The 144,179-nt window shown below is 33.8% G+C and overlaps 1 protein-coding gene across 3 annotated transcripts; it reads right to left on the reverse strand.

Moving 5' to 3' along the window:
- Positions 1-27,266: 27,266 nt before the first annotated feature.
- Positions 27,267-84,765, reverse strand: Acsf3 (Acyl-CoA synthetase family member 3). 3 transcript variants are annotated; one of them, XM_075382426.1, is made up of 10 exons: positions 84,633-84,765; positions 82,280-82,692; positions 76,562-76,721; positions 72,023-72,273; positions 63,670-63,826; positions 55,221-55,421; positions 36,987-37,132; positions 32,423-32,641; positions 29,702-29,880; positions 27,267-27,787 (listed from the first exon to the last, which is right to left on the reverse strand). In XM_075382426.1, exons 2-10 carry the CDS (start codon positions 82,647-82,649, stop codon positions 27,584-27,586), a joined length of 1,887 nt encoding a protein of 628 aa, XP_075238541.1. In that variant the 5' UTR covers positions 82,650-82,692; positions 84,633-84,765; the 3' UTR covers positions 27,267-27,583. The 3 variants fall into 3 exon arrangements, with proteins under 3 accessions (XP_075238541.1, XP_075238542.1, XP_075238543.1); XM_075382427.1 differs by lacking the exon at positions 84,633-84,765 and adding an exon at positions 84,419-84,540; XM_075382428.1 differs by lacking the exon at positions 84,633-84,765 and adding an exon at positions 84,213-84,355.
- Positions 84,766-144,179: the final 59,414 nt, after the last annotated feature.

Consider the following 144,179-nt stretch of genomic DNA (forward strand, 5'->3'; position numbering starts at 1 on the left):
GGCAATAAGTCAGACCATTCACATCAAGTACCCCATACCAGTCATACTAGTGAGGAGTGAAATGGTTTTCTGTTGCTTTCTTCACTAAGTAAAATATATATATATATATATATATATATATATATATATATATATATATATATATAGCAATTCATTCTGCAGAGGATGCGATGAATGTTTTGTAGCATGTGTGAAAAATACCATGCCTGGGATTTGAACCCAGGACCTGCAGGTGAAAGGCCAAAATGCTACCACTTGCGCCACAGAGGCCAGTAAGTAAAATATATTGTTATACATCAACATGCCAAGACTACCAAAGTGCAGTATTTCTGCAAGTGACAGCATTTTATTCACCTCAAGGACTGAATGTGTACTTTACATTCTCTGCATGACAGTTACAAATAGAACTCTTTATGACTTAACATTAAATTTAATTTCATATAGTAGACACAAAAGTCAAGGACAGTGCTTTTAGAAACATTTATTTGATTACTACCATTATAAACTTAACATTTTGCAGGAAAGATGGTCAAATATCTATCTGTGATCTAGGTCTGGTGAGTGTCTTTTCAAAATGCTTCCAGTTTTCAAAAACTGTGCACCACTTTTGTTTGCTTTGTTATTGAGAAATTTTTTGTAAGACTGTCACTGATTTTTTCTCTGTGACTGGTAATTGAATTGTGCTTTCTCTTTTATAGCAACATCATGGTAGCCAGAACACATAACAGCTTGGTCTGTGTTACAGTCAAATGCAGCACCTGACTGAGAATGCCTAAAATGGAAATTAATCGTTGCTGCTTCAAAGTTATACATAAAACATTATTTAATGCTGCAAAATAAAAACTATATTCATTCATGAATATAGTTTTATTTTTATTTTTTTTCTAGAGTAAAATTAAAGAAAACTTTGTTTTCTTTATAATATGAGAAAGGAAGAAGATTGTGCATATTTTAGCTGAATGTTCAATATTAACAGAACTGAAGTTGAGACATTTTCAAAGAATTTTGATGTTGGATATTGTAAATATTTTCACATGTTTGCGGCTCGTTCATGATATTGAGATCTTGACAATTTAAAATGTTTGTGTAATTACAATTTATTGGTTTAACAACATAAGTAAAACAAGACAAATCAATAAAAATAATGGCAATAGTAATAATAATAATAACAAACGACAGCAGTAAAACAAATAATAAGTAATACCAATCACAACTGCAATAATAATCAGAATAATAATGACGACAACAGCAAACAATAATAATAATAATAATAATAATAATAAACAGTGATAACATACAAAACAGAATTTAAAGTATCATCAGGATTTACTCACAGGTAGATAAATAATGAAAACCAGAATTCAGCCCCATTGACAAAAGACATTAGCATGACCGCTAGTCTTAACACTTTTAACTACTATTCTTGTATTAACAACAATCAATAGTGCAATAAATAAGATGAGTATAAAGTTCTCTTGCTGCAAATACCTTTGTTGTTTACAAATAAAACTACCCCAACAGTTAATGAATGAAATTTAGTACATTATCTCTTTCCACTTACAGTCTACAGTAACTCACCAAACCATTTCTCATTTTCATGTACTGTCCAGACTGGAATTACTTGTGGACGTCATGTGTATCCTTCACTGACCTCCTTGCAGAATACTCCCGCTTCAAACTCGCATAATAACTATAGTAATGCTCTCATCTTACAGATTGATGTCATAACATCTCACTTAGATGGACTCACAGAACTGATTTTTAACTGGTATTCCCCAGAGCATTTATACTCCTATCCTCTTTACCTGTTGGACCAGACCCAACTTGAAGCGTGGGAATGATTGACCACCCTCACATTTTCCCATGAAATTCCTAACCTTGGTTTGCACATATATTCTGATTATAGTTTCCAGCATCAAAAAGAAAGTACTGATACTGGATGCTGATCATTTATTTTTAAATTAATTATTTAAATAAAATAAATCTTAAAAATCACATTTCTAATTTTATTACACACTAATAAAAACCCATTGAACAAATCCTGACAACAGTGAACCATTTTATACTTGGTTGGTAGTCGATGTGTTAAAGATACAGGATGTCATTTTGTTCACAACAAAAGGGATTTTATGTAACACGGCCCAACAAAACTAATATGTAAGGAGCTATTAAGGATTGAAAAGTTTAAATGGTTGCCATTTTGGAACTTTCAAGGGTAAAATTTTTTTTTATAGATGTCTAGTAAAAAATGTACACCAAATTTCACTAAAATATCTCGGTCTGTTCTTAAGATATAGATTTTATTAAGTAAACACAAAATTGTGGAAAGAGGAGAAAATGACGCAAGACAGATAATTAGCTTACATGAATCTTTCTTTTTATTTATACTGATGTCCTGAATCAGTATCTTAAGTTTAGCTAGATACTTAATGCAGAATACGTAATCATTTTATTGAATATTTAATCATTCTCTGGAATTATCAATTTATAATCAAGGACTATCGATAAAATACTGCTAGTCATGTCAACAATAATAGACGTGATAATTTTCTTAATAACTGAAGAATTTATATCTTCTCAAATAGCAAAGAAATCCAAAATTAATTCAGATACATAGTTTCCACATGACGGCGAATTAATTGCAGAGCTAGGCAAACGATGAATGGTCTAGTAAACAACTATGTACATACTACATTATCTCCAGACATCATTATATTGCTGGGGCTGAAAAAATATGGAGCAATCGTGTGAGGAAACTTTTTAAAACTTTTTCTTGTAGAGTCATATGAAGTATAAGTATTCAATAATTGACCACCGTAAAACATTAAGGTTAGAAAATTTGTAACAAAGTAACTATAATTCCTGTTGACATTTTATGCACGTCATTGAATGAAAAATTTACAAATTTTAGAGGTTGCTGCCTTCAGGTTGTAGTGTTTGGAACTTAGAATGTTTTAAAGTTACAGTTAAATGACATTAAATGAAATGCAAATTCATAGTAATTTTTTTAAAAATTAAAATTCAACTGTAAACAAATTTATAAATTTTTAAAATTGCTTGTTTTACTAAAAAAAAATCATACTTCTTAAAAAACTATTTGCCTCCTTATCTGTTTCATTCCCAATATGAGTTATTGTTAACCCCTTACCAGTCTGACGGAATATTCAGACATAGTTGAAGTGCACAATTAGGGCCTTTTGTCAAAATATTCAGACAAACTTTTTATGTGGTTTTAATTCATTCTCTATCATAATATCTTGTCATTTTTGTAACTTTTTTTTACTATTAGTTTGTAATGATAGCGCTAGTTATTAGTTTTTAATACATGTACATTGAGGGGTGTTCTTGTGTATTTGATCATAATCAGCTGACCCGGCTGATATGGCAAGTTGTTTAGTTACAGTTTTGTAGTCAGACTGTGAGCACTATATTTCTTATTATACCTAAAAATTCTATAAATATGTGTGTATATAAATAAGCGTATAATTGTCTCAATATTTTGTGTGTAGGCAAAATTATAAAGCTAATTGCATAAATATTTTGTATATACATGACTAAAATTCCATGAATTAAAATGTTTTGGCATGCAAAAAAAAATGTTTTTAAATTACATTTCAGATCATTATTAGTCTCATATTATTTTCAATAACTTAAATCCTTCATTTTTCTTTTTTTATACACACAACTACTATTGATAAAGTAAATTAATTTAATTGCAGGTGAATTCTTAAATCAAACTATAAGGTTCTTCCAAACATATTTACAATAGCCAACATCAAAATTCTTTGAATATGTCTCGATTTCAGTTCTGTTAATAATGAACATTCAGCTACAAAATGCTCCATATCCTTTCTTCCTCATATTATTTTATTTTCATTCTCATTTTCAAAAAAACATTTACAAGAATGTAGTTTTGACTATTCTTTAAATAATTCCATACCAGGTGTCCAAAAAAACTCTGGGATTTCAAGAATGAATATAGTTTTTATTTTGCAGCACTAAATAATTTTTTATGAGTAATTTTGAAGCAACAATTAATTTTCATTTTAGACATTCTCAGTCAGATATCTGCATTTCACTGTAGCACAGACTAAGCTGTTAATGAGCTCTAGCTTTTCAGTATCATGATGTTGCTGTGAAACAGAAAGCACAATTCAATTACTAGTTCAAAAAATCAGCGATTGTCATTCAAACAAAAATTACATGCATAGAAATTCTCAGTGAAAGCATATAGTGCAAACAGTTTCTGAAAACCAGAAGAATTGTGAAAGGTCACTCACCAAGTTTAGATCAAGATAGGATTCAACCATCTTTCCAACAAAGTCCAAAACGTTCAGATCATAATGGTATTAAACTAAATACTCCTAAAAGCACTGTCCGTGCAGCTATTCCATGAAATTAAATCTAATGATAATTCACAGAGTTCAGTTTGCGTAACATCTGTAACAACCATGTTAAGACTTCACTGCAACTATCTACAGCACATTTTATTTTCTGATGAAGCAACATTTCACATTCATAGAGTTGTGAATTACCTTAATTGATGAGTTTGTGGAATTTTGTCTGCAACTGTCAAAAAGCCAATGTTTGGTTGGTATCGTGCATAATCAAATTTTTGGGCCATTTTTCCCATGAGCAGACTTAATGGGTATAGGGTACATGTTAAGAGAACTTAGTGTTAACATATATTGGGAATATGGAGGGCCTAACTTTTCAACAGGATGGAGCCCCTGCACATCATGCAGAAGTTGTGCAAACTGCACTCGATGACGAGTTCCTAGAAGGCTGGTTAGTGCATAAATGCCAGTTATTGCATTAGTGTTTTGCTAGTTGTGAAAGAACTTAACTTTTGACAAACAAAGATCTCTGGTAAGAAAGTGGTTGACAAGCATATTTAATAAATAATATGGCCACCTTTCTCTTATTTATTACGATTAGGGTTATTCAGGATCAATGAATCAGAACTGTCATATAAAAAAATTAAGATTACATATCATATGAGACAAAAAAAAGCTAACAAAGATTTGTTTTCTGTGTATAAACAAATGATTGATGCCATAAAGTGTGCAGACAACCTGAAAAACTGGCATAGCCAAACAGGCAATAAGTCAGACCATTCACATCAAGTACCCCATACCAGTCTTACTAGTGAGGAGTGAAATGGTTTTCTGTTGCTTTCTTCACTAAGTAAAATATATATATATATATAGCAATTCATTCTGCAGAGGATGCGATGAATGTTTTGTAGCATGTGTGAAAAATACCATGCCTGGGATTTGAACCCAGGACCTGCAGGTGAAAGGCCAAAATGCTACCACTTGCGCCACAGAGGCCAGTAAGTAAAATATATTGTTATACATCAACATGCCAAGACTACCAAAGTGCAGTATTTCTGCAAGTGACAGCATTTTATTCACCTCAAGGACTGAATGTGTACTTTACATTCTCTGCATGACAGTTACAAATAGAACTCTTTATGACTTAACATTAAGTTTAATTTCATATAGTAGACACAAAAGTCAAGGACAGTGCTTTTAGAAACATTTATTTGATTACTACCATTATAAACTTAACATTTTGCAGGAAAGATGGTCAAATATCTATCTGTGATCTAGGTCTGGTGAGTGTCTTTTCAAAATGCTTCCAGTTTTCAAAAACTGTGCACCACTTTTGTTTGCTTTGTTATTGAGAAATTTTTTGTAAGACTGTCACTGATTTTTTCTCTGTGACTGGTAATTGAATTGTGCTTTCTCTTTTATAGCAACATCATGGTAGCCAGAACACATAACAGCTTGGTCTGTGTTACAGTCAAATGCAGCACCTGACTGAGAATGCCTAAAATGGAAATTAATCGTTGCTGCTACAAAGTTATACATAAAACATTATTTAATGCTGCAAAATAAAAACTATATTCATTCATGAATATAGTTTTATTTTTATTTTTTTTCTAGAGTAAAATTAAAGAAAACTTTGTTTTCTTTATAATATGAGAAAGGAAGAAGATTGTGCATATTTTAGCTGAATGTTCAATATTAACAGAACTGAAGTTGAGACATTTTCAAAGAATTTTGATGTTGGATATTGTAAATATTTTCACATGTTTGCGGCTCGTTCATGATATTGAGATCTTGACAATTTAAAATGTTTGTGTAATTACAATTTATTGGTTTAACAACATAAGTAAAACAAGACAAATCAATAATAATAATGGCAATAGTAATAATAATAATAACAAACAACAGCAGTAAAACAAATAATAAGTAATACCAATCACAACTGCAATAATAATCAGAATAATAATGACGACAACAGCAAACAATAATAATAATAATAATAATAATAATAATAATAATAAACAGTGATAACATACAAAACAGAATTTAAAGTATCATCAGGATTTACTCACAGGTAGATAAATAATGAAAACCAGAATTCAGCCCCATTGACAAAAGACATTAGCATGACCGCTAGTCTTAACACTTTTAACTACTATTCTTGTATTAACAACAATCAATAGTGCAATAAATAAGATGAGTATATAGTTCTCTTGCTGCAAATACCTTTGTTGTTTACAAATAAAACTACCCCAACAGTTAATGAATGAAATTTAGTACATTATCTCTTTCCACTTACAGTCTACAGTAACTCACCAAACCATTTCTCATTTTCATGTACTGTCCAGACTGGAATTACTTGTGGACGTCATGTGTATCCTTCACTGACCTCCTTGCAGAATACTCCCGCTTCAAACTCGCATAATAACTATAGTAATGCTCTCATCTTACAGATTGATGTCATAACATCTCACTTAGATGGATTCACAGAACTGATTTTTAACTGGTATTCCCCAGAGCATTTATACTCCTATCCTCTTTACCTGTTGGACCAGACCCAACTTGAAGCGTGGGAATGATTGACCACCCTCACATTTTCCCATGAAATTCCTAACCTTGGTTTGCACATATATTCTGATTATAGTTTCCAGCATCAAAAAGAAAGTACTGATACTGGATGCTGATCATTTATTTTTAAATTAATTATTTAAATAAAATAAATCTTAAAAATCACATTTCTAATTTTATTACACACTAATAAAAACCCATTGAACAAATCCTGACAACAGTGAACCATTTTATACTTGGTTGGTAGTCGATGTGTTAAAGATACAGGATGTCATTTTGTTCACAACAAAAGGGATTTTATGTAACACGGCCCAACAAAACTAATATGTAAGGAGCTATTAAGGATTGAAAAGTTTAAATGGTTGCCATTTTGGAACTTTCAAGGGTAAAATTTTTTTTTATAGATGTCTAGTAAAAAATGTACACCAAATTTCACTAAAATATCTCGGTCTGTTCTTAAGATATAGATTTTATTAAGTAAACACAAAATTGTGGAAAGAGGAGAAAATGACGCAAGACAGATAATTAGCTTACATGAATCTTTCTTTTTATTTATACTGATGTCCTGAATCAGTATCTTAAGTTTAGCTAGATACTTAATGCAGAATACGTAATCATTTTATTGAATATTTAATCATTCTCTGGAATTATCAATTTATAATCAAGGACTATCGATAAAATACTGCTAGTCATGTCAACAATAATAGACGTGATAATTTTCTTAATAACTGAAGAATTTATATCTTCTCAAATAGCAAAGAAATCCAAAATTAATTCAGATACATAGTTTCCACATGACGGCGAATTAATTGCAGAGCTAGGCAAACGATGAATGGTCTAGTAAACAACTATGTACATACTACATTATCTCCAGACATCATTATATTGCTGGGGCTGAAAAAATATGGAGCAATCGTGTGAGGAAACTTTTTAAAACTTTTTCTTGTAGAGTCATATGAAGTATAAGTATTCAATAATTGACCACCGTAAAACATTAAGGTTAGAAAATTTGTAACAAAGTAACTATAATTCCTGTTGACATTTTATGCACGTCATTGAATGAAAAATTTACAAATTTTAGAGGTTGCTGCCTTCAGGTTGTAGTGTTTGGAACTTAGAATGTTTTAAAGTTACAGTTAAATGACATTAAATGAAATGCAAATTCATAGTAATTTTTTTAAAAATTAAAATTCAACTGTAAACAAATTTATAAATTTTTAAAATTGCTTGTTTTACTAAAAAAAAATCATACTTCTTAAAAAACTATTTGCCTCCTTATCTGTTTCATTCCCAATATGAGTTATTGTTAACCCCTTACCAGTCTGACGGAATATTCAGACATAGTTGAAGTGCACAATTAGGGCCTTTTGTCAAAATATTCAGACAAACTTTTTATGTGGTTTTAATTCATTCTCTATCATAATATCTTGTCATTTTTGTAACTTTTTTTTACTATTAGTTTGTAATGATAGCGCTAGTTATTAGTTTTTAATACATGTACATTGAGAAGTGTTCTTGTGTATTTGATCATAATCAGCTGACCCGGCTGATATGGCAAGTTGTTTAGTTACAGTTTTGTAGTCAGACTGTGAGCACTATATTTCTTATTATACCTAAAAATTCTATAAATATGTGTGTATATAAATAAGCGTATAATTGTCTCAATATTTTGTGTGTAGGCAAAATTATAAAGCTAATTGCATAAATATTTTGTATATACATGACTAAAATTCCATGAATTAAAATGTTTTGGCATGCAAAAAAAAATGTTTTTAAATTACATTTCAGATCATTATTAGTCTCATATTATTTTCAATAACTTAAATCCTTCATTTTTCTTTTTTTATACACACAACTACTATTGATAAAGTAAATTAATTTAATTGCAGGTGAATTCTTAAATCAAACTATAAGGTTCTTCCAAACATATTTACAATAGCCAACATCAAAATTCTTTGAATATGTCTCGATTTCAGTTCTGTTAATAATGAACATTCAGCTACAAAATGCTCCATATCCTTTCTTCCTCATATTATTTTATTTTCATTCTCATTTTCAAAAAAACATTTACAAGAATGTAGTTTTGACTATTCTTTAAATAATTCCATACCAGGTGTCCAAAAAAACTCTGGGATTTCAAGAATGAATATAGTTTTTATTTTGCAGCACTAAATAATTTTTTATGAGTAATTTTGAAGCAACAATTAATTTTCATTTTAGACATTCTCAGTCAGATATCTGCATTTCACTGTAGCACAGACTAAGCTGTTAATGAGCTCTAGCTTTTCAGTATCATGATGTTGCTGTGAAACAGAAAGCACAATTCAATTACTAGTTCAAAAAATCAGCGATTGTCATTCAAACAAAAATTACATGCATAGAAATTCTCAGTGAAAGCATATAGTGCAAACAGTTTCTGAAAACCAGAAGAATTGTGAAAGGTCACTCACCAAGTTTAGATCAAGATAGGATTCAACCATCTTTCCAACAAAGTCCAAAACGTTCAGATCATAATGGTATTAAACTAAATACTCCTAAAAGCACTGTCCGTGCAGCTATTCCATGAAATTAAATCTAATGATAATTCACAGAGTTCAGTTTGCGTAACATCTGTAACAACCATGTTAAGACTTCACTGCAACTATCTACAGCACATTTTATTTTCTGATGAAGCAACATTTCACATTCATAGAGTTGTGAATTACCTTAATTGATGAGTTTGTGGAATTTTGTCTGCAACTGTCAAAAAGCCAATGTTTGGTTGGTATCGTGCATAATCAAATTTTTGGGCCATTTTTCCCATGAGCAGACTTAATGGGTATAGGGTACATGTTAAGAGAACTTAGTGTTAACATATATTGGGAATATGGAGGGCCTAACTTTTCAACAGGATGGAGCCCCTGCACATCATGCAGAAGTTGTGCAAACTGCACTCGATGACGAGTTCCTAGAAGGCTGGTTAGTGCATAAATGCCAGTTATTGCATTAGTGTTTTGCTAGTTGTGAAAGAACTTAACTTTTGACAAACAAAGATCTCTGGTAAGAAAGTGGTTGACAAGCATATTTAATAAATAATATGGCCACCTTTCTCTTATTTATTACGATTAGGGTTATTCAGGATCAATGAATCAGAACTGTCATATAAAAAAATTAAGATTACATATCATATGAGACAAAAAAAAGCTAACAAAGATTTGTTTTCTGTGTATAAACAAATGATTGATGCCATAAAGTGTGCAGACAACCTGAAAAACTGGCATAGCCAAACAGGCAATAAGTCAGACCATTCACATCAAGTACCCCATACCAGTCTTACTAGTGAGGAGTGAAATGGTTTTCTGTTGCTTTCTTCACTAAGTAAAATATATATATATATATAGCAATTCATTCTGCAGAGGATGCGATGAATGTTTTGTAGCATGTGTGAAAAATACCATGCCTGGGATTTGAACCCAGGACCTGCAGGTGAAAGGCCAAAATGCTACCACTTGCGCCACAGAGGCCAGTAAGTAAAATATATTGTTATACATCAACATGCCAAGACTACCAAAGTGCAGTATTTCTGCAAGTGACAGCATTTTATTCACCTCAAGGACTGAATGTGTACTTTACATTCTCTGCATGACAGTTACAAATAGAACTCTTTATGACTTAACATTAAGTTTAATTTCATATAGTAGACACAAAAGTCAAGGACAGTGCTTTTAGAAACATTTATTTGATTACTACCATTATAAACTTAACATTTTGCAGGAAAGATGGTCAAATATCTATCTGTGATCTAGGTCTGGTGAGTGTCCTTTCAAAATGCTTCCAGTTTTCAAAAACTGTGCACCACTTTTGTTTGCTTTGTTATTGAGAAATTTTTTGTAAGACTGTCACTGATTTTTTCTCTGTGACTGGTAATTGAATTGTGCTTTCTCTTTTATAGCAACATCATGGTAGCCAGAACACATAACAGCTTGGTCTGTGTTACAGTCAAATGCAGCACCTGACTGAGAATGCCTAAAATGGAAATTAATCGTTGCTGCTTCAAAGTTATACATAAAACATTATTTAATGCTGCAAAATAAAAACTATATTCATTCATGAATATAGTTTTATTTTTATTTTTTTTCTAGAGTAAAATTAAAGAAAACTTTGTTTTCTTTATAATATGAGAAAGGAAGAAGATTGTGCATATTTTAGCTGAATGTTCAATATTAACAGAACTGAAGTTGAGACATTTTCAAAGAATTTTGATGTTGGATATTGTAAATATTTTCACATGTTTGCGGCTCGTTCATGATATTGAGATCTTGACAATTTAAAATGTTTGTGTAATTACAATTTATTGGTTTAACAACATAAGTAAAACAAGACAAATCAATAATAATAATGGCAATAGTAATAATAATAATAACAAACGACAGCAGTAAAACAAATAATAAGTAATACCAATCACAACTGCAATAATAATCAGAATAATAATGACGACAACAGCAAACAATAATAATAATAATAATAATAAACAGTGATAACATACAAAACAGAATTTAAAGTATCATCAGGATTTACTCACAGGTAGATAAATAATGAAAACCAGAATTCAGCCCCATTGACAAAAGACATTAGCATGACCGCTAGTCTTAACACTTTTAACTACTATTCTTGTATTAACAACAATCAATAGTGCAATAAATAAGATGAGTATAAAGTTCTCTTGCTGCAAATACCTTTGTTGTTTACAAATAAAACTACCCCAACAGTTAATGAATGAAATTTAGTACATTATCTCTTTCCACTTACAGTCTACAGTAACTCACCAAACCATTTCTCATTTTCATGTACTGTCCAGACTGGAATTACTTGTGGACGTCATGTGTATCCTTCACTGACCTCCTTGCAGAATACTCCCGCTTCAAACTCGCATAATAACTATAGTAATGCTCTCATCTTACAGATTGATGTCATAACATCTCACTTAGATGGATTCACAGAACTGATTTTTAACTGGTATTCCCCAGAGCATTTATACTCCTATCCTCTTTACCTGTTGGACCAGACCCAACTTGAAGCGTGGGAATGATTGACTACCCTCACATTTTCCCATGAAATTCCTAACCTTGGTTTGCACATATATTCTGATTATAGTTTCCAGCATCAAAAAGAAAGTACTGATACTGGATGCTGATCATTTATTTTTTAATTAATTATTTAAATAAAATAAATCTTAAAAATCACATTTCTAATTTTATTACACACTAATAAAAACCCATTGAACAAATCCTGACAACAGTGAACCATTTTATACTTGGTTAGTAGTCGACGTGTTAAAGATACAGGATGTCATTTTGTTCACAACAAAAGGGATTTTATGTAACACGGCCCAACAAAACTAATATGTAAGGAGCTATTAAGGATTGAAAAGTTTAAATGGTTGCCATTTTGGAACTTTCAAGGGTAAAATTTTTTTTTATAGATGTCTGGTAAAAAATGTACACCAAATTTCACTAAAATATCTCGGTCTGTTCTTAAGATATAGATTTTATTAAGTAAACACAAAATTGTGGAAAGAGGAGAAAATGAAGCAAGACAGATAATTAGCTTACATGAATCTTTCTTTTTATTTATACTGATGTCCTGAATCAGTATCTTAAGTTTAGCTAGATACTTAATGCAGAATACGTAATCATTTTATTGAATATTTAATCATTCTCTGGAATTATCAATTTATAATCAAGGACTATCGATAAAATACTGCTAGTCATGTCAACAATAATAGACATGATAATTTTCTTAATAACTGAAGAATTTATATCTTCTCAAATAGCAAAGAAATCCAAAATTAATTCAGATACATAGTTTCAACATGATGGGGAATTAATTGCAGAGCTAGGCAAACGATGATTGGTCTAGTAAACAACTATGTACATACTACATTATCTCCAGACATGATTATATTGCTGGGGCTGAAAAAATATGGAGCAATCGTGTGAGGAAACTTTTTAAAACTTTTTCTTGTAGAGTCATATGAAGTATAAGTATTCAATAATTGACCACCGTAAAACATTAAGGTTAGAAAATTTGTAACAAAGTAACTATAATTCCTGTTGATATTTTATGCACGTCATTGGATGAAAAATTTACAAATTTTAGAGGTTGCTGCGTTCAGGTTGTAGTGTTTGGAACTTAGAATGTTTTAAAGTTACAGTTAAATGACATTAAATGAAAAGCAAATTCATAGTAATTTTTTTAAAAATTAAAATTCAACTGTAAACAAATTTATAAATTTTTAAAATTGCTTGTTTTACTAAAAAAAAATCATACTTCTTAAAAACCTATTTGTCTCCTTATCTGTTTCATTCCCAATATGAGTTATTGTTAACCCCTTACCAGTCTGACGGAATATTCAGACATAGTTGAAGTGCACAATTAGGGCCTTTTGTCAAAATATTCAGACAAACTTTTTATGTGGTTTTAATTCATTCTCTATCATAATATCTTGTCATTTTTGTAACTTTTTTTACTATTAGTTTGTAATGATAGCGCTAGTTATTAGTTTTTAATACATGTACATTGAGGGGTGTTCTTGTGTATTTGATCATAATCAGCTGACCCGGCTGATATGGCAAGTTGTTTAGTTACAGTGTACTGTGTAGTCAGACTGTGAGCACTATATTTCTTATTATACCTAAAAATTCTATAAATATGTGTGTATATAAATAAGCGTATAATTGTCTCAATATTTTGTGTGTAGGCAAAATTATAAAGCTAATTGCATAAATATTTTGTATATACATGACTAAAATTCCATGAATTAAAATGTTTTGGCATGCAAAAAAAAATGTTTTTAAATTACATTTCAGATCATTATTAGTCTCATATTATTTTCAATAACTTAAATCCTTCATTTTTCTTTTTTTATACACACAACTACTATTGATAAAGTGAATTAATTTAATTGCAGGTGAATTCTTAAATCAAACTATAAGGTTCTTCCAAACATATTTACAATAGCCAACATCAAAATTCTTTGAAAATGTCTCGATTTCAGTTCTGTTAATAATGAACATTCAGCTACAAAATGCTCCATATCCTTTCTTCCTCATATTATTTTATTTTCATTCTCATTTTCAAAAAACCATTTACAAGAATGTAGTTTTGACTATTCTTTAAATAATTCCATACCAGGTGTCCAAAAAAACTCTGGGATTTCAAGAATGAATATAGTTTTTATTTTGCAGCACTAAATAATTTTTTATGAGTAATTTTGAAGCAACAATTAATTTTCATTTTAGACATTCTCAGTCAGATATCTGCATTTCACTGTAGCACAGACTAAGCTGTTAATGAGCTCTAGCTTTTCAGTATAATTTTTTTTTTTTTTTTTTTGGGCGAAAAACGCTTGCGCGTTATCATCGCCCGGAGTCTTTTTTTTTTTTAATATAAAAAATAAAAGTATTTAAACCTATTCTAAAAGATGAATAAAACTTACGACTAATATCACAGATAAAAACTAATATAAAATCAAGAATAAATAGAATTTTACAAAGTCCAAGATGGGTGTAAAGGGCCCATTCTTGGATAACAAAAGACTAAAAAGATCTAATATAAAACTTAAAACTAAAACAACAAAATGAAATAAAACTTAGAACTAACACAAATTATATAATTAAAACTAGGTTAAAAATAAAAATTAAAAAGTTGAAATAAAACTTAAAACTAACATCACTAAAATCTTACAACTAATATCACAGACAGTCTTTAAAATATTAAAAATAAAAAAAAATAAATAAATAAAATAAATAAAAAATAACTATATAAAATTTAACAATTCCGATAAGGAGTGTAAAAGGCTCCTAATCGGATAAAATAAAAAAAAATAAAAAAATAAAAAATAAACAATAAAAAAAAAATCAAAAACTTATTTAAAAACTCTTCTAGCATTAAAAAATATACGCAACGATATTAAATTTTTTGTATTAACCCAGCGCTACGAAGAAATAAAAACAACCGGGTTAAAATTTTATTATCATTGCACAAGACACCACGGATGTTTCTTGGTAGATTAAATTTACGACGCAACGCCGCATAACATATGCAATCCACAAGTATATGGTGCACAGTCATGGGGCAGTTGCATCGTGTGCATAGGGGTGCTTGTACTCTTATCATCAGGTAATCGTGTGTGATCCTCGTGTGTCCTATCCGCAATCGACAAAGGACTACTTCCTCACGCCGAGTTTTTCCGTATGAGGTGTCCCATGGTAACACAGAATCTTTAATCTGTCTGAGTTTATTATCAACGGTAGCCGTCCAGTCACCTTGCCACCTTGCTCTTAATAATTGTTTTACATAGTTAATGAAATCAGAAGTAGCAACTCGGGTGGTGAAAGGAGGCTGGTTACATGCTTCTTTGGCAGCGGAATCTGCATGTTCATTACCTGGAATCCCTACGTGGCTAGGGACCCAGCAAAAACTTAATTCTGTGTTACGATTATTCAACTCAGCGATTGCGTTGTAAATTTCAATGACGATAGGATGTTTGGAGTAAAAGTTTTTTAAGGCTTGGAGAGCACTACACGAGTCACTGCAAATAAGAATTTTTCTATATTTAGGGTTAATGATGTTTAGAGCCTTATTTATAGCGTATAGTTCAGCGGTAAACACACTCGTAATACCGGGGAGTCCAAACATATAAGTTCTCTCATTAACAACAAATGCACACCCAACTGTATCATTTTGTTTCGATCCATCAGTGTAAACAACCGCGTCTGGTTTCATCTTGGAGAGAACACACTGAAACACAATAGATGGTGTTGATTGTTTATTGTATGTGGTCAGGTCAAAATTAAAATTTATAAGGCTTATTCTCCACGGAGGATATGAGCAAGGATATATAGGAAAGAATGACGGTTTGTCAACATTTATATGCTGCAGCAGACGCCAGGTACGGATACCTACCGGTGCAGTACGACGTGGATGGTCCTCATACTTTCTTAGACTAGGATTTCTAAAGACTGACTCAAGAGCCGGGTGATTTGGTTGTCCTCTGAGACGAGCAAAATATGATAATAAAAGCTGGTCTCGTCTATCCCAAAGTGATGGTTCACCACAGTCTACCAGTAAGCTTGCGACAGGACTAGATCTAAACGCGCCTGTGGCAAGCCGAAGGAAAGCATGATGTACACTATCCAGCATTTTAAGCACGGTTTGACGAGCTGATGAGTAGGCCACACAACCGTAATCTAACCGGGAGCGAACAAAGGAATAGTAAAAACGTATCATACATGATCTATCGGCTCCCCAGTTGGTGTTAGTAAGGACTCGCATCATATCTAGAATTTTGGAACATTTTGTTTTCAATTCTTTTAAATGTTTGACCCAAGTAAGACGGCTATCAAAAATTAAACCTAAAAACTTAACGTAATTAGAGATAGTAATAGTCTCACCGTTCAAAAAAATTTGCGGAATAGAAGGGTTTCGTAGCCGAGAAAAAACTACACATTTTGTTTTTTCAGATGAAAATGTGAAACCAGTAATCCTGGACCAAGCTTCAAGGTGATATATAGTGTTCTGCAGTAGTCTCTCTGCTGTAGGTGCCGAACGGCTTGCAATGTAGATAGCAAAGTCGTCAGCAAATAGAGAGCATGAGACAGGAGCCTGAACACATTTGGTAATATCATTTATGACTACAGAAAATAAGGTGGCACTTAATACACTACCTTGGGGCACTCTATTCTCCAAGATGACACTATCTGAGAGCGAATCATCCACACGAACACGAGCCGTTCGGTGATTTAAGAATCCCCGGATAAAAGCAAGCATATTGCCCTTGATTCCCCATTTTTGGAGAGTGTTAAGAATACCACGTCGCCAGGCTGTGTCATACGCCTTTTTTTATATCAAAGAAGATAGCGACGAGGTGTTGCCGATTGAGGAAAGCGTTTTGTATGGCTGTTTCTAGTGACACTAAATGGTCAATGGAAGATCGTCCTTGTCGAAAACCACACTGTTCTGGAGATAGAAAGCCATGTTTCTCCAAGTACCATGTAAGTCTGCGGTTTATCATTCTCTCCATTATTTTACACAAAACGCTTGTTAATGAAATAGGGCGGTAGCTTGAGGGGTTCGTCTGGTCTTTACCAGGTTTTAGTACTGGTATAATAAATGCTTCTGACCAGCCGGGTGGGAAGACTTGTTCGGAGAATAAACCGTTGAAAATATTCAAAAGTTGTTGTAGTGCCGAATTAGGAAGGTGTGAAAGCATGGAAAGGCGAATGTTGTCCGGTCCAGGGGAAGTGTCCCGTGAATTTTTAAGTGCATGTAACAATTCTTTAAATACGAATGGAGTGTTTAATTCACCAACCGAATCACCAATGTTTAACGATAACTCCTCCATTTGTATCTTGTACCGTTGAAAATCGTTATTATATGATGAGGTGAGAGACACCGAGCGGAAAGATTTTGCTAGACTATTTGCCACTTCCGAGGATGATGAAAGGAGTTCTCCTTCATCAATAAGACCAAGAATAGATTGTTTCGGTGATCCGAAGATTGCACGAATTTTCTTCCATACAGTAGACGTGGAAGTAGTGCGTGAGATAGTGCTCACGTATTTCGTCCATGAATTCCTCTTAGCGTCCAAGAATACTCGACGGCACACCGCTCTAGCCCTGCGATATAAATTTAGATGTTCTGTTGTGGGCCTACGATTAAATTTACGTAGTGCCTGCCGTCGATTCCTAATAGCATTTTTGCATTCATCGTTCCACCATGGAACGAAAGGACGTCTAGGATTACCCGATGTTTGTGGGATATATCTGTTGGCATTTTTAAGTATCATGGACGTAAAAGAAGAATATTGGTCGAGGATGTCCGCTCCATCGTCATACTGAGATTGGAATGCTTTGCAGTATCCGTTCCAATCTGCCTTTTCAACAATCCATCTCCGTGGCATTCTTTTAATCTCGCAGTCTACACCGAAACTAATAATAATTGGTCTATGATCACTGCCGTGATAGTCATCACAAATCGACCAATTAATATGAGGGAGTACATTCGGTGAGCATATGGAAAGATCAAGGTTAGATACAGCACCAGTTGATAAGGACATAAATGTGTGTGATCCATTATTCAGTAGGCAAAGGTCAAAATCTTGTCTCAATCTGTTTATCATATTTCCTCGAGTGGAGCAGAAGGTTGAGCCCCAGGAAATATGATGGGCATTGAAGTCTCCTACTATTAACGATGGAGATGGTATTTGTGTAAGGAGATTTGAGACATCTAAAGCACTGAACACAGTGTTCGTAAACAGTGCAGTAAAGTGACCTTTACTGCAATAGCAGGAATGACAGTGGTTAGTTGAATTCTTGTAGCTGACACCCCATTCTTCATGAAAATCGCTACTCCACCACTCTCCCTACTGTCTACTAGGCAGTCGTATCTCTCGCAGAAGTATCCTCTAAGTGTAATTCGGTCATGTTGTAGAAGGTGAGTTTCCTGGAAACACATGATTAGTGGATCATGTGTGTGCGCCAGTACTCTAATATCTTCAATGCGGGACCGAATACCTCTAACATTCCACTGAATAATGTTCATAAGTGTAAAAAACAAATAAAAAAATAAATTTCGGGAACTATATAAAAATTAGTTGTACGTGATTCGGTTTATCTTTTTTGAATTTTTTATTTTAAAGAACTCCGATGCCCTAGGGTCGGGTGGTTCTTCAACCATATCCTCCAGTATATGAGGTGATGGTGGAGGAGATTTATTTGAATGGGATGCTGTAGTTGACATCCCAGAAGAGATAGTTACGTGGGTTCCCTTTATGGGGAGCTTATTAGGTGGCTTACTGCCAGCTGTGATAGTCGCTATTCGTGGCGGTACGATTTTGGGAATAGGAACTTTCGTATGTATCATACTGTTTGATTCACTAGCTGCGACGGAGGACTTTTTATTCATTTTTGTCAGCTCTGAGATAGTGGCTGTAAGTGAAGCTACTTGATCAGATAGCATCTGAACAAGTTTTTTAAGCTCATTGCAGGATCCGCACTGCTGATTATTAGCATTTGTAGGAATTTGTTTAGTTGTAGCGGTGGCAAAAGATACGTCTGGTTTAACCAGGTTCCGTGAGTTGTTTATCTTTTTATATTCTCTACGTGCAGCCGGAAAAGATAGTTTTTGCTCCGTACAGATTTTGAGAATTGCCTTTTCTTCTTTAAAAGTTGGGCAATCTCGGGAGCGGGCTGTATGTGGACCACTGCAGTTTGCACATTTTTCACTTTCTTCGCAGTTAGTGTCGTTGTGACCTTCTTTACCACATCAAGCACAGATCTCAGTTTTCGTGCAAGATGTTGTAGTATGACCAAAACCTTGGCATCTGAAACATCGCCGTGGGTTGGGTATGAATGGTCGTACCCGAACCGAGAGGTAACCCACTTTAATCTTTTCTGGTGGAACAGGGAGACTGAATGTTAATATAAGAGACGGTGTCGGTTCTTCTGTTCCATTCTGCCGTTTCATTATACGTTTCACTTCAACAACATCTTGGTGGCAAAGCTCGTCAACTATTTCAGAGATATCTATATCTAGAAGGTCTCTACAAAAAATTACACCCCGGCTCGTATTTAGCGTTTTGTGGCATTCTGCGCTTATATTTATGCCACCCATATTACGGAGACGTAAGATAGATCGACTCTGTTCATCGTTGAATGTTTCAACCAGAATCGATCGGTCACGTAATTTCCTGATATTCTTAGGGGAGCCACTTGCACCTGTTAGGGTTTTATTTATAAGGAAGGGTGAAACCTTTTGGAGGGAGCCACCTTCCTGACTATTTCGGAGAACAATGAATCGAATATTTTTAGTGTTCATGTTTAAAGATTTGTAGTTCTCTTCCATAGGACTTTTATCCTCATCAGATACAGCTGACCGAGGTCTCTTCGCAAGACATAATTTGGTGGTTTTTTCAGATGGACCACCAACCATCATTGTGTTTATTGTTGGAACTGAAATTTTGGTCCCACGAGTACCGGCGAAAAATGGACCACTCCAGCAGAGCGCACGCGTACTGGAGCTAGAGCTAAGTACAACTGGGTTCGCCCTGGTGCCCAGAGGACATCGTTCAAGACTCACTACGTAGAGCCATTCACCCATCGGCACGATTTGTTCCCACCTTGGGTTACGGTTGCGTTTCGTAAGATGTCGCAACACCACCGAGTGTTAATGTAAGAAATATCAGTGTAGGATGTTGTTGTGTAATTGTGTAAGTGTGTATGTTGTAATTTATGTAGTGTTCTTGGTGTAGTATATGTGTATAATGTAAAGTGTTCTGCAGCTCACTGTATAGTGGGAAGAATAGCTGCAGAGGCTAGGCCCGTGGGGACGCCAACCCCCAAAGTCTTAAAGAATAAGACTCCCCGTCGGGGTTTTTCAGTATCATGATGTTGCTGTGAAACAGAAAGCACAATTCAATTACCAGTTCCAAAAAATCAGCGATTGTCATTCAAACAAAAATTACATGCATAGAAATTCTCAGTGAAAGCATATAGTGCAAACAGTTTCTGAAAACCAGAAGAATTGTGAAAGGTCACTCACCAAGTTTAGATCAAGATAGGATTCAACCATCTTTCCAACAAAGTCCAAAACGTTCAGATCATAATGGTATTAAACTAAATACTCCTAAAAGCACTGTCCGTGCAGCTATTCCATGAAATTAAATCTAATGATAATTCACAAGTTCAGTTTGCGTAACATCTGTAACAACCATGTTAAGACTTCACTGCAACTATCTACAGCACATTTTATTTTCTGATGAAGCAACATTTCACATTCATAGAGTTGTGAATTACCTTAATTGATGAGTTTGTGGAATTTTGTCTGCAACTGTCAAAAAGCCAATGTTTGGTTGGTATCGTGCATAATCAAATTTTTGGGCCATTTTTCCCATGAGCAGACTTAATGGGTATAGGGTACATGTTAAGAGAACTTAGTGTTAACATATATTGGGAATATGGAGGGCCTAACTTTTCAACAGGATGGAGCCCCTGCACATCATGCAGAAGTTGTGCAAACTGCACTCGATGACGAGTTCCTAGAAGGCTGGTTAGTGCATAAATGCCAGTTATTGCATTAGTGTTTTGCTAGTTGTGAAAGAACTTAACTTTTGACAAACAAAGATCTCTGGTAAGAAAGTGGTTGACAAGCATATTTAATAAATAATATGGCCACCTTTCTCTTATTTATTACGATTAGGGTTATTCAGGATCAATGAATCAGAACTGTCATATAAAAAAATTAAGATTACATATCATATGAGACAAAAAAAAGCTAACAAAGATTTGTTTTCTGTGTATAAACAAATGATTGATGCCATAAAGTGTGCAGACAACCTGAAAAACTGGCATAGCCAAACAGGCAATAAGTCAGACCATTCACATCAAGTACCCCATACCAGTCTTACTAGTGAGGAGTGAAATGGTTTTCTGTTGCTTTCTTCACTAAGTAAAATATATATATATATATAGCAATTCATTCTGCAGAGGATGCGATGAATGTTTTGTAGCATGTGTGAAAAATACCATGCCTGGGATTTGAACCCAGGACCTGCAGGTGAAAGGCCAAAATGCTACCACTTGCGCCACAGAGGCCAGTAAGTAAAATATATTGTTATACATCAACATGCCAAGACTACCAAAGTGCAGTATTTCTGCAAGTGACAGCATTTTATTCACCTCAAGGACTGAATGTGTACTTTACATTCTCTGCATGACAGTTACAAATAGAACTCTTTATGACTTAACATTAAATTTAATTTCATATAGTAGACACAAAAGTCAAGGACAGTGCTTTTAGAAACATTTATTTGATTACTACCATTATAAACTTAACATTTTGCAGGAAAGATGGTCAAATATCTATCTGTGATCTAGGTCTGGTGAGTGTCTTTTCAAAATGCTTCCAGTTTTCAAAAACTGTGCACCACTTTTGTTTGCTTTGTTATTGAGAAATTTTTTGTAAGACTGTCACTGATTTTTTCTCTGTGACTGGTAATTGAATTGTGCTTTCTCTTTTATAGCAACATCATGGTAGCCAGAACACATAACAGCTTGGTCTGTGTTACAGTCAAATGCAGCACCTGACTGAGAATGCCTAAAATGGAAATTAATCGTTGCTGCTTCAAAGTTATACATAAAACATTATTTAATGCTGCAAAATAAAAACTATATTCATTCATGAATATAGTTTTATTTTTATTTTTTTTCTAGAGTAAAATTAAAGAAAACTTTGTTTTCTTTATAATATGAGAAAGGAAGAAGATTGTGCATATTTTAGCTGAATGTTCAATATTAACAGAACTGAAGTTGAGACATTTTCAAAGAATTTTGATGTTGGATATTGTAAATATTTTCACATGTTTGCGGCTCGTTCATGATATTGAGATCTTGACAATTTAAAATGTTTGTGTAATTACAATTTATTGGTTTAACAACATAAGTAAAACAAGACAAATCAATAATGATAATGGCAATAGTAATAATAATAATAACAAACGACAGCAGTAAAACAAATAATAAGTAATACCAATCACAACTGCAATAATAATCAGAATAATAATGACGACAACAGCAAACAATAATAATAATAAACAGTGATAACATAAAAACAGAATTTAAAGTATCATCAGGATTTACTCACAGGTAGATAAATAATGAAAACCAGAATTCAGCCCCATTGACAAAAGACATTAGCATGACCGCTAGTCTTAACACTTTTAACTACTATTCTTGTATTAACAACAATCAATAGTGCAATAAATAAGATGAGTATAAAGTTCTCTTGCTGCAAATACCTTTGTTGTTTACAAATAAAACTACCCCAACAGTTAATGAATGAAATTTAGTACATTATCTCTTTCCACTTACAGTCTACAGTAACTCACCAAACCATTTCTCATTTTCATGTACTGTCCAGACTGGAATTACTTGTGGACGTCATGTGTATCCTTCACTGACCTCCTTGCAGAATACTCCCGCTTCAAACTCGCATAATAACTATTGTAATGCTCTCATCTTACAGATTGATGTCATAACATCTCAATTAGATGGATTCACAGAACTGATTTTTAACTGGTATTCCCCAGAGCATTTATACTCCTATCCTCTTTACCTGTTGGACCAGACCCAACTTGAAGTGTGGGAATGATTGACCACCCTCACATTTTCCCATGAAATTCCTAACCTTGGTTTGCACATATATTCTGATTATAGTTTCCAGCATCAAAAAGAAAGTACTGATACTGGATGCTGATCATTTATTTTTTAATTAATTATTTAAATAAAATAAATCTTAAAAATCACATTTCTAATTTTATTACACACTAATAAAAACCCATTGAACAAATCCTGACAACAGTGAACCATTTTATACTTGGTTGGTAGTCGACGTGTTAAAGATACAGGATGTCATTTTGTTCACAACAAAAGGGATTTTATGTAACACGGCCCAACAAAACTAATATGTAAGGAGCTATTAAGGATTGAAAAGTTTAAATGGTTGCCATTTTGGAACTTTCAAGGGTAAAATTTTTTTTTATAGATGTCTAGTAAAAAATGTACACCAAATTTCACTAAAATATCTCGGTCTGTTCTTAAGATATAGATTTTATTAAGTAAACACAAAATTGTGGAAAGAGGAGAAAATGACGCAAGACAGATAATTAGCTTACATGAATCTTTCTTTTTATTTATACTGATGTCCTGAATCAGTATCTTAAGTTTAGCTAGATACTTAATGCAGAATACGTAATCATTTTATTGAATATTTAATCATTCTCTGGAATTATCAATTTATAATCAAGGACTATCGATAAAATACTGCTAGTCATGTCAACAATAATAGACATGATCATTTTCTTAATAACTGAAGAATTTATATCTTCTCAAATAGCAAAGAAATCCAAAATTAATTCAGATACATAGTTTCAACATGATGGGGAATTAATTGCAGAGCTAGGCAAACGATGAATGGTCTAGTAAACAACTATGTACATACTACATTATCTCCAGACATGATTATATTGCTGGGGCTGAAAAAATATGGAGCAATCGTGTGAGGAGACTTTTTAAAACTTTTTCTTGTAGAGTCATATGAAGTATAAGTATTCAATAATTGACCACCGTAAAACATTAAGGTTAGCAAATTTGTAACAAAGTAACTATAATTCCTGTTGATATTTTATGCACGTCATTGGATGAAAAATTTACAAATTTTAGAGGTTGCTGCCTTCAGGTTGTAGTGTTTGGAACTTAGAATGTTTTAAAGTTACAGTTAAATGACATTAAATGAAATGCAAATTCATAGTAATTTTTTTAAAAATTAAAATTCAACTGTAAACAAATTTATAAATTTTTAAAATTGCTTGTTTTACTAAAAAAAAATCATACTTCTTAAAAACCTATTTGTCTCCTTATCTGTTTCATTCCCAATATGAGTTATTGTTAACCCCTTACCAGTCTGACGGAATATTCAGACATAGTTGAAGTGCACAATTAGGGCCTTTTGTCAAAATATTCAGACAAACTTTTTATGTGGTTTTAATTCATTCTCTATCATAATATCTTGTCATTTTTGTAACTTTTTTTTACTATTAGTTTGTAATGATAGCGCTAGTTATTAGTTTTTAATACATGTACATTGAGGGGTGTTCTTGTGTATTTGATCATAATCAGCTGACCCGGCTGATATGGCAAGTTGTTTAGTTACAGTGTACTGTGTAGTCAGACTGTGAGCACTATATTTCTTATTATACCTAAAAATTCTATAAATATGTGTGTATATAAATAAGCGTATAATTGTCTCAATATTTTGTGTGTAGGCAAAATTATAAAGCTAATTGCATAAATATTTTGTATATACATGACTAAAATTCCATGAATTAAAATGTTTTGGCATGCAAAAAAAAATGTTTTTAAATTACATTTCAGATCATTATTAGTCTCATATTATTTTCAATAACTTAAATCCTTCATTTTTCTTTTTTTATACACACAACTACTATTGATAAAGTGAATTAATTTAATTGCAGGTGAATTCTTAAATCAAACTATAAGGTTCTTCCAAACATATTTACAATAGCCAACATCAAAATTCTTTGAAAATGTCTCGATTTCAGTTCTGTTAATAATGAACATTCAGCTACAAAATGCTCCATATCCTTTCTTCCTCATATTATTTTATTTTCATTCTCATTTTCAAAAAACCATTTACAAGAATGTAGTTTTGACTATTCTTTAAATAATTCCATACCAGGTGTCCAAAAAAACTCTGGGATTTCAAGAATGAATATAGTTTTTATTTTGCAGCACTAAATAATTTTTTATGAGTAATTTTGAAGCAACAATTAATTTTCATTTTAGACATTCTCAGTCAGATATCTGCATTTCACTGTAGCACAGACTAAGCTGTTAATGAGCTCTAGCTTTTCAGTATCATGATGTTGCTGTGAAACAGAAAGCACAATTCAATTACCAGTTCAAAAAATCAGCGATTGTCATTCAAACAAAAATTACATGCATAGAAATTCTCAGTGAAAGCATATAGTGCAAACAGTTTCTGAAAACCAGAAGAATTGTGCAAGGTCACTCACCAAGTTTAGATCAAGATAGGATTCAACCATCTTTCCAACAAAGTCCAAAAGGTTCAGATCATAATGGTATTAAACTAAATACTCCTAAAAGCACTGTCCGTGCAGCTATTCCATGAAATTAAATCTAATGATAATTCACAGTTTGCGTAACATCTGTAACAACCATGTTAAGACTTCACTGCAACTATCTACAGCACATTTTATTTTCTGATGAAGCAACATTTCACATTCATAGAGTTGTGAATTACCTTAATTGATGAGTTTGTGGAATTTTGTCTGCAACTGTCTAAAAGCCAATGTTTGGTTGGTATCGTGCATAATCAAATTTTTGGGCCATTTTTCCCATGAGCAGACTTAATGGGTATAGGGTACATGTTAAGAGAACTTAGTGTTAACATATATTGGGAATATGGAGGGCCTAATTTTTCAACAGGATGGAGCCCCTGCACATCATGCAGAAGTTGTGCAAACTGCACTCGATGACGAGTTCCTAGAAGGCTGGTTAGTGCATAAATGCCAGTTATTGCATTAGTGTTTTGCTAGTTGTGAAAGAACTTAACTTTTGACAAACAAAGATCTCTGGTAAGAAAGTGGTTGACAAGCATATTTAATAAATAATATGGCCACCTTTCTCTTATTTATTACGATTAGGGTTATTCAGGATCAATGAATCAGAACTGTCATATAAAAAAATTAAGATTACATATCATATGAGACAAAAAAAAGCTAATAAAGATTTGTTTTCTGTGTATAAACAAATGATTGATGCCATAAAGTGTGCAGACAACCTGAAAAACTGGCATAGCCAAACAGGCAATAAGTCAGACCATTCACATCAAGTACCCCATACCAGGCTTACTAGTGAGGAGTGAAATGGTTTTCTGTTGCTTTCTTCACTAAGTAAAATATATATATATATATATATATATATATATATATATATATATATATATATATATATGTATATATATATAGCAATTCATTCTGCAGAGGATGCGATGAATGTTTTGTAGCATGTGTGAAAAATGCCATGCCTGGGATTTGAACCCAGGACCTCCAGGTGAAAGGCCAAAATGCTACCACTTGCGCCACAGAGGCCAGTAAGTAAAATATATTGTTATACATCAACATGCCAAGACTACCAAAGTGCAGTATTTCTGCAAGTGACAGTGTAATTTTTCATTTAAGAAACCTTCCATGTAATTTAGATGACTTACTACTTCAGGAAGTTACAATTGGATTTCATCTACAGCATGAAAATATTTAATCAAGAACAAAGTTAGTTTTTCTTTTGTATTTAGAAATGATAGCGAATGATCAGATTTCACTTAAATCTTCCATCAGGACTGGATCTGATACAACTCTATAATCAACACTATAATATACAACCAGATTGACTTCATGTGCAAGAAAAATGTGAACTACTACCTTATGATTGAAATAGATGAATTAATCTAGTTTCACTTCTTCAGAGTATTCAATAATATTTTTACAATCTCTATGAATTTATTGTTTTCTCATATTGTGAACTTGCATCTATTTTAGTTCACATTTCTTCTGCATGCAATGAACTATATCTTCCTGATTGTTGTAAAAAAAAAGAAAAAGTAACTTGTCAATAAGTGTACTAGTATTGTTTTGCCATTCACAAAACGCACAGCACGTAGCACAGATAAAGAAGCTCACCTTATTCCACAGTGATTAATGTTAATAAAAATTAAAAAAAAGTCGTATTTAATATAAAATAATTTTATCTTTTTATTCCTTTTTTATACCTTATTTAAAAACATAAAATTAATAAAATATTACAGAATAATTATTTATTTTATGATTATTAATAGTAATAAATCATAATTATAGTAGATTAGTATATTATCTGATCAAGAGAAATTAGACTGATGGCAACTATATTTTAAATTATTATAAATAATACCTAAGTAATTTTGCTTGTTGAAGTTGCAACAACTGAGACCAGTCAATAAACAGTTTTATTATAGAGTTTGCACTTCAATTGATCAGCAGCATTAAGATAACAATCAATTTAAATTAATTAAGCAGTCTTATTATTATGTTCTGGAAAGACGACATTGATTAGATCTTTTTTATTGACTTTGCCGAGCGGATTACGCGGTATTGTCTTGACGACACAGAACTGAGTAGGCACTTCATAAGCAGGTAACTTTGATTTGGCCCACTCTTTTAGTTTGTTTATATCCAAATCATCTCCTTTTGCTGTTTCTATAACAGCTGCCACCTAAAATCATCACTAAATTTTAGAAATACTTAAATCATAAAAGAGAAATTTAAGGATAAAATAATTTTATATTTCAATATTTTTTTTTATGATTTGCTGCACAACAGTTAAGTTTTTTTCATAAATTAAATACAAGATTAAAACTTGAAGATTCAAATAAAATTTAAGAAGTAACTAAAGTTACTTCTTAAAGTTAATTAAAAGAAAACTACTCGCATACAGAGTTGCTTTGTTCTAAAATACATTAAACACGTGTTTAAAAAAAAAAAAAAAATATTTAAATATAAAATTATTTTATCCTTTCACTAATAATATGTATGAAATTAAAAAGTAAAATATATGAAGTGTAATCTTTGTAACTAAGTTTACATCTATTGATAATTAATCACAAACAAGGGTGTATGATCAGCTTACAACAGAGTTTACCGATATCCTTTTGCAGGGTGGTACGACAGGGGGGTCACTACTTTAAATCCAAAATGATTGCTTCCAACTTGGCTCTATTTTGGAATAACTCCACTTAAAGATTTTCAATTGATTTAAGTATTTACTTGAATATCCACAGTTACAGCAGCCAAGTAGTCTTCATGACTTCTTGTGCTTAATTTTTTTTATTATACAGCATTTATAAAAATTTTTGAAAAAACTATAAACTTCATGTATGCTGACTGTTATATTCAAATAATAATTATGTGGAAAATGAAGGGAGTCACATGGGGAATGAAGTTTTAACAAATAGACTTTTTCATAAAACTAAGCATTGAGCACCTTGGACCTTACTTCGCATCACCAAAAATTGAGGATTGTCCATGACCAAAATCTTTGAAGTGATTACTTCCCCGTATACAGTAGTTTAAAACCCAGATACAAAACCCAAACATATTGCACCCAAATACATCAAAATGAAAAAATGGCTGATTGGGCAGGATTTTATAATATAACCAATGTAGGTGCTGCTAACTATACTATTATTATATATTCTCTATGGTATTATCACTGATAATACTATAGAGAAAATAATAATAATGTGGCAAACAAAACCATTCTTAGAAAAAACAAGAAATGTAAATGGACCATGTGAGCAGTTGGTGGAATGATGAAATAACTCCTTTATTTCCTCTGGTTTGATAAAGAATCTTATGAATTACTTGGTAAATTATTGTTATTATAAATATTATATAATAAAAAGTGAAAAAAAAATAAAATTGAAATTTGAATCCAAGATATCTCAATTATGAAACAGGATTGACTGCTGCTTTTGATACTGGATATACAAATAAGCCACTTGAACCACTGACAATCATTAAATGGGACTTGTTACTAATTTGTGCAAAGTTGGAAGCTACTATTTCGGATTAAAGTCAGAACCTGTCATACCAGCCTGCAAAACTGTATCGATAAACTATGTTGCAAGTTGATTGACTGCCTGTCCTTGTAAAAATTATAAATTTCCATACTATACCTAAATTAAGGACCCCCTCTATTGCTTACAACCAAGAATATTTGACTAGGAATTAAAACCTGTACAGCATAGAATAAGACCTCCTCTAAGAGGGTCAAATCTAATTTGAATCAAGTACGTTCACCGGTTGACTAGTCAAAGCTCCAATCTTGTCCTGTGGACAGAATTAGAATCTAAGTGCAAAAATCCCAAATCGCTTAAGGAAATAAAATAAGACTGTATATCCACATTAAACTCTGAAGAAAAAAGAAGCACACTGCAGATTAAAGTGATAAAAATGTGTAGTTGTGTTATTTGAAAATTAGCAGGTGTTTTTTTAAAAAAAGTCGCAACAAACTTTATGCCAGATGGGATGTAAAGTTTTTCCGGTTGTAATCTTTTTATAAACTACATAATTCAAACATGAAATATTTAAAAATTCTATAAATAAATAAAAAACCATTAAAACTTACCTTTTGACCCCACGTCATATCATTGATCCCAACAACTGCCACATCAATAATATCAGGATAATCTCTTAGTGTCGTTTCAACATGTACAGCACTCACCTTGTAACCACCAGTCTTAATGATATCAACAGATTGTCTTCCCAATATTTTATATGCATCTTTATCATACTGTACATGGTCACCTGATAACAATGAAAAAAATTTTTTAGTTTTATTTCAGAAAAGATATAAAGTTTTAAAAATATCACTTAATTTTACTGAATTATAAAGATTCCTACTTCGAGCCATTTTCTTGATGTTTTGATATATCATCACCTAAGTTTGGATAATTCTTCTCATTAATAATAATTCTCTATATAATCTCTTCTAGTCATTCAAACTAGTTTATCATTGCAAATAATATGGAAGATACACCTATTAAAATATGTTCTCTTTAAATTTGTTATACAAATTGATATTACAAAAAAAAATTAAATTACTCAAATTCCAATACTGTGCTACTTAAAAACCAGAAAAATAATAATAGTGGTTTATGCAATAGATCATATCAACGGTTGCAATTAATAAATGCATTCTATTACAATAACTTTATTGTCTATATTCTTGCGTACTAACAAAATAATAAAATTATTTTTCTCTATTTCTATACCCTTAAAAAATAATAGGAAATTTTTAACCTTTATGATTTCATCTTATATGAATCGTTTCAAAGGACTCCAAAAATAAATGTAAATTTATACCCATATTTTACAGAAGTTGTCTACTAAACTGAGACATTATACATTTCTATCTTACCTATCTTTTAAAATGGTGTTCTATTATTATTATTATTATTATATCTTGATGGATTCTTTACTTGATCGTCATTCATAATGTCCAAACTTGGAGGGAGAAATCAAGGTGAGAATGTAAAAAATGAATTTTGCAATGACTTTCTGCAACCTAAATTTTTTTGATTCATTAAAAGATCATCATTTTCAGCACTTTTGTTTCAGAAAACCTTAAACACAATCTTCATGATTAACAGTAATCATTTAGGAGGAACTCTCAGACATGAGTAAACATGTTTACTTGAACATACAAAGTTTTATGTTTCATAAAACAAAAATTATTACTATAACATAATTTCAGGCGATAACTTGAAAATTTAATGTGTTAAAGAATATTTTAGAATATTCTGATTTAGTATGAAAAATATTATACATAAGACAGGGCTATTTTTCAGGATAATTTTTATTTTTCATTGTAATTCCCTTGTAATTTGATACATTACAAGACCAATGAACTTTCCAACTTTTTAATACCTTCATTATAATCCAATTTGTCAAATTGGGCAAAATAAGCACTTATCTCAACTTTTAACTCATCATTTTAAATAAAGCTTCATCCAGCAAACAGATTCTTCAGGTTTGGGAAGAGAAAGTAATTGCTGGTAGCCAAATCCAGCAAAAACAGACCACGTAAAAACAGTTGGAACCACAGATTTAGTTTTGCAGCAACAATCAAAACATGTATGCAGACATATTGCAGTAAAGAGCACTTTCCTTTTGGCAAGATGTTGACATTGAGCATGAATAGCACTCTTCAATTTGTCCAGTAATGAAGAATAATATTCCCCAGCGATGGTCCTGCCTTTTTCCACAGTCTAGGAGCATCGTACCATGAGAAACCGCAAAAAAACCACAGCAATGACTTTCCTGAGGATAAAGCCATTTTCGTTCTCTTTGATGCACTTTCACTTGCTGCTTTGTCTCTGGCATGTAATGGTATCCATGTTTCATCTACCGTTATAAAACATTGGCGAAACTCAAGGCAATCACATTTAAATAAGTAAACATTGAGAAGTTCTTCGGTTGAATGCAATTTCAGTCAACTGTTAACAAATTCATCAATCGAGCAGAAAGCTTTTTCGTACCATAAAAATTGAATAAAAATATAGTAGTCGCAGTCTGTCAAAATTTTTGCAATGCGAGCAACCTCATGTATGTTCAGTTGGCATTGTTATTTAATACGGCACTGTGGATTTTTGTGACAATTTGCTGGGTAGTAGTAGTTTTTGGGCAACCCTAACATTCATTTTCATTGAATATACGACCTTGTATAAATTCATCAGTAGTTTTTGGGCAACCCTAACATTCATTTTCATTGAATATACGACCTTGTATAAATTCATCATGCTATACTTTACAATGGAATCTTTTTGTATGTCAGTCGGGGTTAAACCTTTTAAAGCAAAGGACTTTATAAAAGCTTAACTTTTCAAAAAATGTATAAACTTTAGTCGATTACCAAAACAAGCAACTAAACACATGCATTTGAAACTGCAGCACACATTCTAAAGGATCATACATGATAAATATAATTATTTGGTAATATTTGCACAATATTTATGTGAGCTGAGAACTAATTGCAAATGAATGTCAGAAACTGTGTTCAAAATAAGTTTTAAAACTGGCTGATTTTCTAATGGATATAATGGTGGTGTTTTATATAAAACAATTTAATATTTTTAAAGCTCAAATTATATTATATTTATATTATATTTAACTGAGGATAATGGACAAAGTACAATGTACACATATTAACATGTACAATTTAATTTATTTAGGGTAACTTAAGACAAAATATACATATTTATTTCATTAAATATATTTTTTTAAAAATGAAATTTTTTGTCAAAGTTATTTGTTAGTTTACTGAACTATTATGTAACAAGATATTTACCAGTTTTAAACCATCCTTCAGTGAATGCTTCTTCAGTCTTATCAGGTTTTCGGTAATACTCTTTGAAAACACTGCTACCTTTTACCAGCAGCTCACCAGTCACATTTTGTGCTTGTTTGGAAACAATAGTTGTACCTTGAGATGAACCTTCTGCAAGGGTTCTCCCATTATTGTCAACAATCTTGACTTGTACTCCAGTGAAAGGAATTCCGACTGAGCCTAGAAATATAGCACATACATTTAAAACTTCAACAAACTGTCACATCATCTTAATCTTTCAACAGGATAAAACAAAATTTAAAATGAGAAAGATGATATTTATGTATTTCCACTGAGGTATTTAGACATACTAACAGGTGCAGCAGTGAATTGAGTGATTTGGCAACAGCAGATACGATCGTATCTGCTGTTAATGAGTGGGGAATGAAAGTATTCCCACTCTTGGAACTCTTATTTACCACTCAGTCACAATAGAGTTATGGAGCAGTGTTCACCGTGCTTTTTCTGTAAAGTGAATTACAAAAATGATGACAGTTACATGATCACACAGTGAATGTTTCAGAATCATTTTAGTATTCCTTACTACGATCGATCCAGTACCTTCTACGTGGCAGAAGTTTAATCAAACAAAACAATTTAATAAGTTAATTGACTTTTAATTCACTTAGCGTATACTGGGTAGAGCATATTTTATTAACCTATTAATAGTATTAAAGTAATATATTAACAAAAGAATTCATTCATTTCCTAAATATAATTAATAAACACAGAAAATCAGTAGTATTTAATACATATAAATTCACATAAAAAAACTGGAAAAATCACAATGTACTTCATAAAAATATATATATATATATATATATATATATATATATTACTAATAAAAATCACCTGTAAACACCCCAAAACAGTGAGATTAATATAACAATTTTTATAAAAAGCTTTCCAGATTTATCAGCAGTCTTTAAAGTACTACTAAATCAAGTAATGAATTACCATTATTACACATTACATATAAAAACTGGTTAGTTTTTATGTTTTCTTTTTCAGAATCCAATAGCCACTTTTTTCAATTTTTTCTTCTAAATTTGTGTGTATTTGGAGGTATTGCAGAGAAATCTAGACTATTATATAAAGAGGAAGCGGTTTTTTTTATTCAGGATAAACAAAAAAAACTACCCAATCGATTGCAACCAAACTTTTACCCATGTTTCTTGGCATAACTAAGAATACAATATATATTTCATCTTGAATAAACATTAAAAACAATTAAAAAAACATTAAAAAGATAATGCTTCACGGCCTCCATACATAGTATGTTGACTCTCTACCTATGACCACAGAGACTATGTTGTCTCTGTGGTCAGTAACTAAAATATGACCTGAGAAAACTGATCTTATCACATGTGCTAAACTCCCTGATAAAAATGTTAACCCATTATTATATGATGCTGTCTATAAAAATATGTCATCACCATGCATGATAAACTGAAAATGTTCAAAAACATAAATTTGCAACACAAACTGTAGATAATGGTTGACCAACTTATTGCAGAAGTCCAGGGGACAGAGGTTATGCAACAACTTTATGCAAGGTAACATAACTGATATTGATAATAAATGGATCATCCCACATTGTCCACTACTGTCACGCTGCTTTAATGTTCAAATAAATGTTGAATTTTGCAACTTTGTGCAAGCAATTCAATCAATCTGTTAATATATTACCAAAGGTTCAGATCAATTAACTTTTTTGGTTGGAAACAATAAGAGATGAATTGGTCAGTTCATTAATGGTAGATATATGTACATCTAAGGCTGATTGGCGATTTTTATTTCAGTCCAATGACTTAGCTAAGACACTGTTATATCCTGAAGTTCCCAGTTACTATAATAATAACAACTTTAGCAGAAGAAAGCATGGAACTGACATCAAAGGATTTGTTCTGAACATAGTATATACTAATGCTTTCATCTGCATATGTTATTGCATAAAGGACCTACATCTTTTGATTACATGAAAACTGTTGATGGTGTGCTACACCAAACATGTAAAGCTGCTTGTGGTGCACTTGGCTTATTGGAAAATGACATCACAGGAAAGACATGTTTGCTGATGCTTCTATCTGTCAGTCTTTACCTAGATTGGTAGAATTATTTTCAATTCCATTACATTAGTTTTTTGTCATCCCTGTCCAACCGAACATATTGTGGGAAATGTTCCAAAAAAATTTTGTAAAGATATTTTATATTAAATCTCACGTCAAACCAATAACGCTGAGATTATAACTTCAGATGAAATATTGAATAGAGGTCTCATTGAGATTGAAGATATCATTGTTGCATTAAGTGAAACACTTATGCGATTTCGGTTCACCAACCCAAGTGATAATCAAGAAGCAATTAATGCTTATGATACAATTTACGATACAAATGTTGATTGTATACTTCCATTCAACATCAATGAACAGAAAGAATTTGTAAGCATTAATTTTCCTAAATTAGTATCACATAAACATCAGGCATTTTATGATACAAATGATAATGTTGCTAGCAACTACCCAAAGACTTTTTCTAGATGTTCCTGGAGGTACTGGAAAAATTTTCTTAATCTGCTTCTTGCTCAAGTTTGATCAACAAAACATCATCAATAATAGCCACTACACTTATAAATGGTGGGAGAATTGCACATTCCACTTTTAAGTTACCATTAACTGTTGCTCTTGGACAAAACTTTGTTTGTTCTATTTGTAAAAATGGCCCACTTGGACAAATTGTGCAAGATGCTAAACTTGTAGTCTGGGATGATGCACAAGGAGTCATCCAGCTTATATTGAAGCCATTGATTGAATCTTCGAGATATGAGATATCATGCAGCAAATTAATGGATGGTATAACTTTCGTGTTTGGTGGAGACTTTTGGGAAACATTGCTAGGGCTCATGTTGTTCAGAGGGCCTTAAATAATCACCCTTATGGAAATTCATCCTCACTATTAACTTAAGAACTAATATGAGAGTTCATCTTGGGGGTGGCGATGCTAACTTTTCCTTACAACTACTAAATATAGGAAATGGGACTCTTCCTCACAATGATGGTTACATTTCTGTTAATGAAAACGTTAGTACTGTTGTGCTTACAATAGATGAACTCATTTCCAAAATTTATCCAGAAATTAGGAGAGGTTATCTCTAATGTAAAAACTGTTTCATTGTAAAAGAATTTAATCTGAAAACTTTATAAATATTTTTTATGTTTATAATTATATACCTTATACTACATCTCTATATAATCGCCACATGAATTAAGACATTTATTGTAGTGATATACCAGCTTCAATATACCCTTGTCATAATCTTCTTCCGCCAGTCCATTTAGCCAGTGATTAACAGCATTTTTAAGTTTATCGTCGCCCACGAATTGCTTACCACTAAAAAATTGTAATCAGAAGGAGCTAACTCTAGACTATATGTTGGACGATTGTAAATTTCCCAATCAAATGTCAGACCCTCAACATGCGGATGTACATTATCGTGCAGCAGGACAACACAGTCGGTCGGCTGCCCACATTGCCAATTTTGCATTTATAGTCATTCCACGTGGCGTGAAATCAATCAGGAGTATGCCAAACCAATCCCAAAAGACTGTGGCCATCAGTTTGGGTCTGAATGGCTGTGGCTTGATCTTTGTTGGTCTGGTTGGTGATTGAGGATGACTGTGTGACTGGCTGCACTTATAACCAGTTACTTGACTAAAGAACATAAAATGAAAGAATTGACCACTACAGGAAACACAAGCAACCATATAGCACAGGCAAAGCTGCGATGGGGAGCTAGTTAAAATATAATATAACCTACACTCTCTAACCTATTTTTTTTTCTCGTCAATTTTATTCAAATATTGATCTTCCACATGTACCTGAGAGAGGTTCATATAAAATAAGCATTATTACTTATTTTATAAATAACCAAACTTAACCTAGACTTGCTAACCTTGACTAGCGAGTGTAGGTTATGTTTGGTTAGATTATATTTATAATTTCTCTGCAAATACCAACCGGTTTGGAAGAAAAACTAAAAAAAAAGTAGCTGTCCGATTCCGAGAAAGTACCGAAGTATAATTCTTCTGCATGATAATACCCACCTTCATTCCACTCAAAATACATGGAACAATTGAAAAGTTGGGTCAGGAGGCATTGTCATATCCATTTACAACCCTCATCTTGCATGATTTGATTTTTTTTTGGATAATCTAGTTTGATAATGAGTAGACACAAGGTGAACAATCTTTACTATTAGAAAAAGAAAAACAGATGGGACAAGTACTTAAATGTAGCTGGGGATTATGTTGAAAAGTAGCATTACTTTCATTTGTTTCTAATTACTGAATATAATATAAAATTATTTACCTGTTCTAAGAAGAAGGGATGTAGGATGTAGGGGGTATACTGAAATCAAACGACTAGCACTAGATAGGGAATCTTGGAGAGCTGCATCAAACCAGTCAAATGACTGAAGACAAAAAAAAAGTTCTAAGAAGATAAGAATGGAATTAAAAAAACATACCTGGTTTTCTATCAGCAGTGAGAGAGTTCGTTAAAATCATTCCTGTTTCTGTCATGCCATACCGTTCAAGTATCTTATGACCGGTTATGTACTCCCATTTGTCAAACACCTGCGTCGGTAATGGAGCTGAACCGGAGACAAAAAGTCTGAAAATTAGAAAGAGAAGATTATATTTAAGGATAAATTAGTGCTACATAACAAGAGATTTTTTTTAACTAATCAGCTAGATAGTCCTAAAATAAACATATAACATAAGAAATAATATAAATTACTAAAAACAAAACAAATACCTTTGGAATTAGAAGAAAGACATTTTTTCTAAGTATAGCATTTAAAAATTCTCTCCCAGGCACAAAAATTACACAATCATTCAAACCCATTACAATGGCTGAGACGGTAGGATCACATTTTAATTTAGGTAAGAAAAATTATTTGAAGTACTTCCTATACAGAAAAGCCTCCCCCCTTATCTGGGATAAGGGAGGCCCATGAAGTAATAACATCTACACAAGGAAAGTATCTGAATATAGTTCCCATTTAAAGAAATAAACACCCTTTAACTGGAATCAAATGCAACTTAAATAAAAAAAAGCAAAAACATCTTTTAATACAAGCATTTATAAAAAAATGAAAAATTTAACATAAAATATTATACAATAATTTAAAGTTTATGACCTATTTTATATAAATACTGTTTAAAAAGTGCCAAATAAGTTTGCTTAAGAATTTTAATTATAAATTATTATATTATTATTTGTGCTCCTCAATATGCATTATTAATTCAACTTATGTTTAAGCTATAAAATTTTTAAATCTATAAATCTTTTAATTCTTGCTAACGCTTGCACCAAATTTTGGTTATTGGCAAAAGTGGGATTATCTTCTTGTTTAGTATTGTCAACAGCAAATTCTGTTACAGAATTAATCATGATGAAAGTCTAAAGCTACACGATTATTATATATAATTACTACAAATAAAATATCTAAAAGAAATTTACTGTTGAATATTAAATGTATTAACTCAAAAAATTTATAGAACCTTTTTAAAAATAAATTTTTTACATTCTAATAAAAACTGTATAAGTTATAAGATTATAGAATTTTTCATTTTCAATTTTTAATGAACAGATTAAGCTAAGCTTACCAGAGTGCTTGCATCTTCAGCAACTAAGTTAGAATTGATATTAGGATAATCTTGTAGGAAATTAAGATTTGACTTTCAAATTATGAAGTCATTGTGTAACTGTACTACTTCTATTTATTCACACATCAGCTGCTTGCAGAAGATTACACTTTTCTGAAGTATGTAATGATGGTACTTTCTGCGAAGGCTTGTAATATTTTGCCAATCCATGCAGTTACGTAAAGAACCAACTAATTTATTCATCAAATCTTGCTGCGCTGTAGTTTCACTTATATTGGATATTAAGTAAATTTATCAACTTATGGTGTTTTTTTTATGATGCCCTGGTCAAGCAGTTGGGTTGTAGCAGTGATATTTGGTGGGGAAAAAATACTGGTAAACTTTTACAACCCCATAAGCATTATTTCCTTATCATACATGATTTGTTACTGCTAGCCCATTCACCTAGAAGTTCTACTAATATCCAATCCTTCAAAACAAGGTGGTGGTTTAGCTGCTTAAAAGATTAGTAAAGGTATCTGTTTTTCTCCCGGATGCTGGTACACAAAAATTTTTAGATGTTTTCTAAATATATATTTTTTCTTATATAAAGACCTTTTTCATAAACATTTTCAGGTGAGCAGGCCATCAACAATTTTACCCAGTGATTAATCCATTCCCTACAACAATTTAGTCTAATGCACGTATTTCTTCCAAAATTGTTAAAAGCAGTAAAATTCTGACATTTTTGTAAACAGCTGTTTAGAAGCTTTGGTCACTAATTCCAAAATAAGTTTTTTGAAAGCGCTTTTTTTAGCACTAGTTGATAAGGGCTCTGCCCGCTGGACCCTTGATGTATTTGAATGTTCATGTTTGTGAGAATATTAAGTATTTTACAGAAATATTTTAAGAAAAGCAATATTAGTGTGTACAGAATATTTTTCTGAACATATTTTTTTCTATTTAAAATAAACTTACGAAATAAATAGATATAGAATTTAATAGTTTTTAATAGAAATATAATGTTTAACACTAGGTATATTGATAACAGGGAATTGGGTTGGGTACACAGTCTTCTTCATTTAGTGTGTTCATGTGAGGTTGTGTTAGTTGCCAGTCCAGCTGCTGCTATTTGTACAGAGCAGATCACATGATGCCAATGATTCTCTCCCGCTAAATAAAAAGAATCCTTTTTTTACAGCTTAATATTAACTAATAATCCTTTTCTTTTATTAATAAAATTAAGTAATAAATAAATAAAAGTAGTTATGCTTAGATATTAAATTAAATAATCTAAATTAATTGACAACAGTCTGCTTCTAGCGGGAGAGAGTTGCCAAACGCAGCTACCCGATGCACCACCCATTGGTGCCTCTGCGCCATAGCAGCTAAAATAAAAATGTGGGCACAAGGACAAAAAAACCCATGCACCATCCTTTTTTATGAGAAAGAAAGATAAGCCCAATTATTTTGCAACTTTACTAAGTGAAATAACGAAAAAATAAATTTTTTCAATAAAATTATTTAAAATGAAAGTGAAATTTACATGTTTTATTAATCTGAAAACGTTTCACTACTTTCCAAGCACTACACTACTCTCTCAAAGCAAACTCTATTTCTAGTCTTTCAGTTTTAAAAATTTTCTAGAAGCCATTTACAAAAAATATAATTTGATAATTTTAATCCATTGTAAACGACACTAAACACACTTTCACTGTACTGGATAATTAGATGTATGAATTTCTACCACAAAAAGTACATCTGTATTTATAGTTTAAACCCTAATCAAATCTAATTCAAAAGAATAAATATGAATTGCCTAATTATTATTACCACAGAGATGCAATGTTATACTATAAATATTTTTAAATGTATTTTTAAAGATTAAATATCTTTAACTTATTTAAACTCTATCAGCAAATTCATTGATTTAGAATTTTATAGTTGGGAAAGTTAGTAAATTTTTATTTCCTGCCTGTGTGTATGTAAGAGAATGTTTGAACATCAGAGGAAAGAAATAGGAGATAAAATGTAAACAAAATTCCTTGGTTCCATAAAAACTGTTCATGTAAGGAGAGTTGTCCATGTAAATCAGAGTTTCACTATCCTTTATATATATACTAGCATACCCTGTCACGACTTTGCCCACAATATAGATGTAGCTTCACTTGCAATGCTTTTTTAATAGCAAACTTATTTTTTTATAAATAAAAAATATTTAATCAACAATATTTCGATTTTCATTAAATCCTGATAAAAACATTAAATACAAATTTTTATAAAAATACTGAAGGAATATATGATAAACAATGAATTGTTGCCCAAAACTTAAATAAAGGAAACAAAAAAAAAAAGATAAGAAAACTGAACAATATTTGTTAGACCAATCCATTTTATGAATGAATTGAAATAGTTCAATATAAAAGTTCAATAAAGATAAACAAAAAATTTATTACAATCCCAGATCTAGCATCCCCATCGCGGCTTCGCCCGTGCTTTATAGTTACTTGTGGTTCCCATCACAATCAGAGGATCATGGCTCGCTTCGCTCTCCCTTCCTGTTTTCTCCCGTTTCTCTTTTCCTTACTTCCTTTTCCCCTTCATCATCCCCCAATTACATTTCCCCCTTCCTATTTTCTTTCTCTTTTCCCTTTCAATTTCCTTTTCCCAGTTTTCCCCATTTTTCTTTTTTCATTTTTCTCCTTCTTCCCTTTTTCCTTTCTCCATTTTTCGATGAATTTTGGTATATGTTCATTTTGCTGCTAAGCAGGAATCACGGTAAAATTCTTTGTTATTATTCCTAATTTAAAAACAAAGCGTTTTCCAGACACATGTTTATGAATTTTTCATTATTTTAAACAGAGAAATACAGCTGTAAAATTTAAAGGCATTCTTCTATAGCACTCACACCTCATTCTGTCACTCTGCACGCGCACACAATTTATTAATATTAGTTATTTGAGAATTTCATGGAAACAGTTTCAGTAATTCATGGAAATGAATTACTTCATTTCCATGCCTTACCTACGCTTTTAATCTCAACCAATTTTTTTTTCATCTGACATCTTCAATTATTTACTTTATACATTCTAATTATTTAATTCCATTTTAATTTAATTATTTATTTATTTAAAATTTAATTTACTATTATTTTATTATATTTTTATTTTTAATTAAATTTATTTAATCCTCTTCCTCTTTCCCCATTTCCCTTTCCCCCTTATTCTTTTCCGTTTCCATTTCCTTTTCTCTGTTTTAGAATAGTTTTGTTAAATTGTCTATAAACAAATAAAACTCATTGATTAAATTGAAACAGAACTAATTCTGAAAAAAAATGATGTAAATAAAGCCAATAAAAAATAAATAAAAGTGCAAGAAAATAATGTATTATTCAGTGCAGAACAATATATACAAATATAGATAATACTGAATTACAATTTTAGATTAAAACCAACAGCCTTCTATTATTATAAAAATTATAAAAATAAACTAAACTTCTAAAACCAAATAAAATAGTATAAGTTATTCTACATTACATCAACTGTTCAAAATGTTCGCCATCAACTTGAAATACATTTCAGCAAGGCGAGTTACAAATAAGATAGCATTTTTGGGTTTTTTTTATTTCTTCAATGGCCCATGTGATTCTTTGTAAAAGCTCATTTAGATTTTCTGATTTTTGTGCATATACTAACGCATTCATATATCCCAAGAAAAAGATATCCAAGGGATTCATATCAGGTGATCTTGCTGACCAAAGTTAAGGTCCACCTCGACCAATCCAGCGGTTGGAAAATGTTTCATTCAGATAATGAATAACAGTACCATAAAAATGGGCTGGTGCGCCATAGTGTTGGAAATACATATCAGTTCTTGTATTAAGGGGAACATCCTTTGAAAGTATTTTTTTTTTTTTTTTGTGGAGGGCGAAAAACGTCTGTACGTTATCATCGCCCGGGTATTTTTTTTTTATGAAAAAAAAAAAATAAAAGTAATTAAAACTAGTACATAAAACTAAAACTTAAAATAAAAAAAAAAAATAAAAGCAAAACAATTAAACAAAGTCCGAGATGGGTGTAAAAGGCCCATTCTCGGATAACAAGAGCACAAAAATGATACAAAAAAGTTTTAAAAAAATAAGCAACATAAAAAAATAAAACTTAAAACTAATATCACTAGAATCTTAAAACTAATATCACAGACTGAGTCATTAAAACATAAAAGCTAAAATAATAAATAAAAAAAACTATATAAAAAATAAAATTTAACAGATTCGAATAGGGAGTGTAAAAGGCTCCCTCCTCGGTTAACAAGATCAAATCTGTTAAAAACTTTTCTAGAATAAGTTATATACCCAACAATGTTACATTTTTTGGGTTAACCCTACACTACACAGAAAAAGGAACATCCGGTTTAAAACTTCATTGTCGTTGCACAAGACACCACGGATGTTTCTGGGTAATTTAAACTTACGACGCAACGCCACATAACATATGCAGTCCATGAGTATGTGGTGCACAGTCATGCGGCAGTTGCATCGTGTGCATAGGGGTGCTTCTCTTGTCATCAGGTGCCCATGTGTAACCCTGGTGTGTCCTATCCGCAACCGACAGAGGACTACTTCCTCACGCCGAGATTTTCTACATGAGGAGTCCCATGGCAACACAGAATTTTTAATCTGCTGGAGTTTATTATCTACAGTAGCCGTCCAGTCACCTTGCCACTTTGCTCTTAGTATTGTTTTACATAATTAATAAAAGCAGAAGTAGCAACTCTGGTGGTGAAAGGAGGCTGGTTACATGCTTCTTTGGCAGCGGAATCTGCATGTTCATTACCTAAAATCCCTACGTGGCTTGGGACCCAGCAAAAACTTACTTCTGTGTTGCGATTATTAAACTCAACGATTGCGTTGTAAATTTCAATTACGATAGAATAAAAGTTTTTTAAGGCTTGGAGAGCACTAACGAGTCACTGCAAATAAGAATTTTTCTATATTTAGAGTTAATGATGTTTAGAGCCTTATTTATAGCGTATAGTTTGAAAGTATTGATAGCTCATTTTGAAGAAGTTGAGGTAACTATTACCTGTTAATCTACCAATGAAAATGTGAAGTCTGATAAGAACATTACCTGTTATCCCACACCAGACATCTAATAAAAAAACTGTATTGGAAATTGGTTTTAATGGTTTCATGAGGATTGTTGTGTTTCCAAAAATGTTTCATCTACTGTTTATTCCATCTCACGTAAATGTTGTTTCATTTGTAAGTAATATCAGCAACAGAAGGACGTTGTTTTGTAATAATCATTGACAATAATTCAGCCGCCGATTATAATCACCTTCTTCAAGATATTGAACTAGTTGAGAATGATATGGATATAGAGACCTTCACTGTGTAATGTCTGCCATATACTGTTGCGCGAAATCCCTAAGCAAGCAGGTAATGTACAATACTAGTATTTGGACTACTATTTGCTCTATCATAGTAGAGCAAGAGTTGCTAATTCATATTTGTTTCCCACTCAGATGTTACATTAAATGTAACACCTTTCTCTAAGGTGCCAATGAGTATCTGTAAATACTTGCCAGTTAGGAATGTTCTTATTGGGAAATTTCAAACATATTCTTCAACTCATGAAGCAAAGCAATTACAAAACCATACATGAAATTAATGATGGCATATTCCTGATTTATAAACTTATACAGCATTTCCTCTTTTACTGCAGAACAAATCACTTACTAATTATTATTAATAGCTTTTAAAATCAGTGCAAATGAACTACTTAAATACATATAAATCACAAATGTACACTTTACAAATTAAATAAAATTTTATACTGAAAATTAGCTTCTCAATAATAAATACAGCACAATGAAGCAAGAATCTGGATCATAAACATAGCAATGTTTAAAAATTTTGTTTGTAGAACTTTGGTCTCTGGGAAATTAACACAGAATACGAATATCGTACACAGCATTACAGCACCTGCAATGGGTGAATTAATGCACTGATAATTAAAAAAGAACTTCATAATACTGCAGGCAGTCAAATATATATTAACATAATTTTTCCATTATTGTTTCCCATGAAAGTACAACTAAATTGCTGTTACAACTAATTTTCTCAGAATTACAACTAATTTTCACAGAATTAAATTCTCTAACAGTTTAAACCTTTAAGTTTCTTTTTTTTTTATTAACAATTTAACAGTTTATTATTTTTTTTCCTCCTCTATGAATCATGAGACCTTGCCGTTGGTGAGGGGGCTTGAGTGCTCAGGGATACAGAGTAGCTGGACCGAAGGTGCAACCATATCGGAGAGGTATCTGTTGAGAGCCAGACTAAGGAATGATTCCTGAAAGAGGGCAGCAGCTCTTTCAGTAGTTGTTAGGGGCGTGAGTCAGGACGACTTAAACGGCCGTATCAACATCACTCAGTCCTCCGAGTACTGCGCAGCTGAAAGCAATGGGAAACTACAGCTGCTTTTTTTCCAAGAAAATGTGGCTCTCTGCATTTTCACATAGCAATAATGGAGGCGCCTTCCTTGGTAAAATATTCCGGAGGTAAAATAGTCCCCCGTTCGGATCTCCGGGTGGGGACTACTAAGGAAGGGGTCACCAGAAAATTAAAAAAATAACATTCTACGAGTCGGAGCGTGGAATGTTAGAAGCTTAAAAAAGGTTGGTAGGCTAGAAAATTTAAAAAAGGAAATGGGTAGGACAAATGTGGATATAGTAGGAATTAGTGAGGTTCGGTGGGAAGAGGAAGGCGACTTTTGGTCAGGTGATTTTAGAGTAATTAACTCAGCGTCAAATAATGGGCAGGCAGGAGTAGGTTTCGTGATGAACAAGAAGATAGGGAGGAGAGTGGAGTATTTCAAAACGCATAGCGATAGAATTATTGTAATAAGGATAAAATCAAAACCTAAACCGACAACGATTGTTAACGTCTATATGCCTACAAGCGCCCATGATGATGATGAGGTAGAGTGTGTATACGAAGAGATTGATGAAGCAATTAAACACGTAAAAGGAGATGAAAATTTAATAATAGTTGGAGATTGGAATGCAAGCATTGGAGAAGGCAAGGAAGGAAATATAGTGGGTGAATACGGGCTGGGCAAAAGGAATGAAAGAGGGGACCGACTTATAGAGTTTTGCACGAAGTATAATTTAGTAATTGCCAACACCCAATTTAAAAATCATAATAGAAGAATATACACTTGGAAAAAGCCAGGCGATACTGCAAGGTATCAGATATATTATATCATGGTTAAGCAAAGATTTAGAAATCAACTCGTTGACTGCAAAACTTACCCTGGAGCAGACATTGATAGCGACCATAATTTGGTGATAATGAAATGTAGATTTGGGTTTAAAAACCTGAAGAAAAGGTGTCAGATGAATCGGTGGAATTTAGAGAAGCTTGAGGAAAAGGAAGTAAAGAAGATTTTTGAGGAGGACATCGCAAGAGGTCTGAGTAAAAAAGATAAGGTAGAAAATGTAGAAGAAGAATGGGAGAATGTTAAAAAGGAAATTCTTAAATCAGCAGAAGCAAACTTAGGCGGAATAAAGAGAACTGGTAGAAAACCTTGGGTTTCAGACGATATATTGCAGCTGATGGATGAACGTAGAAAATATAAGAATGCTAGTGATGAAGAAAGTAAAAGGAACTATCGGCAATTAAGAAATGCTATAAACAGGAAGTGCAAACTGGCGAAAGAAGAGTGGATTAAAGAAAAGTGTTCAGAAGTGGAACAAGAAATGAACATTGGTAAAATAGACGGAGCATACAGGAAAGTTAAGGAAAATTTTGGGGTACATAAATTAAAATCTAATAATGTGTTAAACAAAGATGGTACACCAATATATAATACGAAAGGTAAAGTCGATAGATGGGTGGAATATATTGAAGAGTTATACGGAGGAAATGAATTAGAAAATGGTGTTATAGAGGAAGAAGAGGAAGTTGAGGAGGATGAAATGGGAGAAACAATACTGAGATCTGAATTTAAGAGAGCATTAAAAGATTTAAATGGCAGAAAGGCTCCTGGAATAGACGGAATACCTGTAGAATTACTGCGCAGTATAGGTGAGGAAGCGATTGATAGATTATACAAACTGGTGTGTAATATTTATGAAAATGGGGAATTTCCATCAGACTTCAAAAAAAGTGTTATAGTAATGATACCAAAGAAAGCAGGGGCAGATAAATGTGAAGAATACAGAACAATTAGTTTAACTAGTCATGCATCAAAAATCTTAACTAGAATTTTATACAGAAGAATTGAGAGGAGAGTGGAAGAAGTGTTAGGAGAAGACCTATTTGGTTTCAGGAAAAGTATAGGGACAAGGGAAGCAATTTTAGGCCTCAGATTAATAGTAGAAGGAAGATTAAAGAAAAACAAACCAACATACTTGGCGGTTATAGACCTAGAAAAGGCTTTCGATAACGTAGACTGGAATAAAATGTTCAGCATTTTAAAAAAATTAGGGTTCAAATACAGAGATAGAAGAACAATTGCTAACATGTACAGGAACCAAACAGCAACAATAACAATTGAAGAACATAAGAAAGAAGCCCTAATAAGAAAGGGAGTCCGACAAGGATGTTCCCTATCGCCGTTACTTTTTAATCTTTACATGGAACTAGCAGTTAATGATGTTAAAGAACAATTTAGATTCGGAGTAACAGTACAAGGTGAAAAGATAAAGATGCTACGTTTGCTGATGATATAGTAATTCTAGCCGAGAGTAAAAAGGATTTAGAAGAAACAATGAACGGCATAGATGAAGTCCTACGCAAAAACTATCGCATGAAAATAAACAAGAAATATAATTTGTTTACATCAAAAATGAATTTAAATGTCAGGAAAAGATTTTTGAAAGTGTATGTTTGGAGTGTCGCTTTATATGGAAGTGAAACTTGGACAATCGGAGTATCTGAGAAGAAAAGATTAGAAGCTTTTGAAATGTGGTGCTATAGGAGAATGTTAAAAATCAGATGGGTGGATAAAGTGACAAATGAAGAGGTATTGCGGCAAATAGATGAAGAAAGTAGCATTTGGAAAAATATAGTTAAAAGAAGAGACAGGACTTATAGGCCACATACTAAGGCATCCTGGAATAGTCGCTTTAATATTGGAAGGACAGGTAGAAGGGAAAAATTGTGTAGGCAGGCCACGTTTGGAGTATGTAAAACAAATTGTTGGGGATGTAGGATGTAGAGGGTATACTGAAATGAAACGACTAGCACTAGATAGGGAATCTTGGAGAGCTGCATCAAACCAGTCAAATGACTGGTTATTTGACAGTTATTTTATGTCAAAGCTAAAAAACTGCTTCAACTCATTTTTTTTTGTTTATTACATACTATTTTGAAGAAAATAATGATGATGCAGTTCTAGGATCCATTTTTAAAAAAATGTCAGATCAAAAACTATAATAAGATACACTAAATTTACCCCCTTAATTTACCTCCCAGAATTTCAATAGGGCTTCATTTCAGTTGAGTAGCAAAAATCAGAGTGAAATCTTTTACTAGTTGTAACTTGTTAACAAAGTATTTTCAGACCCATCAGTTATTAAAGTGTTCATGGTTTGCTGCTGTAGGCGTTTTCTTTGAGGTAATGCTGCAGAAAAACAATCTGGCAGAATCAAATCTGGAGATCTTGGTGGCCATATGCCAAAACCAATAATGCGATTACCAAACAACGCAACACCAAAGAATTCATTAACAAAATCAGAAGTTGAATGTGCGTAGTGTGATGTTGCACAGTCATGTTGGAACCAGCTGTATATTGATCTTCCCCTTCCAAGAGGGCAATGAATTGCAATAAAATATTCTGATATCGTTCTGCAGTAATGGTGTTCTTGAAGAAACGAGGACAGATATTTTTTTTTCTGTGATATCACACACCAAACACCCATTTTCTGCAAGTGCAATTGTTTTTCATGATATGTGAGGGGATTTTCAGCACTCCAAAAACTAGGGTTATGACTGTTTATGTAGCCATCCAGATGAAACCATGCCTCATCTGTGAAAAAAATTGAGTCCATAAAATGAATACCCTCACGCACAAATCAACAATACCAATGACAATATTCTAGCCATTTTTCTTTGTCGGGACCAAAAAGTTGACCTGTTTGAATTTGATATGGTCATTAGTTTAATTTTTTACCACACTCTGTGAATGGTTAATTTTGGTAAATTAATTTCAGCTGAGAAGCGTCTAATTGATTTTTTTAGCAAGGCAGTTGATCAGCCTTTGATTTCAGTAAATATGTCTACATTCAACACTGTCATTGATCTTTTGTGTTCCTTGTATTTATTAACAGAACCTGGCTCTCTAAATTTAGCCACTAACCTCAGAACTGATGTCTTGTTAGGTGAGGTTTAACAAGGTACTTGCAGCAAAAAGATTCTTGCACTGCAACCACTGATTGTGTGTTAAAGTACGACTCAAGAATGAAAATACATTTGTCTTGTGAAAACACCAATCTTCTCTCAGATAGCACACTAAGCATTATAATCACTTTGTTATGGCTATCAGTAGAAGTCTACCGCATTGACATGATTTTCAATTGTTGGACAAGTCCATGCCAATAACACATAGGGGAGTTGGACAGTTAATTCAAATATTATAAAAGGCTGACTGGAGTGTTGCGTTTTAAATGGGGCATCCTGTGTATGTATGTATGTATATGTGTGTGTGTGTATGTGTGTGTGTGTGCATGTGTGCTCATGCATACACCATACTTCTAAACTATTAAAATAAAAATGTCTGATGTAATGTAATTTTACACATATCCAAGATGATACACTCCATTATGGCAAACATCGGAGGGCCACGTCAGTCGAAGAGACGTCTGCTGGCATCGGTGGTAGATTCTATAATGCTGTATGGCGTTGCAGAGTGGGAGGCAGGGCTGTGCATTGCCAGATGCCGGGATATCCTGGAGCGGATACGAAGAAGAATGGCGATACGTGTGGTCTCAGCCTACCGTACCGTTTCGTTTGAGGCAGCTATGGTCCTTGCCGGGCTTCCTCCTCTTTACCTGCTAGCCAAGGAGAGGAAGGGGGCAAAAACAATAACAAGACTAGGCGAGATCTGTTGGTTTGCTGGCAGAGTAGATGGGAGGATTCCCAAAAAGGGCGATGGACAAGACTGCTGCCTAGCGTCCAAAACTGGGTGGATAGAGGGTTGGGGGAGTTGGACTTCTATCTCACCCAGTTCTTTAGTGGACACGGGTGTTTTAACTCCTGTCTGTTTGAGAGGGGGAGGAGAGACACCCGTGAGTGCGTGTATTGCAAGGCAGCAGTCAATTCTGCCTAGCACACATTTTTTGTGTGCCCTAGATGGGAGCTCCTGAGAATGCAGGTAGTCCAAGAAGTCCAAGAAGAAGTGGGTCCCATCTCCCCGGACAGTATCGGAGAGATAATGTTAAGAAGTGAGACGTCCTGGGCTGTCGTGGCCACGTCTATCAGGGCAGTAGTGAAAAAGAAAACCGAGGAGGAGGCAAGGTTTTATTCATAATTACCAATAAGATTGAACAAATATGTTGGGTCGCAGACTGCTATTGAAGTCGCGATATATCTTCATATCTACGTGTTCGTAAGTCGTAGTTCGTAAGGGGGCCTACACATCTCGAAGTAATGCCTCGGGGTGATTCCGGGATGCGTAGGGTTACTCCAAAGGGGATGGTTTTAGTCGGTAGTCTGTTGATGGCGGTTGGATTAGACCACCGGCAGGAGTCCGACACTTCGTGCGTAAATGCATTTCCACCTCCGTCCCAAAAAAAAAGAAAAAAATATGATACACTCATATTTTCTGATCATGAAATGATACAGTAGAATATATTCTTGATAATTATTCATCAAAATAAATTTATTCCATCGGTTTTACTTTAACTGAAATTAAATTTACAAATAATTTGAATTTTTAGTTTTTACTAAAAATTTTTAGTTTCACATTGTAGTATATTTGATTACGTCTGAGTTATTTACATTATAAAATGAATAGCAAAATCAATGTTGCCACCGACTGTAAAATACCTGGATTCAAATGTTTTTTAAACCATCTAAACGTTAAGCCGACTGAAATTTAGAAGCATTTGGTTGCTGCGTAGAGTGATAATATAATGAATAAAAGAAATGTCTGAAAATGGTGTGAAAGGTTTAGAAATAACAGAATTAATATGCACGATGAAGAATGTTCAAGGAGGCCCTCAATAATCACAGACCCTTCTTTTTCCTGATGTTTCAAGAGCCTGTTTTGGTCGCCTTGTTCATGACCATTTAGGCTTCAGAAAGGTTTGTGCACATTGGGTACAGCACGTTTTAAGAGAACATAAAAAAAAATCTGAATGGAATATGCTTTTGAATTTTTGATGCGCTATACAGAAAAAGGTGACAAGTTCCTTAATTCAATTATACTGGCGATGAAGCAAGATCTCATATTACACACCAGAGAGAAAACGGCAACGTGAATGACTTCATCCTCAATCACCAACCAGACTAACAAAATCAAACCACAGCCATTTGGATGCAAGACTGGCCACAGTCTTTTGGGATTGGTTTGGCTTATTTTTGATTGATTTCATACCAGATGGAACGACTATAAATGCAGAAGCCTACTGTGAAACTATTCAAAATCGGCAATGTGGGTGGCTGATTGACAGTGTTGTTCTGCTACATGGTAATGCACGTTTGGGTCTGACATGTGATTTACTGAGAATATTTGGATGGAAAATTAACATTCACCCACCATATAGTCCAGACTTAGCCCCTTCTGATTATCATTTGTTTGTAAAATTTAAAGAATTTTTGAGGTAGCATTGCCTACCTCACAATATTGCTGGTTAATACAAATAGATGTGTACTCTTGCTGTCCCTTACCCTAACATTTTAAACTACTTATGAATTACAGCAATTTAAGAGGTAAAACTGTTCTTGATGTATGAATTTTGGTGTACATTTAATCAAATAATATCACTAAAATAGGAGAGTTCAGTCAAGACAAAAATAAAGACGACACAATTTTCAGTATGGGGAATGCAGAAGAATTAAATGAGCATTTTGCTGTCAATCACTGAAGAATGAGCCAGTGCTTTGTCTTGCTGAAAAAAACCTTTATTATTGTTAAATGTGATATTTTCTTTATTTCACCATTTAATCCAGCAAAGATGCATCCTACTGTCCAGTTTTAGTTTTACCCTTCTCCAGAACGTCAATGAAGATTGTGTCATTTGAAAAAATTAATAATTGTTAGAATATTACTTTGCTTCAAGTAGGTAGGGATTTATTTAAGTGTTATGAAACAGCATAAAAATTCCTCTCAATTACATCAAAACAGCCCAAACTGTCCTTAGAAATGTTTACTCGTTCACACTTTTTATCAATTGTGGGCATAACACAGACATCCATGTTGCAGATACTTTTGCATATTTAAATATTCATGTAAAATACTATTTACCTGTTTATTTCAGATGATTATTGTTTTAGTAGTCGAGTTTTTGATTTTCTATAATTTATCACCGTATGGATTTCTATAATAATGTAACCTCAACAGGCCATCTAGAATGTTCAGAGTCGTTTATGCTTCTACAACTTGTAAATGTCCTCACCGATGCTGCCGACTAAAAATAATACTTATCCGGTGCTTTTGCCTTTTATAGTAGTGGCTTATTTAACTGGTGGTTTTGCCTTTTAAAAAGTAAATTTTGATCACCACATAGAATTCTCTTTCATCTATTTTTCACATCATAATACTTCAAAGACTCAAATTACTGCCAAAAGCAGAATTATAAATATATCTGAAACTTGATCTATGCTTCTAGCAGAGAGAAGGAAAGAAGACCTCAGTAATGTATGAGCTCTTGACTTTGGAAGGGCTTTCAAAGACTCCAAAGTTTACATAAAACAGCCGTTTTATAAAATGTTGCCACATTTTATATTTAAAATTTGACCAAAATTCACACTTTCATTTAAAATTAGCTGCCAAAATCCTGAAGCCTTCCCTTTTATAAATCTGAATTAATTTGGAAATGTACTACAGGACTACCTACTCCTTCCCTAGACAGAGAACTGTATGGATGGGGAAAAGCAAAAAATACTTCCTACTATTGTTTTATGTGCAGGTCAACCTCCTCTTTATATAGGTAAATATTCTGAAATGTCATAAAAAATAATGTGAATATGTTTCGGTTTACTTTTCATAATGATGTTCTTTTTACAATTACATTTATCCTTTTTATGTTTCTAAATAAAAAAAGGATTTTCAATTAATAACTTTTTATTATCTTTATTCCTTACTTTTTTATTATCTTTTAAAAATAATGTTTACACTAGATTGAGTATATTTTTTTATACTCTTTCTACTTAAAGCTCAATAAATTACTAATTATTTTTATTGTCAGCTCTATCTATTAACTGAAAGCAAATGTCATTTGAAGAATAGATTAGTAAATAATATCAATATTTGAAATATTTTTAAAATATCAAATTATGAAAATGATTGAATAAGATTATATTTTGTCACCTCTCTGAGGGGAATAAATAGTAAAAAATGCATATTAAAAGATGAATAATACTTTCATACTGATTATGTTTGCTATAAATTATATTTTTATAAGTGCCATAAATAATTACTTTTTATTTATGGATGGAAGGAATCTTAGATATCTTGATTTTTAGTCAGATAAAAAGAATTTAGCTAGTAACTACTGGCTTATCACAGTAGCATTTTCACAAAGATGTTTTAACAAATATATTTCATGATATTTTGTCTAACATTTATCCTAGAATTTCTGCCATTCAGGTTGGCTTTCTCTTGAGACAGTCAATAATTATTAAATCTGCTTATTTTAAATAATACAACAGAGGCAGAAAGCTATGATTCTTGGATAATGGTGGTCAAGTAGGTATTATTTATACAGATTTTTCTAAAACTTTAAACGCTATGGGTAGTAATTTTATGCTCAGAAATATTTTATATGATTACATTGTGCTTTAGCAATTTTCCTGGTATTAAACAACATTTAAAAAATATCAATTCCTGTAATTAAGAGACTATTTAAAATGTGTTTTTGAATGTTCATTTTGGATGATCATTTTAAATGTGTAGTCTTAAAATATCAGCAGTTGCAAATTGCTACTCATTATTATGAACTTTGTTCCATGTTTCTTACCAGTAAGATAATCGCAAGGGCTGATCTTACATATTTTGCATTAAGAACCAGTACACAATTTCTCAAATGCTCACATCACAGCATGCTAACATATAGTACACATACAAATAGTAACTGACCTATTTATTTTATTTCATAAGTAAACAACGAAATGGTTTTATAAATCTTTTGTTAAATTGTTTTCTAAAAAATATATAAAGATCTTTTTACATTACTTTAAATTAATCCACACATTACAAAATATGTTCTATTACAGGAACTATCAAATGAATTATAAAAAATTATTTTAAGAGTAATAAAATAAAAGATTTACAGTAATTAAAAAAAATTACTACTATACTGCTTACTATCAGAGATTACTAAACTGATCTCTCAAATAATTTTATTTATATCATTACCAAGTATATGCTATTTCTAATAAAATAAAAACAAAACTTTCATCTAGTTATGCCAAAGCAATATATGCACGCGCACACGTGAGCTAGTTTATAAGTAAGGTCCATTTTTTTAATACAAACAAAACTAGTAATTATGTATTACTGTTAATACTAGATATTGTGTACACTTTATGCTCCTTTCTTATATATTTACCTGGTTTATTTAAACATTTATCATAGAGTGTTTTACTAAATTATTTGTGTCCAGAAAACAGAAATCAGCCGTCTATGAATAGTTGTTTTCACTTCATCAATGTCAAACCATTGACTGCCGAGAAACTTCAAGTAGCAGAACAGGTGGTAATCGCTCAGTGCAAGGTCCAAGCTGTATGGTGGGTGGTCTATTTGCTCCCATCCAAAAGATCTGATTACCTGTAGGGTTTGAACAGCAGAATGAGGTTGTGTGTATTGTCATGCAGTAACAAAATTCCAGATGATAGTAGGCCATGTCACTTATTCTGAATGGTATTCCGAAGCTTGTCAAGGTCTTGCAGTTCATAACTGAATTTATTATTGTTCCTTTGGGGATAAAATCGTCTAACAGAACACCACGTCTATCTGAAAACACAGTTGCTGTAATCTTATTTGTTAACATTGTATGTTTGGCTTTCGCTTTGACTGGAAATGTTGTATGTTGCCATTCAATTAACTGCCGCTTTGATGCTGGAGTGTTGTGAGAAACCCAATGCCTCGTACTCTGTGACAATATGGTCCAAAAGTTCATCTCCTTCCTCACTGTATCGGGCCAAAAATGTTAAAGCACCAGCCATTCTCCTTTTCTGGTGTTCTTCAGAAAGCAGCCTGTAAACCCATTGTAGCACAGTTTTTTAACTGCAAGATTTCAGAAATGAGTTTGTATAACACTGACCTTGAAATTTGTGGAAATATCAGCGACAAAGTGGAAATTATATATCGCCAGTCTTGCAAATTTTTGTGTCAATTTCACACACCAAACTGCCTGTGAATACAGAAGGTCGGCCTGATTGCAGTTCATCATGGACACTGTCCTGCCCGTCCTTGAACAGTCTTACACATTTATGCACTTTGCTGTCACTCATTGAATTATGCTTATAAATCTCACATATTTGGCAATGAATGTCCACTGCCGACAGGTTCCTTGCAGCCAAAAATCTAATCAGAGACCATACTTCACAATCAGTGGGCCGCTCAATTATTTGAAACATTTCAACTTCACAATATAAATCATACACAGTAACGCTATAACAAATGGCGTCTGCAATTGTGCAAGGCATGCCTTGAGCCAGGGCACCTGCGCATTCCAACAGCTGCACAAAATTTTCATAGCTACAGCCAATCGAACCTTATTTAAAAAATAGAGCTTACTTGTGAGTAAGTGCACGTACACACACACACACCCGCATGTGTGCGATCTGATTAACAATAGTCTCAGATTATGAATAAACTCTGAAAAAAATTGTAATAATTTGTTCATTTTTTTTTTAATAAAGAAAAAAAGATTCCTACCTCATTTTCTGCAAACAAACGGCTCTAACATAATCGACCATTCTCTCATTCTTGGTAAGTGACTGCATGTATTTATCAATGAGTTTAACGTACATTGTAGGTACACCCATATATATATTTATACGTTCACATTCAGGCAGTTTAACTCCAAGAATTTGTTTCCAGATTTCTGAAGCATCAAATGATGGAAGCATGACACATCTGTAAAACATGTAGATTAAAATTTTAATAAGATTCAGTTCTCAATAATAAAAAGGTTAGAAAATAATCTTTTTGTTTTTAGATTTTTTTTAATAGATCAAATCTTAGAATTTAATGTTATTTTTAAGAATTAAAATTTTTTTTTAATGAAAATTCATTTAACGGTACGCTACGTTTAATTAATTAAATTAGTTTAAATGTAGTAGTAATTAAAGACAAAATTAATGATATTGTGATTTTAATTAAATTAAGAGAAATTTTGTAAATTAGTTTATTAATGTTAATTTTATATTTTTCAGTTATCATAGTTATATGTTACTGTATATTGTAAAAACATTCTTTTTTGTATATGTATTATGGAATAAAGAATTATTATTATTATTATTATTTTATTATAACTATAGGAGTACCACGAAAGTTGTGGTAACTTCTGTGAATTGAATTTCATACGATAACATAAACTAAGCTCGCTTTACTCACTAACCTTGTCTAATTAAAACAATATCAACGTAACCTAATGCTCACTAACCTCATCTACTTAACATTAAATATACACATTATACACAACTTAATAATAACAAAAGTGACAAACTAAATATAAAATGGAATTGAATAAAATAGTATAGATATAAAATAGTATACAATATTTAAAATTGTATTGAATTAAGGGAAAAGAACCAAACATTCATTGTATGTTCAGAAGAATATTATTTATAAATATATTGTATTTTTATAATAACTTGCACAACCCAAGTACAGAATTACAAAGTGAATGAGATGACTTACCTTATTTTTTATTCCAAAAGCATTTCCACAGGATCCCACATCATCAGTACTGTATATTTCTGAATATACAGTATATACATTTACATATATCATATATAAGCTTATACAGCTATATATACACTTTGTTTTTTAATTACATATATTTTTATATCTATATATATATATATATATATATAGATATAGATATAAACACTTCATTGGTAATTACAGCTGGTTTTCCTCTAGCAGTTTTAAAAGTTTTCCTCTAGCAGTAAAACATAGATCCCAACCCATTGCTATTAAGTCACATACAGCCAAGCCAGCCTCAAAGATTTCTGTGGCCCATGGGTTCAAAAAATGTATCTTAATATTTTGTGAATTTATAAAATATATCCAAAAGAATTAAAATATACAACACTGCATATCAATCTTTTGCTTTATTTAATTTCATTCATTATTTGTCAAGTTTGTAATAAACTGCTGTACTTAACTGAATTTAATGAATTCATTACCAGTTTAAAAAACTTCTTAAGCCAAATGGATGCTTCTTAGTTTTTTCTCAAATAAAACTTTTGCAGTAAATAGAATAATTGTTAATAGTATAAATTGCTGCAAGAGAAAGACATCAATATGATCACAAAAAAAAAGTTTTAAAAATGGAAAAATTATGGAAAATTTAAAACTTTTCCATAACTCAAAAGTATGGATATTGAAAATTTGGCTCAGGATGACAGTATAAACCAATAAAAACAGTAGTGATAAATAAATTTAGCACATCTGATTAAAATATTTACACTGGACGGTAGCCAGTTTAGGTTAAAAATATTAAGCCAGGGTAAAAGGTTGAAAACATTTGCAGTGAAATGCACCTGTACTGAAATTCTTGTAGCACAAATTAGTCAAATTTTTAGTTTTACTTTTTACTTCAAAAAAAAAAATTAAAGGAGTAAAGAAAAATTACACGTCTTTAGGTTTGCCTGGAATTTTCTCTATTAAATTGCCAATAAGAAAATTAAAATTTTTTTATAACAATTTCAGGAAGTTTATTATGAAAAAGCTGATAGAAGTAAAGTCAGCTAAAAGGAATAGAAGTTAAAGTCAGCTAAAAGCAAAAAAGTTCAAAAAACTGATATTTATTTAAAGCAAATATTGTTTTAAACCAAACCAAAAATCTTTTTAATACTTCAAAACAAGATTAATTAGTTTTTGTATACAGTACAAATCTACCTTTCTTAGCTGCATCATAATTAAATAATATGTTGATGCGTTTCAGATATACTCAATTTTCAAAACTAACTGTGTACTGGCACTTCTTCCACTTTGTAAGGTTTTTATCAGTTAAACTTCATCTATTTATTTTATAATATCTATTCTAGTTTTGAGCAAATTAAGATTCCTAAATAAAACATCCATTTAATTATTAATGTTTTCATTTATGATTTTTTTCTACTATTTTTTTATTTAAAAATTTCTAAAATATTCATTCTTGTTCCTTTTACACAACTGTAAATCGCTTTTATAGAGTCCTCCATTTTTAATGGAATATATCCTTCTTTTATTAAAAGTGTTGCTTAGTCAGAACTTTATTGAACTTTATCTTCCTGTTTGCCCAGTATATGTTTCGTTGCATTTACATTTTATTCTGTATATACCATGACTGTTACAAATATACTTTTCTTTAGGCTATTAAAAATCTTAAGTGTATTATTCATACTTACAGTCATTTTTATATTATACTTACTGAAAAATTGTTTCATCCTGTAAACTTCTTGTTTCTGTTATTTCTTTTTATGGTTAAAATCTAGAAATTTAATTATATAATACTTTGTATATTCTCTTCTTCTATATTCTGTATGAATACTTCACTTAGTAAAGCTGACAGCAGATTATCCATACCTAACCAGTCTTTTGTTTTGTAAATAACGAATGTTTTTACAAGCTTAACATGTTCAATTCCGCCTCAAAATAACCTGACCATTCCAAAAACCCATTAATTTTTTTGCTTGTTTAGATTTTTTGGCATTAAAAAGGTATTTTTATACACTATAAACAACATTAAAATAAACAAATTGTTATTTCAGAGATAAAACTGAAAATGACGCATATGTGGCCCCAGTGGTCTGGTAAATGAGATGTAATATTGAAGCTCCAACGAGCGCATTCCTGTCAGCTAGCTATTGTTGTCGGATATCACTTACTTATACAGAATTATTTTTCTGTTACAATACTGCTCTAAGTACATCACAGTTAATGTTCGATGGATGCAACAAAGCAAAGGAACATTTTGTCAAAGAAAGACAACTCATCAAAACACAGCTCTATAATTCATTCTTAAATTAAATAATCAACAACTAATGCTGAGTATGAACAACACTGATATACAAATAACAAACATTTTAATGAAATGAATAATTATGGGTAAAGAAGAATATGATAACAATGATATAAACTACAAATAAAATTAAAAAATCAGTCAACGGCTTAAAATTACATCAAAATAAAAAATTACAAAATACATATCAAAGAATTACAGAATATAACTAGAATCAGAATTAAAATGTTTGCAAATCACTTAAACATCTGTATCATAACAGAAATAATTCCAATGTTTACTAATATTTAAAACAAGAATATTTAAATAAATTTTCAAAGTTTTTACCGTTTACCTTCAGCCATTTATAAAAAATTATCTATACTGCTTGTAAATCAAAACTAAAAATACAGCTACATTTTCAAACAAATTATTGTGAAAAGAGATAATAAAATAAATTAAAAATAATATAATAATACAATTAAAAAAAGATTATAAATTTATTCATACATAAATACTACCATTCATACTATAGCATTTATGTTCAATAAAGTTCAAAACACAACCCAGGAGTATCAGAACTTGTCTTGCAGTAGTACATTATACCCATTCTTTTATTATTTTGAGCACATAGATGACATTTTTTTCATACAGTGTAAACTTTCTCACTAGCTTCACATTTATCCATAAACTGATTTACCACTACTGTTGGACCTGGTGGTTTTCCTTCTGTGAAGCATTTTGATGGCTAATCTAAAATCATGGAAAGGTATTTTTATTTTCATTGTTTTACAATAAAGTTTATATGCGTTGAATAGCAATGCTAGCTTCTTGTACCAATGAATGGTTTTTCTAACTATCAGGTAATAAGAGAGCATTTGGTCTTGCTTGTCAATACCAGACGTATATTTATTTACTTTGCTTTTCTTTAGTCTGCCCCCTCCTGTTGACTACTTCCATATGCTCATTTTCATGTTCAGTAGTTATATACATAACTTCTCTTTTACCTCACCACTTTCCAATTCCTATTCCTACCAAATATTGGCAAACAGATTGACCAGTTCTCAATTATATTTTAGAAACATATTCAGGATTGTCTTTTCTGTTATTATGCAGAGTACTGATTGTGTACATATCAAGTTCTAATAACGTTTTAGATAAATGACAGAGTTATAAAAATTATCCATATGTAGTGAATGGCCTACATTCAACTTTTCTTCCATCTAGTGCAGGACAACATTAGAAGACTTTTTCCTTGGAAAAGGTCATGTTGCTAAATGTTGCTAATGTTGTCCATACTAATATTGTCATGCTAATGCTGTCCATACCAAAATCTCAGTATTCACTTTTACTTTCAAAATTGTTCAGTCTGGTTCAGTAAGCATATACAACTTATTTAATTTTTTTATTTTTGATATATTGCCAAAATATCAAACATCACAAAATCATTGACTCGACTATGCAAAGTTCTTTATTCAGATAGTGCAACTCATTCATTTTTTTATTCAACAACTCTAAAAAGGATCTAATATTGTACAAACTGTCATTACAAGTTATTTCTTCTGGTTGATTTTGACAAAAATGAAGACGCCTCAAAATTATCATAAATCTATTTCTTACCATATATTTGTGAAAACAAGTATTTTATACAAGCGATGAGTAAACCAGTAATCTTTCAATCTACTCCCATGTGCAGAAACAACTCCTAAAAATATTCTAAACTAACTCCTTTCTAGCGGTTTCCACAGCAAAATTTGTGAGCAAGGACAAATAGTTTTTGTTTTTAAATTATTTGTTGCCACCCAAAAGAAATGAGAATAAATCATCATCAGCTAGAGAAAAAAATTTATAGGCTTATCTTCATTTGGAATAGGAAAAAGTAGGTAAACCAGGATTTCCAGTAAACAGGATATTTTTCAAACCTGGCTGCTGGAACATCCATGTATGTAATATTAGCTGGAGTAAATGGAACTGGTGTAGGATTATCAGATTATCATTGGTAAGAAAAATTTCTTGTTTTTCCCCAGCACTGTCAATAGTATTATCACCAGGGGGTTTCAGTGTCAGTAATTCTTATTACATTTTCACTGTCACTACCACAAGAAAATTCATTGTCACTACCATCATGAAAACCATAGTCAGTGTCACTGTCAATGTCAAGTCTTCATCACTGCTTTTGTTAGCTAAAATTCATTTCAATTCTAAATCTGACAAAATTTGTTTAGCGTCTAAATGTTGCATTTTCAGTTGAAATGGACCACAAAAATACATAAGACATAATGGACATGGTAATAAAAAAGCTGAAACCAAGCATGAACTAAATTTATACTTCATACAACATGCCTCTAAGAAAGAAACAGCACAACTGAGGCGCAAGTGAAACAGGACAGCTGGAAAAATATTATTACACCAGACACACAAATGGCATCACTGGGCAGTGAAATTACTGAATGGCAGGCACCACATATGTGTCCTCAGTGCTGAAAGTGTTTTTTTTAATAATTTGACAATTTTAACACTTAATCAACAATTAAGTTATGTGAGATTGTATTTGAATAATTTTTTAAGCTTACTTTAATAAAGCGTTTGCTCAGAGTCTAAAAATACCTTTTCAACTTTTTAATGAAGAATATACAGATGTACGTAAAAAATAGACCTTACTTTAAAAAATAGCTTTTGTAATTTTCGTTTGCAGATTCATTTTTTGAAAGTATCCTAGTCACAATTCATAAATATCAAGCAAAATCATCTAACAATTGGATCCAAAACCCCAAAAGTCTTGATACTATATTTTAGAGTTTATATTTAATCAGTTAATATCAATCACCTTCATATTCTGTTTAATGCCAAGAAAGAAAGTTGTGTCTGTGCAGAAAATCCATGAATGAAGCTAAGGGCTAAGTACTAAACAAATTTGCCACTGGAATGGCTTATCATGCATTAAATACTTTATAAAGAAAACCTTTCTACTTGCAGAAAGTTTAAAATTTACTACCAGGAAATTTGGATTGCGATTAAATTTCTTTCATTAACTTCAAGATAACTGCAGTGGAATAAGTTCTATAGTCTATTTACTGAAAAGAAATTTATTTTCAAGAAATAGAATTAATAATTCATGATAACTGCATGAAAGTAATTCACAAAAGTTTTACACCACAATAAAAATTAGTGTTAGTAAATGGATTTCATGTTAATCTTTGGTGTGGTGACAAAATTATTGGACTATTCATTACTCATGAACACCTTATGAGAAATTTCTTGCAAAATAACTTGCCATCTCTATTTAATTTAATTTAGAGATACTTCTCTAAAACCAATAAAAAGATAAATAATTTTCCAAAATCAAGGGGCACCTAGCCATTCTTTTGAAGGAGCCAGGAATTACTTTATAACTTATTTAACAATTTTATAGATAGGTGGATTAACTGGCATCTGAGATCGCCAGATCTGAGACCACAGAACTACTTCATGGGACTGTTTGATAACACTAGTATCCGTATATCAATGAAATGCTTAGTAAAAGAGGTAAGTAAGTTAATAAGAGATGAGTAAGTTGATGATGATACATAAGTTAATGATGAGAATTCCAAACCTAACTAAATAAATAAATTATAAGAGATTACCCAGATAAAACAAAGGAACCCATCAAAGTAATTTTAGGTCACATGGAGAATTGCATAAATGGCAACAGAGGCAACAATTTATGTAATTGTATTTATTTTCACTTTTTGTACAGTTAATTTTTTTCCTGCAAGTTTTCTTCAAAGTTTCAAAAAGACATAATATTCTGCACATTCTTTTGATCTCACTAGCATAATTTTCTCAGAATCTAATTCTCTATAAATACGTGAAACAGAATTTTGTTTCTTTATTTGCATTTTAATGAAGCAAAGTTAAGCTAAACCTAAAAAGAGCGTGATTTTCAATGACAATTTTTTAGACTAACAATTTTCTTGTAAAGTAATAAAAATTCAGCTGTTTAACCAATTTTGTCTCATATTTTATATCCCAAGAATTTCAGTGTAACCCCAATTTATCATGACTACAGAAACCAGGGGAAACGTTTTAGCTAGCTAACTAAAAGTGTTCTTGACATAATTTATGAACTTTTTCTCTTTATTTTTATCCATAGAATCTATTCTGAAACTATTTTCATTTCTTTACAAGACAATTGTAAATTTTTTACTTAATGTTGGTTAATTTTATTACAATGAACATAAAATGATTATGTGTTTGAGTAGATTATGTATTTTTTTAAATATTTTATTATAAATCACTGCTTTTTATTTGGTAACATTATTCAAACAATTGAGACTTTACCTAAGCATTAAAAATTTACCAAGATATTCTTAACATACAAGTACATTCTTATTTTATATTTCAAATACCATTTTCCAAGGTTACATTAGTAATTTCATACTAATTAAAATTTTTTAATTAAACAAAAAAAAGTTTAAAATTTAAAAAAGCTATGGTATTTTACGTAAAATGTAGATAATAACATTTGATAAAGTATAAGTACACATATTATGGTACGTAGTAGGTACATAGTATGATGAACAAGTAGTAATGGAAAATGGGAGAATAAGTAAGGCAGAAAAAATGAAAAATAGATTGAAAGAATAAACAATAAGAAAAAAGGAACAATAATAATAGAAAACAATTCTAGAATAGAACAATATGTTCCACATGTGAATAACCAAACAAAATATCCTTTCATTTTAATTTTTAAAATTCACACATCAAACTCAAACTCTATTTGATTAGTAATCAAAATTTATTTAAAATTTTGGAACAGTTATACCAAAATCAATGTCTTGATAAAGTAAGCTTTCAAAACTTTTTGGGTTTTGTGCATTTATGTTCTAATCATCATCAAAATATTTACATTGTGTCAAGTAGAACAGGGCTTCTTTTAAAACCTAACCCTTTTTTTCTTCAATATTAAAAATTTATTGTTTAAAAAAACCTTCATTAATAAAAAGTTTTAATAATTTATTTTATAAATAAAATTATTAGATGAAATAAGAACATTATGCTATATGTACTACTATTTTAATATGTTTATAGATTAATATTTCTTCCAAAACCAACGATACTTTTTTTTGTTTTTTGTAGATACCACAAGATTAAATATATGCAAATCAATTGTATAATTGAATGTTTTCTTACCTTGCACCAACTGCAAGCGGGCAAAGCAATGCATTCACAATGCCATGTATATGATGTAATGGTAGGGTATGAAGAATTGCATCATTTGAAGTCCAACCCCACGCACTCACCATAGATTTAATTTGGGCATCCAGGTTTCTATGTGAAATTACAACACCTGAAATACAACAACTAATTGTATAAGTTAATTTTACATGCGAAATCATTAATATTACATGATATATTAGGAGTATATATTTTTATTTTAATCACATGTGGCCCTTTAACGAATGGAATAAATTGCTACAAATTACTTACTTTTCACCAAGAAAAATCAGATTATCAATTCAGAAAATGCCTTGTGTACCAATTTTGTGTGATTTAATGATAATACTGATGAGTTGCAATATACAGTGATTTTCATCACATACAATTTTGGTAGAATATATATATATATATTGTGCACACACACACACATGCGTGCGTGCGAACACACACACACAAAACCAACCCACCCTTCTTTCAAAGAATCTTTTAAGTGCAGTGATTTAAGAGAACAGACAAACTGTAAGGTTTAGATTATTCTAACTTGCTTTTCAAAAATATTTCAATGGACAAATAGACCCATTGATGCTGTACTTCATGTCAGATGAGGCATGGATTCATTTACCTGCACACAAATTTCTCATTCGATTCTATTTGAAGAATAAAGTTTATGAATTAAATCCCCACACTACTGATGAACTGAAGATAAACATTTAACAAGAAATCAATGGCATTAATGTTTTGCATCAGGTAATTCTCAATATGATCACTGTGCAGGGTGTGCTCAACTTTGAATTAATTTCCTAAAAATATGGTAAATATATTAACTTTTGCTAATGTAAATACAGAATTTAAGATTTCTTTGTTTAATTTCATTTTTTAAATGTTACAAGAGATAGCGTAGGTTTGCCTGCAGTGCAGAAGGGGAAGGTTGCTTTGTTCTAGAAATGTCGTAAAAAAATTACTACAATTATCTTTGTTCAGTAGAGTGGCATCCTGGTGAGTGAAGTTATGTTTTCAGTTCTTGCCAGATCGTTTATTTCACAAAGCAGATAAAGGAAACGAGTTTGTATTAAATTTTGTTTGAAAACAAAGAAATCAGCTTCAGAGACTTATGAACACCACAGAAGTGGTCAAATGTTTTTATCTGGTTCAAGAGATTCAAAAATGGCTGCAAACAAGTCAAAGATAAAAAAACCTTGTCCAATCAGCCTTTCACTTCAAAAATCAACGAAAAAACTGTGAAAATTAGCAATTTAATTTGGCTCAGACCATAGACTTACAACTAAGTTTCTACACGGTTCAGTCAATTTTAAGTGAAGATACCATTCGAGCTCCGCAAAATTGTTGTCAGACCAGCAGAAACAACACAGACTTGAAGAGTACCAAAAACTGATTAATCAGGCTGAAAGTGGCACAGATTTGTTAAATAGGTAATTACAGGTGACAAATCATGAATTTATGGGTTTACCCTCAAAACAAAGGCATAATCATCACAGTGGAAAGGTGCAAGTACACCACAACCAAAAAAGCGCAAAAAAGTTGAAAAAAGTGACAAAAATGTTGGTGGTTTTCTATTCCCTTGAATTACTCCCTGCAAACTTCTACTGTTTCCTAAATTGAAATTTTTGTTGAAAGGGAAAAGAGATTTGACTCAACTGAAGAAATCCAGGCAAATACAGAAAGAGTTCTTAACATCCTTAAGAAAGAAAATTTCCATGAGTGCTTCCAAAGGAGAAAAAACTGGAAGTCTGTGCATTCAGTCAGAAAGGATCTTTGAAGGAGATCCATCACAATAGCCTGTAAGTACTGCCATTTTGAAATTACAAGCTCAGTCTTAAAACTTTCCAATCCCACCTAATATCTAGATGTGCAGTGGTAATCCATTTTCATAAACTGCTTCAAAATCTGTATTAAACTATCTTTGTTAATAAAACATAAATTATATTTAATAGAAATTTAGAATTGTTCTAAACTAGATGAAAAATTTAATTACGTGAAAAATGTGTACAATTTTTTGAAAGCTAAAAAACAAAGCACAAAAACAAGTAATTTACCATCAAATAAATGAAACAAGCAATGATAAAACAGAACAGTGTTAGTTCTCTAAAAAAAAAGTGTTAGCACAATATTTAAATGAGCAGCTAATAGATAACTAATGAAAGAGAAATTAGAAAGCTATAAAAATACCAATAGCTGTTTATGCTGATATCATTTGTTAACCCAAAAAAAAGATAAACATACCAAGTATAATAGTCAAACACAGAAATACAGAGAAACTAACTGAAATGGAACAATTGATTAAGCATGCTTTCATATGCAAAATAAGTATATCCATAAAAAAGGTTATTTACAGCAAAGATAAAGTGATTATTAAATGCAAAAATAACAACGTTATGGTCAAGAGTTAAAAGAAATCATCAAACAAATTTATGAAATTTATAAACATGTAGAAATTAAAAAAAGTGAAAATGCCAAAAATTCAATCTGTGGAAATTGACAATGAATTTGAATCGAATGATAATAACAAGATGGTGAGAGACATCTGTGAAAGAAATACTCAATTCAGAATGAATTTATAAACATGGTATACATAATATCATAACAAGAAAATAAACACCTGGACTTTCATCCTTGAAACCAACGCAGAAGCTGATAATGAAGGAACACTGTATATTAGATACAAGTGATCAGTCTTTAGTTAATTTGAACACATGTTATAATTGTTGTAAATACAATCACATCCACAAAAAGTTGTATATCAGAGTATGCTGTAAATTTTTCAGTTATAATCATGTATATAAACATTAACCATTAAACAATGACAAACGTACCAGCAAATATTGTCGAAACAAATTAATCCAAATTGTATAATTTGCTCTATCTCAAACATGAAATACAAAACAAATTATACATAATTACAGCAGATACAAGAATTTAATAAGAACTCTTATTCTAATAAGAATTTTTTCCAGGGATTGAAACAAAATACTGATTATCACACAATCCCCCTCTTTTCTTGATAGAGTCAAATTCTAGTTACATTGTACAGCTGCATTCTGAAATTACTAAATGGAAAGTAATAAAAAATATAAATTCAAGGCTATTTCTGGATGGGCTAAAAGATTATAGAATTATAAAACAACTAAAGGTAGTTTGGATCAACATAAAAATTATCTAAAAAATGTTTAAAAAATATGTAAATATCCTTCCAGTTAAATATACACCTTCAGTTAGAATATACGTAGCTTGGACAAACATTCTGATGAACTGAAGATTATGTTATAAGAACAGAATAATTCCCCAAACGTTATTATTTCCTGTGAAACATTACAAGCATTACAGTAAGCGAAGCATCAATCAAAATGATGGTGTGGTTATGTATATATATATATATATATATAAATCGAAACATAAAGTAAACAACTTAAACAATGTTGAAATCAAAGTGTTGCATACTTAAATATATACGTCTAAAAATAAAAAAATAAACATAATAGCTATTTATAGATCTACCACAACAAACACTATGCATTTCATAAATGAACTAGTCAACGCTCTAAATATTCCTCATAAAAATGAAGATATCATATTATTACTAAAGACAAACATTCAAAATAATATTTCAGAGGAATATTTAAATCTCCTATATAAAAAAAGGCTTTATAAGTATGACCTTTGAGTCAACAAGAATTTCTGGTGATTCAGCTTCTTATCTAGACTTCTTTTACAGTTTCAATTCAGATGCACAAGGTCATAAAACTTACATTGTGGAATCTTAGATAATGGAACATTATCCGTGAAGGTACTCAGCTTCTTTAAAGAAAATTCAACTAGTAAAACAAAAATGAATTACAGGGCTCTAATTCATCATGCTAAAGAAGAATTATGAACAAATCGATTACTAAATACAAAATACAAGAAAAAATTGACAACAAAAAACAGATACTTTAGTAGATAAAAATAGTTATTTAGTTAAATAGTTATTCTCATAATGTTTTGAATAAATCCACGAAAACTATATCCGAAAAAATGAATACTAAGATAAACAAAAAAAAGAAGAGTGGATAACGACATGTTTGTTAAAATCAATTAAAGTTTAAATTATATAAAGATACCACAAAAACTAAAAATTATGCTATGTACCAAAAATGGAGAGTTATAGAAATTTAGGTGTTTAATTAACAAAGCTAAAAATAAATATAATAAAAATTATGTCATGAAAAATGTTAATAATGGTAAAAAATTATGGAGGATTGTTAACATGATCAAGACAAATATGAAAACTAAAAAAGACAAAATGAAATAATTCATGAAAACAAAAGGATAAAAAACTGAATAGTTGAATAACTAAATATAATAGCTGAATGTTTTTGTAACTTTTTCATAAATGTAGGAAGACACTTAGTTAATAAAATACCTCCCTGAAAATATAAATACAAGTACAGGAGGTACAGAATTCAATGTTTTTTGTACCCAAAAACTCTAAGAAAGTAGGAAAAATAATACAGCATCTCAACACACAAAAAGCTCCAGGAGCTGATGAAGTTACAAGCATACAAAAGGTTGGTAAATTTAATCTCCAAGCCTATTGCTGAATTAGTAAATGAAATATTCAAATCCAGATACTGCCAGAACACAAATTATCCTCATTCACAAAAATATAGATAGAAAAAATAGTCAACTACAAACCAATTTGATTATTATCCAGTATTAGTAAGGTATTTGAAGCTAGTCTCAAAGAAAGAATATTTTCATTTGTAAATAAACAGAGACTATTAGCAGACTATTTGGGTTCAGATAAAATAGATCTTCAAAAGTTATCCGAGGCAAAACTCACATAGATGATTTACAACTATTTTCATCCCAGTCGACCATGTATGTGTATATTTGTTGATTTGATGACTGCTTTTGATACTCTAGATCAGCATTTCTAAACTTGTGAGTCGTAGTGATATGAAAGGAGGGTTGCGAAATTAGCCTTCAACGTTACACATAAACAATAATAAAACCATTTTGAGAAAAAAAAAACATTTATCAAAAGCATTTTACTTACATTTTAAGTAATAAAACACGATTCCTATATTTAGTTTTTACTGTTGTAAACTTGTTTTAGTGAAACCAGTTCCACAGAGGTAAGCCATGGCAAAAGGGATTAATATTTTTAATGCTACTGTGGCTAAATTTCCATATTCACTTCTATGAGCAAGCCAAAACATACCTAAATCTTCAGATGTGAATTAAAGTTGTAACATTTTATCGGCAGATGTTTCTAAGAGTTGGCCATAAATCTCAAGTGTAACTTACAGCTGCAACAACGTTTTCACTAAATGGATTCCATACCAATCTCTTCAAGAAATCATTTTTATCTTATGGAAGTACTCTCCCAACTGAATTTTTAACTCGCACAAATGCATCTTTATACTATACAAACTGTGGTGAATAATAGTATTTTCATCCAAATTTTTCTCAATAAATCCATAAGTAAGTGGTAACATATCAAAATTTTTGCTTTGAAGGTGAGTAATCCAGATATCAAGCTTCGTAACAAAAGCATGAACTTATCTGTCATTAATAAAAATTTTTTATCACATCCTTATAAATTCACATTCAAGTCATTTAAATGGGAAAATACATCAGCTAAGAAAGTGAAAAACAACATACAGTCATTATTCTACATAAAAACATTGAATAGCATTTGCATATCCTGAAAAAATATTAATTCATCTCACAATTCCAATAACCGGGTTAATACTTTCTCCCATCATCGAAAAGAAGAGAATTTTTCTTTTAGCCCATTTCATCGCATAGTTTAGCTAACACCCTGTTCTGTAAGGGTTGCCTTTTAATGAAATTAACTATTTTGATTGCTTTCCAAAGAATACTTTTGGCATATTTTTTATGGACATGTCTGTGGAAGAAGCAGTGCATCCATTCCATCCTTGGTATAACACAATCTTTAAATTTTTTACTGTTATCCCCTTTGCACCATCACTACTACTGCAATATATTTTGTCCAATCTAAATTACAGTTTTTAGCAGCTTCATAAAAGACATTGATTTGCAAAACCAACTAATTTTTTTTGATTGATCTGTCCTATTACATTCATAAGAACTGAGAAATGTTTGCGATATATGTTGATTCATCAATTTGAATACTAAAAATTCACTTTCTTGAACATCATCATCAACATTGGCAGCCATGTCATCGATTCGCCTTGATACTGTATCGTTTGAAAGCAAATCTTTTTTTCTCAATTTTATTGCTTATTCCATGCTTACTAAAATACTGACATATCAATTGCAGCAGGCAATATAAGGTTTTCTGTGGTTGTTCAGGTTAGGAAATTTTAGTTACTCTGAATGTTACAAGATACAATGCTTAAAGTGTAATTTTATCAATATGGCTTGAAAGTAATTTAAAAAAAAAATGGAAATCCCTAATACACATTTATTAAATTCACTTTGGACTTGTAAACTCAATAATACAATCAGGAATAGTTGCTTGGGGTGGAACTAGAGGAAACTCTATGAAGATGTTAAATATGTAATTTCATAATCAAAGATTCCCCACTTAAGAATTTTATCGATCAGCTCAATTATATGGTACTAGAAAAATATTTTGCAACATCACAGTCAAAACTTTAATCAAAAATAAACAGAAAATAGAAATCATATATCACAGACATGTCTAAGGTCTAACAATCAATACCTGAAACTGGAAAGAGAAGCAATATTCAAATGCATGTAAGCTTAAACTATATAGATCAGTTAATAGCAAGAATAAGGAAAAAATTTAACAAAAAAGAAATACAAAAATAAATAAATAAAGTATTAAAAAAAGTACCAAAAAACTAACAGAAATAATAGTAATAACAAATAAAGTACCACAAAGTACCAGACAAATAACCACATAATAAAACACCTAAACGCTCTGGTTCCAAAAGCTAGAAGTAGGATGGATCAAAGAAATTAGAGAAGATATGAAAGAATTGGGAATTTCCCTGACTGACCTACAGAATAAAACTGGAAAATTTACAAAGCTAAAAGATAAAAGCATTAGATTTAAACAAAAGATAGACAAACGACAAAATACAACGAAGAGGGTGTTTACGGATGAAGAAAAGAAAGCAAGATCTGAACGGATGAAGAAATACTGGGCAGCTCGAAAGAGTAAAATAACACGCTTTTCTCAGAAAAGATCCAACTAAAATTGACTTAAGTGGTCCCATGTTGGCCGTAAAAGCATAATAATAATAATAATAATAAAAACACCTAAACATAATGATTCATCTGATTTATATAATCTGAGTGGTATTTATAAAATTGAATGTAATGATTTGACCATATTTATATAGGAAAGACCACTTACTATATTCTTTAAGGCTATATTCTTGGAACATTTTAGTAATTATAAAAAAGGTAAATTGGGTTCTGTAGTATATATAATCTGATTAAGAGTAAATATACAATATCCGGATAAATTTAAAAATACTGAAAATTAAGAAATATAATATGAATACAAATAGTAAGGGATTATACATTTTAGAAAGATACTATATATATATATATATATATTAACATAAAAATAAATTTGATATGATCAACTTACATACAGAATATGAGGATGACAGTACTTTGAAACCTGCAGTAAACGGCACCACCATCTATTTTGATAGTGATGTATAATTTAATACATGTCAATCAGTACAGTAAAATAAATTCAGCTAAATGGACAACATGCATAATTGCTTTACTTAAAAGTTATTTTCATTAGACTTCAATTTGAATTTTTGATTTTTAATTTTAATTTGATTTTATGCCTTATGTTACATTTTTACATAAGTAAACATTTTTACAATTTAATTTTTAATGTTAATTTTAATTAATTTTTCATATTTTTAAATATTGTTTTAATTTTTAATTTAATTGAATAAAAGTTAAAAATAAAAGATTGAAGGTTTTAAATTTTAAATAATATAAATAAATCCAGGATATGTTATTATATTTTATGAAGTTTATAATGTAATTTGAGATGAATGTATGAATTTAAAATGCAGTTGATGATACGAATAAATTGCGAAAACGCTCCTGCATATATAGTGGAATAAGGTAAGTCATCCTACTTTATTTATTCTGTACTCTGGTTGATCTAATGAAATAAATAAAATATTATATATATACATACATACATATACATAATTTTTATAAACAGTAAATTTTGTTTAGTTTTATGACCTAACTGAAGGTTAAAAGCATGTAAAATTTTATTTAAAATAAGAATTTATTGTTTATGGTATTTAAGATAAAAAGCATGTAAAAATAGTACCTTTTGGCTGACTTGTGGTTCCTGATGTGTAAACAATCATAGCATTATTTTCTCTGTAGAATTTTGCAGGTAATTTAATTTTAACTGGATCAGTCTTTTTTTCATTATTTAATAAAACATCTGAATCGGTGATACTATCAGCTGCATAAGTAACTGGTGAAATAATTCCGTTACTCATATCAGATGAACCTAATATTTTACTTCTTGTAGCATCAACATTAACTCCACACTCTGTAGATCTTGCTTGATTACTAAAATAAATACAGATTAAACACTTAAGCATTGATTATGTAATAACCATGAAGATAGAATACTACATACAGAATTCTAGGTTCCTATAAAAAATATACATCTTTCAACTTTTACTGCACACAAACAGATAAAATAAAAATATTTCTTTAAAAACACGATAGAAACTTTCATCTCTTGAAAATCAAGTAATGCCTCCCTTTTTATAAAAACAAAATTCTACTAAATTTAATACGCTTAAAAATAAGAAAAAATTGTTTGATTTGTTACAAATGATTTTAAATCAGATTTGAAATAATAAAATGACAAAAGAAAAAATGATAAATCGATTGATAGATTATCTTCTATAAATATTCTAAACTTATGAAAAACAAGCCACATCAACTACCAGTTGACCACACAGTTTTATATAATTTTATAGAATATGGGTAAAGGTAACATATAGACAGCATTATTATTATTATTATTATTATTATTATTATAATATCATATTATTTTGTTGGCACATATTAGACAAATTGAAACTTTTACTCTATGAATAACAGACACTAAACCTAACAGTTATAACTCCTTAAAAGTAAAATTACATTCTCTCTACACTAATGAAAATAAATTTAATACCAATATTCAAAAGGTAATTTTGATCATATCTAGGTGCATGATTCTCATCCATGAATAATTAATTAGATATATGCATTCTTATCTCTACTCTAATGATATGTATTTATCCAAGTAATAGACAGTTTGGTTACACCCAATCAGAACACAGTTTCATGGTAAAACAGCTGCAGATATGCACAAAATATTACCGCAACCATTTGATAACGACGCTATAGGCCAAACACAGATGACTGTATGTAATAAATATTTAAAACTGGTTGAACATCTCTTGATGATGAATGTTAAGGACGACCAACTACTGGAATTATACCAGAAAATGTCACTGTTGTTCAGTATGCAATCAAGAAAGGATATAGGCATATCATTAACAACATCTGTAACATAATGGATTATCATATGGCACCTGTATGTGTATTTTGTCACAAGAATTAAACATAGGAAGGATTGCTGCTAAGTTTGTGCTTTAACTGACAAGTGATGAACAGAAAGAGCATCATATATCTACAGTGAAGTGAGATAACCGTTTTGAAATTACCTACATTTGCTTTCTATGATTATCACAGGTGATATGAGATGATTTTTTTTTTAGGGCGAAAAACGGTTGAACGTTATCATCGCCCAGATTTTCATTTTATTTATTTTTTTTTAAATAAATAAATAAAAGTAATTAAAGATAAAATTAAAACTACCATCACAGGAAACAAAATCCAGAATGGGTGTAAAAGGCCCATTCTTGGATAACAAAAACACTAAAAAAAAAACATGTAACTTAAAACTACGTTAAAAACTAACATATTAAAAATAAATTAAACTTAAAACTAAAAAAGGAGATAAAACTTAAAACTATTATGTTTAAAGTCTTACAACAAATATCACAAAAATCTTACAACTGATATCACAGACGAATTTGTAAAACATAAAAAAAATATGAATATATATATATATATAAAATTTGACAAATCCCGACAGGGAGTGTATAAGGCTCGCTACTCGGATAACAAAAACAATACATAGGACTAAAGTAATTAAATTTTTATGTTATGTTAAATTTTTTGTATTAACCCTATACTACGCAAAAACAGAAACATCCGGTTTAAAACCTCTTTTTCATTACACAAGATACCACGGATGTTTCTGGGTAGTTTAAATTTACGACGCAATGCCGCATAACATATGCAGTCCATCAGTATGTGGCGAACAGTCACGCGGCTGTTGCATCGTGAGCATAGAGGTGCTTGTCCTCTTGTCAACAGGTACTCGTGTGTGACCCTCGTGTGTCCTATCTGCAATTGACAGAGAACTACTTCCTCATGCCGGGGTTTTCTGGATGAGGAGCCCCATGGTAACACAGAATCTTTAATCTGATGGAGTTTATTATCAACGGTAGCTGTCCAGTTACCTTGCCACCTTGCTCTTAGTGATTGTTTTACATAGTTAATAAAATCAGAAGTAGCAACTCGGGTGGTGAAAGGAGGCTGGTTACATGCTTCTTTGGCAGCGGAATCTGCATGTTCATTACCTGGAATCCCTACGTGGCTAGGGACCCAGCAAAAACTTACTTCTGTGTTGCGATTATTCAACTCAGCGATTGCGTTGTAAATTTCAATGACGATAGGATGTTTGGAATAAAAGTTTTTTAAGGCTTGGAGAGCACTACACGAGTCACTGCAAATAAGAATTTTTCTATATTTTGGGTTAATGATGTTTAGAGCCTTATTTATAGCGTATAGTTCAGCGGTAAACACACTCGTAATACCAGGTAGACCAAACATATAAGTTCTTTCATTGATAACAAATGCACAGCCAACTGTATCGTTTTGTTTCGATCCATCAGTGTATACAACCGCGTCTGGTTTCATCTTGGAGAGAACACACTGAAACATTTGCTGGAAAACAATATGTAGTTTTGATTGTTTATTGTGTGTCGTAAGGTCAAAAGTAAAATTTATAAGGTTTATTCTCCACGGAGGATATGTCGGATATGAACACCTACAGGTGCAGTACGACATGGATGATACTTTCCTAGATTAGGATTTCTAAAGACTGAGTCAAGAGCCAGGTGATTTGGCTGTCCTCTGAGACGAGCAAAATAACATAATAAAAGCTGGTCTCATCTATCCCAAAGTGATGGTTCACCACAGTCTATAAGTAAGCTTGCGACAGGACTTGATCTAAATGCGCCTGTGGCAAGCCGAAGGAAAGCATGATGTACACTATCCAGCATTTTAAGCACGGTTTGACGAGCTGAAGAGTAGGTGACACAACCATGATCTAAACGGGAGCGAACAATGGAATAGTAGAAACGTATCATACATGACCTATCGGCTTCCCAGTTGGTGTTAGCAAGGACTCGCATCATATCTAGTAGTTTGGAACATTTTGTTTTCAATTCTTTTAAATGTTTGACCCAAGTAAGACGGCTATCAAAAAATAAACCTAAAAACTTGACTTAGTAGAGATGGAGATAGTAGTAATCTCTCCGTTCAGAAAAACTTGCGGAATAGAAGGGTTTCGTAGCCGAGAAAAAACTACACAATTTGTTTTTTCGGCTGAAAATGTGAAACCAGTAATCCTGGACCAAGCTTCAAGGTGAGATATAGTGTTCTGCAGTAGTCTCTCTGCTGTGGGTGTTGAACAGCTTGCAATGTAAATAGCAAAATCATCAGCAAATAGAGAACACAGGTGATATAAATTGGATTTAAGAATATGACACTGAAATTAATCAGCAATCGTTCGGGGTAGAATCCTCATTTACCTTGGCCAAAGAAAACCTATCAAGTCAAAAGCAACATCATATCATTTATATGCTACATCGATACTAATGGAATTATCCATAAGGAGTTTGTACCTCCTGGTGAGTTAATGAAGAAATCGATCACCTGTCCTATGACAGCTAAGGCAGAATATGAGGAAATATCTAAAGAAATGATTCACGTATAACCGGATCCTTCATCATGACAAGGCCACACATAGTTTTCATTGTTCAGCAGTTTATGGTGAAAAAGAACACTACAAATTCTCAATCACCATACTCAACTGACCTGACTCCATCCAATTTCTTTCGTTTTCCAAAGTTGAAGGGACAAAGATTTGACATAATAGAGGGGATTCAAGTAGAATAATAACAGTGCTGTACACACTTGCCAAAAAAACTTTCAGGAGGATGTGTTTCATCTGTGCCACAAGTGCTGGAATCAATGTCTGAGCTCCCATTTTGAAGATAATGGTGTTGGCAAGAATCTGATATGAAAGCACCATACTAGAAAGAAATTGTACCTGACTGTAAAGCAATAAGTTACGGTACGTTATTAAAGAATAATAAGCTAGTAAAAGAAAACCACACAGCATATTTTCAAACAAAAATTCATAGTCGTTTGAAAAAGAAAATCATTACAGTTTAATGTTCATAACAGTATTTGTTCAAAAATACAAAATTATATAAACAATAAATTTTACTTGGAAGAGAACCTAAACATTGCTGTTTAATTTGCAAGCAGAATGCAACTCATATTTCACTAAATTGCAATTGTAATTAACAAATTAAAAGAATAATAATGAATAATTGATCAATAACCATTAAAATATCAGCATAACAGACAGTTATAAGACTTACACATTTAAACTGATTAATACAATTATAAACTATTAAAGATCTACATATTTAGATACCTTATGCTGTTATCTAAAACAATAAATGGACGTCCTGTTTTAAGATTAACTTCATGAATAATATTTTCATACTCTGGTGTAGTCACCAAAAGATCAGCATCTGAATCTCGTACAAAGTACTCTAGCATATTACAAGGATGAAGTGGGCTCAATGGCACAGCTGCAACAACATTGAACAGCTCAGTAGAAAGAAACAATACAAAACAAAAATAATTTTATTAAATTATTGTAACTGGAAATTATATCTCCTCAGAGAATTAAATCATCCTTTATCATACAAAATAAATACATATTAATTTATAGCCAAAATGGATATAAAATTATTTTTACACAGAGTATGAGGGTTGTTCGGAAAGTTTTTGGCTAGACAAAGAAAACACAAGATTTTTCAGAATTTTTTGGGTACACAGACCAGCATTAATGACAACATTCAGGCCATTCATAATCTTGTGGAAGGTGACTGCTGCTGAAGTGTGCGTAAAAAAATTTTGTACGCACACAAAATTTTGTCAGACACTATTGGACACAGCAAAGTGTCGGCAAGGTGGATTCCATTTCTTCTTATTGAGGCACAAAGAAATGTCTGGAAAAACACCTGTCTAATATTTATTTAATTTTATCTAATATAAATAAAACAATTTTTTTTTGTGGGAAAAAACATTTTTGTGTTACTATTGTGTAGACAACAAAAATGTGAAGAAGACCAACAAAATTAAAATTGAAATTGTAAATAAGAAATTTAAAAACAAAGTTAAAACTCAAACAAAAATACTAAAAACAAAGACAAATAAACTTAAAAGTTAAATATAAAAACATACAACTATCGTACAAAAAAGAAAATGTCAATACATTTAAAACGTAAATACGGTATATAAAACGTTAATACATTGGAGAAATAAAAATACCTGGTCCAAAATGTCTTTATTATTTAAAGATATAAAATTTAAATTTATGACATGAGCCCACATAATGTATGCAATCCACAAGGATGTGGCACACAGTCAGGCAGCATTTGTATCGTTAACTAAATAAACAAATTCTGGTTTATATTATTTAAATGACGCTTGCAGATCAGTTCATCAGTAAAACAACTTAAGAAAAGATTACTAATCAGAGTGAACAAACAGATTGAGTTCTATTTAGCAGAAAATTGTCTTTTTCTAGTACTTATTGAATTAAAAATTGCTCATCTTTTTTTTATTTATTACTTGAAGTAATTGAAGATAAAATTTGTTTCAACTATGCTAATTACCAAATGACTTCAACATAATTACCAAAGACTTCATGGCAGATTTGTTACATTTAGTACAACAAAGTGATACAAAATATTTTTTTAAATACCTTAGTTTTAATAGGTCAGTGGTGAGGTCGCCCCCAATTGACATATTTTGTAGCTCCATCCTGCTGGAATAACGCATTTTGAAAATCGATTCCCCGGTTTCGTAACTCAGGGATGAATAACGCATTTTGAAAATCGATTCCCCGGTTTTGTAACTCAGGGATGAAAAACGTATTCAACATTGCAATGTAACGATCAGCTGTTACAGTTACGGCAGCGTCATTTTCTTCAAAAAAAATATGGTCCAATAACACCAACCTTTCCTATTGCACATCGGACACAGACCTTTGGGCTATGAAGTGGTCTCGCGTGAAGCTGATGTGGGTTTCTTTCTGCCCAATACCGGCAATTCTGTTTGTTGACGAAGCCATTCAGATGAAAATGGGCTTCGTCACTCATTAACAATAACAAATTTTCATTTTCTTCAAAAATAGTAAGCGTTTGTCGACAAAATTGTAATCGCTGCGTGAAATCTTGCTCGTTTAACTGCTGCACGACGGCTATCTTGTAAGGATGGAAATGCAGGTCTGTATGCAGAATTCGTCTTACCGTACTTGTGCTCATTTGAAGCATTGCTGAATGCCTCTGAACAGAGTGGCGTGGGCTTCTGACTATGGCTTCCCTTACTCGTTCGATGTTCTCCGGAGTGCTAGCAGTTCGTCGGGGACCCGGTGGTTTTTTCTTCAATATTAAACCACTTGTTTGAAGGTTGTTTACCTCTCGCAATATTGTGTTACGAGAAGGGACACTTGCATTACGATGGATATTAAACTGACGGCGGAAATCTCGCTGAACAGCAGTTACGGATTCGTCATTTCGCACAAAACTGTCATCCGCGTACAGGCGTTGGTCTAGTACCCACGACTCCATCTCAACAACTAAAATGTAAATGCAATGAACAAAGGAAACGTCAGACACCAGCCACGTGCCCCTCCCACCACGAACACCTGAGTACAACCCACTTCAAAAACATCCGGTTCCCGTGGAACCGGATGGAGGCTAAAACAGCCTCTAAGTGGTGTGATTGTTCGATCTTGACTGGTTGTAAATTGGAAGTAGTCACCTTGGCTTCAGTTGTGAGCCTTTGAATGTGGCAGGTGGATGCTAGTTTTAGTGCTCTGTGTACGGTGTGTTGATTTTGTGTGTTTAAAAATGGATATTACTCTGAGGAAGCTCTAAAAGTTATTGCTCTTAAAGATCACACGTCTATGACAGTAAGAGATATCGCTTCTGCAGTCTGTAGAGGAAAATCAAGTGTATCAAAAATTCTGACAATATTCAAAGAATCTGAATCATAGTCTCCAAAAAGGAGAAGAAAGCTATTCCAAAAACTGATAAAATTCTAATGAGAACTAGTAAAATCAATACAAGGAAAACAAGCTCAGACCTTAAAAGAGATTTATTGGCAACTGGTTTCAACTGTACGCCATAGGCTTCTGAAAGCTGGCCGGAAGGCAACGAAAAAAAATCAATTTTTAACTCCTAAAATGAAGAAAAAATATTTAGCATGGGTCCAAAATTATAAATCATGAATTGCTGATGACTGGAAGATGGTAGTTTTTAGTGATGAAACTCATTTATTTAGGATTACAAAGCAAATAACATGAGATGAGACCTTTGAGACATGAGCACGTACAACAAACTGTAGAAAACCCTCTGAAACATGTTTTGGGGATTTTTCATGACAAATGGCACTGGGGGTTTAGTTCCAGTTCAAGGTATGATTAATTCAACCAAGTTTATAGAAATATTATGACATAGGATTGTTCCATTCATGCAAACGTTTGATGGAACATTTCAACATGACCCATGTCATAATTCAAAATTGATAAGACTTTCATGCTGGAAAATTTAATTAATGGGTTTGATTAGCCTGGAAATTCACCAGAATTAAATCCCATTGAGAACTTCTGGAATATTTTGAAGAGAATTTAGGTAGAATGGACTGTACAACAAAAGAATGCATGATAACTGATACTATAAAAGTGTGGTTTCACGATGATGAAGGAAAGATATGGCACTAATTTAAAAGTCAATGCCAAAACATTTTCAAGAGGTAATTTCTGTTAAGGAGGGCATACTTCATACAAATACATGTATTTTATCAGTGTATATAAAAGCACAGAATGAGTAAAAGCAAATTTTTTTCAAAAAGGGTGATTTACTGTATGGCTTAAGCCTGGCGGCAGAATTTCTTGAAGAAGCTAGTGAAACTCTATGAAAGACAGCTACTTAAGAAAGTTGAAGGCAGCTAGGTAGAAAGGTAAATGAATGTAATTTTATTTATAAATAAAACTTAGTAATAATGTTTGTTCAAATTTTTCAGTTTTGTTTTTATTTTAAAGTGGATCTTACTTTAAAAATACGCTTAGTGTAATATATATTTTGTGATGAAGGATGATTTGATTCTCTATGGATAATCTATATTATTTGTTGGTTTTCTAAAACATTTACTGATCAATTATCAGTTATAGTCTACAATAAATTCTACTGTAATTTTAATTTTCTTTGTTATATGAAGGAGCTATTTAAAATTAATGTTAATTTTTTACACAATAAGATTAAATATTATCTGTATAATTTTATATTCTTAAAAGGACATTATGTGTATGAGCTAAACCTATACTTATATTTCTAAAAATTCTGTATAAAAATGTCAGACATAATATTAGCTAATAGGATGTATACTGGTAAACCATCATTCTTTATACAAAGTATATAATTGAATTAAATAATTTTGTTTAATATTTTACAAATTATTATAATTAAATTAGTTTTTGTTTCATTTTAATTTTATGAAAAGTTATTTTTTTATTATGTTCACAGATAATTTAAATTTATATCCATTTTAAATTTATATAAAATGTAAATTATAGTAATTTTCATGTTACTCTATTTTATCTAATATTTTAGAAATAAGATATTAAAAAAGGTATCATTATTTTTTTTTTGTATTAGGTATCATTTTGAAAGTTATAAGTGGTCTGAATTAGATTCCATGTTTAGATACAAACACATACTTATGAATGACGTGTAAGTTTTTAAATGTGATAAAGAGTTTTTACATTTAATAATAGTAATGCAGGAAATGAAAAACAAAGCTCATGATGAACAATGCATCTGCCAGCTACCAAACAAAATAATGAGAAAAAATTAAAGGTAAATAAATGGACAGAACATTAAATTTAGTAAATATGAGGCACACCCAAAATATAAATGATCATAATACACACAAATCGGAACAAACCAAGTTACTAGGGTCATTCAGAATGTTCTTGGCCTGACACACAGATGCCATAAGTATGACCAAATGACTATTATATTTGTCAAGAATGATACTTTACATAGCATGTTACAAAGTTTCAGATGCGTATATTTAGTTACTTGTTTATAATGATCAAGTAAAGCAAACAATTTTTAATATTTTTTTGAAAAATTGATAACATTCAAGTTTGAACTGTTAGTTTAACTCTGATGAACATACAAAAAAAAGTTGGATCCCTTTCTTTCAACAGTAAAAAAAATGGGGTGCTGAATTTAAACATGGTCAAACATCCATTCAAGATGATGACACTTTGAACACCGTAAAACCTCTAAAACAGATGAAAGCGACACAAAAATCCACAATTACTCTATTACATGATCACCAAATGAAGGTACGCAAGCTTGCCGACATCGTAAACATCTCAATAAACCATATCTACTACATTTTACAAGACGTTTGGAGTATGAAAGTTTTCTGCTCAATGGGTTTTTGCTAATAATCAACCAAAAACAAACTTGACTGAAAATTTCTCAAGGGTGTTAATTAAACATGATACTGCTCTGTTTTTTCAATGTTTTATAACAGTAGATGAAACTTGTATTAACGCATGCCAGGGACCAAGCAGTAGTGAAAGTAGGTGAAAGTGCACCAAACAATGCGAAAATTGTTTCATCAGCAGGAAAAGTCATTGTAATGATTTTTTGGGGATTCTCATGGTTTAGTACTCATAGACTACCTGGCAAAAGGTAGACCATCACCAGGGACTATTACACTCCATTAAAGGCTAAAAACCAATTAAAAGGTGCTATTTTCAGGGTAATCATCCTTAATTTTCCAGAAAGTAAGCACTCTTTCACCATGATAATGCACTCCCACACAAATCTCAGGTTGTTGCAATTATACTGAGAGTATTAAAAAGTTGGAGACTCATTGGTCTAAATCTATCGAACTGCAAGAGACTAAGTAAAAAAGTAAAAATAAAAATTTCCAAATAATCTTGTGTTTTCTTTGTCAGGCTGAGAACTTTTCGAATGGCCTTCATACATGGGACTGACATCTTCCACATGTACAATAATAAAAAATCTAAACAATCTAGTAAAAAAAATTTACTCACCAATATTCCCAGCTAACCAGCAAGCCCACTGTACAAGAATATATGATGCATCATTTGCACAAAGAAATGCAATTCTCTGTTGCCGCTGATCCCCAATTTTCTTCTCAAACTGGTTAGCCAGCACATTACTGGCAGTGAGAAGACGCCCATATGTGTACTGTCCATGCCTATCTTTCAAAGCAATTTTATCTTTAAAATCCAAAGCGGTATGAAAAGAAGGCGTCGCTAAAGTGTTCACTGCCTTAGCTGTTCCTCTGACTAGATAACCATTCCTACCATGTTTCTTAAATATAATCTGCTGGATATGATAAGAATGCTGACACCTCTGAGAGAGAAAAAAAACTGTAGGTCGGTATGAAGATGGCAGCATCGTCTACAAGAACAGACTGGATCATCAGATAAATTTGTAATATCTGAAACAAAAAACATAATGCAAAAATATTAATTTGCATTGTTTATATGTATACAAGAAAAAGGTTTGGCGAGTACATAAATGATCTTTTTCAATTTTTAATTTACTAATATTTTCAAATGAATCCAGACTTGTATTATTACAATAAAACTTTAAAGTAGGACATAAGAAATGATCCATAGAGTAGAACCCACCAAAGCAACATTTCAGAAAACACAACAGCAATATGGTAAACTACAATGATTCATTTTCTTGTGTGATTCAGTGTCATGTCTGTATCTGAGAATGTTGTTACCCTCATAGTGATGATGGTTTGACATATTTACAATTGGATAGAACCTTGTAATCAGATACATTAGACAAATTACTTTCCATCTTTTCAATAACCTCAGTATAATGCAATGTTTTCTACTACTTCTGTTATTCAAACAGAAAAACTTCAAAGTGGTTCTTAAATAATAAATAAGTACAAAAAAGTCTCAAGAAAAGCTAACTTGTTTAATTTATTAAGCCAAAAATATTTGGTAATTATTACACTCATAAAAAATACAAACTAATAAAAGCACATGAACTGGAAAGAAGAATAATGCTGACAATGCTTCACAATAGTGAATTTTAAAATCATACAAAGAATTCTTCTCGTAAAATGCCAAATAGATCTTATCATTCTTAATGGTTAGAAAAAACAACAATTAAGCAATTTCATATTAAACTGAAAATAACAGAATTTTCATTAGCTAGTTTTTTTCTTATCAGCATTTAGAAAACTCAGTTGACAGGCAAGACATGAATGTATTACCCAAACTAGTAACTAGATTACTACCTAAGAATTCCACAGAGTTTTTAACTAACTGCCACATGATTTCTTACGTTGTAATGAGATCTTTTTTTAGTTTTCTCTACAATTTACAGTATCAACAAAAGCATTTTATTATGAAAAATAATTAAATATGTCTTAAAGCAACATAAAAGCTCAAAGCCAAAAATATTAACAACTAATCAATTCAGATTATCATATTAAAAAATTCTGTTATTGCATAACAAATTGAAATTTATAACAACTTCGAAGAATACCTTAAATTTCAACAAAACTTAAGATCCTTTATTAATTCAAGGCCTTGATTACAGGCATACATGACCTTTTGTAATATGCTGATCAAGGCTGATCAGGATTTGAGCTAAAGAGACCCTCCAGACGAAAGGCACAGATGGTGGCACTTTTATATATATATATATATATATATATGTGTGTGTGTGTGTGTGTAGGATATCCATTTTAACATTATTATATTAGGATAATCTTTGCAATGTAATGATTAAACCTTTTCTAAGGCTTTAATTACAAATGATTTTTTTTTTTTTTTAATTTTAAACCAACCTAAGAATTTATTTGAGAATGAAAGATTGAAACTTTATCTCAATGAGATAACCATTCATAATTATTATTAAACATCAAAACATTCGAAAAAATATTAATCGATAGTAAAAAACTAAAGCAGCTATCTTCAAAATATTCAATACCAAGAATAGTAGTTGGTTGGCACCGTAAATACGTTCAAAGACAAACAATGCTAAATTTTAAACTAAAAATAAAATAAATACAAAATTCAAATATTTAAATACGCATTTAATACGGCTAAGCCTCTTCCAATACCCGCAAGTAAAACTACAAGTAAAATATCATTAAATAAGTAATGCCACAGAAAAAACGAAAACAAACATTTAACCTTAAAATCAGTTCATATTTAAATTGAAATTCACTTGATAAGAGACTTAAATAAAATTGAAAACTCCGCAGTTAACCGATACTGTATCTCACGATTCAGTAGTTCAATTTTTATAACCTAAAAATTAACCAAGAGCAACAAGATTACTAAACAGTTACTAAATAACTTTATAATGTCTCCATCACGAAACTCTTTGTTTATTCTATTAACCTACCTCTTTCACTATAATTCTAAATCGTTCAAATTAAAAACATTAAAATTACATTAATATCAACTTTAAACACGACCACAAATGTCAAACGCAACAAATACACGTTCGGCAACTTTCAAAAACCGTTTGGCAAACTTTTCATTTGCAAATTTATAATATTAAATACATAAATAAATTAGATAAATAATACAAAGGCATAAACAAAAAAGGTATATTTATTAATATTTTCATACAAACGGGTGATGTAAGTTTCTCTTTTAATTGTAATGGTTTTTAATATATATTTTTTCTGAGATAGAATTCGACAAATATGAAATTATTTACCATATGATCATACAATCATGTGCGTCCACCATGTTAACCGCGCATAACATTTGTTCTTACGATACTCAAAAAGCTAAGATTAGACATTATTCTGAATAATTATTATACCATTAGAGTCACAAGAATTTACAATGCATACATTATTATTTCCCACTCAAAAACAATTCATTTAATGAAAAGACAAAAAACGTAAATTTAAAAAAAATTACATTTAGTATCACCGTAAGTGTACGTCAATATCGTTAATTTTACAACAGCAGATTAAAAAATTAATCACAGGATGAATTCTAACCATCTAAAAATAAATATGGATAAAACAATAGCATTGTGCTTCTCAGATATTGTATCATTTGCTGATCTCATGGATAGAATTCCAATTAATGATAATGATAGTATTTCTGTTTCCCCAAGGCGAAATTTCTCTGTGCTTAATTAGATGACAAGTTTACATGAGATGATCAAATTGAGTTTGTTTGAAACAAAATCACGCTGTTTTGCACTGAAGTGCCTTAATAAAACACTAACCATTTCATCATAATTAAATCGTTAATAATAACGATTCATAATTAAATCGTTATTATGCCAATATATATTATCACATAAAGTAAAATTTAATACCTTGGGCTAAATCAAAAGATCAGAAAGAACTTTCAAGATACAAAAATTACTATTTTTATACTAGTAAAATGTAAAAATAATTTTGAATCTTGTGTAATAAATGTATAACAATAATAATATCTTGTGAAATAAAACTTATATAATAATGATAAAACAGTTTATAAAAAAGAGTAAAAAAATGATAACAAAAATTAAAAATGAACATAAATAGGTATAAGCTAAGGAGGTGTATTTTATATAAATAATGCTAATTTTAAGCATAAACCAAAAATGAAGTATGTTATCTCTTGAGGCTCCCATTAAAGGATGACATGAGTTTTTAAGATGTAAAAATGGGCTGTCAGTTCAACTCAACACAATACTTTGGCTTATAAGAAAGAGCCGTATTATTTATTCTTTCACTGCTGTTTTTAATAAATTGCCTAACCATTTGAAAAATTTTCCCACCAATTTATTTAAAATACCATTAAAAGCCCTCTTTTATGTAAACAAAATTATTTTGTTATTGAATTTTTAAATTCTACTAATTAAAAAAGAAAAAAAGTTTATTTGCATCCCATTCAACATGTACATAAATAAAATTCAATAGCAGCTTCTGAATTGTAAATAATTCTTTTGGTAATTTCATTATATTTAATATATTTACATTAACATTATTTAATGTATTTGTATTTAAATAGATAATATAGATTTAAATATATATTTTCTATCTTATAATTTATTTTTATATTTATAATTTATCTTACATTGATGTAATGTATTTAATTATTTTTATTTTATGATCAGAATAAAGATTTATTAATTTGTTTAAATATTGCAGCAGATTCTATTAAAATTTTAGGTTTTATTGTGATGAATACAGGACTTGGGTTAAGCATTAACAAGAACTAACATTCACTGTTTAAAACTTTTAGACATTTTAAGTGTTGATCTTAGAACAGAACCTTGTTAAGATCTCAATTAGATTATTATTCAGTGATGGACACTGCTAGATGAATGACTAAAAAGATACTGTACCCCATCTCTAGCAAATTTCTCTGACTTGCCACCAGTAGATTCCAATAAACCGCAGCAGTCAACAGGCTAAATGTTGCGAGCTTTCTCTCTGGTAGTATAAAATCAGATAATAATGACCTATACGAATGCTTCAAGCCATTAAGTCAAGAAAACGTAGGTGGTAAATGGCTGCAAAATCCTTTTACTTGACTGCCATACAAAAGACTTTTGTACTTCAAAGACAAACATCTTAAGAGACAAAGATTCTAGTCTAGCATTTTACTTTTGATGACAATGTTGTCATCATCAGTTGCGTAAATGTCATCAATTAGATGCTGGCACAGCTCTCTTGTGTTCCAACAAAAATCATGAAGTTGGACCATACTCGGAGATCATGCACCAACATCCTCTGTAAGTTTGACCCTTCAGTCTTTGAAATAACCTGACAGATGGCTGCATAAGGAAATATACGATGATTTCAAATATGCCTTTATGGATCCAAATGGAGTTCTTTCATGCCATGTGTATACATATCACAAGTTGTGTTTATAACTCTGGCAAAATAATATGACTGAAGCCATGTCAGAAATTCTGAGAAAAAATTTATAAATGACAGGAGGCTTACTTTTTTTTCTTTGAGACTACTCTTTCTCATTACTGATTATTATCAGTAACTCTTTCTAGTATTTTTAATCTTTCTAATTATTTTGCAATATAACATGGAGATTAATGAGGCAATATTTTGCTTGTTTACAGAATATTGACTGACTAATATAAAAGTTATTTCTGAGCTAGGTAATTTCAAGCTTACTTTACATTATTATACAATTGCCAATGTAATTGTAAAAATGGTGGAATTTCAATTTTGTTGGATTCCCTTTTTGATAAATCTGAGATTTGTTAGTATTCAATATAGTAGTCTAAAATTGATAATGGCAATTTATGATTTCCTTCTAGTTCTTTTGAATTTTTTTTACGTAAACAAACAATCGGGAACTTCTTTTACAGACTTTTCAAAGAAAAGTACGGTATTACTTTTAATTGCACAGTGGAATTGAGGGAAGAAAATGAATTTTGTTTATGTTTTTCGGTAAAAGAATTACAAAAATACTGTGTCTTGCCATTACAATGGCAAACTGTGTCCTGAAACTCTAAAAATAACATTTGTATATAAAGTTGTGGCTCAAAAATGTCCAAAGCTATTTGATCAATTTCATTGAAATTTAGATATGCTGTAGTAGTGTATCTGAAGTTATGCATGTAAAAATTTGATGAAGATTTGTTGAATCGTTCTTGAGTTGTATTAAATTGTTCCAAAAAATCTGAAAATATTATGGCTCAAAAATCTACAAAATTACTATATCAATTTTATTGAAATTTAGATATGTTGTAGTACGGTTTCTGAAGTTGTACATGTAAAAATTTGAGAAAGATTGGTTGAGTCATTCTTCAGTTACGGTCAATTACATGTTGACAACAGACAATATAACTTCAATTTGACGCTATGTGTTTATGTATTTTTCATATGTGCTTATGTAGTGAGTCACCAAGCTGAGTGAGAGTAGAGTTTACTTGATGCTTGTATGTAGGATCTACTGATTTTTAATTATTTCATCAAATTACAGTTATAATAATTTCATCTTCGTATAATCAGAAAATATATTTTCATATTAAATTTTTAAAAAATTATACCTCTTTGTTTTCTCATTTAATTTATGTTTTTTATATTTCTTGCACAAAAAAATTATACAAAATAAAATGAAATTTTGTCTTCTTGTACAGAACTGAACAAGAATTTTTTTTAATTTCTGATAAATTCAATATAGTAATGTGTAGTAATTTTTATGTTAACTTTTTAGACAATTCTAATTTTGTCACAAATTAACTATTAAATTGGATTGCGTTATCAGGGCTGCATATTTCTACTTCCATCCAACCAATTTACATAATGATCTCCATCCAATATCAATTTATATTGACAACATAAATCTGATATAATTCCAGTACCTATATTGGAATATTGTACAGATAAGATCTTTCAGATCAACTATTAAAATTGTAAGATGTCAGATTCTTTAATACCATTTATTAGTAAAAACATATGGAAAAATTAAAGTTTCTTTATCCTTTTAAATATCATCACTTCAGGTAAAAATCTGAGAACTTTATTATCTGATGTCAATTGGGAAAATAACAAAAAAATTAGCTTTCAGGAATCACAATGAAATGTTGACATTTAATTAATCTGACGTATTATATAACTAGTTAAAGAATTATAAAAAAATTTATGCAAAATTTATTCATATTGTTAAAAGATTATATTGATAATTTTATAATATACTAAATTCAAATAAAGTTAAACTATATGGGGAATTCACTGAAAGTAAAGGTGATCTCGAAAATAAAAGAGGTCGAACAACCTCATAATAAACCAGATCCTCAAATTTCATTATCTCATTCGCTATTCTTCTGCAGAGTAACATAATAAATTCTTTTCTAATAGACACAACAAACCTTCATGAGGGACTGAAAACACCAGTATCCAAGAGCTCATTATTAATAGTTGTTCATTTTTTTTTTTTTTTTTTTTTTTTTTTTTTAAGGGCGAAAAACGGTTGAACGTTATCATCGCCCGGAAAATAAATAAAAAGATAAATAAATACATAAATAAATAAATAAAAATAATTTTAGTTTTTTAGATAAAATTAAAACTTAAAACTACTATCACAGAAACAAAATCCGGAATGGGTGTAAAAGGCCCATTCTCGGATAACAAAAACACTAATATGTAACTTAAAACTCTATTAAAAACTATCACATTAAAATTAAATAAAACTTAAAGCTATGTTAAAAACTATCATATTAAAAATAAATAAAACTTAAAACTATGTTAAAAACTATCATTAAAAATAAATAAAACTTAAAACTAAAAAAGGAGATAAAACTTAAAACTAATATCACAAAAATCTTATAACTAATATCACAGACGAATTTAAAAAACATACAAAAAAAAAACAAAAAAAATCCGATAGGGAGTGTAAAAGGCTCCCTACTCGGATAACAAAAACAATACATAGGACAATACATACAATTACTAAAGAATACATACTTATTAAATTTTTTGCATTAACCTTATACTACGTAAAAATATAAACATGCGGTTTAAAACCTCCTTATCGTCACGCAAGATACCACGGATGTTACTAGGAATTTTAAATTTACGACGCAATGCCGCATAACATATGCAGTCCACGAGTATGTGGCGCACAGTCACGCGGCAGTTGCATCTTGCGCATAGAGGTGGTTGTCCTCTTGTAAACAGGTACTCGTGTGTGACTCTCGTGTGTCCTATCCGCAATCGACAGAGTACTACTTCCTCACGCCGGGGTTTTCTGTATGAGGAGTTCCATGGTAACACAGAATCTTTAATCTGACGGAGTTTATTATCAACAGTAGCTGTCCAATCACCTTGCCACCTTGTTCTTAATAATTGTTTTACATAGTTAATGAAATCAGAAGTAGCAACTCGGGTGGTGAAAGGAGGCTGGTTACATGCTTCTTTGGCAGCGGAATCCGCATGTTCATTACCTGGAATCCCTACGTGGCTAGGGACCCAGCAAAAACTTAATTCTGTGTTGCGATTATTCAACTCAGCGATTGCGTTGTAAATTTCAATGACGATAGGATGTTTGAAGTAAAAGTTTTTTAAGGCTTGGAGAGCACTACACGAGTCACTGCAAATAAGAATTTTTCTATATTTAGGGTTAATGATGTTTAGAGCCTTATTTATAGCATATAGTTCAGCGGTAAACACACTCGTAATACTGGGGAGACCAAACATATAAGTTCTCTCATTGACAACAAAAGCACACCCAACCGTATCGTTTTGTTTCGATCCATCAGTGTATACAACCGCGTCTGGTTTCGCCTTGGAGAGAACACACTGAAACATCTGCTGAAAGACGATAGATGGTGTTGATTGTTTATTACATGTAGTCAGGTCAAAATTAAAATTTATGAGGTTTATTCCCCATGGAGGATATGAGCAAGGGTACATAGGAAAGAGTGACGGTGTGTCAACATTTATATGCTGCAGCAGACGCCAGGTACGGATACCTACAGGTGCAGTACGACGTGGATGATCCTCATACTTTCCTAGATTAGGATTTTTAAGGACTGACTCAAGAACCGGGTGATTTGGCTGTCCTCTGAGACGAGCAAAATAAGATAATAAGAGCTGGTCTCGTCTATCCCAAAGTGATGGCTCACCACAGTCCACAAGTAAGCTTGCGACAGGACTTGATCTAAACGCGCCTGTAGCAAGCCGAAGGAAAGCATGATGTACACTATCCAGCATTTTAAGCACGGTTTGACGAGCTGATGAGTAGGCCACACAACCGTAATCTAAACGGGAGCGAACAAAGGAATAGTAAAAATGTATCATACATGATCTATCGGCTCCCCACTTGGTGTTAGTAAGGACTCGCATCATATCTAAAATTTTGGAACATTTTGTTTTCAATTCTTTTAAATGTTTGACCCAAGTAAGACGACTATCAAAAATTAAACCTAAAAACTTAACGTAATTAGAGATAGTAATAGTCTCACCGTTCAGAAAAATTTGCGGAATAGAAGGGTTTCGCAGCCGAGAAAAAACTACACATTTTGTTTTTTCGGATGAAAATGTGAAACCAGTAATCCTGGACCAAGCTTCAAGGTGATATATAGTGTTCTGCAGTAGTCTCTCTGCTGTAGGTGCCGAACGGCTTGCAATGTAGATAGCAAAGTCGTCAGCGAATAGAGAGCATGAGACAGGAGCCTGAACACATTTGGTAATATCATTTATGGCTACAGAAAATAAGGTGGCACTTAATACACTACCTTGGGGCACTCCATTCTCCAAGATGACACTATCTGAGAGCGAATCATCTACACGAACACGAGCCGTTCGGTGATTTATGAATCCCCGGATAAAAGCAAGCATATTGCCCTTGATTCCCCATTTTTGGAGAGTGTTAAGAATACCACGTCGCCAGGCTGTATCATACCCCTTTTTTATATCAAAGAAGATAGCGACGAGGTGTTGCCGATTGAGGAAAGCGTTTTGTATGGCTGTTTCTAGTGACACTAAATGGTCAATGGAAGATCGTCCTTGTCGAAAACCACACTGTTCTGGAGATAGAAAGCCATGATTCTCCAAGTACCATGTAAGTCTGCGGTTTACCATTCTCTCCATTATTTTACACAACACGCTTGTTAATGAAATAGGGCGATAGCTTGAGGGGTTCGTTTGGTCTTTACCAGGTTTTAGTACTGGTATAATAAATGCTTCTGACCAGCCAGGTTGGAAGACTTGTTCGGAGAATATACCGTTGAAAATATTCAAAAGTTGTTGTAGTGCCGAATTAGGAAGGTGTGAAAGCATGGAAAGGCGAATGTTGTCCGGTCCAGGGGAAGTGTCCCGTGAATTTTTAAGTGCATGTAACAATTCTTTAAATACGAATGGAGTGTTTAATTCACCAACCGAATCACCAATGTTTAACGACAACACCTCCATTTGTATCTTGTACCGTTGAAAATCGTTATTATATGATGAGGTGAGAGACACCGAGCGGAAAGATTTTGCTAACTATTTGCCACTTCCGAGGATGATGAAAGGAGTTCTCCTTCATCAATAAGACCAAGAATAGATTGTTTCGGTGATCCGAAGATTGCACGAATTTTCTTCCATACAGTAGACGTGGAAGTAGTGCGTGAGATAGTGCTCACGTATTTCGTCCATGAATTCCTCTTAGCGTCCAAGAATACTCGACGGCACACCGCTCTAGCCCTGCAGTATAAATTTAGATGTTCTGTTGTGGGCCTACGATTAAATTTACGTAGTGCCTGCCGTCGATTCCTAATAGCAATTTTGCATTCATCGTTCCACCATGGAACGAAAGGACGTCTAGGATTACCCGATGTTTGTGGGATATATCTGTTGGCATTCTTAAGTATCATGGACGTAAAAGAAGAATATTGGTCGAGGATGTTCGCTGCATCGTCATACTGAGATTGGAATGCTTTACAGTATCCGTTCCAATCTGCCTTTTCAACAATCCATCTCCGTGGCATTCTTTTAATCTCGCAGTCTACACCGAAACTAATAATAATTGGTCTATGATCACTGCCGTGATAGTCATCACAAATCGACCAATTAAAATGAGGGAGTACATTCGGTGAGCATATGGAAAGATCAAGGTTAGATACAGCACCAGTTGATAAGGACATAAATGTGTGTGATCCATTATTCAGTAGGCAAAGGTCAAAATCTTGTCTCAATCTGTTTATCATATTTCCTCGAGTGGAGCAGAAGGTTGAGCCCCAGGAAATATGATGGGCATTGAAGTCTCCTACTATTAACGATGGAGATGGTATTTGTGTAAGGAGATTTGAGACATCTAAAGCACTGAACACAGTGTTCGGTGAGAGATACAGATTGCAGATATGCAATTTGAAGGGAATAGTGACCTTTACTGCAATAGCAGGAATGACAGTGGTTAGTTGAATTCTTGTAGCTGACACCCCATTCTTCATGAAAATCGCTACTCCACCACTCTCCCTACTGTCTACTAGGCAGTCGTATCTCTCGCAGAAGTATCCTCTAAATGTAATTCGGTCATGTTGTAGGAGGTGAGTTTCCTGGAAACACATGATTAGTGGATCATGTGTGTGCGCCAGTACTCTAATATCTTCAATGCGGGACCGAATACCTCTAACATTCCACTGAATAATGTTCATAAGTGTAAAAAGCAAATAAAAAAATAAATTTCGGAAACTATATAAAAATTAGTTGTACGTGATTCGGTTTTTCTTTTTTGAATTTTTTATTTTAAAGAACTCCGATGCCCTAGGGTCGGGTGGTTCTTCAACCATATCCTCCAGTATATAAGGGGATGGTGGAGGAGATTTATTTGAATGGGATGCTGTAGTTGACATCCCAGAAGAGATAGTTACGTGGGTTCCCTTTATGGGGAGCTTATTAGGTGGCTTACTGCCAGCTGTGATAGTCGCTATTCGTGGCGGTACGATTTTGGGAATAGGAACTTTCGTATGTATCATACTGTTTGATTCACTAGCTGCGATGGAGGACTTTTTATACATTTTTGTCAGCTCTGAGATAGTGGCTGTAAGTGAAGCTACTTGATCAGATAGCATCTGAACAAGTTTTTTAAGCTCATTGCAGGATCCGCACTGCTGATTATTAGCATTTGTAGGAATTTGTTTAGTTGTAGCGGTGGCAAAAGATACGTCTGGTTTAACCAGGTTCCGTGAGTTGTTTATCTTTTTATATTCTCTACGTGCAGCCGGAAAAGATAGTTTTTGCTCCGTACAGATTTTGAGAATTGCCTTTTCTTCTTTAAAAGTTGGGCAATCTCGGGAGCGGGCTGTATGTGGACCACTGCAGTTTGCACATTTTTCACTTTCTTCGCAGTTAGTGTCGTTGTGACCTTCTTTACCACATCGAGCACAGATCTCAGTTTTCGTGCAAGATGTTGTAGTATGACCAAAACCTTGGCATCTGAAACATCGCCGTGGGTTGGGTATGAATGGTCGTACCCGAACCGAGAGGTAACCCACTTTGATCTTTTCTGGTGGAACAGGGAGACTGAATGTTAATATAAGAGACGGTGTCGGTTCTTCTGTTCCGTTCTGCCGTTTCATTATACGTTTCACCTCAACAACATCTTGGTGGCACAGCTCGTCAACTATTTCAGAGATATCTATATCCAGAAGGTCTCTACAAAAAATTACACCCCGGCTCGTATTTAGCGTTTTGTGGCATTCTGCGCTTATATTTATGCCACCCATATTACGGAGACGTAAGATAGATCGACTCTGCTCATCGTTGAATGTTTCAACCAGAATCGATCCGTCGCGTAATTTCCTGATATTCTTCGGGGAGCCACTTGCACCTGTTATGGTTTTGTTTATTAAAAACGGTGAGACCTTTTGAAGGGAGCCACCTTCCTGACTATTTCTGAGTACAATGAATCTGATATTTTTATATTTTGATTTTAAGAAATTCTGTTCAGTAGGACTTTTATCCTCGTCAGACGAAGCTGATCGAGGTCTCTTCGCAAGACTTAAATTGGTGGTTTTTTCAGATGGACCACCAACCATCATAGTGTTTATTATTCGAACTGAAATTTTGGTCCCACGAGTACCGGCGAAAAATGGACCACTCCAGCAGAGCGCACGCGTACTGGAGCTAGAGCTAAATACAACTGGGTTCGCCCTGGTGCCCAGAGGACATCGTTCGAGACTCACTACGTAGAGCCATTCACCCATCGGCACGATTTGTTCCCACCTTGGGTTACGGTTGCGTTTCGTAAGATGTCGCAACACCACCGAGTGTAAATGTAAGAAATATCAGTGTAGGTTGTTGTTGTGTAATTGTGTATGTGTGTATGTTGTAATTTATGTAGTGTTCTTGGTGTAGTATATGTGTAAAATGTAAAGTGTTCCGCAGCTCATTGTATAGTGGGAAGAAAAGCTGCGGAGGCTAGGCCCGTGGGGACGCCAACCCCCAAAGTCTTAAAGAATAAGACTCCCCGTCGGGGAATAGTTGTTCATGCAGGCTGTAATAAAGGATTCATAAATAATGATTTACTTATGAATGAGTTAAATAAGAAAAGGGATTATCATCAATGGATTCCAAAAAGTACACTAAATAGTTAGAGGAGAAGTGTATTTCCTACTTGCCACCTCCTTCGGTCGGTCATTGTACTAGGTAACGCATCGTATCACAATGTTCTGCTACAAAAACAGCCAAATTCTAATTCTTTAAAAAGTGATATGATAAAATAGTTAGCCAAATAATGAATTAACTGTTCTCCTATTATGATGAAGACTAAATTATATGATATTATAAAATTACACAAATAAAATCAAAAGAAATTTCTAGCAGATGACATTTTTAAAAATTATGGTCATAGTTTTATGGTTGCTACCTTATCACCCTGACTTAAATGCCATTGAAAGGATTTGGAGGCAAGTGAAAGGACATGTAGCTAAAAGAAATACAACTTTTAACATGTCAGACGTTCTTAATTTAGCTGAAGAGGAATTTCATAAAGTGACTGAAGCCGAGTGGAGCAATGTCTGTGAGCTTGTAGTTAAAGTTGAAAAAAAAAGGAAATTGAAGATGAACATTTATATGATGCGCACATCAACAATTTTGTGATAAATGTGAATTCAGAATCTGACATGAGCTCTTAAGAATCTACCGATGAAAGCAACTTCATAATTTGCGAGCTACAGCAATAAAGTGAGTAGAAAAAAATAATTATTTAAAGTACTTTAAAATAATAATATTAACTGGGATACTAAATTAGTTTTAATTAAATAGCATCATATGTATTTTTGGTTTTAAATATCATTTGTATTAAACTGACAATGTTTTCAGTCGCCCTAGTTCTGTGCGCAATGTTTGCTGAATGCTATTAGTTTTTTGTGCCAACTTACATGCCGATCGTTCTATCATAGTTTCCCTTGATCCATCCAAGTAAATGATGGGACAGCTCCTTTTATTATTGATGGAGTAGCATACCCATGAGTAGATATTTCTTGTGATCTATAAAATGTACTATTCAGAATCTCAATCAGAATAAAAAATTCACTATTTTCCATTACTCTGTATGTTCTTATAACAAAATTTGTTTTATGCAACTATGATTCATACAGCTTTGCATTAAAATTATGAAATTGTTTTTCAATTTATTTCTAATTTGCTTAGTTTTGTTTGAATTTTCCAACCAAATTTTTTTTTTCATTCACCTACTAAAAAAAATATATTTTTCTTTTACCTAATTTAATTATAAAAGTTATAACTATTAAAAAAAATTTAAAACCTTTCATCCTATGTAATATGTTGAACATCATTTTGTTTTGTATTTTTTAATTGAACAAAGAAAAACTCAGAATGCTCTAGAGCATTTCAGTCTTCAGAAATCTAACTTAATCTATCTAGTTCTGCATCTCCAATGAGTTCCAAAAATAGGTATACCTCACAGTAGACTAGCCAAAAATTTAGAGATCATTTCCTCTCAATAGTTTAATAATTGACAATTGTTCCTTGCAGCCAATGTCTGTTATAGTGAATCAAATGGTGAGGACATTCATATGTTCATTCTTATGCAGGAGATAACTTTAAGATGCAGCAAAGAATATAGAGTTACAAAAATATTGAAGGCTTTAAAGAGATTTGTCCAATGTGGTGAAAAAAAATATAACTAATTTAATTATTCATATTCAGGAAAGGGATGTCGGTCAAAAAAATAAATGTTCCTGGTAGTAATGATGTTGCTTATAATATAGGAATTGAATTAAGGCCTACACAAAGTAATTATAATGCTGGTAATAAGAAAGTTTCCTTTACATTTTTTATAATTCTTGAGTACTTATATTGTTTCTTTCTCTTTAATATTAATGCGACTGGAGAAATGAGATTTAAAACAGTGGGTTAAACATTTTCTTTCACACAGCAGTATAATGCAATAATTCACAACCACAGCAACATCTAGAGTTAAGAAAGCAACAGTTTTATTTTATATTTTCCGGTTTAAAAATGTACTAGAATAGTTGAGTTAGTTGAATACTAGATTAGCTGTTCAATGTTAACAAATTTTAACTCTTGAGAATTCTTTTTATGTCCTTATATCTCAGTGAAAAAATAATTTTATGTGATCATAGAATTTCTTTACAGAATCTTCAGAAAACAGTAGTGTTATTTTAATGGGAGATTTTAGCTGTATTAATTAACAAAAAAAATAGACAATTTAATAGGAGGCTGAAAGATTACAAATAGAAGAAATTTATTTGGGATCTTCACAAATTGAATTTGGGCAGATAACTCAAGATTTGATCAAAATAACAAAATTTTTACTACAGTCTGTGGAGTACTAAGATCATATGCCAATTGTTATATATATGGCTTAATTAGAATGAAATATTAAATTAAAAACCCTTCACTTCCAAAGTTAACGTGGTCAAAAAATTATTTATTTATTTATTCTTAAGTAACAACAGGCTGACATCCAATAATAGTTATTATGATAGGTGGTAATGAATTTTTTAATATATGAAAAATGCAGCACCTGACTGGAATCAAATCTGAAACCTCCAGATGAAAGGCAGAGATACTATCACCTCTCCACGTAAAATGGAAATTATTTTCAAAATCAGTAATATTGATAACATTTCATATTAGAATCTACAAAATGTTTTAATGGAATATTTTACTCTTTGATTAATTGTATTTATGATCTGGCTTGCGATAAATTGGGTGTTAACAAAGTGGGATATAAAGATGCTAAATTAATAGTGGTTTATTGCAGAATTTTGATGGAAAAGTGATACGGTTTTTAAATTTGTATTCAAAAAAAATAATTCTAATCTTGTCAAACAAGATTATTTGTATGCTAATATATCAAAATAGTTAATAAACCATAAAAACGTTTATGTGAAGAAAGTGTTTAAATTATATGTTAGGCTAGGAGATAAATAAAAAATGTTCCTAAATATGTTAAAGGCATTCATAACACAACAATATTTTCTGGTATAAGAATAGTCTGACAAAATTATATCAGATATTACAAGAGTGAGAAAAGACCATAGTCTTTTCTCATAATATTAATAACTTTTTTATTTGGATAATTTGTAAATTATGAAGTAGAAGTTGGCTCAGATATGAGAAATTAAAAAAAATATATATAGTTAAAGATTTAAAATTAATTACACAGCTAATGATTTAGTACTATTTGCCTCTGATCCAAAAATGTTCCAAAATCTGTAAGTTTAAAAATGATTGTGAGATGAAAATTCCATATTAATCTAGTAGATTAAAAAAAGCAATGTTATTTACATAGGAGAATATTGGTAAAATGCGAATTAAATTAAGCTGTTGAAATTATTAATAAATATAAATTCTTGCAGAGGAATTAACAAGTCAGTTATCATTATGGGAAAGTATATTTTAAAGATAAAATAGTATCAATAAAAGTTTATATAATGCAATGGATAAAAATTAATTTTTAAAGAAGAAGCCACTGAGCATGTAATAATGTTGTATTGTATGATGCTCTGGAATAGGTATAAAACAGGGATCAGGATCTTAAAAACATGAATAGCTTTCTTTTGAAAAGAATTTCTAAGCTCACCACAATTACAGAGTGTCTGTGAAATAATGGTGGGAATTTAAACAACAATTTGGAACAAAGTATGACAGAAACGTGAAGTATACATCAAAATTAAGGAGACTCTCCCAGAATCTTACTTGTTATAGATTTTAATATCCACTCCTTTAGTTGCTCTGCAGACATCTAGATGATACTCAATCTCTTGCCATAAATGACAAAGAACATCTGGTGTGAGATAAAACAAGATCAATCAATCATTCAATCCATACTTTTAAATGGTTCAAATTTATTATTTGAACAGAATACATGTCTATCCAGTCCCACAAATAAAAATTCATGATAAGATCTGAAGGCTGGGGAGACTTTATAATCCACCTTTATTGTCCAACTCATCAAATATTTTGTTTAGGTAATTCTATACAAATGTGGAAAAACATGAAGAAGCTCTGTTTGCCTGGAGCAAGCGTGCCAAGACCATCATAATGTCTGGCAGGACATTCTTCACTGTCATTTGTGACAGGAAATCCATGCCGGTACTCTCCATCGGGGTGGCCGGTTTTGGTTTGCCGCTGGAGGCGCCTTTTGGTGGGGCGCGGGGCCATGGTTTCCTTAACTGCATGCTTGGCCTTCCCAGCCGGAGCAGGCTTTGCCATTCCCGCAGGAGAAGGTCGGCTTGGCCGCAGCCTTTTGTTTTACCACCTTTTTGGTGGTAGCCGCCGGTTTTGGCTTGGCGGGTGATGGGCAAAGGCGTCACATACTTAAAAAATAATAGGGAGGGAAACTCCTGGCTTTATGAAGAGGGACTCCTCACGGATTCCCGATTCATAAACGCCTTAAAACTGAGGTCGGACACGCTCGGAACTAGAGTCGCATGCGGACGGGCCCTTGGGCCCGAAAGTGATAAATCTTGCAGGAAATGCAAAGACGCCGTTGAGACTCTGGGTCATGTCTTGGGCAGCTGTGTGACTAATAAAGCGAAGTACATACGAAGGCACGACGAGATAAAAGACCTTCTCGTCGCTGCCTTGACTTCTCCGGAGGGGAACGTGGTCGCTGTGGAGCAAACGTTCTGCAGCCCCACCGAACCCGGAATCGGCGGGAGCGGAGACCGCTTGAGGCCGGATATCGTCGTGAAAAACGATCCCGGTCTCTTTGTGGTCGATGTGACCATTCGGTTTGAGAAGGAGACTTCGCTACACGCAGCTGCGGAGGAGAAAGCTGTAAAATACCGGCCTATCCTCCCTGAGGCAGCTTGGGTCTTCAACTACCGTGGCGAGCGCTGCGAAGTGGTTCGGATTGTGATCGGCAGCAGGGGAGCGGTACCGAACTTTACTGCACAACACCTGCGGACGCTGGGAATTTATTCCCAGCCATTAGTGAAAACGATGTCGCTCATCGCCCTAAGGTCGTCACTTGAGATCGTGCTCCGCCATATCGATGGCTGATCGCGAACAAAATTCAATTTATTTTACGTAATCAAAATTCATTTTCTAAATTAGTAACATTGTCGAAGGCTAACGCCGGATTATTTAACCCGCGGTGAGTTCAACCGCCTATTGCGGAAGTATTCAAATTTATTTAACAAGGCCCTATGGGCCGCACAAATGATGAACTCACTGCGCCTTTAGTTTTAAGTATGATTCACGCGATCCTAATGCTCCTTGAGCAAGCCCGACTAGGCGGAGTAACCTAGAAATAAGAAATCCTCTGACTTTAAAGTCCATCGGTTCTTTCATAGCCGCACCCGCGATAATTAGCGGGGTGGTCTCCCTTGCAGTTGATGCAGACTGCAGGGGATTCCCTGGTCTTTGTGCAGGTGGCATTTTCGTGCTGTCCTGCACATTTCAGGCAGTTGAAGGCCCTCGAGCAATAATTGCTTGAGTGCCCAAACCGCTGACAACGATGGCATTGGGGAGGGCCGCCCTTCACCCTGCAACAAAACAGGTTGTCGATGTTGTAAACCTTACGGACATCAGGGGTCCTCCTCAGAGCGACCAGACAGGTGGCAGTTTCCTTGCCATCCCTTGTTATCAATTTTCTCACCGATGAGACGTCCAGTCCCATCTCGGTGAGTTCAGCGTAGATGTCACCGACATCCACGCTAAACGGGAGCCCCCGGCACACCACCTTCAGTTCCCTGTCTCTTGACAGCTGGTAGGTGTGGTAAGCCATATCTTTGGACTGTAGGTGGGACTGCACCACCCGGAAATCCTCCTCGCTTGTTAGCTGGAGGCGCATTGACAGACCCGTGCATTTGGCAACGAGTCTGCCATGGACTAGGCCGGACAAGGTCCGACATAGTCCCGTCCAGTTGTCTGGACAATCCAGCATTATAGGCGGGATCTTGCTCTTCTGTTGAGGAACAGGATCAGCCGCCGGGCAGGGAGCCCCTGTATCCATTGCCACTATGGTAGCACCAGAGTGGCCGGATGATGGCGTGGGCGGCCTGGAGGTACTCGGGGCGTTTACTCCCGCTGACGTAGTCGGTCTGGGGAGCTTAGAGCCCCCAAACCCTTCTTGGCTCGCTTGGCCAGTCTTATTGACGCACCCTCATCGCTGCGGTCCGAGTCGCTGGACACGGATCCACAAGACGGGGCAGGCCGCGTCTTTGCGCGTGGCGCAACTACGCTATCCATTTAGAAATTAAATTAAAATAAAATTTAACTAAATTTATAACTTAAGAATATACTTTCCTGAAATAAAACACAGTACAAAACAGTATTATAATAACACAATAGATTAATAGTTCTATACAAACTTTGTATCGGCTATACAAACTACTAATTTATACAAATTACTAATATATACTAGCTATAAAAGTACTAATGACTATAACCGTTCACAATAGCACAAAAGAAATGAAAAGAAAGTAATAAAAGCTTATTCAATTCTTAGCTGTCGATGACAATAGCCTGGAATGTAGTTAGCTGGCCGCAGCTTTGCCTGCACTATATGGTAACTTGTCTTTCCTGGAATGGTCAATTGCTTTATTTTATGTTCTTCAGTCAATTCCTTTGTTTGGCATTTCTCCCATCACCACCCCATTTGGTTCCCCAAAAGCATAAGACCAAATGTCTGTGCCACAAACAGCAACTGAGCCTCAAACAGTTTAACAACCAGCATCCCAATGTAGCTCCTAGAGCTTGCGTAAAAGCGTGAGCGGACTAAGCAATACACCAGTTGTTTATGTGTCCCAACTGCTCACTTGTCATATATTTACTAAAATGGGTAGGCACACCCCGTCAAATACTAAAAATATATATGACATCCATAATAAAATTTATTTCGTCTAGGGAGCAATTCACTGCCACGCCTAGGTCGCTGAATGTCAGCAAGTACCTATCGATCATTTTATAGTGCTTGGAGCCATTATAATTGGCTAGTGGTAAGCCATAGGGTTAGTTTTCCACGGCAATGTGGTAAGAATCTTTCCCTTAAGCAAACTACAGATGTCGGTTGAAGAAAGCAACTGCATCTAGGAACTCCCACACGGTCCGACAATGCAGCTGTCGTCACATTGACTCGCCGCTTGTGACTGACCAATGAGCAGGTAGTCAAACATCAGGTGTTCATTTGACTGGACCTCCCTACCATGAACTGTGCACAGTTCATCAGCTGCCAAGCAGAACCAAAACAGATATTGCTTCAAGTTAGCATGGTTGGTGAGCACCCGGGCACCTATTGCCATTAAAAATGAGCTCGAGGCATACCATCCCCTCAAAATCCTCTATAAACTTATACAAGGATCTTCCATTAGTCGTGATGCCGCATTCCAGGTGCTATGCTTCCATCGTGAGGCTCTACAGCTTCTTCCGCAGGCGGGAGATAAGTAACTAAACGTAATTTAGATCCAGTACATCGTGATCACCGTTCTGCTACGGTACTGGCTCTGCTCGAAACCGCATCCCAAATACCTCGATCTCCCGACCTCTTTGCAATCTCCACATGGCTGCACGAACTTTCGCCGTTAAATCGATTGGGAGAGCCTTTCCCAATACAGTGTTAGCCTCATAGGAGTTTGTTTTAAAACACGATTTTATAAAAAAAAATTACTTCAAGACATTTTTATTCACTGTTGTTGCCACCCTCAGTGACCCAACTGTTTCAGTGAATGAAAACATTGTAAAATTAATTTTTTTAAATATTTTATTATAAAATTTGGTTAGATTTTTCATTTCAAAATTTTTATTCTTTAAAATCAATAAATTATATAGTTAAGTATTTAACTAGTAACTTAAGTATTTAAGTCAGTAAATTAATACTTGTCACCATGACAATAAATAAACTCATCCGAAAAATAAATACTATGCTATTTCCAGAATATAATCCAGCTTCTTGTTAACTTAACAGAAAATTGTACTTCCTTAGGTAATACTCTCACTACATATAAATTATTCTTGTATTCTCTAAAGATAAATAAAAAAATTTTTACTTTGTAATAAAAAGTGTGTAATTTTATATAACATATTTCGGTTTAATATATCTTCAGCATATGAAATGAACCTTACTTTGCATCCCATTGTCATTTTTAATACATTATTGAATCATTAAGAAAAAATTTTCAAATTTATTTAAAATACTATTAAAATAAATAGACTTGTATTTTTTAGAAACAATACTACTCTGTTGAATTTTTAAATAATATTAATAAAAAAATTTAAAAAAAACCTTACCCCATTCAACATGTACATAAATAATAATAATAAATAAATAAAGCCTTTATTGCTTCCAAACATAAATTTCAAAACCAAAACAATGAAAAGGATGATTTAAAATAGAATAAAAAATAAATAAAAATCATATTCTATGTTCATCTCTCCATAATTTAGTTTATTAATTAATTATATTACTGTCCTTTATTTTTCATTTTAATTAGTAAAAACAAATCACTTGAATCTTGGAAATGAAAGCTCTTCAATGGGCATCCTTCCTAGATTTGCCACTTGTGATGGTCCTCTGCTATTTCCATCTGCTTTAGACAAGCTGTCTTGATTGATAGTTACTTTTCATTTGCTCCTTTGCTTTCTAATCTCCCTTAACCTCCAGGTTGGCTGCCATTCATTCACCTTCTTAGTCCATTTACTGTCTACTTGTCTAGCAGTAATACGACCAGCTCACTTTTACTTCAGTATCTTTATTGTTGTTATTACATCTAATAATGTAATAGCTTTACCAGTTATTTTTTTGTAATTATTTATATTATACTTCTTTGCATTGTCATTTGAATGGTTGCTAGTTTTTAATTATATTTTATTTGAATGACCGTGTTTTCAAGCCATAAATGGGTATTGGAAATACATAAATTTTTAGCAGACTGATATTTGTTTTTAAGGATCAACTTTAAAGGTTGATATTTTAAATATAATTATGAACCTTATTATTTCTTCAAGGACCTGTTCTTGAAGGAGATAATTTGACCTAGGCAGATGACATATTGAAACCAGTTTAGTTTACATCCAATTCTATGTCTTCTCCTTCCATATTGGTAGTAAAATGTATTTCCTCAAGATTTATGGTAAGGCTGGCACTTTGCCTGCTTTTGCTATTGTTGAGCATATATTTTAGTTCTTCTACTGATTTTGAGATAACTACAATATCATTTGCGATTAAAATAGACAAATCTGATATTCTTCATATTTTTCAATAAGCTGTTTAATAACTTGAAGATTGTTTAAAGTAGAAAATATGATTTGAAAGCCAGCTTGTATGACCAATTGATGACAGTTAACTATGTCTGTAGAAGGTTCTGAATTAATTTCAAAAACAGTTTGCAAAATCATGACTCGATACTTATTAAAATGTATTATATTAGTTAACTTTCATTGACAAGGAGCTATTTGTTCTTTTAATATCCTGATAAGCAACTGTAATATGACTTCCATCATTTTTAAAGCTACTTTTAACATCTCATTTATGATCTTATCACTCCCTGCCATTTTATTTTTATACACTTTATTTAACTTGCTCTGTGTACTGCGTCCTACAGCAGGATGGTCAGAATTTGCCAGCAATATTTAACCTACTTCCAGATGAGATAGAAAGTTAACATTTTGCATACATGCTTGCTGTCGATGACAATACATTGTGATAACAAAAGATTCTATAAAAAGATCTACTTTCATAGAAAATTTGTTGCTTGCAAATAAAAAATATTCCCACAACCATGCATGTGAACAAAAGACTTCAACGCAGAATGCCAGTCAGCAATGCTTTCTGCTACGCAAGAAAATTAATAGCCTATAATGAATGTGAAGGTGAATATGGACAGCTGTCAGTGAATCACTGCTCTTAGATTTATACATAAATGTATTGAATTGGTTATTCATTTTACTACATCATTATATTTCAGAAGAAATCAATTTATGATTGTATACAATTGTGTAGAGTTATGTAACCATTTATACAATATGTTTAAAATTGAAAAATTAACACATTTACCTGAGATTGTGTCCAAGAAGTTTCATAATAATAAACTTATTGTGATTGTATAGTCTATAAAGTATAAAATAAAAAAAACATTTTTAATTTTTTACCACTAATAATAAAAGTGTGGGACACTCTCTGTTTTATTATATTTTATAATCATTTCATTGTTAATTTGCTATGTAATACAATGAAAGGCACCCTATGCTTTTATTATTCGTGGTATAAAATGTAAATGAATTTTATTAATAAATTCATTCAATATGCATAATTATAATATTAAATGTAGCTGAGAGATATAACAAATAAAAGTACATTCACTACCGTGAATAGAAAACAGATTTATAAATCATCATTATTATCAATATAAAATATTTGAATTTAATCAATGAGTTTATTATAAACATTTATTCTTGATTTAATATGGGAGTGAAATTATTTTTCTTTTTTGAGTGCATCTTTAAATATATTTGTTTTGGAAAATTTTTCAAAACAATTTAAACTTTAATTCAATAATTTTGAAACAGTGAAATTTTGGTACTTTTTTGTAATTTTTTCAATTGTTAAATAAAAGTGTATATTTAACACTGGTATTTAAAAAAAAATTATTGTTTAATGTTTACATAACCTTGACTACCTCATATTTTGAAAAATTTGTACATAAATATTTGCTCAAATTACATTTGTTAAACCTCCTGAAATACAGAAAGACCTCAACTTACGCAAATTCATTGTGTAACATTCAATTCATGTAACTTGAGTTGTTCGGCTTAACCTTAAAACACCCAGTAAATACATAAAAATTGGACTTAATGTATGTACAGTACTTGGAAGGAAGACCTAAATATAGGTGAAATAATCAGTCTTAAAAAATATAAAACCTAATAAAATAAAACTTACTTTTAATTGTTAATACTGCAACACTTGTTAACCTTAAGACATACTGTACATACTTAATAATATAATTAATGAAAAAAAAAACTTAGTATCATTATGATTTAAATTTAAAAATAAAATTGCTATCAATAGTTTATTCAACTGTTTCTTCTATTAAAATTATTCATGTTCAAATCTGTCAAATTCACGGGCTTTGATGTTGGATTGAAGAAAGAATTTAGTCTTCTGATTTGTGCAGCGTCATTTCTTGTTTAGAATCTCATCATAACAAGCATTAGCCTTGAAACTTTTGCACTTCTTTCTTTGTTGGGATTGTTTTCAACAAAATACAATATGTAAGCTTCCAAATTTTCAGACTTTAGCCATTCCACTAATAGTCAATGTTTTTTTCTCTTGATTGGCTACCTGAGTGTTATCTTCTGTTTCTTCATTATTAGGCAACTCTACAAGATCTTCATTAGATAATTCTTCATCATGGGATCCGATTAGTTCATTAATGCTTTCTTGATCTACATTATCAAATCCAAGTGATTTGGTAATCCAACAATTTCATTAACTACTGAATATGTTATACCTTCATTTGGTAATTGTGTTGAGAACTGTAATATCAACAGCCATTTTGATATTAAAAATTTTCCAAAAATGTGTAACATTTTCTTTTTCCTTTGAATCGAGTTCTCAGATAATTTTCTTAAATGTTCTATGAAGGTAATAACTTTTGAAGGCTTTATAACACCCTGATCTAAAGGTTGAATTACAGATGTAATGTTGGGGGGCAAGAACAATTACTAATATTTTCGATTGTTTGTGGATGACCAGGCGTATTATTAATTAAAATATTTTAAAGGGTATTTGTTCTCTCTCACAGTATGCTTTCAATTCAGGAATGAGTAAATTAGTAAAATAATCTTGAAATAAAACACTTGTAAGCCAACTTTTATTAACTGATTTCCATTAAACTGGCAGTTCTGTTTTTTATTTGTCTTTAAATGCCTTTGGAGTTTCAGAATAATAAATAACTAGATTTTAATTTTAAATCACCAGCAGCATTAGAGCCTAATAAAATAGTACACCACTTTTGTTGCTTTGAAACCTGAAGCAGATTTCTCTTCCACTGAAACAAACATACAGATGGGCATACTTTTCCAAAAGAGCCCAGTTTTGTCTAGATTAAATACTTGTCTGGGTTTGTAATCTTCTTTCAAATTATCAGAAAATTTTCAGCAGCTGCGACTTCCCAGTTAGTTTCAAACTGTGGAAACCATGATGATCCTTATACAGTTTAGAACTATTCATTGGTTCCGTAAACTGACCGATGAAGATGTCTTGTCCCTCATTAGGGAACAGAATACTGATTTAGATGAAGCCGCCTTCTGGCGGAACTGCAGGTTGTCCTTTAAAATGGGTAGGCATGATACCCAGAAATATTACAGAGTCATTGAGATAAGTTCTGGTCTATTACAAAAATTTACACCTGCAGGCAGACTATTTATCAATTTAGGATCCTGCCAAGTAAAAGAGTACATGGATGTCAAAAGATGTTTCAGCTGCTGCAGATATGGTCACAGGGCTAAGTTTTGTAAGTTTGCCTTGGTGTGTGCCCATTGTGGTGAGGAAGGCCACAAGTGTGATGATTGTTCACATAGGTCCGAGGCTCCGGCCTATACTAACTATAAGAGGTTGCACAAGAATCATGAGCATCCAGCTATTAGTAGGGAGTGTGGCTACTGTGCTGTACTTTAATTCTTTAGATGGTTAGGATCGGTCAACTAAATGCCCAGGGTGCTTATGTAGTCCAAGTTGAGTTAGGTGAGATTGTAGAGAGACGGAGCCTCGATGTTCTCCTTCTGCAGCACCCATATGTAATTAGTGGTGATCTGCCAGGCTTTCAGAGCTGGAAAATATTTTGTGTAGGCCATACCTGTATGTCTGCCATTCAATGCAGGTAGTCACTTGATAGTGTCTTTATATGGCAGGTTTCTGACACACATCATGTTGTGGTCAGACTTGCCATTCGCGGACAGAACCTTACAGTTGTTAGTTCATATTTCCAATACAGGGATCCCACTGAGGAACATTTTGCAAGATGGGTTAGAATGGGTCCAATCCTTATTGGTGTCGATGTCAATGTGAAGTCGCATTTCTGGCACAGTGGGCTCACTGATCATGGCGGTAGCCTAGTTGACAGTTTCATCGTTCAGTACAATTTTGAGGTCTTTAATGTTGCAGACCAGTTGGCCACTTTCATCGAAATGGATGAAGGGCCTTTTCAGGTACTAATATCCATCACCATTGGTAGGGACATCACTGGCAGGGTCCTTGACTGGTCTGTGGTCGACGACTGTCTAGCAATCATCAATTGATATTTTTGAAATAATGGATGAGCTGAGTGATGGCCACAAGGGGCATTTTTCTGTTTGCCGGGGGCGCTTCCTGCATAGGGGGGCGGATTGGACGAATTTCTCCTCTTTGTTGGAGTCCATACTGGAGATTTTTTCTTGAGACCTTGACGGCCTGCCATTAGATGTCCTAGCAAAAAGGGAAAATTTCACTTCTGCGGTGGTGGCAGCAGCTGAAGCTGCCATTCCTAGAGGCACTGGCAGGAATGTATATCTGGTTGGTGGTTTTGGAATATGACAGCAATGAAGCAGTCTGTGAACCCAACTCAGAAGGGCTGCACAACAAGAGGGTGATCCTGACTGGCATGTAGCTCTAACTGCAGAGCAAGGGGTAGGTACTTTCATAGCATTCGTTCCTCCAAGCATAATTCTTGGCACTCCTTCTTTCAGGAGCAAGGGAATAGAGACCCTTGGAATGTTGTGTATAGAGCCCTTAGACATAAGTGCAGGATAGGATGTCCTCTTGTCAACCCACCAGGGTGTGGTAATTGATAAGGACCATGTCCTTAACATTCTGCTCAATGATTTGCTCCTGGATAACAGTGTGGTGGGTGAGGTTTTATACAACTGGTGTGTCAAGTAGGAAGTCGTGGTTTTCGAGACTGACTTACATTCTTCGGAGGAGGAAGTGCGTCATGTGATCTGTGGTATGGCATGGCACACGGCCACTGGATATGACTGTATCAGTATCACAGTGGAGCTCCTTGTCTGAGCGCTTCCAGTAGTCGTTTGTCCTCTAACTATAATATATAATAGGTTACTGTTCGCTGGTCACTTTCTGGTATGTTGGAAGTATGGAGACTTGGTGTTGTTCAAAAGTGGCGACAAAGATCCCACTGTTAGTTCTTCTTACCATCCACTAACGCTCTTGCCTGTGATTGGCAAGGTTTTTGAGAAGATCCTATATATGCATATAAATGTTAGATTGGCCACTGATCATTTGCTAATGGACAACCATTGGTGTCCGTCCACCAAGGGCACTGAGGATGGCATACTAAAGGTGATGGATGTAGCTTCCTCTAGTCCATGTAAATATGTATCTAAAATATGGGATTTTTCTGGACATATCCGGAGCATTTAACAACTTATGGTGGCCCTTTGTTCTGTTTCAGGTGCAGAAGCATAAGTGCATACGAAATGAACTAGAAGTGCTCTCAAGTTATTTTAGCCATCGGACCATGACAGTGGCTCGGAGGTTTGTAAGACCTTAACTAAAGGCTGCCCTCAGGGCAGTCTTCTGAGTCCCCTTGTTTGGATCATTGAATTTGATTTGATGTTGCGTTTAAGGTTGCCATATCATTGCTTATGTTGACGATGCGCTGCTACTGATTGAAGGGGATTTGCGTAATGAGGTAGAGTTCTGAGCTGGTCGTGCTTGTGAGACACTCCAACTGTGGAGTCTCCAACATAAAATGATTTTCAGCCCAGAGAAAATCACAATGATTTTGCTTAAGGACCGATTGGCTGCTACCTGATGAATCTGGGTCCAGATGGCTGGTCTCCCAATTCGGTATGTTATGACTCAAAAATATCTGGGTGTTATCCTTGATGAGAATTTTCAGTTCAAGGAACATCTACAGTATGTAGTAAAAAAGCTCGCTGATGCTTTTTATGGAATCCGTAAAGTCATTCATCTCAATTGGGGGTTGAATTACCGTACTATGTGAATCCTTTACAAAGGTGTCAGCAAAGCTATTATGCTGTATTCTGCACCTGTCTGGATTCACCACATAGCTTTTAGGTATGCGTGGACATTTTGATGCAGGCCAGTGACTCCTCTTGCTGGCTGTTATAAGCAGTTATAGAACAGTCTCGCGGGAGGCAGTCTGTGATATAGCTGGAGTCAAACAAATAGATATCTTGGCTAATTAGCATAAGGAACGCTACTTTTCCAAGGTAAATAACCTATTGATGTCAGAACAAAAGCAGGAGATTGAAGACCGGGGCCTTGCCTCTTGGCAGGTCAGGTGGGACGAATCCCCTACAGGTTACTTCATGCATGGTATATTTCCTATAGCGTCTCATTTAGGTGCGATTGGATGGGTCTCCCCCAATTGGTACATCACACAGTTTCTCTTCGGGCAAGTTTGGCTAGGTTTCATTTGGTGGATTCGAGTCAATGCCCGGATTGTGGGACTGATGATACAGTGGACCACGTTCTCTATGTCTGTCCCCGATATGAGGTCGACCGTTCACAAGCTGTTAGGGAACTTGAGAGAATACATTCCTTTCTGGATCTCCGTATTAACTGGATGATCCACGAGGAGTGGTCTATAGTGGCTGTTTTCTTCATGCCCTTGTTGTGTATAGGTATGTAGAGGGAGTTTAATCGACGTAGAATCCCGGGTGGCTAGGGTTCCGACTTAGGCACTGAATTGGTTAAGGAATTAGGTTGAATTGGTTGGTAGGCACATTGGCATCTTGCCATGGTTATATTGGTATTGTTTTTGATTTGCTTTGGGGCTTCCAATTGTGTGGATGTCGGGTATGTTAACCCGTGTGACCAGGAGTGTGGCTTCCCTCCGTCGGTGACAGTTATGATCGTGACTTGGTAATGCCACGCGAGACATCATGATGAGACTGGGTGGGGGTGCAGGATTTGTCCCCGGCTCCTGCGCAAGCCAGAATGAGGTTGCGTTCCCCTTGTTAGGTGACTTAAATAGTTCGACTTAAGTGAGTGTAGGTCTGAATTTCTATGTTGTGTAAAACATAATTTTGATCGGTATGAGTGTAGCACTGATTTAACTTTAAACTCATTCGTTCTCTGAGGCATTCACAGTCACGAATGGTGTTGTCAAATCTTTACTAGCTTCTAGAGGTACGCGCTTCTGTGATTTTGGTCAGTTAGTTTGATGGAATTATATTATGTTGGATATGAAGATGTTTGAAAGATAAGGGCGACATTTGATTCGTATTTTACTGATGGAAATGTTTGCCGAGGCATTTACATCAGTGGCATCCTGACCAAGGCCTGGCTGGTGACTGTGAGATGGTCATCAGTTCTGTGAGATGACCATGAGATGATCAGTTAAGAGGGTCTAAACACGACCTCCAGTAGAGCCCCTCAAGGCTTGGACCGGAGAGGGTGGTGTGGCAACCAGTAACATCACAAAATGGGTGTCTTCCCCCTACAGGGTTGGGATGCTGGCAATAAATGTTTTTGTTTCTGCATTACATTTTATTGAGTCATAAATACTAATAGCATTTTCTTTAATTACCTGCATAGAAACAACCATGTTCTCTTGATTTTGATGTTCAATCCATGTGCTTAACATCCTTTCTATTTTCTCCATAATCACAAGTTGAATCACTGAAACTTTTGCAATTATTCGCATAGCACTTTTACAACCTTCTTTTATTTTTTTTGGAATTGTACCTAATTGTTGAAGTGCTGATTCACTAAGCCCAGTATTTACTCTGAAGTCCTTCATGTTTTTACTCCTTTTGTATTTTTTAAAATCTAACTTTTCTTCTAGAGTAATCGCTTTCCCTTTTTTTTTAAAGTTTTATTCCAACTTATATTGTTCACACAGTAACAACAAAAAAATCAAGAAATTAAAGACTGGCAAATTGTAATTTTGTAGCACAATTAAACTTTATAAAGGAACCTTCCAGGGTAAAAATAAGGAGAGACATCTGTAAGATAAGTGATGATTCTTGGAAATCACTGTGTAACAGTATGTACCTTGTCTCTATTTTTTCGTTTAGCCTCCAGAGCCACCATAAGGTATTAGTTCAAAGGATGAATGGGGATAATATGTATGAATGTAAATGAAGTGTAATCTTGTCACGTCGACTAGATCAGGTCAGGTCTTGTCAGGTTGTAATCAGTCTCAGGTTGACCATTCCTGAGATATGTGGTTAGCTGAAACCCAACCACCAAAGGACACCAGTATCCATGATTTAGTATTCAATCTGTATAAAAGTAACTGCCTTTACTAGGATAACCTCAGAACTTTTGACTTTGAAATCAGCCGATTTGTGATGATGAGTTAACCACTAGACCAGCCTGGTGAGCTAACAGTATGTACAGTAGTAACAATAATAAACTGAACCCCAATTCCTAGAAGTACAGTAACTGAACATATATATTAATGCTATATGAAGTAGAAATAATTTAGCAATCATACGTAGGCTTACAGTACACGTGTACAACAAAATTGCACTAATGTGAATTCGTGTAAGTCGAACTCGTGTAAATTAAAGCCTATTGTATGATTTATTTTGTAGTTATTTCGTGTCTTCTACCCAATTTATGTAATAGATTATTATGTACTAATCAGAATTTAAAGATATGTTTATTTAATTTTTGCAAATGTGATCTGCCGTATTGTACTGGTAACTAACACTGGGCAAAATTTGTAGCATTTAGTACTGTATTAAAAAATTCATAAGATTTCACTATTTTAACAATTGAATCCTACTTTTAGGTAATTAATTTATTAATAATTTACAAGTTATATTCATAGAAGGTTCAAATTTTCATACAATGTTGTCAGTCAATGAATACAATTTGTTATTCAACATTATGCGATGAAAATGTTGTGTCTTAATTAGTTTTACTTCTAAATGATAAAAAGTATCACAATAAATTTTCAGAAACCTTAGAATAAAGTACAACTGCATTATGACAATTATTCAGCAGTAACTGAATAGCAGCATCTGGTGGCTGAGCTAAGACCTTGAGTGTCAGACAATCGGGGAGAAAATCATAAACAAACTGGTTCAGTTCCGATAAAGCTTTTGTATACAACCATTTCTTGTATAACAACCACTGTAAGCATAAACAAAAAAACTTTTGATCTGATAGCCTAACATTAGTTAAAATTATAATTATAGTTAAAAACTTAATTGTAATTGATTGAAACAAATAAACTTTACCAAATTGATAAAGATACAATGTGTTCAAAAAAGAAACTATATACCTATATAAACATGATTATACGTTGAGGAATTGTATTCTGTGTGCTGCAAGTAATGTTCTCTGAAAAATTGGTAATCTTGAGATGACAAGTGTGTTTGGTTCTTTGTTGTTCATAGTGTGCTTACTGCCTTTGAACAACTGAGACCATATCTTTTCATATGCACTTAGAACAGTGTAAACTTTAAAAAAATGAATATTTCTCACTGAATATGTCTTCTGTGAATGTAGAAGTGAAAGACCAGTTTTTTGTAGGTTTCTAAGTACACCGGTTCCTAGTTGTCATAGTGTAAGAGTTAGGGGGACGAGATTAGTAAAGGACTATGAATGAAGTCACAGACAATCAGTACTTGAAGAGAAACTGAAAAATATTCAGCTGCTATGCAGTGTAGTCCCAATAAGGCCACGAGAAAGTCAGCCGACAGAAAAACATCAGTTGTGTGGTAGATCATAAGAAGCTCAGTCTCATCCTGTAAAAAGTGAAAGTTGTTCAAAAGTTATTTTCCAAAGACTGTGGAAAGCAAAGTCAATACTATAAATGGTTTCAACAGTTTCCAGCAGATAATTCTGGCAATATAATGTACTATTTCCTATGTTGATGAGGTATAGTTCTATTTATCAGGATATGCTTGCACAGAACTCATATTTATGGTCTGTCAACAACCCACAAGCCCTACATGAAATTACTCTACATTACCAGAAGATTGGGATGTAAAATGCAATATCCAGGAAAAGGACAAAAGTCCAAAATGTTTACTGGAATCAATAAATTTGGCTCATTTTTTTGAAAAATCATTCACCAGTTCACGGAAGAGATAATCAAGGGCAAAATTAATAATGCTTGGATTCAACAAAATGGTGCAACAGCGCATACAGCTAGGCAGTCCATGAAGTTACTGAAGGAGGTTTTTGGAGATCGAATCATTTCTAAGGGCTTATGATACACTTTTCTCCAGACTTAAGCCTTCTAGATTTTTACTTCTGGGATTATGCAAAAATTAATTTGATACCCACAACAAGAAAGTATTACTGTCAGAAAGGAGAGTAAGGACTGGCTTAAAGTGAATACAAAATGATTGTTATGTTATGATGATAATACTGCTATTTTTAAAAGAAATCTCAATGATGAACGTGTGTTATTCACCACCCCGAACCATGATTATAACCAAAGTGGTACAGTATTCCCTAGAACATAACATAGCTGTACCACACTTATCTATAATTATAAACAACAAAGGTGGGAAATTCTGGATTATTTCTGCTGGATCCTACACAATGAAGTAGTAAGATGTATTCAATACAAAATTTATAGTGCACTAAGTGGAATTTAAATTCTTTTAGTGTACAAAAAATGCCACAGTTGACTGGGATTTAAACCCAGGACCTTCTAGATAAAAGGCTGGTATGTTAACACTGCAGCCAGAATTAATGAGTAAATTAATTTCCTTCGTTGTACTAATTATATAATCAGTATAATTAACACTAATATTAACATGCAGGTAATTATAGAATTACCTGCAATTTTTTAGTGCTTGGATTATTTTCAGACTGATTTATGGATAACTCATTTAAAAATTTTGGAAGTTGCTCAATATTTAACTTGTCTAAATTATAATCTTTATTGCACTGGCATTTTACGTCACTAAGGTATGATCGCATTAATATCTAAAAAAAAGAAAAGAAGTGATAATTATAGAAAATATATATACGTCACTATTTCTTTTATTTATTTATTTACTAAGATAAAAAAACTGAAAAAAACATCGGTAAGGAGTGTAGCAGGAAAGTTATGCAACTCTCACTACTAAGGGCTTTTTACCCTTGGTAGAATATTATTTATAAGGAAAGTTTAGTGATGCAATGTATTATATAAGAATGAAATTAAAGGATTATGAAAAAAATTATCCTATTCTTTGAGTAAAATTTCATAAAAATTGGAAAAATACAAATTTAAGAAGAATAGGATAGCTATGAAAAAATTAAGTTTATTATCCTCCCTCGTGAATAAAATTGTTCAAAAGGTTTTTTATTCCCACCTCTTTATAGGGGTTTTAACAGATTGGGCACAATCAGAAAGCATCTTAATTACTTATGTGGTATTAAATTATGTCAAAATATTTACCTTACCGTAAAATTTTGAGACCCATGAGGTCTGAATCTCCCTGCCCCTTGAATGGACTGTGACCAAAAGTTAAGAGCATCAATGTACCAGACACAGAAATTATTGTGCCAAATTTCACGCGAACCATCCCATGAAGTCTGAAGAAATCAAGAAAAAAACAAGCCAACATACATTCTTCTGGAATTTTTTAATGCTAAAATTGTATTTTCTTCGTTAGAGGGATTCACAAACATGAAGATCTAAAAAAAACTCTGAAATGAAAAATTTGACTCAATTGGTACACTTTTTCTTATGCAGTATATTATACTGAATGCTACAAGTGTTAAGGCAGTAAACCAAATTTCACATATTATTATACATACACCGATCAGCCTTTGGATAGTTTTGGAGTTCTAAAACTATTGATCAGGTTATCCACATCCAAAATTGATGCATTCAACTACAACTAGCTAACAAATTATTTAAATACTTTTGACTATTCAAAATAAAGAAGAGATACTAAGAAAATTACCTTAAGTACATCTTGTATTGGTGATTGTAATGCATCTGCTTTTTCCCTTCCAAATAAGATGGAATGGAATGGAATGCAAAGTTGGCGGGAGTTTTACAAATTCTCCCTACAAATCGCTTGCTGCTGGATGATTCTATCGGGCGTGTTTTTAAGGGTTTATTTTTGTTATTTTATTTAGGATGACGGGATAGAAGGAAAACATTTGCCCTATCTGTTTCGGTGGGTGATTAGACCTAAATCAAGACTAACTGGGCACGCATCGCTACACACACACATCTCTCACGCGAAAAAACAAAATAAAAACGCGCATTCCCGACGCCGTACGGCGTTTATTCGATACCTTATCTCTGTCGGCATTGCGGCAAGGTTCCAAGTTACAGAGTTGACTAGCGGAAGTTGGCAATCTGAAAAAAAAAATTAACTTACCGCCATCCATTGTCTCTTAGCGAGACGGTACAACTCGTAGACCCGATTTACACTTGAAAATTTATCACTCGCGACCCCGGAAACGTTTCTAACGCGTTTTTTAGTTTGTGGCTCATGCGATATGGAGGCCCCTAAGCCTTTTTTGTCGATTCTCGGCTCCCGCACCGCTTCATCACGGGGGTTCATCCAGTACAGCGTGAGGCCGCTTCCTTACAACTGTCGGGATTGGATCCTCTCGGCAACTCGGATTTTCTCTAACAACTTAGACAATACCGGTAACAAGGATATTGGCCTATAATTCCGGGGGAAAAGTAAACTTTTTACCGGTTTGGGTAGACATACGACTTTGGCCGTTTTCCAACAATTTGGGAAATATCCAACGTACAAAATGGACGTGATATCACTGAAATTGTTGTAATCACGGAGGCCGGTATGTTCAGGAATGAACGGGCGCTGATCCCGTCGACACCCGGGGCTTGTGGCCTTATGGCTGCGGAAACTTCCGCTTCAGTGACTTGGTCAATCTCTAGAGGGGAGTCCTCCATCTGTGAGAAATAATCTACGAAAAGGACTCCACCTTGGTTGTGAGCTCGTCGTTCGCGGCGTGAGGGGGGTTTGGAGTGAATTGCTCCTCCAAGGTATCGGCGAAAACCTCGCCGCCCCACAACCGGATGGCGAGGCTTCTTCCCTTCTCGGAGTCTCCTGTTCAACCTGAACACCGAGGAGATGTCGTCAGAGACCGAGGCGAGGTATTCGTTCCACCAATCCTCTCGATGGCTTGTCAGCAGTTGTTTCACCCTGTCCGTTTGATTATAAAAGGCCCGTTTATCAGCGGGGGACAGGATGATTCGATATCTCCTCCTCAGTCGCCGTTTCTGCGCTATGGCGTCGGAGATATGAGGAGGGAGGTCGTTTCGAACAACTATCTCGTAGAACATTTTCCAGTTAACTGACCTTCGGGGTATAGGCGGTGGATCTCGGCCACCCCCTGCCAGTCCTAGTTCAAACAGGACAGGGGAATGGTCCGAGCTGAGGTCTTCTATCGTTTCAATCATGAACGGGAGGGTACCCCCCTTCATGACTGCGATATCTAGCACGTCAGGCCTACATCTGCCTGAATAATGAACGTGCGTGGGCACCTCAGGGCCTAGAAGAACAACGCGCGTATGCATGTGGCGTCTATGGACTAAAACCGCAGTTCCACCGGAGGTGGGGTATCCGGGTCGTACTGGCCTATCCGTCCTATATGTAAAATAGTTCCGAAGGGTCAGTTGCTTGCTTGGGTTCAAGCGCGTCTCAGACAACAGTATCATGTCTATCAGTAGATCCTCGGCCAGACGGCATAGTTTCTCCGTCCGGCCTACTACTGAGTTGGCGTTCCACTGCAAGAGTATGAGGGTGGGCCTAATCATACCTAGACAGTACAGCCATTAGGCACTCTATTAAGGACTGGATACAGTCCTTTAGAGATTTTGTCTGGAGCAGGCGTGGCAAAACCATCATGATGTCTGGCAGGACATCCCTCACTGTCATTTGTGACAGGAAATCCATGCCAGTACTCTCCAACGAGTTGGCCGGTTTCGGTTAGCCGCTGGAGGCGCCTTTTGGTTGGGCGCGGGGCCACAGGGGCCGCTGTGTTTTTGAAGCCTGCTTGGCCTTCCCAGCCGGAGCAGGCTTTGGCGCAGCATTTTGTTTTACCACCTTTTTGGTGGTTGCCGCCGGTTTTGGCTTGGCGGGTGTTGGGGAGGATACCTCCCATTTTTCACCACCGCCTTGGCCACAGGTGCCGGCACCTCCGGTTTGGGGGCTGTTTTTCCCCCACCGGCAACGCGGGCACAGCTGCGGCCGTCGACAGTCGCGGGCTTTTTATGTCCCTTGACTTTGGTTATCTGATGCGGCCCCTTACAGTTGACGCATGAGGCTTGTTCCTCACGCGGCTTGACACATGTGGCAGTGTCGTGGTTTCTACCACACTTCACACATTGCTGGGCCCTCTGGCAGTAGTTGGAGGAGAGCCCAAATTTCTGGCATCTGTGGCGGCGCCCCTCGTGACACAAAAGCGGTCACTCCGACCTTGCAATAAAAAATGTTGCTAAGGTCGTAAATTGTCCTTGCGTTAGGGGTCCTTTTCAGGGCCACTAGGCAGGTCGGGGTTTCCCGACCTTCCCTTGTGAGGAGCTTCTTGACTGAAGTCACCTCAAAGCCAAGCGAGGTCAGTTCCTCCCTTACCTCCTCCGGGGTAGCCCCATAGGGGATCCCCCGTATAACAACCTTCAGCTCCCTGTCCTTCGGGAGCTGAAAGGAGACTCCCTTCGAGTGCAGAAAACTCTGCACCGCCCGGTACTCTTGGCAACCAGGCGCCTCCCGATCCTTGACTTAATGTCGCGTGCTAATGCTGGCCACTCCTTTGGGCAGTCCAGTATTATCGGCGGGATTTTCTCCCGCCTGACGGTAGCAGGCTGTGATGGGCCACCATCATGAGCCTGGGGGGTGACGGCTGCTGCAGCCCGCTGCGGGCTCCGTCTCCATAGGAGGCACGGAGTCGCGGCGTTTCTGGCGCTTTCTAGCGCCAGAAACTAGAAGCCTTTAGGAGGCCTTATTTTTCCTTCCATGAAGGAAAAATAAAACAAAGATTAAAATTAAAACTTATTTTAGCACTGCTTATAGACTACACTTCCTGTAACAAAATACACATAAAAATAAAATTATTTTAAATCTAACCTAATAGTCCTATAATGATAGGCTATTAAGCTAATGTAACTCTAATGACTTTTAGAAAGTTCACTTTACATTTTTGAAAGAATAAAATTAATAGAAAAGATTATCCTATTCTTATCTGAATGCAGGTAGCTGGCCGCCCGGCTGGTGTCCTAGCAGAACCCCTTCACATTGTCAGCGACGCAGGTAGAAACAGGTATAAGCGTTGGCCCTCTGGGGTGCACTACATTCACAACTCACAGAGCAGAATAAGGAGACAACCTTTCACTGTAAGATCCAAGGATGGAATCCAAATAGGAACAGATTATATTAAAAGTTAATGATTCCTGGTGAACAATTTAAAATAAAATTATTTTAAATGTTATAACAATAGTCCTATAATATAGGCTATTAAACTAATGTAGTATAAATGACTATTACAGTTCACTTTACATTGTTATAAAAGATTAAAATTGAAAGAAGGGATTATCCTTCTTTCTAAAATAATAAAATAATAAATAATAAAAGTAATTAAAACTAGTATGTAAAACTAAAACTTAAAATAATAATAAAACAATTAAAGTCCGAGATGAGTGTAAAAGGCCCATTCTCGGATAACAAAAGCACAAAAATGATACAAAAAAGTATTAAAAAAATAAGACACAAACATAAAACTTAGAACTACGTTAAAACTAAAATAAAGAAATTAAATAAAACTTAAAACTAACACAAATTATATAATTAAAACTAGGTTAAAAATAAAAATTAAAAAGGTGAAATAAAACATAAAACTAACATTACTAAAATCTTACAACTAATATCAGAGAGAGAGTCTTTAAAATATAAAAAAATAACTATATAAAATTTAACAAATTCCGATAAGGAGTGTAAAAAGCTCCTAATCGGATAAAAAAATAAAAAATTCAGAAAAAAAGAAACTTATTAAACTCTTCCAGCAGTAAAAAATATACGAAACGATATTACATTTTTTGCATTAACCCAGCACTACGAAGAAATAAAAACAACCGGGTTAAAATTTCATTATCATTGCACAAGACACCACGGCTGTTTCTGGGTAGATTAAATTTACAACGCAACGCCGGATAACATATGCAATCCACGAGTATATGGTGCACAGTCATGGGGCAGTTGTATCGTGCGCATAGGGGTGCTTGTCCTCTTGTCGTCAGGTAATCGTGTGTGATCCTCGTGTGTCCTATCCGCAATCGACAAAGGACTACTTCCTCACGCCGAGTTTTTCTGTATGAGGAGTCCCATGGTAACACAGAATCTTTAATCTGTCGGAGTTTATTATCAACGGTAGCCGTCCAGTCACCTTGCCACCACGCTCTCAGTGATTGTTTTACACAATTAATAAAATCAGAGGTAGCAATTCGGTTGGTGAAAGGAGGCTGATTACATGCTTCTTTGGCAGCAGAATCTGCATGTTCATTACCTGGAATCCCTATGTGACTAGGGACCCAGCAAAAAGTTACTTCTGTGTTGCGATTATTCAACTCAGCGATTGCGTTGTAAATTTCAATGACGATAGGATGTTTGGAATAAAAGCTTTTTAAGGCTTGGAGAGGCAATCGTATCTCTCACAGAAGTATCCTCTGAGTGTAATTGGGTTATGTTGTAGAAGGTGAGTTTCTTGGAAACACAAGATTAGTGGATCACGTGCGTGCGCCAGTACTTTAATATCTTCAATGCGGGACCGAATACCTCTAACATTCCACTGAGTAATGTTCATAAGTGTAAAAAAAAATCTTGTTTATCTTGTTCCAATGTGATTTCAGTAGCTGATGTGTTGTTTTTCTTTTTATTTTCTGTTAATCGGTTTTATGTGTAATTGTTTTTCATATAAATTGAGTGATTTGTTTTAATAAAATTAAAATTTTTATTGTGTATTACAAACGGAAATTGTGTAACTTATTTCACTTTAACTAAAATAAATCAGACAGACATGAATACATAGTTAAGTTTTGTACCATACTTTTGTATGTAGATGCGAAAGAATGTTTCTAACTTAAATCTGATGATGATATTATTGAAGCAGTACGACAAGGGTTAAATGAAAATGATGATGAAATTGAACTAGGAGCGAAGAGTGTAAAGCACGAAGATGCAGTAAATTGTTTAAACACTTGTATTCAGTGGACAACAGAGAACAACAACAAACAATTTACTGCATAAACTATTTTTATTGGCTCAAACATGAAAAGATGCAGTAGAAAAATACTAACTTCAATGAAACAGACACAAATTGGACTGTTTAAAAGAAACAATAATAAAATCCATTTTTAGAATGTAAATATCAATACAGTAATAAAAGCGGTTTTTTTTCGTAGGTGAAAAATGCCTGTGTGTTATCATCGCCTGGAATTTTTTTTTAAAACGTTGTTTGTATGCTAAAAGAAAAAGTTTCAACACTTATTTTGACTTATGACACTTTGGCTAATATGAAATGTGTTGCAAAAATGTTAAGTCTCTCTAACATTTCATGTGTAGCTCATAAGCTTAATATAGTAGTAAATGATGTGATTTCACAGTGTGATGGGCTACCAGATTTAATTAAAACATGTAAAAATATTGTATCGCGTTTTAGGTATAGTGTAGTTGATAAATTCAGTCAGAAATGGGGAAAAAATTATTAAAATTAAAAGCTGATGTTGTTACAAGGTAGAATTCAACGACCGTGATGTTTGAAAGGTTAACAGAACTGAAGGAACCCCTGTCAGCTGCACTTGCAGCATTGAAAAAAAGTCCACAATAACAAATGTTCAATGGGATATTTTAACTAAATGTGTAAATTTACTTAAACCATTCAAGGTTATAACAATAGAGATCTGCTGAAAATTATCCCACCTTATCAAAAATTATTCCCATTATTGGAGAAACTGGGCCTGCAGTTAATCAGAAAACTGTGACTTCTATAGGTGAAACATTAAAAAAGTTTTAGATTCTGGGATTATCAACCGCTTTGGAAACTTGGAAAAAATAAAATTATTGTATCCACAATGCTTCTAGATCGACAGTTTAAAAAAGCTGCCTTTGGGAATGACAACTAAAAATATGTGGCAGATTTGTTGACAAAATTGTCTTTGTTATTAAAACCAGACGAAAAACAAAAGCAGTCAATAGCTGAAGAACTGAATGGAAAAAAGCCCAATAAACAGCAAAAGACATCAGATTTATGGAATATTTATGACAGTAACGTTAAAGAAATGTCAAAAAATGTGAAATCTTCTAGCAACTCTTTAATTACTCCGAGACAATATTTGAATATCTGAGACAATAACTGTATGAGGACAGGCACCCGAGCTGTACAACCCGAGGACAGGCATCCGAGTTGTTAAGTTAAAGTATGTTGTACTTTTCAGTTAAATGTAAAAGATGAGCTGTGAGTTAGAAAATTTAAATACAGTGTAATTACTGACTTTTTAATTTTTAGTGTCTCATTAAAAAATTTAATAATTATGTATTGTTTTGTAATTGTATGTATTGTCCTATGTATTGTTTTTTTATCCGAGTAGCGAGCCTTTTACACTACCTATCGAATTTTGTTTTTTCTTTTCTTTCTCTCTCTCTCTCTCTCTCTCTATATATATATATATATATATATAGATAGATATTCATATTTTTTTGTTTGTTTTTTAAAATTCGTCTGTGATAATAGTTGTAAGATTTTTGTGATATTAGTTGTAAGACTTTAAACATAATAGTTTTAAGTTTTATTTCTTCTGAGTTTTAAGTTTTATTTATTTTTAGTTTTAAGTTTTATTTATTTTTAATATGATAGTTTTTAACGTAGTTTTAAGTTACATGTTAGTGTTTTTGTTATCCGAGAATGGGCCTTTTACACCCATTCCGGATTTTGTTTCCTGTGATAGTAGTTTAAAGTTTTAATTTTATGTAACAATTTCAATTACTTTTATTTATTTATTTTCCGGGCGATGATAACGTCCAACCGTTTTTCGCCCTAAAAAAAAAAAAGAAAAAAACTTTCTTAACTGTCTTATTGTGCCCTGTGAATTGTCAGTTGTAACCAGTCCAGCCAGGTGTTCAACAGTGCTTCTACCTGCGTCGCCAGACAATGTGAGAAGGGTCTGCTAGGACATCAGCCGGGCGGCCAGCTACCTGGATTCCAGGCCAGTCACTTAAGAAAAGGATAATCGTTTTGGGTCTTAATTTTATTTTATTTCATTTCTATATCTTTCTAACAATGTAAAGTGAACTCTTGTAGTCATTAGTTATACATTAGACTAATAAAAAAAAAAAAGAAAAAACTTTCCAGGATTTGGTAGTAACTGAAGGTACATACCATTAACGTTGAAATTCCCGAAGAGCTGAACGGGGGAAAGTGCAGGTTTCTTCTCTCTTCCGTGCTGTCAGTGGTTGCTGGGCAGGTGGCTGCTGGGCTCGTTCCCTCTTTCTTCTTTCTTGAAAGGAAAGGAAGGTAATAAGGAACTTACAAAATGGTGATACCTATTCGCGATCGCGGTTTTGGGGCGGCGATTTTCTTAGAAGAAGTAGGCAGGCTTTGCCTTTCCCGTCGAGGAAGGCTTAGCCTTCTTCGCCGGGGCCGGCTTTGTCGCCGCCTTTTGTTTCACCACCTTCTTGGTGGTTGCCGCCGGTTTTGGCTTGGCGGGTGTTGGGGAGAATACCTCCCCTTTTTTCACGACCGCCTTGGCCACAGGTGCCGGCACCTCAGGTTTGGGGGCTGTTTTTCCCCCATCGGCAACACGGGCCCAGCTGCGGCCGTCTAAAGTCGCGGGCTTTTTAAGTCCCTTGACTTTGTTTGTCTGCTCCTTATAATAGGGGCAGCCCCTGTAATTGGCTGGATGTGGCCCCTTACAGTTGACGCATGAGGCTGGTTCATGCGTTGAGGCTGGTCATGGTTAATTAAGCAAGTAAATTAACAGGTTAGTAACAAATAAATGTTAATTTAATTGTAAATATATAATATTTTTATAAAAAGTGAGAATCTGTTTTTTAGACGTATAGTTTTATTTATATTATTTGCATGCGTTAAGAATATTTTTGAAATACAAATGTACCACAGAATTCAAATACCAGTACAGGTATATAACTCATTCTGTGAAATAAGGTATAAGATATGATCATATGCTGGCATGGCATGTGGAAAGGCACTTTCTTTAATAAGCTACTGAGCATACCTGCTTACACAGTATTGCTCATAGCTGGTAAATTTAAGTTAAAAGATGAGGAGGTGGCGGTGAGATGGAGAGCATGGTGGGCTAATACTAGTTACGTTTGGTGTGGAATGAAGCTAAAAATATGTTTCTACTTTCTACAGTAGTTAATGTTTTCGATAAACGACTACTTTGTAATTTAATGCAAAAGCAGTTTATTCAATCAACTAATATTGTCAGAGTGTGATAGTCTTAGACAACGACTAATTTTCAACATCAATCGAATAATATTTGTGTGTTGTTAAATTAGTTAACTAATTTTAATAATTAACTAATTCGACTAATTTCAGTTGAACTATTCCCATGACTAAGTTGAATCCTCAAAAATCTGAGTTTTTTGTAATCTGAAGAGCCACAGATTTTTATTAGTTCAGATTATCCAGGGGCTTCTGTATTAGTTAAATGGTAATTCTACAACATTGAGCTTGCTATTAATTTTGTATATGTTACTTCATACACACATACAAACTTTGAGAGAGAGAAACTTAAAATGTAAAAATAAATTTTACATTATAGTAATATTACCTGATTATCTCCCACGCACTACCAATTCAAATACTCATCTGGACTCATTCCAGACATACTAATATACTTGCTACCTATTTCCCAGTCAATTTCTTTGTCTGACCTGGAAAAAAAGAGAATAATCAGAAAAGTTAAAAGAATATTAAAATTATCACTTCGATGACAAAGTGATTGGTTTGCATGGTGCAATAAAGATCCTAGGTTTGATTTCCAGTTAGTATTTTGATAATTTATAATAAGTCAACCTGAACTAAGTCGCTTAATGGCCTTAATAATTTATATAAATTAAATTAAAAAAAAAACTTAATATATCAATATGTACAAAATTACTGACTGCTAATGTCACCGTGCCACCAATGTCAGAAAGTGAAAAAAAACTTATTTAAAAGAAGAAGTTTATTTCCAAATCTTGTACAGTGTAATCTATACAACAAAAAACTTATTACACAAATATTTTAGAAGGCAAATAGATAAGTTCTTTCTTTAAAATTTGAAATTCAACCCTGCCTTTCTCTTTATTTTATTTGGTTATTGCCAATTTAATAAAGTAAATTTAAACCATTTCTAAAAAAGTATGTTTACTGATGTATTCTTTTGGGTTTTTACAACAATTTTTTTCCAATTTTTCATGTAAGACTGCATAAAAAACCACAATTTTCCTCAATAATTTATTTTTTTTATATTTTTTTTTTTTTAGGGCGAAAAACGGTTGAACGTTATCATCGCCCGGAAAATAAATAAATAGATAAATAAATAAAAATAATTATAAAAATAATTTAAGGTTTTTAGATAAAATTAAAACTTAAAACTACTATCATAGAAACAAAATCCGGAGTGGGTGTAAAAGGCCCATTCTCGGATAACAAAAACACTAATATGTAACATAAAACTCTGTTAAAAACTATCACATTAAAAATAAATAAAACTTAAAACTATGTTAAAAACTATCACATTAAAAATAAATAAAACTTAAAACTAAAAAAGGAGATAAAACTTAAAACTAATATCACAAAAATCTTATAACTAATATCACAGACGAATTTAAAAAACAAACAAAAAAAACAAAAAAAAAACAAAAAAGGGAGTGTAAAAGGCTCCCTACTCGGATAACAAAAACAATACATAGGACAATACATACAATTACGAAAGAATACATACTTATTAAATTTTTTGCATTAACCCTATACTACGTAAAAATATAAACATGCGGTTTAAAACCTCCTTATCGTCACGCAAGATACCACGGATGTTACTAGGAATTTTAAATTTACGACGCAATGCCGCATAACATATGCAGTCCACGAGTATGTGGCGCACAGTCACGCGGCAGTTGCATCTTGCGCATAGAGGTGGTTGTCCTCTTGTAAACAGGTACTCGTGTGTCCTATCCGCAATCGACAGAGAACTACTTCCTCACGCCGGGGTTTTCTGTATGAGGAGTTCCATGGTAACACAGAATCTTTAATCTGACGGAGTTTATTATCAACGGTAGCTGTCCAATCACCTTGCCACCTTGTTCTTAATAATTGTTTTACATAGTTAATGAAATCAGAAGTAGCAACTCGGGTGGTGAAAGGAGGCTGGTTACATGCTTCTTTGGCAGCGGAATCTGCATGTTCATTACCTGGAATCCCTACGTGGCTAGGGACCCAGCAAAAACTTAATTCTGTGTTGCGATTATTCAACTCAGCGATTTTTTTTTTTTTTTTTTTTTTTTAGGGCGAAAAACGGTTGAACGTTATCATTGCCCGGAAAATAAATAAATAGATAAATAAATAAAAATAAAAAAAATTTAAGTTTTTTAGATAAAATAAAAACTTAAAACTACTATCACAGAAACAAAATCCGGAATGGGTGTAAAAGGCCCATTCTCGGATAACAAAAACACTAATATGTAACTTAAAACTATGTTAAAAACTATCACATTAAAAATAAATAAAACTTAAAACTATGTTAAAAACTATCACATTAAAAATAAATAAAACTTAAAACTAAAAAAGGAGATAAAACTTAAAACTAATATCACAAAAATCTTATAACTAATATCACAGACGAATTTAAAAAACATACAAAAAAAAACAAAAAAATCCGATAGGGAGTGTAAAAGGCTCCCTACTCGGATAACAAAAACAATACATAGGACAATACATACAATTACGAAAGAACACATACTTATTAAATTTTTTCCATTAACCCTATACTATGTAAAAATATAAACATCCGGTTTAAAACCTCCTTATCGTCACGCAAGATACCACGGATGTTACTAGGTAATTTAAATTTACGACGCAATGCCGCATAACATATGCAGTCCACGAGTATGTGGCGCACAGTCACGCGGCAGTTGCATCTTGCGCATAGAGGTGGTTGTCCTCTTGTAAACAGGTACTCGTGTGTGACTCTCGTGTGTCCTATCCGCAATCGACAGAGAACTACTTCCTCACGCCGGGGTTTTCTGTATGAGGAGTTCCATGGTAACACAGAATCTTTAATCTGACGGAGTTTATTATCGACAGTAGCTGTCCAATCACCTTGCCACCTTGTTCTTAATAATTGTTTTACATAGTTAATGAAATCAGAAGTAGCAACTCGGGTGGTGAAAGGAGGCTGGTTACATGCTTCTTTGGCAGCGGAATCTGCATGTTCATTACCTGGAATCCCTACGTGGCTAGGGACCCAGCAAAAACTTAATTCTGTGTTGCGATTATTCAACTCAGCGATTGCGTTGTAAATTTCAATGACGATAGGATGTTTGGAATAAAAGTTCTTTAAGGCTTGGAGAGCACTACACGAGTCACTGCAAATAAGAATTTTTCTATATTTAGGGTTAATGATGTTTAGAGCCTTATTTATAGCATATAGTTCAGCGGTAAACACACTCGTAATACTGGGGAGACCAAACATATAAGTTCTCTCATTGACAACAAAAGCACACCCAACCGTATCGTTTTGTTTCGATCCATCAGTGTATACAACCGCGTCTGGTTTCGTCTTGGAGAGAACACACTGAAACATCTGCTGAAAGACGATAGATGGTGTTGATTGTTTATTACATGTAGTCAGGTCAAAATTAAAATTTATAAGGCTTATTCTCCATGGAGGATATGAGCAAGGGTACATAGGAAAGAATGACGGTGTGTCAACATTTATATGCTGCAGCAGACGCCAGGTACGGACACCTACAGGTGCAGTACGACGTGGATGATCCTCATACTTTCCTAGATTAGGATTTTTAAAGACTGACTCAAGAGCCGGGTGATTTGGCTGTCCTCTGAGACGAGCAAAATACGATAATAAAAGCTGGTCTCGTCTATCCCAAAGTGATGGTTCACCACAGTCTACAAGTAAGCTTGCGACAGGACTTGATCTAAACGCGCCTGTGGCAAGCCGAAGGAAACCATGATGTACACTATCCAGCATTTTAAGCACGGTTTGACGAGCTGATGAGTAGGCCACACAGCCGTAATCTAAACGGGAGCGAACAAAGGAATAGTAAAAACGTATCATACATGATCTATCGGCTCCCCAGTTGGTGTTAGTAAGGACTCGCATCATATCTAAAATTTTGGAACATTTTGTTTTCAATTCTTTTAAATGTTTGACCCAAGTAAGACGACTATCAAAAATTAAACCTAAAAACTTAACGTAATTAGAGATAGTAATAGTCTCACCGTTCAGAAAAATTTGCGGAATAGAAGGGTTTCGTAGCCGAGAAAAAACTACACATTTTGTTTTTTCGGATGAAAATGTGAAACCAGTAATCCTGGACCAAGCTTCAAGGTGATATATAGTGTTCTGCAGTAGTCTCTCTGCTGTAGGTGCCGAACGGCTTGCAATGTAGATAGCAAAGTCGTCAGCAAATAGAGAGCATGAGACAGGAGCCTGAACACATTTGGTAATATCATTTATGGCTACAGAAAATAAGGTGGCACTTAATACACTACCTTGGGGCACTCCATTCTCCAAGATGACACTATCTGAGAGCGAATCATCTACACGAACACGAGCCGTTCGGTGATTTAAGAATCCCCGGATAAAAGCAAGCATATTGCCCTTGATTCCCCATTTTTGGAGAGTGTTAAGAATACCACGTCGCCAGGCTGTGTCATACGCCTTTTTTATATCAAAGAAGATAGCGACGAGGTGTTGCCGATTGAGGAAAGCGTTTTGTATGGCTGTTTCTAGTGACACTAAATGGTCAATAGAAGATCGTCCTTGTCGAAAACCACACTGTTCTGGAGATAGAAAGCCATGTTTCTCCAAGTACCATGTAAGTCTGCGGTTTACCATTCTCTCCATTATTTTACACAAAACGCTTGTTAATGAAATAGGGCGATAGCTTGAGGGGTTCGTCTGGTCTTTACCAGGTTTTGGTACTGGTATAATAAATGCTTCTGACCAGCCGGGTGGGAAGACTTGTTCGGAGAATAAACCGTTGAAAATATTCAAAAGTTGTTGTAGTGCCGAATTAGAAAGGTGTGAAAGCATGGAAAGGCGAATGTTGTCCGGTCCAGGGGAAGTGTCCCGTGAATTTTTAAGTGCATGTAACAATTCTTTAAATACGAATGGAGTGTTTAATTCAGCAACCGAATCACCAATGTTTAACGACAACACCTCCATTTGTATCTTGTACCGTTGAAAATCGTAATTATATGATGAGGTGAGAGATACCGAGCGGAAAGATTTTGCTAGACTATTTGCCACTTCCGAGGATGATGAAAGGAGTTCTCCTTCATCAATAAGACCAAGAATAGATTGTTTCGGTGATCCGAAGATTGCACGAATTTTCTTCCATACAGTAGACGTGGAAGTAGTGCGCGAGATAGTGCTCACGTATTTCGTCCATGAATTCCTCTTAGCGTCCAAGAATACTCGACGGCACACCGCTCTAGCCCTGCGGTATAAATTTAGATGTTCCGTTGTAGGCCTACGATTAAATTTACGTAATGCCTGCCGTCGATTCTTAATAGCATTTTTGCATTCATCGTTCCACCATGGGACGAAAGGACGTCTAGGATTACCCGATGTTTGTGGGATATATCTGTTGGCATTCTTAAGTATCATGGACGTAAAAGAAGAATATTGGTCGAGGATGTTCGCTTCATCGTCATACTGAGATTGGAATGCTTTACAGTATCCGTTCCAATCTGCCTTTTCAACAATCCATCTCCGTGGCCTTCTTTTAATCTCGCAGTCTACACCGAAACTAATAATAATTGGTCTATGATCACTGCCGTGAAAGTCATCACAAATCGACCAATTAAAATGAGGGAGTACATTCGGTGAGCATATGGAAAGATCCAAGTTAGATACAGTACCAGTTGATAAGGACATGAATGTATGTGATCCATTATTCAGTAGGCAAAGGTCAAAATCTTGTCTCAATCTGTTTATCGTATTTCCTCGAGTGGAGCAGAAGGTTGAGCCCCAGGAAATATGATGGGCATTAAAGTCTCCTACTATTAACGATGGAGATGGTATTTGTGTGAGGAGATTTGAGACATCTAAAGCACTGAACTCAGTGTTCGGTGAGAGATACAGATTGCAGATATGCAATTTGAAGGGAATAGAGACCTTTACTGCAATAGCAGGAATGACAGTGGTTAGTTGAATTCTTGTAGCTGACACCCCATTCTTCATGAAAATCGCTACTCCACCACTCTCCCTACTGTCTACTAGGCAGTCGTATCTCTCGCAGAAGTATCCTCTAAGTGTAATTCGGTCATGTTGTAGAAGGTGAGTTTCTTGGAAACACATGATTAGTGGATCATGTGTGTGCGCTAGTACTCTGATATCTTCAATGCGGGACCGAATACCTCTAACATTCCACTGAATAATGTTCATAAGTGTAAAAAAACAAATAAAAAAAAAAAAATAAATAAATTTCAGAAACTATATAAATATTAGTTGTACGTGATTCGGTTTTTCTTTTTTGTATTTTTTATTTTAAAGAACTCCGATGCCCTAGGGTCGGGTGGTTCTTCAATCATATCCTCCAGTATATGAGGTGATGGTGGAGGAGATTTATTTGACTGGGATGCTGTAGTTGACATCCCAGAAGAGATAGTTATGTGGGTTCCCTTTATGGGGAGCTTATTAGGTGGCTTACTGCCAGCTGTGATAGTCGCTATTCGTGGCGGTACGGCTCTGGGAATAGGAACTTTCGTATGTATCCTACTGTTTGATTCACTAGCTGCGACGGAGGACTTTTTATTCATTTTTGTCAGCTCTGAGATAGTGGCTGTAAGTGAAGCTACTTGATCAGATAGCATCTGAACAAGTTTTTTAAGCTCATTGCAGGATCCGCACTGCTGATTATTAGCATTTGTAGGAATTTGTTTAGTTGTAGCGGTGGCAAAAGATACGTCTGGTTTAACCAGGTTCCGTGAGTTGTTTATCTTTTTATATTCTCTACGTGCAGCCGGAAAAGATAGTTTTTGCTCCGTACAGATTTTGAGAATTGCCTTTTCTTCTTTAAAAGTTGGGCAATCTCGGGAGCGGGCTGTGTGTGGACCACTGCAGTTTGCGCATTTTTCACTTTCTTCGCAGTTAGTGTCATTGTGACCTTCTTTAGAACATCGAGCACAGATCTCTGTTTTTGTACAAGATGTTGTGGTATGACCAAAACCTTGGCATCTAAAACATCGCCGTGGGTTGGGTATGAATGGTCGTACCCGAACCGAGAGGTAACCCACTTTAATCTTCTCTGGTGGAACAGGGAGATTGAATGTTAATATAAGAGACGGTGTCGGTTCTTCTGTTCCGTTCTGCCGTTTCATTATACGTTTCACTTCAACAACATCTTGGTGGCAAAGCTCGTCAACTATTTCAGAGATATCTATATCTAGAAGGTCTCTACAAAAGATTACACCCCGGCTCGTATTTAACGTTTTGTGGCATTCTGCACTTATATTTATGCCACCCATATTACGGAGCCGTAAGATAGATCGACTCTGTTCATCGTTGAATGTTTCAACCAGAATCGATCCGTCACGTAATTTCCTGATATTCTTAGGGGAGCCACTTACACCTGTTATGGTTTTGCTAATTAAGAAAGGTGAAACCTTTTGAAGGGAGCCACCTTCCTGACTATTTCTGAGTACAATGAATCTGATATTTTTATATTTTGATTTTAAGAAATTCTGTTCAGTAGGACTTTTATCCTCGTCAGACGAAGCTGATCGAGGTCTCTTCGCAAGACTTAAATTGGTGGTTTTTTCAGATGGACCACCAACCATCATAGTGTTTATTATTGGAACTGAAATTTTGGTCCCACGAGTACCGGCGAAAAATGGACCACTCCAACAGAGCGCACGCGTACTGGAGCTAGAGCTAAATACAACTGGGTTCGCCCTGGTGCCCAGAGGACATCGTTCGAGACTCACTACGTAGAGCCATTCACCCATCGGCACGATTTGTTCCCACCTTGGGTTACGGTTGCGTTTCGTAAGATGTCGCAACACCACCGAGTGTAAATGTAAGAAATATCAGTGTAGGTTGTTGTTGTGTAATTGTGTATGTGTGTATGTTGTAATTTATGTAGTGTTCTTGGTGTAGTATATGTGTAAAATGTAAAGTGTTCCGCAGCTCATTGTATAGTGGGAAGAAAAGCTGCGGAGGTTAGGCCCGTGGGGACGCCAACCCCCAAAGTCTTAAAGAATAAGACTCCCCGTCGGGGCAGGTTTTAGTACTGGTATAATAAATGCTTCTGACCAGCTGGGTGGGAAGACTTGTTCGGAGAATAAACCGTTGAAAATATTCAAAAGTTGTTTTTTTTTTTTTTTTTTTTTTTAAGGGCGAAAAACGGTTGAACGTTATCATCGCCCGGAAAATAAATAAATAGATAAAAAAATAAATAAATAAAAATAAAAATAAAAATAATTTTAGGTTTTTAGATAAAATTAAAACTTAAAACTACTATCACAGAAACAAAATCCGGAATAGGTGTAAAAGGCCCATTCTCGGATAACAAAAACACTAATATGTAACTTAAAACTCTGTTAAAAACTATCACATTAAAAATAAATGAAACTTAAAACTATGTTAAAAACTATCACATTAAAAATAAATAAAACTTAAAACTAAAAAAGGAGATAAAACTTAAAACTAATATCACAAAAATCTTATAACTAATATCACAGACGAATTTAAAAAACATACAAAAAAAACAAAAAAATCCGATAGGGAGTGTAAAAGGCTCCCTACTCGGATAACAAAAACAATACATAGGACAATACATACAATTACGAAAAAACACATACTTATTAAATTTTTTGCATTAACCCTATACTATGTAAAAATATAAACATCCGGTTTAAAACCTCCTTATCGTCACGCAAGATACCACGGATGTTACCAGGTAATTTAAATTTACGACGCAATGCCGCATAACATATGCAGTCCACGAGTATGTGGCGCACAGTCATGCGGCAGTTGCATCTTGCGCATTGAAGTGGTTGTCCTCTTGTAAACAGGTACTCGTGTGTGACTCTCGTGTGTCCTATCCGCAATCGACAGAGAACTACTTCCTCACGCCGGGGTTTTCTGTATGAGGAGTTCCATGGTAACACAGAATCTTTAATCTGACGGAGTTTATTATCGACAGTAGCTGTCCAATCACCTTGCCACCTTGTTCTTAATAATTGTTTTACATAGTTAATGAAATCAGAAGTAGCAACTCGGGTGGTGAAAGGAGGCTGGTTACATGCTTCTTTGGCAGCGGAATCTGCATGTTCATTACCTGGAATCCCTACGTGGCTAGGGACCCAGCAAAAACTTAATTCTGTGTTGCGATTATTCAACTCAGCGATTGCGTTGTAAATTTCAATGACGATAGGATGTTTGGAATAAAAGTTCTTTAAGGCTTGGAGAGCACTACACGAGTCACTGCAAATAAGAATTTTTCTATATTTAGGGTTAATGATGTTTAGAGCCTTATTTATAGCATATAGTTCAGCGGTAAACACACTCGTAATACTGGGGAGACCAAACATATAAGTTCTCTCATTGACAACAAAAGCACACCCAACCGTATCGTTTTGTTTCGATCCATCAGTGTATACAACCGCGTCTGGTTTCGTCTTGGAGAGAACACACTGAAACATCTGCTGAAAGACGATAGATGGTGTTGATTGTTTATTACATGTAGTCAGGTCAAAATTAAAATTTATAAGGCTTATTCTCCATGGAGGATATGAGCAAGGGTACATAGGAAAGAATGACGGTGTGTCAACATTTATATGCTGCAGCAGACGCCAGGTACGGACACCTACAGGTGCAGTACGACGTGGATGATCCTCATACTTTCCTAGATTAGGATTTTTAAAGACTGACTCAAGAACCGGGTGATTTGGCTGTCCTCTGAGACGAGCAAAATAGGATAATAAGAGCTGGTCTCGTCTATCCCAAAGTGATGGTTCACCACAGTCTACAAGTAAGCTTGCGACAGGACTTGATCTAAACGCGCCTGTGGCAAGCCGAAGGAAAGCATGATGTACACTATCCAGCATTTTAAGCACGGTTTGACGAGCTGATGAGTAGGCCACACAACCGTAATCTAAACGGGAGCGAACAAAGGAATAGTAAAAACGTATCATACATGATCTATCGGCTCCCCAGTTGGTGTTAGTAAGGACTCGCATCATATCTAAAATTTTGGAACATTTTGTTTTCAATTCTTTTAAATGTTTGACCCAAGTAAGACGACTATCAAAAATTAAACCTAAAAACTTAACGTAATTAGAGATAGTAATAGTCTCACCGTTCAGAAAAATTTGCGGAATAGAAGGGTTTCGTAGCCGAGAAAAAACTACACATTTTGTTTTTTCGGATGAAAATGTGAAACCAGTAATCCTGGACCAAGCTTCAAGGTGATATATAGTGTTCTGCAGTAGTCTCTCTGCTGTAGGTGCCGAACGGCTTGCAATGTAGATAGCAAAGTCGTCAGCAAATAGAGAGCATGAGACAGGAGCCTGAACACATTTGGTAATATCATTTATGGCTACAGAAAACAAGGTGGCACTTAATACACTACCTTGGGGCACTCCATTCTCCAAGATGACACTATCTGAGAGCGAATCATCTACACGAACACGAGCCGTGCGGTGATTTAAGAATCCCCGGATAAAAGCAAGCATATTGCCCTTGATTCCCCATTTTTGGAGAGTGTTAAGAATACCACGTCGCCAGGCTGTGTCATACGCCTTTTTTATATCAAAGAAGATAGCGACGAGGTGTTGCCGATTGAGGAAAGCGTTTTGTATGGCTGTTTCTAGTGACACTAAATGGTCAATGGAAGATCGTCCTTGTCGAAAACCACACTGTTCTGGAGATAGAAAGCCATGTTTCTCCAAGTACCATGTAAGTCTGCGGTTTACCATTCTCTCCATTATTTTACACAAAACGCTTGTTAATGAAATAGGGCGATAGCTTGAGGGGTTCGTCTGGTCTTTACCAGGTTTTGGTACTGGTATAATAAATGCTTCTGACCAGCCGGGTGGGAAGACTTGTTCGGAGAATAAACCGTTGAAAATATTCAAAAGTTGTTGTAGTGCAGAATTAGGAAGGTGTGAAAGCATGGAAAGGCGAATGTTGTCCGGTCCAGGGGAAGTGTCCCGTGAATTTTTATGTGCATGTAACAATTCTTTAAATACGAATGGAGTGTTTAATTCACCAACCGAATCACCAATGTTTAACGACAACACCTCCATTTGTATCTTGTACCGTTGAAAATCGTAATTATATGATGAGGTGAGAGACACCGAGCGGAAAGATTTTGCTAGACTATTTGCCACTTCCGAGGATGATGAAAGGAGTTCTCCTTCATCGATAAGACCAAGAATAGATTGTTTCGGTGATCCGAAGATTGCACGAATTTTCTTCCATACAGTAGACGTGGAAGTAGTGCGCGAGATAGTTTTTTTTTTTTTTTTTTTTTTTTTTTTTTTTTTTTTTAGGGCGAAAAACGGTTGAACGTTATCATCGCCCGGAAAATAAATAAATAGATAAATAAATAAAAATAAAAATAAAAATAATTTAAGTTTTTTAGATAAAATTAAAACTTAAAACTACTATCACCGAAACAAAATCCGGAATGGGTGTAAAAGGCCCATTCTCGGATAACAAAAACACTAATATGTAACTTAAAACTATGTTAAAAACTATCACATTAAAAATAAATAAAACTTAAAACTATGTTAAAATCTATCACATTAAAAATAAATAAAACTTAAAACTAAAAATGGAGATAAAACTTAAAACTAATATCACAAAAATCTTACAACTAATATCACAGACGAATTTAAAAAACGAACAAAAAAAATCCGATAGGGAGTGTAAAAGGCTCCCTACTCGGATAACAAAAACAATACATAGGACAATGCATACAATTACTAAAGAATACATACTTATTAAATTTTTTGCATTAACCCTATACTACGTAAAAATATAAACATGCGGTTTAAAACCTCCTTATCGTCACGCAAGATACCACGGATGTTACTAGGAATTTTAAATTTACGACGCAATGCCGCATAACATATGCAGTCCACGAGTATGTGGCGCACAGTCACGCGGCAGTTGCATCTTGCGCATAGAGGTGGTTGTCCTCTTGTAAACAGGTACTCGTGTGTGACTCTCGTGTGTCCTATCCGCAATCGACAGAGAACTACTTCCTCACGCCGGGGTTTTCTGTATGAGGAGTCCCATGGTATCACAGAATCTTTAATCTGACGGAGTTTATTATCAACAGTAGCTGTCCAATCGCCTTGCCACCTTGTTCTTAATAATTGTTTTACATAGTTAATGAAATCAGAAGTAGCAACTCGGGTGGTGAAAGGAGGCTGGTTACATGCTTCTTTGGCAGCGGAATCTGCATGTTCATTACCTGGAATCCCTACGTGGCTAGGGACCCAGCAAAAACTTAATTCTGTGTTGCGATTATTCAACTCAGCGATTGCGTTGTAAATTTCAATGACGATAGGATGTTTGGAATAAAAGTTCTTTAAGGCTTGGAGAGCACTACACGAGTCACTGCAAATAAGAATTTTTCTATATTTAGGGTTAATGATGTTTAGAGCCTTATTTATAGCATATAGTTCAGCGGTAAACACACTCGTAATACTGGGGAGACCAAACATATAAGTTCTCTCATTGACAACAAAAGCACACCCAACCGTATCGTTTTGTTTCGATCCATCAGTGTATACAACCGCATCTGGTTTCGTCTTGGAGAGAACACACTGAAACATCTGCTGAAAGACGATAGATGGTGTTGATTCTTTATTACATGTAGTCAGGTCAAAATTAAAATTTATGAGGTTTATTCTCCATGGAGGATATGAGCAAGGGTACATAGGAAAGAATGACGGTGTGTCAACATTTATATGCTGCAGCAGACGCCAGGTACGGACACCTACAGGTGCAGTACGACGTGGATGATCCTCATACTTTCCTAGATTAGGATTTTTAAAGACTGACTCAAGAACCGGGTGATTTGGCTGTCCTCTGAGACGAGCAAAATAGGATAATAAGAGCTGGTCTCGTCTATCCCAAAGTGATGGTTCACCACAGTCTACAAGTAAGCTTGCGACAGGACTTGATCTAAACGCGCCTGTAGCAAGCCGAAGGAAAGCATGATGTACACTATCCAGCATTTTAAGCACGGTTTGACGAGCTGATGAGTAGGCCACACAACCGTAATCTAAACGGGAGCGAACAAAGGAATAGTAGAAATGTATCATACATGATCTATCGGCTCCCCACTTGGTGTTAGTAAGGACTCGCATCATATCTAAAATTTTGGAACATTTTGTTTTCAAATCTTTTAAATGTTTGACCCAAGTAAGACGACTATCAAAAATTAAACCTAAAAACTTAACGTAATTAGAGATAGTAATAGTCTCACCGTTCAGAGAAATTTGCGGAATAGAAGGGTTTCGTAGCCGAGAAAAAACTACACATTTTGTTTTTTCGGATGAAAATGTGAAACCAGTAATCCTGGACCAAGCTTCAAGGAGATTTTTTTTTTTTTTTTTTTTTTTTTTAAGGGCGAAAAACGGTTGAACGTTATCATCGCCCGGAAAATAAATAAATAGATAAATAAATACATAAATAAATAAATAAAAATAATTTTAGGTTTTTAGATAAAATTAAAACTTAAAACTACTATCACAGAAACAAAATCCGGAATGGGTGTAAAAGGCCCATTCTCGGATAACAAAAACACTAATATGTAACTTAAAACTCTGTTAAAAACTATCACATTAAAAATAAATAAAACTTAAAGCTATGTTAAAAACTATCACATTAAAAATAAATAAAACTTAAAACTATGTTAAAAACTATCATTAAAAATAAATAAAACTTAAAACTAAAAAAGGAGATAAAACTTAAAATTAATATCACAAAAATCTTATAACTAATATCACAGACGAATTTAAAAAACATACAAAAAAAAACAAATAAATCCGATAGGGAGTGTAAAAGGCTCCCTACTCGGATAACAAAACAATACATAGGACAATACATACAATTACTAAAGAATACATACTTATTAAATTTTTTGCATTAACCCTATACTACGTAAAAATATAAACATGCGGTTTAAAACCTCCTTATCGTCACGCAAGATACCACGGATGTTACTAGGAATTTTAAATTTACGACGCAATGCCGCATAACATATGCAGTCCACGAGTATGTGGCGCACAGTCACGCGGCAGTTGCATCTTGCGCATAGAGGTGGTTGTCCTCTTGTAAACAGGTACTCGTGTGTGACTCTCGTGTGTCCTATCCGCAATCGACAGAGTACTACTTCCTCACGCCGGGGTTTTCTGTATGAGGAGTTCCATGGTATCACAGAATCTTTAATCTGACGGAGTTTATTATCAACAGTAGCTGTCCAATCACCTTGCCACCTTGTTCTTAATAATTGTTTTACATAGTTAATGAAATCAGAAGTAGCAACTCGGGTGGTGAAAGGAGGCTGGTTACATGCTTCTTTGGCAGCGGAATCTGCATGTTCATTACCTGGAATCCCTACGTGGCTAGGGACCCAGCAAAAACTTAATTCTGTGTTGCGATTATTCAACTCAGCGATTGCGTTGTAAATTTCAATGACGATAGGATGTTTGGAATAAAAGTTCTTTAAGGCTTGGAGAGCACTACACGAGTCACTGCAAATAAGAATTTTTCTATATTTAGGGTTAATGATGTTTAGAGCCTTATTTATAGCATATAGTTCAGCGGTAAACACACTCGTAATACTGGGGAGACCAAACATATAAGTTCTCTCATTGACAACAAAAGCACACCCAACCGTATCGTTTTGTTTCGATCCATCAGTGTATACAACCGCGTCTGGTTTCGTCTTGGAGAGAACACACTGAAACATCCGCTGAAAGACGATAGATGGTGTTGATTGTTTATTACATGTAGTCAGGTCAAAATTAAAATTTATGAGGTTTATTCCCCATGGAGGATATGAGCAAGGGTACATAGGAAAGAATGACGGTGTGTCAACATTTATATGCTGCAGCAGACGCCAGGTACGGATACCTACAGGTGCAGTACGACGTGGATGATCCTCATACTTTCCTAGATTAGGATTTTTAAGGACTGACTCAAGAACCGGGTGATTTGGCTGTCCTCTGAGACGAGCAAAATAAGATAATAAGAGCTGGTCTCGTCTATCCCAAAGTGATGGTTCACCACAGTCTACAAGTAAGCTTGCGACAGGACTTGATCTAAACGCGCCTGTGGCAAGCCGAAGGAAAGCATGATGTACACTATCCAGCATTTTAAGCACGGTTTGACGAGCTGATGAGTAGGCCACACAACCGTAATCTAAACGGGAGCGAACAAAGGAATAGTAAAAATGTATCATACATGATCTATCGGCTCCCCACTTGGTGTTAGTAAGGACTCGCATCATATCTAAAATTTTGGAACATTTTGTTTTCAATTCTTTTAAATGTTTGACCCAAGTAAGACGACTATCAAAAATTAAACCTAAAAACTTAACGTAATTAGAGATAGTAATAGTCTCACCGTTCAGAAAAATTTGCGGAATAGAAGGGTTTCGTAGCCGAGAAAAAACTACACATTTTGTTTTTTCGGATGAAAATGTGAAACCAGTAATCCTGGACCAAGCTTCAAGGTGATATATAGTGTTCTGCAGTAGTCTCTCTGCTGTAGGTGCCGAACGGCTTGCAATGTAGATAGCAAAGTCGTCAGCGAATAGAGAGCATGAGACAGGAGCCTGAACACATTTGGTAATATCATTTATGGCTACAGAAAATAAGGTGGCACTTAATACACTACCTTGGGGCACTCCATTCTCCAAGATGACACTATCTGAGAGCGAATCATCTACACGAACACGAGCCGTTCGGTGATTTATGAATCCCCGGATAAAAGCAAGCATATTGCCCTTGATTCCCCATTTTTGGAGAGTGTTAAGAATACCACGTCGCCAGGCTGTATCATACGCCTTTTTTATATCAAAGAAGATAGCGACGAGGTGTTGCCGATTGAGGAAAGCGTTTTGTATGGCTGTTTCTAGTGACACTAAATGGTCAATGGAAGATCGTCCTTGTCGAAAACCACACTGTTCTGGAGATAGAAAGCCATGTTTCTCCAAGTACCATGTAAGTCTGCGGTTTACCATTCTCTCCATTATTTTACACAACACGCTTGTTAATGAAATAGGGCGATAGCTTGAGGGGTTCGTTTGGTCTTTACCAGGTTTTAGTACTGGTATAATAAATGCTTCTGACCAGCCAGGTGGGAAGACTTGTTCGGAGAATATACCGTTGAAAATATTCAAAAGTTGTTGTAGTGCCGAATTAGGAAGGTGTGAAAGCATGGAAAGGCGAATGTTGTCCGGTCCAGGGGAAGTGTCCCGTGAATTTTTAAGTGCATGTAACAATTCTTTAAATACGAATGGAGTGTTTAATTCACCAACCGAATCACCAATGTTTAACGACAACACCTCCATTTGTATCTTGTACCGTTGAAAATCGTTATTATATGATGAGGTGAGAGACACCGAGCGGAAAGATTTCGCTAGACTATTTGCCACTTCCGAGGATGATGAAAGGAGTTCTCCTTCATCAATAAGACCAAGAATAGATTGTTTCGGTGATCCGAAGATTGCACGAATTTTCTTCCATACAGTAGACGTGGAAGTAGTGCGTGAGATAGTGCTCACGTATTTCGTCCATGAATTCCTCTTAGCGTCCAAGAATACTCGACGGCACACCGCTCTAGCCCTGCGGTATAAATTTAGATGTTCTGTTGTGGGCCTACGATTAAATTTACGTAGTGCCTGCCGTCGATTCCTAATAGCAATTTTGCATTCATCGTTCCACCATGGAACGATAGGACGTCTAGGATTACCCGATGTTTGTGGGATATATCTGTTGGCATTCTTAAGTATCATGGACGTAAAAGAAGAATATTGGTCGAGGATGTTCGCTTCATCGTCATACTGAGATTGGAATGCTTTACAGTATCCGTTCCAATCTGCCTTTTCAACAATCCATCTCCGTGGCCTTCTTTTAATCTCGCAGTCTACACCGAAACTAATAATAATTGGTCTATGATCACTGCCGTGATAGTCATCACAAATCGACCAATTAAAATGAGGGAGTACATTCGGTGAGCATATGGAAAGATCAAGGTTAGATATAGCACCAGTTGATGAGGACATAAATGTGTGTGATCCATTATTCAGTAGGCAAAGGTCAAAATCTTGTCTCAATCTGTTTATCATATTTCCTCGAGTGGAGCAGAAGGTTGAGCCCCAGGAAATATGATGGGCATTGAAGTCTCCTACTATTAACGATGGAGATGGTATTTGTGTAAGGAGATTTGAGACATCTAAAGCACTGAACACAGTGTTCGGTGAGAGATACAGATTGCAGATATGCAATTTGAAGGGAATAGTGACCTTTACTGCAATAGCAGGAATGACAGTGGTTAGTTGAATTCTTGTAGCTGACACCCCATTCTTCATGAAAATCGCTACTCCACCACTCTCCCTACTGTCTACTAGGCAGTCGTATCTCTCGCAGAAGTATCCTCTAAATGTAATTCGGTCATGTTGTAGGAGGTGAGTTTCCTGGAAACACATGATTAGTGGATCATGTGTGTGCGCCAGTACTCTAATATCTTCAATGCGGGACCGAATACCTCTAACATTCCACTGAATAATGTTCATAAGTGTAAAAAGCAAATAAAAAAATAAATTTCGGAAACTATATAAAAATTAGTTGTACGTGATTCGGTTTTTCTTTTTTGAATTTTTTATTTTAAAGAACTCCGATGCCCTAGGGTCGGGTGGTTCTTCAACCATATCCTCCAGTATATGAGGAGATGGTGGAGGAGATTTATTTGAATGGGATGCTGTAGTTGACATCCCAGAAGAGATAGTTACGTGGGTTCCCTTTACGGGGAGCTTATTAGGTGGCTTACTGCCAGCTGTGATAGTCGCTATTCGTGGCGGTACGATTTTGGGAATAGGAACTTTCGTATGTATCATACTGTTTGATTCACTAGCTGCGATGGAGGACTTTTGATTCATTTTTGTCAGCTCTGAGATAGTGGCTGTAAGTGAAGCTACTTGATCAGATAGCATCTGAACAAGTTTTTTAAGCTCATTGCAGGATCCGCACTGCTGATTATTAGCATTTGTAGGAATTTGTTTAGTTGTAGCGGTGGCAAAAGATACGTCTGGTTTAACCAGGTTCCGTGAGTTGTTTATCTTTTTATATTCTCTACGTGCAGCCGGAAAAGATAGTTTTTGCTCCGTACAGATTTTGAGAATTGCCTTTTCTTCTTTAAAAGTTGGGCAATCTCGGGAGCGGGCTGTATGTGGACCACTGCAGTTTGCACATTTTTCACTTTCTTCGCAGTTAGTGTCGTTGTGACCTTCTTTACCACATCGAGCACAGATCTCAGTTTTCGTGCAAGATGTTGTAGTATGACCAAAACCTTGGCATCTGAAACATCGCCGTGGGTTGGGTATGAATGGTCGTACCCGAACCGAGAGGTAACCCACTTTGATCTTTTCTGGTGGAACAGGGAGACTGAATGTTAGTATAAGAGACGGTGTCGGTTCTTCTGTTCCGTTCTGCCGTTTCATTATACGTTTCACCTCAACAACATCTTGGTGGCACAGCTCGTCAACTATTTCAGAGATATCTATATCCAGAAGGTCTCTACAAAAAATTACACCCCGGCTCGTATTTAGCGTTTTGTGGCATTCTGCGCTTATATTTATGCCACCCATATTACGGAGACGTAAGATAGATCGACTCTGCTCATCGTTGAATGTTTCAACCAGAATCGATCCGTCGCGTAATTTCCTGATATTCTTCGGGGAGCCACTTGCACCTGTTATGGTTTTGTTTATTAAAAACGGTGAGACCTTTTGAAGGGAGCCACCTTCCTGACTATTTTTGAGAACAACGAATCTAATATTTTTATATTTTGATTCTTTCTCTTTTGTAGGACTTTTATCCTCGTCAGACGAAGCTGATCGAGGTCTCTTCGCAAGACATAATTTGGTGGTTTTTTCAGATGGACCACCAACCATCATTGTGTTTATTGTTGGAACTGAAATTTTGGTCCCACGAGTACCGGCGAAAAATGGACCACTCCAGCAGAGCGCACGCGTACTGGAGCTAGAGCTAAGTACAACTGGGTTCGCCCTGGTGCCCAGAGGACATCGTTCAAGACTCACTACGTAGAGCCATTCACCCATCGGCACGATTTGTTCCCACCTTGGGTTACGGTTGCGTTTCGTAAGATGTCGCAACACCACCGAGTGTTAATGTAAGAAATATCAGTGTAGGATGTTGTTGTGTAATTGTGTAAGTGTGTATGTTGTAATTTATGTAGTGTTCTTGGTGTAGTATATGTGTATAATGTAAAGTGTTCTGCAGCTCACTGTATAGTGGGAAGAATAGCTGCAGAGGCTAGGCCCGTGGGGACGCCAACCCCCAAAGTCTTAAAGAATAAGACTCCCCGTCGGAGGCGCGAGATAGTGCTCACGTATTTCGTCCATGAATTCCTCTTAGCGTCCAAGAATACTCGACGGCACACCGCTCTAGCCCTGCGGTATAAATTTAGATGTTCTGTTGTGGGCCTACGATTAAATTTACGTAGTGCCTGCCGTCGATTCCTAATAGCAATTTTGCATTCATCGTTCCACCATGGAACGAAAGGACGTCTAGGATTACCCGATGTTTGTGGGATATACCTGTTGGCATTCTTAAGTATCATGGACGTAAA

Source organism: Lycorma delicatula, chromosome 1 (assembly GCF_047948215.1).
Source record: "Lycorma delicatula isolate Av1 chromosome 1, ASM4794821v1, whole genome shotgun sequence".
NCBI lineage: Eukaryota > Metazoa > Arthropoda > Insecta > Hemiptera > Fulgoridae > Lycorma > Lycorma delicatula.

Coding starts and splice junctions, on each gene's coding strand:
- Acsf3 (XM_075382426.1), bottom strand. CDS start 82,649: ATGCTGCCATCTTCATACCGACCTACAGTTTTTTTTCTCTCTCAGAGG. Junction 76,722..82,279: donor CTGGTTAGCTGGGAATATTG/GTGAGTAAATTT, acceptor ATGTTGTTGCAG/CTGTGCCATTGAGCCCACTT. Junction 27,788..29,701: donor ATATGACGTGGGGTCAAAAG/GTAAGTTTTAAT, acceptor TGATGATTTTAG/GTGGCAGCTGTTATAGAAAC.